The sequence below is a fragment of the Corticium candelabrum genome, chromosome 4, assembly GCF_963422355.1.
Source record: "Corticium candelabrum chromosome 4, ooCorCand1.1, whole genome shotgun sequence".
Taxonomy (NCBI): Eukaryota; Metazoa; Porifera; class Homoscleromorpha; order Homosclerophorida; family Plakinidae; genus Corticium; species Corticium candelabrum.
The window spans coordinates 6,537,259-6,659,154 of NC_085088.1; the positions used below are offsets into that span (position 1 = coordinate 6,537,259).

General features: G+C 40.2%; 13 protein-coding genes and 2 long non-coding RNA genes across 15 annotated transcripts; 9 read left to right on the top strand and 6 right to left on the bottom strand.

Annotated features, from left to right (window-relative positions):
* Positions 1 to 2,764: 2,764 nt before the first annotated feature.
* Positions 2,765 to 8,937, bottom strand: LOC134178353 (uncharacterized). The gene is made up of 8 exons (XM_062645218.1): positions 8,779 to 8,937; positions 8,485 to 8,661; positions 6,675 to 6,861; positions 5,703 to 5,845; positions 3,877 to 3,997; positions 3,635 to 3,812; positions 3,324 to 3,578; positions 2,765 to 3,265 (listed from the first exon to the last, which is right to left on the bottom strand). The coding sequence occupies exons 1-8, from the start codon at positions 8,931 to 8,933 to the stop codon at positions 3,111 to 3,113; spliced, it is 1,371 nt and encodes a 456-aa protein (XP_062501202.1). The 5' UTR covers positions 8,934 to 8,937; the 3' UTR covers positions 2,765 to 3,110.
* Positions 8,938 to 11,812: 2,875 nt separating this feature from the next.
* LOC134178736 (uncharacterized) lies at positions 11,813 to 21,165 on the bottom strand. The gene is made up of 8 exons (XM_062645621.1): positions 21,008 to 21,165; positions 20,740 to 20,916; positions 17,538 to 17,724; positions 16,667 to 16,809; positions 12,909 to 13,029; positions 12,668 to 12,845; positions 12,354 to 12,608; positions 11,813 to 12,294 (listed from the first exon to the last, which is right to left on the bottom strand). Exons 1-8 carry the CDS (start codon positions 21,163 to 21,165, stop codon positions 12,140 to 12,142), a joined length of 1,374 nt encoding a protein of 457 aa, XP_062501605.1. The 3' UTR covers positions 11,813 to 12,139.
* A 60-nt stretch (positions 21,166 to 21,225) lies between these two features.
* Positions 21,226 to 21,975, bottom strand: LOC134178982 (F-box only protein 48-like). Its single transcript, XM_062645894.1, has one exon. The coding sequence runs from the start codon at positions 21,926 to 21,928 to the stop codon at positions 21,479 to 21,481; it is 450 nt and encodes a 149-aa protein (XP_062501878.1). The 5' UTR covers positions 21,929 to 21,975; the 3' UTR covers positions 21,226 to 21,478.
* A 227-nt stretch (positions 21,976 to 22,202) lies between these two features.
* Positions 22,203 to 28,633, top strand: LOC134179126 (uncharacterized). The gene is made up of 3 exons (XR_009969796.1): positions 22,203 to 22,598; positions 28,284 to 28,444; positions 28,505 to 28,633. It is a non-coding gene; the product is annotated as an uncharacterized LOC134179126 (long non-coding RNA).
* Positions 28,634 to 31,045: 2,412 nt separating this feature from the next.
* On the bottom strand, positions 31,046 to 32,881 carry LOC134178518 (papilin-like). The gene is made up of 5 exons (XM_062645391.1): positions 32,644 to 32,881; positions 32,411 to 32,590; positions 31,528 to 31,689; positions 31,408 to 31,464; positions 31,046 to 31,341 (listed from the first exon to the last, which is right to left on the bottom strand). The coding sequence occupies exons 1-5, from the start codon at positions 32,879 to 32,881 to the stop codon at positions 31,046 to 31,048; spliced, it is 933 nt and encodes a 310-aa protein (XP_062501375.1).
* Positions 32,882 to 47,868: 14,987 nt separating this feature from the next.
* On the top strand, positions 47,869 to 50,213 carry LOC134178519 (uncharacterized protein K02A2.6-like). Its single transcript, XM_062645392.1, has 4 exons — positions 47,869 to 48,021; positions 48,232 to 48,513; positions 48,584 to 49,185; positions 49,340 to 50,213. The coding sequence occupies exons 1-4, from the start codon at positions 47,869 to 47,871 to the stop codon at positions 50,211 to 50,213; spliced, it is 1,911 nt and encodes a 636-aa protein (XP_062501376.1).
* Positions 49,868 to 51,547, top strand: LOC134178959 (uncharacterized). Its single transcript, XM_062645870.1, has one exon. It carries the CDS (start codon positions 50,569 to 50,571, stop codon positions 51,118 to 51,120), a length of 552 nt encoding a protein of 183 aa, XP_062501854.1. The 5' UTR covers positions 49,868 to 50,568; the 3' UTR covers positions 51,121 to 51,547.
* A 3,223-nt stretch (positions 51,548 to 54,770) lies between these two features.
* LOC134178520 (52 kDa repressor of the inhibitor of the protein kinase-like) lies at positions 54,771 to 56,885 on the top strand. Its single transcript, XM_062645394.1, has 4 exons — positions 54,771 to 55,068; positions 55,182 to 55,363; positions 55,435 to 56,167; positions 56,221 to 56,885. Exons 1-4 carry the CDS (start codon positions 54,771 to 54,773, stop codon positions 56,883 to 56,885), a joined length of 1,878 nt encoding a protein of 625 aa, XP_062501378.1.
* A 641-nt stretch (positions 56,886 to 57,526) lies between these two features.
* LOC134178921 (ankyrin repeat domain-containing protein 27-like) lies at positions 57,527 to 73,547 on the top strand. The gene is made up of 33 exons (XM_062645836.1): positions 57,527 to 57,642; positions 57,720 to 57,899; positions 63,859 to 63,918; positions 64,188 to 64,272; positions 64,329 to 64,403; positions 64,610 to 64,704; positions 64,997 to 65,056; positions 65,112 to 65,168; positions 67,039 to 67,104; positions 67,157 to 67,233; positions 67,300 to 67,345; positions 67,991 to 68,072; positions 68,138 to 68,204; positions 68,266 to 68,328; positions 68,393 to 68,474; positions 68,529 to 68,633; positions 68,694 to 68,827; positions 70,595 to 70,677; positions 70,738 to 70,853; positions 70,922 to 71,014; positions 71,082 to 71,184; positions 71,248 to 71,342; positions 71,418 to 71,474; positions 71,527 to 71,688; positions 71,753 to 71,797; positions 71,877 to 71,984; positions 72,053 to 72,244; positions 72,336 to 72,455; positions 72,514 to 72,575; positions 72,633 to 72,729; positions 72,875 to 73,028; positions 73,084 to 73,219; positions 73,288 to 73,547. Exons 1-33 carry the CDS (start codon positions 57,541 to 57,543, stop codon positions 73,388 to 73,390), a joined length of 3,162 nt encoding a protein of 1,053 aa, XP_062501820.1. The 5' UTR covers positions 57,527 to 57,540; the 3' UTR covers positions 73,391 to 73,547.
* A 465-nt stretch (positions 73,548 to 74,012) lies between these two features.
* On the bottom strand, positions 74,013 to 91,321 carry LOC134177870 (solute carrier family 12 member 6-like). Its single transcript, XM_062644646.1, has 27 exons — positions 91,128 to 91,321; positions 90,959 to 91,050; positions 90,775 to 90,882; positions 88,607 to 88,753; positions 88,029 to 88,214; positions 87,761 to 87,883; positions 87,599 to 87,702; positions 87,239 to 87,426; positions 85,576 to 85,707; positions 85,287 to 85,385; positions 84,428 to 84,485; positions 83,661 to 83,780; positions 83,422 to 83,595; positions 82,969 to 83,067; positions 82,784 to 82,903; positions 81,906 to 82,010; positions 80,521 to 80,609; positions 80,380 to 80,459; positions 78,098 to 78,186; positions 77,951 to 78,048; positions 76,639 to 76,755; positions 76,461 to 76,550; positions 76,104 to 76,195; positions 75,925 to 76,032; positions 75,698 to 75,864; positions 74,354 to 74,487; positions 74,013 to 74,294 (listed from the first exon to the last, which is right to left on the bottom strand). The coding sequence occupies exons 1-27, from the start codon at positions 91,270 to 91,272 to the stop codon at positions 74,203 to 74,205; spliced, it is 3,156 nt and encodes a 1,051-aa protein (XP_062500630.1). The 5' UTR covers positions 91,273 to 91,321; the 3' UTR covers positions 74,013 to 74,202.
* A 216-nt stretch (positions 91,322 to 91,537) lies between these two features.
* Positions 91,538 to 94,031, top strand: LOC134178693 (uncharacterized). Its single transcript, XR_009969682.1, has 3 exons — positions 91,538 to 91,628; positions 91,706 to 91,844; positions 93,937 to 94,031. It is a non-coding gene; the product is annotated as an uncharacterized LOC134178693 (long non-coding RNA).
* A 5,001-nt stretch (positions 94,032 to 99,032) lies between these two features.
* Positions 99,033 to 100,121, top strand: LOC134178970 (uncharacterized). The gene has a single exon (XM_062645883.1). It carries the CDS (start codon positions 99,067 to 99,069, stop codon positions 100,090 to 100,092), a length of 1,026 nt encoding a protein of 341 aa, XP_062501867.1. The 5' UTR covers positions 99,033 to 99,066; the 3' UTR covers positions 100,093 to 100,121.
* A 4,635-nt stretch (positions 100,122 to 104,756) lies between these two features.
* LOC134178053 (E3 ubiquitin-protein ligase RNF114-like) lies at positions 104,757 to 106,907 on the top strand. The gene is made up of 3 exons (XM_062644836.1): positions 104,757 to 105,691; positions 105,746 to 105,853; positions 106,615 to 106,907. Exons 1-3 carry the CDS (start codon positions 105,593 to 105,595, stop codon positions 106,678 to 106,680), a joined length of 273 nt encoding a protein of 90 aa, XP_062500820.1. The 5' UTR covers positions 104,757 to 105,592; the 3' UTR covers positions 106,681 to 106,907.
* Positions 106,908 to 107,146: 239 nt separating this feature from the next.
* Positions 107,147 to 111,751, bottom strand: LOC134178052 (adenosylhomocysteinase-like). Its single transcript, XM_062644835.1, has 7 exons — positions 111,639 to 111,751; positions 111,364 to 111,554; positions 108,218 to 108,559; positions 107,939 to 108,146; positions 107,674 to 107,879; positions 107,419 to 107,613; positions 107,147 to 107,354 (listed from the first exon to the last, which is right to left on the bottom strand). Exons 1-7 carry the CDS (start codon positions 111,673 to 111,675, stop codon positions 107,223 to 107,225), a joined length of 1,311 nt encoding a protein of 436 aa, XP_062500819.1. The 5' UTR covers positions 111,676 to 111,751; the 3' UTR covers positions 107,147 to 107,222.
* A 39-nt stretch (positions 111,752 to 111,790) lies between these two features.
* Positions 111,791 to 120,976, top strand: LOC134178051 (endonuclease/exonuclease/phosphatase family domain-containing protein 1-like). Its single transcript, XM_062644833.1, has 8 exons — positions 111,791 to 112,517; positions 114,131 to 114,182; positions 115,676 to 115,780; positions 115,845 to 115,970; positions 116,874 to 116,954; positions 117,043 to 117,097; positions 117,154 to 117,207; positions 120,566 to 120,976. Exons 1-8 carry the CDS (start codon positions 111,814 to 111,816, stop codon positions 120,880 to 120,882), a joined length of 1,494 nt encoding a protein of 497 aa, XP_062500817.1. The 5' UTR covers positions 111,791 to 111,813; the 3' UTR covers positions 120,883 to 120,976.
* The last annotated feature ends 920 nt before the right edge of the window (positions 120,977 to 121,896 follow it).

Here is a 121,896-nt window from a genome sequence, read left to right on the forward strand (position 1 = left end):
AGGGTATAAACTTATACAGTCAGATCTCATTATTTCAGCCAAATTATTACGTGTCAGAATAATGAGTTCTGAATGTGCTTCTATTTTAGCCACATGCAAGAATGGCTAAATGTTTTCCAGTTATAATGTTAAACATTGAAAATTAGCCTTTGATTACATTATGGTAGTAGCCAAATACTTTCCTGGTCATGCTTGCACAAATTTGATTATTAGTACTAAGATGAAAGATGAAGGAGCGTTTGTGCTTGAATATTTTGTTAGGGACAGACGGACACATGAAGCAACCTACAATGCAAATTATCTGATAAATTAATAGATACTTGCATTATGCAGACTGTAGTGCAGGATGTGTGCTTCATTTTGGTGGTATCTAAACAAAGGAACAAATGACCTGCCTGTCGGCTATTTTTCTGATTCTAATTATTGTCTTTACCCATCTAACCAAAAGAGTTGTTTTCACTCTTGCCTGATTGCTTATGGTAGGTTTAACAGTTAGCAATATGTTTTTGGGAATCCGTGACGGATTTGGAAAGGTTTGGCCATGGAGCCAATTAAGTCTACTTAATGTGGATCCAATGAGAATCTTGGAATTTTTTAAAATTTAGACAAGGCAAAATGTAATATATAGTAATAAGTGTAATAAGTATAGGTTATTGTATGATTAGCATGCTATATGACTTTTACAAGCACAAGGGATGGAGTTATTGCCCTAGGCAAAGCCGAAAGCTGTAACTCTGCTTCAAAGTGTTGGTTAAAGCCATATAGCATGCTAATCATACGATAAGTAATTTATACCATGGTCACGTGATGGTGTATATAAGTGAAAGTGTGGTATTATTATAAACTGGAAGTACCGTATTTCTTTGATTAATTAGATGTCGTGGTGTTTATTTTTAGCAAGCGCTTCAACTGCAGCATTTATTCGAGGGCTGCGTTTATTTGTTAAAGGCCCTCTATCTGTGCTTGACGAGTGCCATGCTGTCGGTTCAACATCTTTTCAAGGGAACAACACTTACCTTACTGGTACGCATTTTACAATTTGAGATGTCATGTTGTGAAACAGTATTCAAGTAGTCTAAAGAAAAGTTTGCCTCACGTATGCCTCTGAAGTTGTAGAATTTTTCCTTCAAAATACGAGCAATAGATGAAATGCGGCATTTATTCAAGGGTAGCATTTATATTTTTCTGTACTCTCAGGTGTGGCATTTAAACTATGGCGGCGTTTATTCGAGGATGGCTTGTAATCAAAGAAATACGGTAGCTTATTGCACACTTACCATGCAATATGTCATCTGCACCATCTAAATACGTGCTCGTGACTTGTCGCACATCACGTCACCATGGTATAAATGTAGATAGATTTAGAATTGGTAACAGTGACATTCTGCTGGCAACAGCAGAAGGTCAACTCTTGCACTAATTTTAATTGCTAACTATTTTACTGCTCTCATCATTTGCTCACAGTGATATGACTCATTTAGATAGTCCCAATATAATATTATAGTCTTATTGCCTGACGTAGTGCATGTTTTTCTCTAAATTGGTTATACGTGTAGTATGGATGGCTTATTACTTGTGATATGCGTAGAATGATATATCCCCAAAAATCGTCGTGTTCAGTAATAATAAGTTCTGGCTTAATTAAAAAGCACCTGCTATCATGTGCAGGCAGGCGAATAACACGTGAGGTCGCACAGTGAGCATGGAGGAGGGCTTGGCTTGTGAGGCTAACCCAGCTCATACCATGTAACAGGAAAGTGTAGCCTTTTAAGAGTATGGATTGATATTTTAATACTTTAGCTAAACTCTCACTCAATGTTAGAGAATAAGAGCTATAGATTGGCTGGTAATGTAACCAGTTTCTGATTGTACACACTTCTTTTTAAGTTAAGGCAAATTGATTAATCCAAGGAGGGCAAAGTATTTTGGCCTTTTTCAATCCCATACAACGATCATAAAAAGGCCATGCATACCACGTATAACATTTGTCCTTCACATGTCAATGCTTGTAATGTTAACTGTCAAATACTTTGATATCTACTGTGCACGTGCATGACTAAGAAGATTTTATAGAAGAATGGAAACTTAAAAGGTTGTTGTAGGCCTCACTTATCTGGCTGCTAGTTGTCTTTTGGTGTAATTGAGACTTGAATAAAGTTAATTAAAGTGAGATGTTGATCACTCATGCATATAATGCCATCAATAGCAATATAGTGAAGCTGTTATTTGCTGCGAGGCAGAGTGCTTAGTCAAAATGACATCACGTAATGATAAACGGGTGGCAGTTATGTACTAGTTATAGTTCAGTTATTCAGTTATTCACTTATAGTTCAGTTGGTAAATTCTAAGAGTGAGCAACTACAGTGGCTTAGCAAGGTGTTCACGAGCGGGGAGGGGGGCTGTACCATGGATGTTATCATGAGTAAGCAAAAAGACTACACTGTACCTCACTTGCCGGACCATATACAGATTTGCAAAAGTCACTGGCATAATAAATTTCAATTCCTACACTGAGAGAGACGGCTGAACCCTCCCCCGCTTCCTACCCCGGTGAACTAAAGCAATTAAAAAATAACTTCAGAACAACAAGCTATAAGTTGTCGCATCACTTCAAACTACAAAAGATTAGCAATTAAATGTTGCTTTATGTTATAATTTTTTATGGTTATAATGTATGGAATGTCAAGTCATTGTTTGCTATTTAATTAGAATATGACCTATTGCATGCTTTTGCAAAGACCACTGTAACAGTTCTTTTCTGACTTTATTGCATTTTGAGCTTATCAGCTTTCTTGCTAATTAATTGTTGTTTTAACATGTCTACGTAAATATTAAGCTTGATGAAGTGCATTGTTAAATTCCGTTTCCGCAGTGCCATTTATTGTCACCTAGATTGTAATAGCATTACTTGAATTTGGTCATTTCCAACCAAATGTTCATCTTGAAAAAGTGATGTTTTCTAGATTTGTGGAAGGATATTCAGAGCTTGCAATATGCTAATATTCTAGAAAAGTAATGCTTGTATAAGTCAAATACAAAATGGCAGTCGTAGGCAATAACAGTGTAGCAATTACTAAAATGTGGAGTCTAATAATAACCAAATGATAGAATCAAGGGAATGACCGAGTGCCAGGGATAATGTTGTACTGCTGTTTCAAATGGCTAGGTGGTTTGTCAGTAAGTTGTTTAGTTGACAAACGTATTTTGATCTTTTCTAGAAAGATGGCATGCTCAACATCTGGTAGGGCCATTGAAAATCGAACATCTGCAACAAGAATCAGCTGACAAAATTGATTGCAAATACCAATTCAAGTAGTTCTTACACGAGTCATTAGCACCATAATGGAGGCCAGAGTTTCCTTGCAGACCAATTTCAGTGAATAATGCTGGACAACTGTACCCCATCTTTTTGCAATGGATCCAAGCAAGGCCTCCCATCGTTTTTGCATTCACCAGTTCATACTCGTCATTTCCCATAAACAAAGTTTCCAATTCTGCAAAACGTTGCCGAGTCATGTTGCCCATAAAGTCATAGAAAGGGGGAAGTTCATCTTCTTTCCTATCACTAGTGTGGCTGTCTACGTGAAAAAAGAAATCATTTATATTTTACAACAAGTATTGTACGTATACCAACTCAAAATGTGTTTTGCGTGTTCCAAAAGTCGTAACTGTGTATCGACTGGAACTCCAATGGTAGTGTTAGTGATATATGCTGAAACACCTAAAGCAAACTTGGGATCTTTGACAAGGAGCCATCCTCCACGAGAGGCAGAGAGACCAGAATGTTTTGAACCAGAAAAGACCATTATCTCCTGGACACAAATAAAGTAATAAAGGAACTGGTATACTTTCAATAGACCAAATACGTAAGCATACCTCATTCAACATTGTTTCAATGTCAGTATATGTTTGCCAATAAAAAGACAAATCATAAACTCGTCGTTTAGGATCTGGTTGAAGAGGCTGCAGTTTTCTGCCATCTGGGTTGTTTGGCCACCTATAGACAAGTGCATAACTTAACTCCCTTGTGCAAAATTTCAAGATTGGGTTTCTATAACATTTGCTTGCAAAGCTCTTTGAGGACATAATGTACGTGTCTACTGTTTCTCCATCTATGACAATTAATGGACGGTATTCCAATAACTGTGTCTCACATTTTTGGGACAAGAGTCACGCCTTTCTAGCAAAATAAACTTATTTAATTAATCTTCTAAACTTGCTGATAGTAGAATAGAACCATAGAGCCATATAACTGAAACAGTGTGTATATGAAATTGCTCTGCTGATAACATTATTCCACTTATGATAAAAATTATGCCTGCAAAATTCTGTAGAACGTTTGCTGTTAAACAAACTGAACAGTAGCTGCTAACATATCAGTAACATTGTTAACAGAGAATAAACTAGAAGCCATCTACAATGGGATCGCACAACATGCTTGTCAACAATAAAGCAAGTTTCTGACTTGGATACTGGGCATCCATTTAATTAAGAATTTGTTTCCTTCTGAGTACTGTACCCATGTTTAGACTTGTCCGAGATTTTGGTAAATTTTTTATATCCTGAGAATTTTAAACCATTCAAGAGATATTGTGTTTGCAGACAGACAGACAGACAGATACTTTATTCTCATCTTGACTCTACTTGTACATATGCTACGTATTTGTAAAAGCAAACCAGTCCTTGCAATCAACAAAGTCATAGATTAACTAATGGAATTGGCCTTGAATATCAAAGTCAAATAAACAGACCAACAGACGGAAAATGCTATGCTTATCAGAATACTGCATCTGAAATACTACTTCTAAACAGTCATAGACTTTGGCTGTTATTCTCACGTTTACTCTATCTGTCATGCATGGGCATGGTGGACGTAGGTATTGCACAGTGGCTGGTTATCTTGCATTTCAGGTCATCACAACCTACAGCACTTACAGAAAACAGTACGTGCTTCTTGGATCCTGTCTGATCCATTGGAGTGTGATATGGGAGCACTATGGCATTGCCAAAGCATAGTCTTAGACATCAAGGTGGCAGAAGTAGCTAGAGCCTAGACAGTTCAAGAGAAAGCTAAGAACTCGAACTGGCTGAGAGGTCCATACATATGGGAAATTAAGCATACCTGCATAGCACTTGCTTTTGACAATACTAATTCAGTAGTTTGAACAGGAAATTGATTTCCTTGGGACAAAACTATTTTGATTAGTGAGGTTCTACCGTAATAATAGTAGTTCTGGTAGTCATCACCTGGTCGAATCTGTATATTCGTAATTAATTAAGTATAGTTGATTCAAATTTGCTATACTTGCTTCAAAGAGTTTGATAAAGTATGCATTGTAAAGACATAAAAGTACAGAGTATCAATGGCTCTGATGCAGACAGAATAGTGAGAAATGTGGGGAGTGCCAACCAGTGTTTTACCAGTACTGGCACTAGAATGTTATACATTCCCTAGCGTATAGCCCCATTGGTTATGGGATACAGTAAATAGTCATAAACAACATAAAGTAAGACAAGTGCTAGCATTTGGAGAGAGAGTTAGAAGTTAATTGAGCATACGAAATAATACGATTAAGTCTTACTTATACGGCCTGCATGGTAACACAAGAAAACAATAAATATGACCAGAAATTCAGGTTCACTTAAAACAAAATAAAATTTAACTGACTTGTCTCATTGTCTGATTCAAAATGTTTACTTACGTAACAATCTCAATTGTAGTTGGAGCTTGTGGGTCAGCGTTTGGATTCCATCGTGCAGTTTGAAGAGAGTTGTTTGCCAACCACACAAAGTGACTGTAGTAGGGTGCTTGTGCAAAAACATCAGCTTTCTCTACATTGTGCTCCTACAACAAATATAAACTAACTGACAAATAACTTAAACAATGGAAGAAAACTAAACATTAGTTACTGATACTTAAAATTAGTTTGACATTGTACTGGGATGACTACACCTAATGACACATTCTCATACCGTATTTCTTTGATTAATTAAACACATGCTCTCAAATAAGCCCCGCATTTCTATTTAGTATATATGTTGTGTGCAGATTTGGACAATCCATGGATGCCTGTACAAAACCATAGATCGCCAATACAAACCATGCATACCTATCCTAACTCTAACCCTCAAATTGGCCGGAAAAACTAGAAACGTACGGTTTATCCATTTCCACGCTTTGCGCATAACATGCATATACGTATACATGCTGAAATAAGGAATATAATAATTAAAGAATCATTATTTCCCTACCTTTGTGCAAAAGCGTTAATTAATTAAGCGTATTATAGTGTAAGAATTATTTAGTTGAACTACTTGAGAACAGAATCTTTCTAGATCACCTTATTTAAGACTTCACAGTATTGGGTATCTCACAGTATGACACCTAAGTGCTCACTATCTAGTAAATCACCTCTTAATTAATACACACCACTCTCATTTAAATGCTGCAGCTTGAACTAGGAGTAGTAACAAATAAACGCTGCCCCATTTATTCGAAGAAATACCATATGTTACTATGGAATACAAGCTGTATTGTAGAAATTGCTAGATAAGTAAATCAGTACATTCAGTTGCAAGTTTACTATACTGTGTCGGTAGCAATTCAAGGTATACACAACAAAGAAACTTCTATATGTTGATACATTTGTCCAGTACACTAACCCAGAACTTACTTCACAGATGGACATTGATATAGCACTAAGTGCAGCTTCCACTCCTTGTGTAGCGCCAAGAGAGGGGAAAATTATGTATCCCTTGGTTTCTGCATTGCCAACAAAACTGTGCAACTCACGCAGTGCAGACTCGAGTGGAGAAAGCATAATCTTTGAACTGCTGATGTCATTGTATGAATATGCCATCCTGTATTATTAAATGACGCAATGCAGCAATACATACATACATACATACATACATACATACATCCATCCATACATACATACGTACATACATACATACATACATACATACATATATATATATATATATATATATATATATATATATATATATATATATATTAAAGTTCATTACTTCTACCAATAGTAAACATTACATTTACAACAAGAAGCAATATTAACAATTATACTAAGAGACGCAGCTGTTTCTTGTCATTGTCACACAAATATATAACTAGTGTAGAAGATATACAATAAGACACAAAACTCGTCTGCTTTAATTAACGTTTGCAATTAAATTAAATTTATTCAGAAGCTGTACAACTAGGTGACTTCAACTGAATGTAAGGTTAAAAAGCATCTGATTGCCACTGTATTTCATCATGCATTAATTAACTAACTGACGCGTGCGCGGTGGGGACACGCGCCCTCGACACACACACACACACACACACACACACACACACACACACACACACACACACACACACACACACACACACACACACACACACACACACACACACACACACACACACTACATATATAGACAGCATGTATAGACACAGCTCTATATAGAAATAGAGATAAGTAGATAATCTAATGGCAGGTTTACACTGGAAACTTCAGAACCATACCAGGTATTGTAGAAATTGATCTAGATGACCAAATCAGCATTAAAGGCCTCTAGAGTAAAAAATATTGGCAATCTTGAAAAAACTTTATATGTCCGGCTTGATTCAATCTGAAGTTGATAGTGCAAATGCAGTCTAGGTGTGTCTATCCATTGCATCTAATGTGTCATCTTCAACTAAGACAGACAATGTGAGAAACTATATCTAGAACTGCATGTACGCTAGCTATATCCAGCTAGCTGCATGACATTCCGGAATTAGACAAACAGTTTCTACAATGCAAACCTTCTAACTTTTTCCCCCGCGACAGTCTGATTCAAGATACCCTAACAGGCGCGTACCCAAGATTTCTCTGGGGGTTTCCATATTAATATCAATAATATTGATCTGTTTATATTAATATCAATATTATTGATCTTAATAACTGTTTTTATATCAATATCTAGATTAATATTGATATTAATGGTTTAATTGATATTTGATATTTACTCTCATCTTTGTCCGCTTCGGCTGACTGTCAATTCGAGCCTCCGCTCCGAGGGGTCCATCTTCAGCAGCTGTAGGCCCTGTTACAAACTGCGACAATGTCAACTGACGCTTCATTCCTGACTGGCACGTGTAGCAGTGAGAAGACAGCGCGTTAGACACGTGCTACAACATAGCCTCGAATTCCCAGACATCTGTGTACCGTTAGCGGTAACGTCCACCTCTAGGGGGGTTTCCGGGCAACCTGGAAACATGCCTGCGTACGCCACTGCCTAACCCTCTACAAAATTCTACAAAGCAACAAAACATTTTAGCCACAAACTTTCATATGAAGTAGAATTTGCGATTGGTTCTATGTGTACCAAGTATACCTATAATAGAATTAGCTATAGAAATAGTTATTAGATTTATCACACATATTTTGACCGATCGATGCAATAATGCACTGGGTCAAGGGTCAAGCTTGCCTGAATCCAGCTGGAATGTAGCTGCAAGGCTGTCCAGCCAGTTGAGACCAATACTCGTCAAACGAGATAGGATTGTGTACGCCAGCAACTAACGAGCAATTCTGAACATCTTCCTTGTGCTCACACAGTTCTCCAGAGAAGCACTGGTAGCAACTGTCTGCAAAGTAACCGTTGCATCTGCGCAGGTATAAAAGTACAGTCAGCAAGAAACATTGTGCTATAGTTAGCTAGCTAGCGCTGCATGTAGCTGCGTTCAATGAAGGTAATTACGGTAAGACATTAAGATAAGTTCACCGTTTGAGTAGCTCGTCCCACTTTCCTCCAGGTCTGCAAGGATCGGACCGCAGCACGTTTTCAAAGGGAGGAGAACAGTCCTCAACCCAGTAGTTATGACACGAAGCTTTGCCCAGGACACAAACTACCACCAAAGCAAAAAAAGGTGAAGCCATCTCAGCGCTTTACGCAAGTGGTTTGAGTTCACGTGATGCATATACATCTAGATTAGATGCCTTTGTGGGTATATCCAACGGGGCAGCTATTGAACGCGCGTACACGGGCAAAGTTGACCGCAAACAAAAAATTTAATTAATGACCCGAATATACTAAAATATCTTGTCTTTTCGACGTCGCCACTAAACGACACACACCTTGCGTATACTGTCCGAGATCAGCAATCGGCAGTTTAAATTTGGTGAAGATCCGTTGCGCCGTTCAAGAGAAATTCGCGCGCGAGTGGAGGCAGGTTCGATTGGCAATCTCGTTGTCCCGAGAGAACTCCGGAAGACGACGACAGCCTCACTGTCGAATTCCATCGACTTGGCGTGCGTGAGCAAAATTTGGTGGCGCTGCGAATAGCCGTATTGGAGATACGCTCTTACATACCAATACACACAAACACACACACACACACACACACACACACACACACACACACACATACACGCACGCACGCACGCACACACACACGCACGCACGCACGCATGTAAACATGCACGCAGGCGCACACAGTTCAATTTGTTCAACAGTGGAGGAGAAGATTGTCAGTTTGTCTACAGAAATCAAACTCTAAATGTTATCATGCGAAAATTGAGAGCAATCTCTGAGTTACCAAATGGGAGAAGACACAGTCCTCATCAACTCAGAAGAAGGAGTCCACCAAGGAGACCCGTTATGTCCAGTTCTTTTCTCCCTCACAATACATCCTGTCTTCAAGTAGTTACAACTACAGCACAACAAAGTTCAAGTATTAGCATATCTAGATGACATTTTTCTACTTGGTGAACCTGATGCAACCATGCATCAATGCAACCTTATAATATATACACACATACATCTGAAGTCACCTCTTACTCCTCTTGACTTATCAATGTGATCAAAAATGTGAGCTGTTCACTCCTGACACACTTAATAATACCAAACATTGCCCATTCCAAGTGACGAATGATGGGACTATGGTCTTAGGCATTCCTGTGGGAAGCTCTTCCTTTGTCCTTTCCAAGTCTGATGACATAGCTCACTCTGGTCAATCACTTTGCTCTGCTTTGTTTCAACTAGAAGACCCTCAGTCAGAATGCCTTCTACAACGTCATTGCCATGTTCCCAAGTTAAATTTACTTGGGCAGGTCAGTATCACCATCTTTATTTCAGTCTACAGCTGAAATACATGACAACATGACTTGAAGAACCTTTTGTAAAGTATTGGGAGTGCCATCAATAGTCGATAAACGGTGGAAACAGGCAACACTTCCTATTAAATTAGGATTTGGAATGACATCGGTCGATGCTATTGCTTCATTTGCGTTCTAGAAGGATGGATGCAGACTCTGTCAAACTTGCCTACTAGGTTCCCTTACTTGACTAACAATGTATCACTCTTGCTTCCAACAGATAATGTCTCAAGGATCTCGACCGATATTCATCAAGCTGTCAAGTCTACTGGTTGTGATGATTGCCAACATCTAAGTGAGTTTGTCAAACAACCCAAGAAATTACAACAAACACTATCTAGTCAACATGAGGCAAATGCAAATTTCTGCCTGGACACTGTGATTTCACAATCAGATAGAGCTGCAGATAATTTTAGATCAATATTAAAGAGGCTAGGCAAGGGAGCTGGGTCATGGCTGGAAGCCATTCCTACTGAAGAGATTCTTGCGCTTAAACCCGACGAATTTCGTTTGGCAGCGTCTCTGAGGTTGGACATACCTGCACCTTTTGTCAACTGGAACATCCAGCGTGAATGTGGCAAGTTGGCACATGAATTCATCTTCTTACATGCAAACATGGAGGTGGGCCTGTGTGGCAACACGATGAAATTGTAAATGCATGGAGCACTTGTCTACATGAATGAAAGATTCATCACAAGAAAGAACCTCAACATCGTTACTCTGGAAATGAGAATAGACCACACGTAGTTGCGTACAGCTCTGGGTGTAGCTATGACCTTGATGTAGCCATAGCTCATTCTTTCAGCCAAGACACTTTAAAGCAGGCAGCTTTAGAGGAAGGTTTTGCTGCAACAAGAAGGGAGGAAAGGAAGATGATCAAATACGAAAAACAACTACTTGCTGGCAATACATAAAAAAGCCTCAATTTCACTCCTCTGGTATTTGAACATTTTGGAACTTGGGGATCAGAAGCTACCAACTATTTAACCAAATTAGCCAGAAGATCAAGAGACATTGAAGGCTATACAAATGAAGCTGACTTTAGAGGTTTTGGAGAAAAAATTCTCAATAATCTTACAACGATGCAACACTAAAGTCATCCTCCACAACCTGACTCGTGTCTTCCCTGGAGTAAACAAGAAAACATATACGATAGAGACTATCAAAGTAGCATGCATTAAACTAAAGCTGAACTCAGTAGCTTGTTTGCATTTAGTGTTAGAAAGGCAACGTAGAGTTTGTGTTTCAATACATGAAATTGACTGACAGACAGACAGACAGACAGACAGATAGACAGACAGACATATAGCTACTTTATTCTCATATAGACTCTACTTTTACATATGCTAGTCTGGTCTCCAAAACGGTGGGTTCAACTTTAAGTGACTTATAGTTTAGTTGGTTAATTCCAGGAGTGAGCAACTAGAGCAATTAACAAAAAATAACTGTCACTGTTTCAGAACAACAAGCTATAGGTCATCACAGCACTTCAAACAACAAAATACTAGCAGTTAAATGTCCTTCCTATAATATATATGTATATATATATATATATATATATATATATATATATATATATATATAAGTATGGAAATGTATGTCAAGTCATTCTTTGCCATTTAATTATAGATTGCTGTTTGCAAAAGACCACTGTACCAATTGTTTTCTTACTTTATTTGTATTTTTGGTTATCAGTTTGTTTACCAATTAACTGCTGTTGTAACATGTCCACATAAATATTAACCAATTCTGTTTCCAGTGTTACTATTGTCACTTAGCTAGACTGTAATAGCATTACTTGAATTTGGTCATTCCAACCAAATGTTCATCTTGAAAAAGTGATGTTGTCTAGATTTGTGAAAGAATATTCAGAGTTTGCAATATGCTAATATTCTAAAAAGCTGGTGTTTGAAAGTCAACTACAAACTGGCAGTCATATTGCAATTGCTATAAAATAAATTGAGTCTAATAATAACCAAATGATAGAATCAAGGGAATGACCGAGTGCCAGGGATAATGTTGTACTGCTGTTTCAAATGGCTAGGAGGTTTGGCAGTAAGTTGTTTAGTTGACAAACGTATTTTGATCTTTTCTAGAAAGATGGCATGCTCAACATCTGGTAGGGCCATTGAAAATCGAACATCTGCAACAAGAATCAGCTGACAAAATTGATCGCAAATATCAATTCAACCCGTTTCTTACATGAGTCATTAGCACCAAAATAGAGGCCAGAGAATCCTTGCAGACCAATTTCAGCAAATAATGCTGGACAACTGTACCCCATCTTTTTGCAATGGATCCAAGCAAGGCCTCCCATCGTTTTTGCATTCACCAGTTCATACTCATCATTTCCCATAAACATAGTTTCCAATTCTGCAAAACGTTGTCGGTTCATGTTGCCCATAAAGTCATAAAAAGGGGGGAGTTCATCTTCTTTCCTTTCACTAGTGTGGCTGTCTACGTGAGAAAAAGAAAATTATTTACATTTTTACACCGTGTGTCATATGTATACCAACTTAAAATGTGTTTTGCGTGTGCCAAAAGTCGTAACTGTGTGTCAACTGGAACTCCAATGGTAGTGTTATATATATATGCTTGAACACCTAAAGCAAACTTGGGATCTTTGACAAGGAGCCATCCTCCGCGAGAGGCAGAGAGACCAGAATGTTTTGAACCAGAAAAGACCATTATCTCCTGGACACAAATAAGTAATAAAGAAACTGGTATACTTTCAATGGACCAGATACGTAAGCATACCTCATTCAACATTGTTTCAATCTCAGTATATGTTTGCCAGTAAAAGGACAAATCATACACTCGTCGTTTAGGATCTGGTTGAAGAGGCTGCAGTTTTCTGCCATCTGGGTTGTTTGGCCACCTAGAGACAAATGCATAACATGACTCCCTAACAAAAGCATCAGTCTGCTTGTGCAAAAGTTCAATATTGGATTTCTATAACAATTGCTAGCAAAAGCTCTTCGAGGACATCGTGTGTCTACTATTCATCCAACTATGACAATGGGTGCCTGGTATTCCAATAACTGTCTCACATTCTTCTGAGACCAGAATCACAACAAACTACAGTATACTTCTTAATCTTCTCTGCACTTGCTGACAGAATAGAACTGCAGAATCATTTGCTACTATACCATATTCGCCCGTAATAACGCCCTGGGCATGTAGAAAAGAAACGCTTTTTTTCTGGGCGTATACTAGGGCATGGGCATTATTTTGGTCCCAGGCGTATACATGGTTGCAATAAGCTGTCGTTTGGCCAGTCACCACCTAAACACTTGAAGACAGAAATACCACAAATGCTTGCAATTATCCATTTGCAAGATCATTGCAAGGTACTGGTATCCATGCACCATCAGCATAGACACAGAAACTAGACACTACACAAGCAAACCAGAGTGGTCGGCTTGAAGCCTGTCAAAAGCATCACAATCGCTAATTGCAACGAAGAATAGTAAGCACTTTCACGCAATACGGACACCAGCTCATCAAACGCACACAGACGGAACGAATGTTCTATGGACCCTATTTTGTTTTGTCTGCGCATGCGTATCCTGGGCATCTAGTTGGCCATGGGCATTTTTTCGGGCTGAAAGTTCTGACCTGTCACACATGGGCGTCTATACGGGCATGGGCATTATTTCGGTATGAGCGTTATTATGGGCAAATACGGTATCACCAGTTAATATAACTGAAAAGTGCATACATGAAATTGCTATGCTAATAACATTATTCCACTTGTGATCACAAATGATGCTTGCAAAATTCTGTAAAACCGATACTGTACCTTTGCTGTTAACTTAACTTAATTACAAAATGAAGCAGTGCTGCTAATAAACCAGACATACTATGTTCAGTCACAAATTCACAAATATGAACTGTATAATTAACTAACATTTTGACCGCCATTAAATCAAGCATGAAGAGAAACGAGCAGAAGTACGTGTCAGCCATTGCTAACAGAGAATAAACTAAAATTTAGAAGCAATGAGATTGTACAACCTGCTTGTTAATTAACCACATTTCATAGTTGGAAAATGGAGCGTCTATTTAATTAAAATATGTAATCTCAGAGTTTCCTTCTGACTGCCCATTGTTCATCTTGTCCGAGATTTTGGCAAACTCTCTATATTCTTAAAATTTTATATTAATAATGCAGGTATTACACATTTGGAATTATACAGGTATATTACACATGGTGCATTGTGGATGCATGCATTACAAGGTGGCATCCAAGAAACAGTGTTTCTTGGATCCTGTTGGATCCTTTGGTATGTGATATAAAACCACTACTGCATGCATTGCCAAACCACAGCCTTAGACATCAAGGTAAAAAATTATAGAATCTACACAGTTTAATTACTTAAGAGAAAGCTCAGAACTAAAACACATGTACGATGACATACATTAAGCTAGAGAGGTCCGTCCATACATATGGGATAAGCATACCTGCATATATCATGTGCATGCTTTTGATAATAGAAAACAAATTCAGTAGTTTGAACAGGAACTTGATTTTCTTGTGACAAGGTTATTTTGATTAGTGAGGTTCTACTGTCATAATACCGTACAACCGGTTATTTCTGCAACCATGATATTTCTGCATAATTCTGCATAAAATCATGGAGCACACAAATAAAATTCGCAATATTTAGTCCCAGAGCCGTATATCCTTGGAGTCCCAAGAAGTCACTGTCGCCACACATGTACACGTGTGTACACCAGTAACTGTCTTCCTAGTTAGAATGCAGAAATTTAATTCACAGTGATTAAAACTTTTTAAATCTCAAACAGCAGTCTTTAATCACAGAAATACAGTTGCGTGTTACTTATCCAACGTTCACTTATCCGACACGCCGGTTATCTGACAGGTCAACTTGTGTCACGTGGATGATTACATAGCTGGTCAGCTGCCTTCGTGTAGGTACATGTACATCCACGTACATGTCAGTTGTTTCTTGAAACAAGTTTAAGAGTGAGTTCAAGCGTTTCTTCTCGTTGTATTCTACATTCATCTACATCTACATTCATTCTACATCTACATTCAGTGTACCTAATGTGGAAAAATGCCATATAATATGAACACTAGTTGAGTTTGTAACAGCTTCAGTTATCCAACATTTTCACTTATCCAACAGGGGTCCGGTCCCAAGGGGGTTGAATAAGTGACATGCGACTGTAACCGGTTATACAGTAGTATAGTTTTGGTAGTCATCACCTGGTCAAATCTGTAGATTAAGTTTACTTGGTTCAAATTGCTATGCTTGCTTCAAAGAGTTTGATAAAGTACATATACAGTAAAGACATACAAAAAGTATAGCATACTGAGAGATGTGGGGAGTGCATGCCAACAGTATAATATCAGTACTGCCACTAGAATGTTATAATTATATATACATACCCTAGCATAGCCCCATTGGTTAGCAGATACAGTAAATAATCATTTAAGTTAAAAACAACACAAAGTAAGACAAGCTCTAGCATTTGGAAAGAGAGTAAAAAGTTGAGCATGATACATAATGTGACTAAGTCTTTCCTGGTAACACATGTATGATTCATACGAAAACAATATAAATACCGTATTTCTGCAAATAGTATCCCATGCTCAAATAATGACCCTATAATAAAATAACAATTCCCCATGCTCGATTAGTGCCCCACAGGGGTAGTATATACAAACCCAGTTATATGCATGCACGTCTAGCTATCAATGTGTACGTTTGAGATAAAATGAACACCCAGATGAACAACTGACTGACTAGTGATGGAGATTTAACATGCAACAGACCAGCAGTACGACTCACCTGAAAGCAAAAGTAGCCAGGATACATAACCAGTAAAGCCTTGTCCACACTGCAGTGTGGTAACTGGATTGCAATCTAACCACAACACTGTCCACACTTGCAACTGGATCGCGATAAATCTAATCCACACCGCAAGGTGGTTTCGATCGAGATCAGATCGGTTGAATCCAATTAGAAATAGTGGGCGTTACCTCCCGTAGTCGGAATATCTAACTCTCCTCACTCGTCTTTGTTCTCGCTCACCTTACGTCACTGTATCAACGCTTTCCACAAGCATAGAAGCCACACATAAACATCGATCATCAGTCACGTGATATCGAAAATGAAGCGGAGGTAACGTTTTCAAAGTGCAGTGTGGACACTCACTATCCTGATCGGATCGCGATCCATTCTGGTCTAGTGTGGACAGACTAGTTTGTTCGTTTTATTTGTAGTGTGATGCTATGCAAGCAAACAATGCAACAGTCTCTAAGAGCTTGCAAAATAATGGCCCATGTTCAAATTATGCCCCATGCTCAAATTGTGAATGATGCCCCATGTTTCAGAACTATGACAAAATAGTGCCCCATGGGACACTGTTTGCAGAAATACGGTATGACCAGAAATTAATTCAGGTTCACTTAATTAAGAAAAAATAAAAATTCAACTAACTAGTCTTTGCAACTCCTATATGTCTGATTCTCAAATTGTACTTACGTAACAATCTCAATTGTAGTTGGAGCTTGTGGGTCAGCATTCGGATTCCATCGTGTAGTTTGAAGAGAGTTGTTTGCCAACCACACAAAGTGACTGTAATAGGGTGCTTGTGCAAAAACATCAGCTTTCTCTACATTGTACTCCTACCACAAAATTAAACTAATTGACAAATAACTTCAAAATGGACGTGAATAAAACATTAATTACTAACACTTAATTAAGTAGTTTGACATTATGCTGGGATGACTCGCGCTACACCTAGAGACACATCTTCATGTCGCATTTCTTTGACTAAACACTGCTCTTGAAAAATGCGCCACACCATAGCTTGCAAAATAGCATTATTGTAAACACTGCTCTCAAATAGACCCTGCATATTATCTAGTGTACATACCCGGTATACTATAATTAAAGAATGATTGATCACTTCCTTACCGTTGTGCACAAGAATTAACGCCTATTGTATTGTAAAAAGTACTTAGTTAAACTACTTGAGAACAGATTGAAATCCTCATCATTCTTTCTAGTTGACATACTTCACAATTAGCTACCTCACATACAGTGTATTATGCCTCAGATGCTCACTAAAAATAGACACCTCTCAAAAGAAACACCGTTCTCGTCTAAATGCCACAGCTACAAGTAATAACAACAAATCAACTCTGCGCAATTTATAAGAAAAATACCATATATTACTATGACATGAGAGCTGAGCTGTAGAAACTCATAAGTAACACAGTACATTCAATTGCAACGCTTACTAGTACATCGCAATTCAATGTACACACAACAAAGAAACTTCTACGACCAGTAAAATCCACAAGCAAACAATGCCGATACATACTGTTCAGTACACTAACCCAAAACTTACTTCACAGATGGATATTGATACAGCACTAAGTGCAGCTTCCACTCCTTGTGTAGCACCAAGAGAGGGAAAAATTATGTATCCGTTGGTTTCTGCATTGCCAACAAAACTGTGCAACTCACGCAGTGCAGGCTCAAGAGGAGAAATCATAATCTTTGAACTGCTGATGTCATTATATAGATATGCCATCCTGTATTAGCAAAAGACAGTATGACACAATGCAGTAATACATACACAATAAATATGCTCACTACTTCTACAGTACCAGTATTACACATTACATTACCTCATGAAGCAATATCAATAATGACACTAAAAGAGTCAGCTTTTGCTTGCGATTGTGATAAATATCTGTTCTGGCAATTATATAATAAAAGAAAAAAAATTACACTTGTCTGCTTCTTGAAGGTAACATTTGCAACTAAGCTTATTCAGAAACTGCAAGTCTATATCATGGGCGACAGAGCCGGGGGCTGAGAAGGCTTGGGCACCCCAACTTTGAGCACAACCTTTATTTTCGTGAGCAGACCAGATCTCTACACAACTCTGAAGCAGACAATACCCTTGTAGTTCATGTTCTTCCATGTCCTTTCATGCACATCCTCCAAATTTAAACTTGCAAGTCACTCTGCCGCCCCTGTATGTAACTTGCCCGCCACTAAATTTCATTGTGTATTAATTAACTGACAAGTGCACAAAAATGGACAAATGCTAAGCCCGGCCTTCACGTCGTTCAACGTTGACCTTAAAATCAGTTACAAAGATAGGCCTCCTGCCTCTAGCAGGGCCTCCATGTAACACGTACATGGAGGCTTACGGCCAGCACTGACAATCCACTTGGCAGCTTGGCCACAGTCATCTATGGACACAGCTCTGCGACTGGTCAGCAAGGCCCACCAGTACCCAACTGCTGCATAATGTTGCTGCCAAGCCAGCGGTTCCGTCCACCCCAGTCAATAACCAGATACTCATTTATACTCCGAGTCGAGAGAAGCAATTGTGTGCAAGTTCCTTGCGCAAGAAAAGTACGTCTGTGCCCATCCCGTATTTGAACCTATGACCCAAAGTTTCCGGATGTTTCCATTCTCCAAATGCAACTGTTTAACCACCACAAACATGTGCACACACATGCACACACACAGAGATATTGACAAACGTATATATAGTAGTTATTAGTATGCCCTTCAGACAGTCTATATCTAAAGATAGCTCCCCTACCTAGTTTTATAGACAGGGCCTCTGACGCTACTCGGAGTTTCTGGTTGTGCTAACATATTCCCTTGGTCCATGGCCAGAGGCATCCAAGAGCACTCACTGACTTTAGGGCAGCTTTGGAACAGGATTGACCTCTAGGAAGTTATTTTGCCAAGCCAGTGGTCTTGTCTTTCCCCAGTCAATTGACCAGGTATTTTTTCTACTCCTGCGTCAAGAGACGCAATCCTGTGTGAGGTCCTCGCCCAAGGAACTACAGTTGTGCTCATTCCAGACTTGAATTTGCAACTCACAGGTCCAGGATGTTTCCACTCTCCAAATGTGACTCTCTAGATCTAGATCTAACGGTTGAGCTACAGACAACACACACACACACACACACACACACACACACACACACACACACACACACACACACACACACACACACACACACACACACACACACACACACACACACACACACACACACACACACACACACACACACACACACACACACACACACACACACACACACACACACACACACACACACACACACACACACACACACACACACACACACACACACACACACACACACACACACACACACACACACACACACACACACACACACACACACACACACACACACACACACACACACACACACACACACACACACACACACACACACACACACACACACACACACACACACACACACACACACACACACACACACACACACACACACACACACACACACACACACACACACACACACACACACACACACACACACACACACACACACACACACACACACACACACACACACACACACACACACACACACACACACACACACACACACACACACACACACACACACACACACACACACACACACACACACACACACACACACACACACACACACACACACACACACACACACACACACACACACACACACACACACACACACACACACACACACACACACACACACACACACACACACACACACACACACACACACACACACACACACACACACACACACACACACACACACACACACACACACACACACACACACACACACACACACACACACACACACACACACACACACACACACACACACACACACACACACACACACACACACACACACACACACACACACACACACACACACACACACACACACACACACACACACACACACACACACACACACACACACACACACACACACACACACACACACACACACACACACACACACACACACACACACACACACACACACACACACACACACACACACACACACACACACACACACACACACACACACACACACACACACACACACACACACACACACACACACACACACACACACACAGCAAGTACATACAGAAAACATGTGTATATAGCTCTATATAGAGACAGAGATAAGTATACAATCTAATACCACGTTTATACTAGAAACTTCAGAACGATACCAAGTATAGTAAAAATTGATCTAGATGGACAAAATCAGCATCAAACAAGGCTTCGATCAAGAGAAATAACAGCAATCTTGAAGAAAATTTATCTGGGTCTGGCTTGATCGATTCGATCTGAAGTTGCTATAGTGTAAACCAGAGCTGACATTCCAGAATTAGACAATTGTAACATAATTTTTCCACCTGACTGTGTGTTTTGATATACTCTAACGCTTTGCAAATCCTACAAAGTAGCAAAACATTTTAGCTCTAAATTATAGTTATAATTATAAGTACATGAAGTAGAATTTAGTAATTGAGCACCTTGAATAGAATTTATGGTCAGTTAATTAGCTCTCTTAAAAATTAATACAATTAAGTGGTTTATATTCTTCGTTTAGTTTATATTTAATCATTACATTTTAATTAAAAAGGCGACACATTCCAAAGCAATAATGCATATTAGAATTATACTACATAGTAGAGTCTGGAAATATAATACATGCCTGAATCCAGCTGGAATGTAGCTGCAAGGCTGTCCAGCCAGTTGAGACCAATACTCGTCAAACGAGATAGGATTGTGTACGCCAGCAACTAACGAGCAATTCTGAACATCTTCCTTGTGCTCACACAGTTCACCAGAGAAGCACTGGTAGCAACTTTCCGCAAAGTAACCGTTGCATCTGCGCAGGTATAAAAGTACAGTTAGCAAGAAACATTGTGTTACAACTAGATAGCTGCGCTCGAAGCAGTTATCTAAGATTAAAAGTTCACCGTTTGAGCAGTTCGTCCCACTTTCCTCCAGGCCTGCAAGGATCAGACTGTAGCACGTTTTCAAAGGGAGGAGAACAGTCCTCAACCCAGTAGCTATGACAAGAAACCTTGCCTAAGACACAAATCGCTAGCAAAGCAACAAAAAAAGGCGAAACCATTGGAAGCGTTTGTCACGTGATGCATTCATATGTAGATTAGATGCCCCGTATGTTGGACTTTTTTCTACTGATAGTGACCTTCATCTAGACTATCAATATAAAACTTACTATACTCTAGCGTGTACATATGCACATAACATACGTATACTGTAGCTGTCATCGACTCAATTAATTCACTGAATTGTAAAAACTTTTGAGTTTTGCAACATATAGATCATATAGTTAGTATCTAGGCATAGACGTACATTACAGAAAAACCATAAAAATGAATTCATTCTATAAAAAAAGTTGCAAACGCAATCGAAAACCCAAGCTAATCAGTTTGTGTATCTCGTGTTTCTTCAGCTTGTAAAATTTCACCCCAATCGTCCACACCTAGAGGAACCATCTTTTCTCGTTCCAGTTGAGAGACAGCTCGAACGTTACTAAATTCACCCGACAGCCACTTGCTTTTCACCTTGCAACGCACTACATAACTTGACAAATAAGCCTTGAACAATCGTCCGTCTCCAAACGGAGGAACGTGGCTGAGGTCTGGCATGGTCTGGCAACAAGTTCGCCACAGAGAAGATCTGTCGTCTATCAAGTTCTTCCAAGCTTTACATGTCTGCGATGCTCTGCAAAGACTAATTGAATCTAAGTATTGGAAAATTGTCACGTTTAGTTCATATGGCAGATAATCGACGAAGTCGCTGGTTGGAACTCTGAAGTCTTCCCCATCTCTAGAGTCGGTTGTAGTCTTACGACCTTCATCGTCGTTCATTGTTAACGAAACGCTCTCTCCAACGGTTGTGCATACTGTAGCGCAACTCAGAGTACTCCCTCACAAACATCACTATAGCAACGAACCTACTCCAATAGCCCGGATTAACTAAAATTGCATGAGACGCTAATACATATGTATTTTTAATTTCTCTAGCTTAGATACGACATGTTCTACATAGTCAATTACAGTTTCAAACGGACCTAATTAGCTAAGCTATACAAAACCTCAGAAGCTCTACTGGCGCGCACAAAGTTAGGAATTCCGAAGGCGGCTCTGCAATGCTCTGTGCACGCGTCTGGCTGTGAAAATTCATTCTTTCACATTTATGAAACTCCATTCTTTTAAGTGCTCACCAACAAGCATGCATCTCTTAAGCTGCAATACAACGTTGGATGGCGAGGCCTCATTGGGAGTTAACTACGGTGCTTTGACTTGAAAGAAAATTGTACATTTGGCTGTTGAATTCGGTGTAGATATTGATACCCCGCATTGGCTCAGCGGGTCGTTTGTCTTTAAACAAGAGTGATTTCGAGACTCATGCACGTCGTTCATCCCATTGATAGACAACTGGACGATGTAGACTAGAGCAAGAGTCAAGACTGTGATGAACGACGGAGCTGCAAAAACCACTGAAATTGAAAGAGTCTTTGTTGCCATGAATAAGAAGGTGAACTAACTGTTTACTCAAATACAGACGATATCATGCAATGATGTTGTTTTGAGTAATTAAATAACAGCTTAGTCCTAGACTCGTACCCAGTCCTCCTCCTCGCGCGCGCTCCACGTGTTTTGGCACGTGCTTTTTGTTCCACTCGCACGTGGCGAGTGGAACAAAAAGCACGTGCCAAAACACGTGGAGCGCGCGCGAGGAGGAGGACTGGGTACGAGTCTAGCTTAGTCCAACGTGTAAGAAAAGAAATAGGACCTACAGAGTGATTTAATGTAATACAACGTGGACATTCTTTGTCTTTGTCTAACACATGCAATTACTGAGATGCACACAGCAGATGATCTATTTTACAAATATAATGACATTACTCTAGTAAGAACAAACAGTCGATGGACAGACAGCTGAGTGTACGCACTATAAATTTAAGACCAAGAGCTCTTGTGTTTAGTTGTGTAGACACTTCCTTAACCTCACCCCGTTCACATTAGAATGTCTAGACACAGACGGAAGGATGCAAATTGACGCAATAAAAATAGGGTCAAATAGTATTCTAGCATCCGAGCTAGCAGTTTTTGTTTATTAATATTAATGACAACAACAGCATTATTAAAGTCCATTATATAGCAGTGTTTCTGCTAGAAATATTCTATTAGTAGCCACTTGGCTAAAGAAGTGTGTTTGTTTGTAGCCAAATACTCTATTTCAGACCCAAGAAAAAATCGCCCAAACGTCAAACAGCTAATAATCTAGAAGACAACTACTATTGATTAAAGTTTAACCTGATCAGACAGACAGGCAGCATTTATCAATTGTCACAACAAATGCAGGACTAATCTGACATGCTGTGCTCAAATTAAGGAACGTGACCATGGAAAGCCAAAAGTATACAAACCAGACATTAAGCGTTTAGTGCCATCTTTCTTAGCTCTTGTACTAAATTTAATTAAAAGCGCATTGATGCTTATGGAAGTCATGCACAGAGTGCCCGCTACATACAGGATGTAGACAGAGCATGCACGATAGATTGGTCTCCTAGTTCTTGGAGCTCCAATGTATTGTGCTAATTGCCATTCTTAGCTGCTGTGCTTGCAAGGTCTGATCCAGAGGAAGGCGTACACGGTACACTGTAACAGGTAGCCAAATTGGCGAGGAGGCATTACCATTTTATCACCAACAACTGTTATTTTTGTAGCGTTTGCCTATTTGGCGATTGGCGAGCAGAAACATTGTATATAGGTTACCATGTTTGAGATCATTTTCAGAACTGCACAAAGCAGCGTGTGCTACAGACACTTGCATACTCTAAGAGACAAGATGTAAACAGCAATCATGGGGACACGGCACAATACAGTGACAACACAGACACAAGACAAATGATGCAAGAAATAGATGGAAGACATAAAATGCAAGACAGTTTAATGTAAAACCAGCCTTATGGTCTGGTGGAGTTGTTGGAACGAAATTATTTAGTGCTGATGTGTGAAATCTGTGTCATGACAGACAGATCGAACGACAGTTAGAATGGAATATTTTGTCTGCAAAATTTAAAATATCTTTAATATCAATAAGCAGACTTCATGAATCCAGTGACTGTATGTTTTTGCTAATAAGTCTGTACCTTAATCTAACGTTCTAAACTACTTCAGCATCTGAACTAGTCCAAGCAGATCTTATTGGATGCAATCTGTAAATCTTGATGCTCTGCTGGTCTCAGAGACTGAGCAATTCTCTTAGCTTCATCTAACTGTGAGAGACGTATCTGACACAAACTGATATCCTGGAGCGCAATAGATTGTTGTGCTGGCTGTGAAGCCATTGTAGCATCTTCAACTTTGATTTGCATGTGGAACACGTGTATGCTCTCCTTGCTATTAGTTTCAGTTGTTCAATACGCGTTTCCATGTTTCCTAATTTTCTGTTACGTCTAGCAATTGCCATTTTACAATTATAAACCTCCCAACTTTCTGATGGTTGTGAAGACTGAGCAATAGAAAAAATTGGTTTTGCTATTTTCGATGCTTCATTTTAAGCTTGACTTTTGTTCCATTAGATCTTTTAAACTCTTTCACTGACACTTGAGCATCATGATGCTTGTATTGGATGCGGTAGTAGTTGGCTGTATCGATCTTGATCTATCGTTCTTTTGTGATTTGTGATATGCTTCCCAAACACGCAGATAATTGCTGGAGGCGATCTAAAATGTCGGTATTGCCAGAAGATAGAAATCAATATTACCAGATACATCAAGCAATGCGTTGGCATATTGGCAAGAGACTGATTTAGAAGCCTGATCGAGTAATTATAATTTCTCAAAAGGCTTCGATGTGCCTGGAGGACTGGAAGCGTAAGGCTTTGTGTAATGTTTCTCTCCACAGTGGACAATCTCCGTAGACCTGGTCGGTAACTTTTGATGTCTGGCAGCCATTAAGGCATTCGTAGCTTTGGGTGAGATTACAGTGGTATAGAGCCAAGAATTTGTAGGCAGATAATATACAGATAAACTACCCTGAAAAATTATGACCCCCCAACAGAAGGTGACCCAAATGCTTAGTGACCCCTGCAAATCACTGAATTTCAAACTTATGACCCCTACAGCAACTTTGCCAGCCCCCACTGGACACTTAATAATGACCGGCCCCTAACGTCTTTGTCTCATGGGATACTGTCGTGTATGTTCTTCGGGCTGTTCTCTCTTTTCTTTTGATACCGGTCCATAATAGTCATCTTCTGTTTCCAATTCACTGTCCGTCCTTCTCTGATCCATTGTATGTTCTTCTCCCACAATAAAGTTTCTTCCGGAGCTAATTCTTGGTCGTTGTAAATAATGTCTTTGAACGGTTCGCGGGTTGTCCTTTCCATTTCACAACACCAATATATCTGTCCCCTTGTTTGTCGATTATCACATATCTAGTAGTCTTGTAGGGTGAAAGTTTGCCTAGTCCACCATCTGCTGCAACTCACTATTTGACGTACCTAGAGTCAAATCCTCAGCATACATGGGAGCTTTGTTCTTATGTGTCCCTTCAGTTTTACTAGATAATTTATGAATAGGCCACCATCTGTTCTGTAAGCAATCTCAATGCCGCCTCCCTTTAACCTTATCCAGAGTCTCGCACATAAGTCTGTCCATAAACATATTGAACAAGATTGGAGACAGCACACACCCTTGACGGAAACCTGTGTTTACTTCAATCCTTAATGAGATTTCTTCCCTATTTCGTACAAAACAACCTGTACCATCGTGCAGGTCAACAATCAATCTAACCACTTCATCTTCTGTACCAAAATATTTGAGAATGTCAGTGAGAGCGTGTCTTGGTACAGAGGCAAATTCTTTTGAGAGGTCAACTAAACAAATATGTATATCTAAATAGTATCGCAACGTACAATTCGGGCGAAATTTGCTCGTGTCACCGCCAAGTTCAACAAGGATTCACCACAAACTCACATAAAATTCAATGTAAATTCACGCTATACTATATACTTAGCAAAGAGGACGTAGAGAATCACAAAATCAGCAACGGCATCCATGCACTACACGTATACGCTATTCATGATCATGCTCGTTCAGTTTTACTTTACAAACAGTCATTCGGAGTCGATCAGCTTGCATGCGCTAACTGTTAATGTCGATACTCCACTGCTATCTGAATTTCATTGCCTTGGTTGGTGACGGTCACCTGGACGGTCGTCGCTGGCAATTTGGTAATCGGGTCTGTCAGGTCAATTTTTTGAGAAACGCCTGCGTAAGTACCGCTTTCGAACGAATCTCTCTGTTGCAGATAGCTACGCCAAGCCAAGTAGACGATTGAGAAAATTTCAAATTGTGCTTCGTCATCCAATGCGATCATTGTTTGCTGAACGAGAGGAGCATCGTTCTTAATTGCTTGAACGACGACTTCCTTCACTTCCGCGTATCCGTTCTTCACAGCGACGTAGTTGACAGTCGCATCTGGAGTGGAAGCTGCACGCGAAAGTAAAAACATGCAATTAATTAATTAAAATCATGTTTAAGCGAGATTTGCAGGCTCGACGCTCATGCAGGGTCCAGTCGGTCACTTTCCTCGAGCTCGACGAGACGAGACGAAAGACCTGCATGTTTGCCTCGTAGGAGGGAAAGTCACCAGCTGGAAACTCGAGCCTATAGCTAGCAGTAACTATCTCTAGGCTATATTTTGAAACCTGAGCTTGTTTTAGTCAGCATTGGTGCGTCACTTGTTGCGTCCTTTGTGACAGTGAGCACGTCACCGTTCTTTCCTGAATATGGCTTGGATGTCTCACCGCTACCAGACGAGTGGCTCACTGATGCTGTGTACTGCACGTCAAATGGAACGGTGATGTATCCTTGTCCTCCTTGGGATTGAATGTCGAGTGTGCGCCACACGAACACGTCAGTGTCGAGACCTGGTTTCGGCGGGTCTTGATAAAAGACGAAGTGTTTGGAGTCCACGTTAGGGAGATCGATGTTGTTCACAACTATCAATTTAGTTGAGGTAGCCATCTTTCATGCAGTATTTCCGTAGAGATTTAGAGATGAACAAACAACTTGTCTTTGCAGTATGCAGCAAATCAAGTCCAGCCACTCGTAGCAATTTGTGACAGGTCTAACAAAAATTAAGTGCCTTTAAGCTAAAATCCAGCTGCACGCGTGTCACTTAGGCAATCCAAGTGTTGTAAGCCGACACCACATGTTTGGCACCATTGACACCTCCTAATTGTTTGATAAGCAGATGTTGACACCATTGACACCTCCTAATAGTTTGATAAGCGGATGTTGACATCATTATTGACACCTCCTATATATATATATATATATATATATATATATATATATATATGTACACTGTAAATAGAAGTGTGTTGTTCTAGTTAACACATTTAGATGTGTTGTTCGAGTGAAGCCGCAAAGAACACATTATACATGTGTTGTTGCAGTATGTGTTGGTTTAACTCTTGTGTTGTAACATGATGTGTTGTTTTAACTCATCATGTGTTGTTTTGACTCATCGTGTTGTTTTAACTCATTATGTGTTGTTTTGACTCATCGTGTGTTATTTTAAGACTATATTGTATTATTTGACCATTTTGTAAATACGTATATATATACACTATAAATAGAAGTGTTTTGAAACAACACACAACACAAAACAAAACGTACGTCTTAGAATAACACGACTGTGGGTTAAAACAACACGCACGTGATTTCTAACAACATACCTTTCAAAACAATTAGGTGTAGATGGTGCCAAACATTTTCCATCCAGCCCAAACATGTGGTGTCGGCTTTGCCACAACCGGGTTAGGGTAAAATTTTAGCATAAGTGACACGCGTGCAGCTGGATATTAACCTATAGTATACGATGTTGGCAGTTACACCTTGGCAGCGGCTTTAAGACCGTTGCCGTCGCATCGGTTCTAGAGATAGGCTACACACATGATCTGCACATGACTTTCGCCTGCACATGAAATTCACAATCGCCTAGCTAGCAATCGAGCTGAAAGTTCTAGCATACCAGGCCCTTTTTAGTTTTAATTAATTAATTAATTAAGCTAAGTACTAAATAGCTAAAAAATTGAACTTTAGACTTATTCAAAAGATATTTACATAACTCGGTATATTTATAAAACAATTTCGTAAACTAAATTTTAACAGCTAACATTGTATTTTAATTAAACTTGTAGTCATGGCAACCACATTGACTCCGCCTTCTTGCAATAAGAATATGTCAATTATTTCCGTGTGCTCTCTCTCGGAGTCCTGAACGATCGCTCTACAATGTTATCTTCCAAGTGTGCCTTTGCGCGCTGTTCTCGAGTCGCTACAGTGAACCACGCACTCAATGGTCAGTAAGTCTTGCTGGATTACTGTTGTTTCAAACTTTGGACCTAAACTAGTGTCGTAGGAGGAAGACTAGCGGCGTACTTCGTAAATTCAGAAGTTTAGTAAGGTAAAGAACATCTATAATTGCAAGCAATCACCTCTAATTGCTGAACTAGCTTGAGCCAGCTGTTACTCCGGTACTTTAGCTTCTAGTCAGCCTATAGTTACAAGTCCAAGTAGCTATTCAACCACCATACACGCATGCATGCTTTCATACAAAACTATACATTTACAAACTCTACACTCTGTACATGAATGTTTCTCTAACAGAAAACGTAATCAACAAACTATGGTTATGCTCATCATTCAGTTAGTCCATGCATCGATCCAAGTGTACATAACACCAACGGTGACCAACCTTTGTATGGAAATCGCTGCTTGGGTACGTGACTGTGGCTTCGATAACATTCCCATTGTAGCTGACTATCACGACGATGTTTGTCGCTAGCAGATTGATTTTATGAGAGCTATTTGAGTATGTACTACTCTTAAAAGTCTCTCCCTCCTTCTTATCACTGCAGTTCCAAGCAATGTAGCTGAATGAGTCAACTGCAAATTGTACATGGTCATGCAGCACTATCATCTCTTGCTGAATAAAAGGTTTATCGTTCCTTTGCGCTCGAACCAAAACTTGCTTCTTTCCTTCATATTCATTCTGAACAGTCACACACGTGGTAGACGAGTCGGTTGAGTCTGGGTCGACGTCTTTCTTCAAATCTGTGAATTAATAAATAAAAGTTCGTATTTCTAATAGTATATCATAGTACACACTGCAATCTGTACAAAATCACTCAACATAGCATTGGAGCGTCACTATGGCTGTCTTCTGTCACAATCAGCAAGTCACCATTTTTGGCAGGAATTGCGTTAGATGTCTCCGTGCTGCCACCTTCGTGAGTTACTGTAGCTGTATACTCTGTGTCTAAAGCAACAGGAAAGGTTCCTTCTCCTCCAACTTGAATATCTAGTGTACGCCACACTAGCACGTCGCTGTTCGGAACTACAGGCTCTTGAAAGAAGATGAAATGATAAGTATCCACACCACTCAGATTTATGTTGTTTACTACTGTCACGTTTTTAGATGTAGCCATCTCTCGATTAGTAATCAAGAAACCGCAAAAGTCTGTTGGTAAACAAGACGGTAGAAATCCCGAATGTTTGAAAAGCGCGCTAGCTAAGTGTACACAACAATTACTAGTGTGGAAATAAGTAGGCGGGGCCACGACAAATTGTGTGCAGTCCCATTACACAATTCACCTAATGAATTTGCTGCGGCCTGGTGCCGCATACTTTTGGCTAATCCATTACACGTATTATTATTTAATTAAGGTTGACGTCATTCACGAATGACGTGGAGGGCTTGACATTTGTCCATTTTGTCCATTGTGTGTGTGTGTGTGTGTGTGTGTGTGTGTGTGTGTGTGTGTGTGTGTGTGTGTGTGTGTGTGTGTGTGTGTGTGTGTGTGTGTGTGTGTGTGTGTGTGTGTGTGATCCAAATTGAATGTGAGTAATTTTACTGTTTGGCAATTCCAATTTCTTGCCAACTTTTAGAGTTATTTCAGGTAGCGTACGTAGACTGTTTTATTGAATTATACTAATGTTCACGCTATAGATTTTTTAAATGATTGAAAAACAATTCCTCACGTTGTAGGATGTTGTCACGATGTCGCAACACGTTGGAACTACAAAGCAGTGCAGTACGCGCCCATAGAATCCCAGACTAAATCACTGTGGTTCGTGTTCTCTCAAAGAACTACATCACTGTCTAGTGCTCGTATTCTGTCAAAGAGCTGCGAGCTGTTACGCTTGCGCTGCTGTCCTACTGGATAACAAAGTAGGCCCAGTCACATCTTTGGAGCGGTCAGTGCTCAGAATCGTTGTGATAATATTTTAATAAATGATCTCCTTTTATTCTTATACAGTGCTATGATATAAAATCAGATTCTAAGCTTTCCCATGGCCTTTTTGACGTGCTTGTATATGCGGGTCTAAGACGACACAGTCGTATTCAGACATCTCGGTACTTGCGTAGCCAGCCTCTCCCTTTTTCTACCTCTGCCTACATACCGAAAATAGAAAGGGGAGGGCTGGCTACATATCTGGTGTACCCGTATACATATTGGCTCAAAGGTGTGCTTACCAACGAGGACGAATTTTGCGTACTCTAATATAGATGCACTATATAGCTATTTATCGCAAACGAACCCCTCGTAAAGAATAAACCTTGCCTACGGGCCTGGTAGTTGTTCGAGTAGCTCACGGAGGATTCGTTCTGATACCTTGGCCTAATGACGCAAGTGCAAAGTCTGACAGAAGTGCCCCATAACAATTCGACCTTCATAACAAAAAATGTGTGTGCGTGCGCGTGCATGTTTCCACACATGCAATCTGCACAAAAATGTGAAATTGTACAAGGAGCTCAACATGACTCCAGACCCTGTATCATAACATTACACACCATAAAGCAATTACCTAACAGTGTCACAAAATCAAAACATCTTTGAGCTATTTAATTAGTGTATTACAAGTTGCAACTAGGAATGAAATTTATTTTTTACACTTTTCAACATGTTCTTGTCTGTTTAATGTAATACAACTTTGGTAATTCGATTTCCCAAATCTTGCTGGAAGTTGCGCCTAGGTTAACTGCCATCCGGTAGTCTTTACCTTCAACCAATTTTGGACATAAACAGCTGGATTTCCCATCCACTTCTTGGCGTACAGATAAAGAAATAGTTTTCCCAGAGTGCAGTTTGTCAGAAACGCTATTTTTTGCTTTGCATACTTTTGCAAGTTTGACGTCGTATTTTACTTTGCCACCTCTAGTTGACTTTATTGATTTTACACTCACCACGACCACTAATGCAGAAACGCCTTTGAGTAAAACAAACTAAAGAAATAGAGAGAGAAAATTAAACATCTTACTTGCGTCATTCTTTTTAACTGCAACTTTTCGGGAAGCTTTTGAAAAACACTCGCAACCTTCATAAACGATTATAACATTAAAAGCAACAACACTACAGTAATGTGGTCGAGTTTACTGACATTTGTTCAAGCATGAGTCTCGGCTGTAGAAATGATTTTCGTTACCAAAACATCCTCCATATCGAAATTTTCGACATTGGTTGGACGAAGAGTTGTAGAACCATCGAACGCTCTTTTCAACGTTGCATTTCCCGGCATCGAATGGCAGTTTGCAAATGTTAGCTGTAACACAGAAGCCGTCGATTTATTAGAATTTACAAGAACTCAACTATTAAAATGTTGGTAGCACAATGCAGGAGAGGTCATAGTCTAGCTGTAAGAGGAGGGTCCATAGATTTGCACCAATTTGTTAGCGGTCCTGCTCATCATGATAACGTATCTTAAATGTCTTCTGCGTGCAATATCCCGTGTCATGCCAAGAATGTAGTGTCCCTCAAAAACGAACAGATCAGTTGTATGTCTGTAATGCATTAATTAACAGTAACTTTAGTACGGTAAGACTTGTCTCAAGGAAGGCGCATACCACCCGAACCCCTGCCTAATTTTGCTCTGTAGGAACTAAGTTAGTACATCTGCATGTATGCACTGGAACGCCAGAATATTTTAGTAAAAATTAGAGTAATATCAGTTTGCTAACAATATATATAGCAAGGATTATCATTAATTTCTATATTGGCAAATCTCGCGGATATAAATGTTTCAGTCTTCATCAACGCTAGTCATTATCTATTACTCCGAAATCAAATCTTGCTTGAATACATAATCTTGATTATGCAATAAAATTGCAATTTTTTGCCAAAGACCGTCTAGCCATTGCAAACATTGGTTTGTACAGGACTGATTTCTGCTTTGGAGCAACCTCACATATTGTATTACACTCGTGCAGGAAGATTTCCTTTACTAGAGAAAGGAATGATGCTAACAATGAGATTGAAAATCTTACTATCAATGCATTTCTGTTGGCAATCCTCCACAGTGTAAAAGTTGTTTGTTCCTTCAAAGCAGCCGCCGAAAGCGAATCGTTTACACTGTCCAGTACTTGCATCGAACCAGTATCGGTAAGTACTCGATCTGCACGTGACACCATCTGGAGGCGCAGGCTGAGGACCTCGGCAAATTCCACCTACGTCATCAAATATTAGTAAGTTACAAACGCAAAAATTGATTGTACACTACCATAGTGGCACTTCCCAACTGCTACTACGTTGACATTGTTCTTTCCCTCTTGGCAGCTAGACGTCTTCATCACGCATTCGTTTTGGTATGTTTTCCCGTTTGAGCCACAAACTTCACTGCTGTCTGATGGACATTTAGATACATCCAAACATCGACATTCACCACTTTTCTTGGCACTGTTGTATTTGCACTCTTCATATGACTGGCACTTAATATTTGCGCATGCGTCTATGAACATAGTAACAATAATTAATAAGTTGATCAACGCGCGACATCATTTATTAGTGATTACATAAATACCAGTACATCTATTTGCCGTTTGTCTATCTGTGTGTCTTAGCGACAAAAATTATTTACAAATCAATTTACCCGTTTGTTTCAGCTTTAAATATCTGTATGTTTATATGCCCTAATAGGGTGCTATTCAGCAGTCCATATTTCTTGTGTAGTGAATCAGCTTTTACTTTTTCCAACCTACCTTAAAACCACAAATCTCTCAACTTAAAAACTTTCAAAACCGTGATACTGTTTGTCACTAAAGGCCACGGGCAAAATTATATTTGGAGTGGGCGTGGTCTTCTGTTTTAATTAAGTTGCTTCTACGCTGTAAAGATATATGTACCTTGATGTACCATTACTATAATCGTTTTCAGAGGCTGAACTGCAGCAGATTAACATAGCCCTACAGCACTCTATTTGCCAGAAATTCTATTTGCTATCATTTTGGGTCTTGTTGCTTTCTTGAAAAAAACTTGATAACTTGTACTTAGCGGCTCCTGCATACTTCTTGCTTTTCACCCGAGGCTTAGTGCGAGGTGGAAAAGCCTTGGAGTGAGATTGTGAAGAAGGATCAGTGGCAGGGTGATCAGCCGTAACATCTGGAGACCAGGTCGGACTGAAGCTTGAGTCAACTTTATCACAGTCTGCAAATTCACTACTGTGATGAGAGAGTAATAATTACCCGAGGCCCGGATTTCCGGGCCTCAAGTATAGTAGTCGTTCGACGACCCGACGACCGACCGTATATAGAGTTGGTTAGCACAGATGAAAATGAAGCTATTCCGACCAATAGACGAGAAGTGGTGTCATTACTGACCAATAGACGAACGTGATGTCATCATGAGGCTCCACCTATCTTTCTTTGGTAGCTGCTAACGAGAATTCGACCACCGGGAGTCCGTCCTGTACATGGCGTTTAGTCCTTTGCTTTAAGGGTTTAGCACATACATTTGTACGTGTATGTTTCCCCAACAACAACCAGGAGCGAGGGTGTGTAGCTGTACCTGAATTGTAACATTGTGCTTGTTCCACAGTGTTTCTGCATAGTAGTTCTGCAGTCTGACAGCTTGAATTTTCGGTGTGCGTGGCTGAGCGGCCGTGGTGTCGTTGCAAAGATCACTAGTGTCGCCTTCAACAGAAATTTGGCGTTTGACGGGAATTTGCGAAGGAGAACGTGCATTGCCCATGACAGCGTCTGTTTGTCGGACGAAGCGGCTCGGCTGACCTGCAGGTACGCTAGTGCGTCTCTATTCATATTTGTTTTACGTATCCAAAGTCAGAGCGAACAGACGTCTACCTAATCTACATGTGCACGTGTATGTTTTCCCACATTGATGTTTTGTTTTGGCTCTGGGGTCACCTCATTACAACAACCAGAATTGCGGTTAGGCGGATAGCTGTGTAAATACGATACAGTGCACAGTAGGCGACGTCTAGCTAGAGAAGCGGCACAAACAACAAGACGCCTAGAGAAGCTGCACAAAGAACGAGACTTTTACATTCTTGTGAGCTGGAAAATCGGTGGTGAGCTGCTTGTTTGGTCTACATTTGTAACCTAGGTTTCCCACCAATACAACAAACAGAACAATGATCACGCCCGTTTTAAAATTACGTGATGAAGTAATAAGGCGAAGATTGCCAGCCGGCCTAGCGTCGAGGCTCTCCGACTTGACAGACAGACGGACAGACAGATAGACACACTGACAGACAAACGGACAGACAAACAAACAGACAGACACACTGATAGACAGACCGACAGACACACTGACAGATAGACAGACACACTAACAGACAAACAGACAGACACACACACACATTTGGCTTGTTCCATCACTCGGAAGCAACTACATTTGTAACATGCATTTAGAAACAACGCTTAGCAAACTAATGTAGCTGCATTTGTAACGTTCCCACCTCTAATTTTGTTACCCACATCATGCGTTTCTGTCATACGATTTTGTCATAGCGCGACTAATTACCTTCAAGGTGCCTACTGGCCGAGGCTTTGCACTTCTAGTGCTTCTTCATTAAATATGCAAGACTCAAGGGCGGGGCCTAACTCACGGGATAAGTTTCCACCCCCATGCTCTTTGACGTACTCAAGGTGTCTTGGCTTCTTGGATTTGCTATACACTACATCGTGATCGTCATCCGACATGGCTGACATAACACAATTGACGCACGTGTCAAATAGAGCAATTTCCCGTAAGCTTCCGTCTGCGCATTTTGCTTTGGTGCTTAGAGCTCAAACTGTCTGTGTGTGTGTGTGTGTGTGTGTGTTCGCGTTTGGCGGCCACGTCTTTTGTCTGTTCGCAACCGAAATCGGCACGCACACTCGGCACGCACAGGGGAAGGTTTGCGTAAAACAATTAAAAAAATTATGCACCGGGTCCCCATTCGAGGGGTCGACCCCCGCGTAAAATTTCTCGATGACGCAAACGCTACACATTCCAGTTTATTCGAACACACGCCCACACCAGTCCCGTAAAGACTGTATGCATCGTCGTCCTTCGTAAAGCTTCGAGCAATCGAATATCTCTTGCCGACGAAACTTACTCTTCTAGCGCTTTCGTTTCTCTCCAAATTCTGATTGCATTTGCACCGAACCCAACCTACACGTTTTCTGCAGCAAGCGCTACACGGGGAGTGTGTCGATTTCTATCGAAACAAGCGCGCAGAGCAAGATTCGAATTCATTCAGCACATCCGGGACCTCGCAACAAAGATTGCACGTGACGTGTCCACGACCTATCTTTACACTATAGCATCTTGCCCGTACGAAAGACGGGCCATGGATCCTAGTACTATATATATATGGCTTCGTGTAAAGGGGCAAAGCCTTAGATATATAAGGCTCTGTGTAGGGCCAGTGACTGTGAGAAATGGGGTTTCACCGTGAGACTGTGAGAGATCGTCCCAAACTGAGAGACTCACGGTCAAACCGTGAGAGTTGAGAGGTCTGAAACCATTTGAGGCTTTCAGTTGTTTGTGCAGTCCTCAAAGCAATACATGTACTCAGCGCCGGATCCAGGAATTTTTGAAAAAGGGGGTTCACCGTTAGCAGTTATTTATAGCATTACTAATTTTCTCTTTTTTAATGAAATTATATAAAATTATTAAACCAAGCCTATTGGAAAAGAGGGGTTTCAACCCCCTTAATCCCCCTCTGGATCCAGCCCTGGTACTAAAGCGTGTTTGATACTTACTCTGACAAGTTGGTCTCTCTCCTTCCCATTGTCCGGATGCTTGACATGTTCTTTTTCTATTTCCTTTCAACAAGTACCCACTGTTGCAGTCATAGACAACTTTGCTACCATAGTCGTAGCTATTGCTATCTTCTTGTGTTAAAAAGCCATTGTTTGGGTTTTTCAAAACGGGGCATTTTTTCTCTAGCAGATAAAGCAATTTTAAAGTCTAGCATAGATAATCAAATAATGTATTTACTAACTGGCACATTTCAACGGTTTGTTTGTCCATTTGTTGTCATGGTAACGTCTCTCAAAAGCACCCTCCAATCTTTCATAACCCGAGTGACATTTGTAAGTTGAAACGTTTGCGTAGCGATTTCCAGTGTAGGTAAGAAAGGCATTTGAAAGCGGATCAGCCTTTAATACAGGACAGATTATGTCTAGCAATACAAAAAACAAAACGGTTTCATATCATAGACAATATTTCATGTAATGGTTGATCTATTCCAATTTTCTATCAACCTAAGAAAGCATGCTTAGAAACAGACAAGAAACATAATATATGACACTAACAGTGCTGAACCCTAAGCGACGAGAAATTGACCCCTTTCCAGTTCTGGGTACTTTGGTTGTACAGTAGAATTAGAAACTTACGTGCTTCCAAACGCAATGCAAAGCAGGAAACTTAATTACTAGTACCTATGCGTGTGTTCCTAGAACACCCAACGATTGATTTTAGCCTCAACAACGAGGCACAGGTACGTACTCCAATCGCAACAACACCAAACAGTTGCTGCACATGTACTGGCAAGCACCCACTTGCAAACATGCATAAATTAATTAACACCACGTGCACGCCACTAGTAGACCCAACACTTGTTTATATAGGTGACTGAGAAAGGACAGGCAGTCTTATCATCAAACGGTAATCACTTCGGCGCGGCGCTTGTCGCAGGTTAACTAACTCTATGTTCACTTACTTTATTCTCCGTTCGCTATGACTTTGAAGGTACACTCAAAAGTCATGATCAGTAATCATAATTGGAACGTTCTGCGTGACTCCGCTAGACTAGAGGACAAGCTCCAACAACCACATGCTGAGATTACACGAGCGCTACACTGTACCAGTGAACCCACGCTATACATTCCAAAGTTGTTTACATGGCTGTGGAGTCGGTCGTGCGCCACTCCCGGTGAGACGACGACTATAACCCTCGCTACTCTTAGCTAGGGTTAAAAATACTAGATATTGATGGCATGGATTGTAAGTGTAAATGCCATCAGGTGGAAAGAACATACGTGGTCTTAGGGACATGAGCTTAATACTCGCCCGTCGCTTGACATTGATTTAGAACACCCATTTGCAATATACGGGCCATTTTAACGCAGCGTGACAGACAGACAGACAGACAGACAGACAGACAGACAGACAGACAGACAGACGAACAGACAGACATGCATTTGTGAAACAGACTAAATAAATACTAAATAGATTTTAACCTATGCATAAATTTAAATAATAAAATAATTATTCAAGTAAAAAGAAACAATTAAATGGTATAAACAAATAAATATATAGCGACAAATAATACGCATAATCACTCAAGTGTTGCCATGCAGGTGTTCACCTCTGCATTCTGGTGCGCTGACACTCCAACGTCTGTTGTATAAACAAACTGCAGAATTCTTGCCTACCATATAATAACCTTCGTTGCAAATGAATTTGACATTTTGGAGATACGTTGTTCTTCCAACGAATTTTCCGTTCTGTGGCACTTGAGGATCTCCACAATCAACAGCTACGCAACAATGAAGTAACGTATTTTATGCTAAAAACTGAACTTTGACTACAGTGTAACACTTACCTCTACATTGCGGTGCTGTACCGGACCACTTTGCTTTCGGTAAGCATATCCGTATTGAATTTTTGGTATCACTTAACTCGTACCCTCTGCTACACACATACGTCACAGAACTGCCAAAGTCGTGATATTCGTCATTGTCACTGAAACTAAGTACTCCGTTACTCACGTCCGGAGGCCGGTTGCAGAAAGCTAAATAGAAAAAGAGTAACTATAACACTGCCTAACTAACCGTAGCCCTAACACTAACCCTCACTTTAACCATATACTTAATCAATTGTAACACTACGTTTGATTACGTAGCTAGCTAGACATTAAATGGGTAACCATGGATTTGAAGCACGACTTGTTGCTAAGAAACAAAATGAACGTATACATATATAGTTGTAATTCTAAACACTTTCTCAATTGAATTATATAAGAACAGATTCGGTCAAGCTAGAGCTTTATCATTACAACCTTGTGTCTACGTTGGCTGTTGAAGTAATAGCTACCATAGGTAATAGCTTGCTTTGACTCTAACAGTAATACTTTTACAGTTGTTGACTGTATTCAAATTATTCTATTTTGTAAAGTTGCAATTTTTCTCACAAATCAACTATCAGTTTATGAGGAAGATGGTAGTCATACAATAAACCACCAGCGTAATATTTGTGTAAGTAATTCTTAGCTACAGACAAGCCTGTACTTTAATTAACATCTTTCAAGTGGAAAATTGTTACAGAGTTTAGGTTATTGATGTTTGATTTAGGCTACAAAAGGGTACCTACTCTATATGGTTACTATGGTTACTATTGAACAAAATTACATGCAGTAGTAAACAGCAGTCTATACCACGCCAATCAAACTCTCTTACATTTCTTGCATGTTGGAAACGGTCTGCTCCACTGGCCTTTGCTTGTACATCTAACCGGCTCTGCTGATGAAGCTACATATCCTCGATGACAATGTGGAAACAACGATCTTCCCACAGATCGTTTTGTAATGTGGTACCATCCATTGACAAGAGAAGGAGGAGAGATGCATGTATCAGCTGCATAAATTAACACATTAACCATAGTTAAAAGTTGGCTGGCAGCGTTTAACTTAATTATCAAGAAATGCTGTTGTGCACAATTGACATTGAGAGATAATAAAATTGTTTCTTTTACCTGCGTAAACTTCCACTTCACACACTTGAAGATACTCATTTGATATTAAAGTTACCCAGACGTAGCTTCCGTCAGTATTGCAGATAAAGCTTGGCGACTGTCCTTGATGTGGTTGGTAAGGTGACCCGCATTGTCTTCGAGCATCGCGTAAAAGTGCAGAGTTACCGACGCTCACATTCAAGCCTCTTTGCCAGCTGTACCGATGTGACCCATCTCTCAAGTGCAGTTGAGCAAAGAGAACTAGCTGTTTGTGATGGAGTGAGATGCGAAGAAACTGAGTTTGGTCCATTCCTTTGAATGCATTAATAGCACAGTTTGCAAAGCCTGCACCACCCGAATGCCCGATAGACGATTTCCCGTCCACAGCTTTACTGGTAAATGCTGTTTTATCATGTAATGTTACTGGACCGTGTGACAATACTATGTCTCTTCTAGATAAAGTCATCGGACCTGAGAAGATAAAAACTCTTAGCTAAAGGAGAGTTCAGCTTAGCAAAACAGTTCAATTCATATACATACCGTCGTATGCTCGTACTTCGCATACTTGAAGAGGCCATGGACTTTTCCTTAAAACAATCCAGATATATTTTGCTCGCTTCATGCAAACAAACAGTGGTGACTGTCCGTGATCTGTGGCATTGTACACTTTGTTGCCACACTGACTAGCAGAACTTAATTTGAGATATTTGCTCACACTGACAGTCAAACCATTTTGATGTAGCTGTCTGTATATCAAATCTCTCAGATGTAATCTCACGCATGAAACGTAGTCCTCACGCTCCATCGTAATTACCAAATACTTCAAAGAGTGTAACGATCGTTCTTTGAGAGATGTAGACGCACATTTTAGAATTTCTTCTAGCGACCCACCACTGCTTCCTTTCCTGTTGTCTCCATCAATAGCCACAGACGCACTAGAATATTGATCGAAATGTGCGTACGTGTCGGGATACAGTCTAGCCGATGCTCTTTCCAAAGATATTTCATTTCCTGTAAAAAACAATTCATACAAGTGACTTCATATGTGGTAAGCAATTACGTAAATTTTAGTGCGAGTAACATGAAGTCTTATAATAATAATAATTTTTAAGATTATAGTTCTACATATAATATTTAATGTTCCAACTTATTAGAGCAGATGTGTTCAATTAACTTAAGTACCTTGAGAAAGCAGTAGAATCACAGCGAAAGTCACGCAAGGAAATAGCAACAGCATGTTGATGGTGGTAACCTGTTTTGTTACTAATTCCAAAAGTTCCTGCAATTTCAGTGCTTTGTAATTAGACAATTGTATTATTAAGAGACGTGCAGTCTGTAAGTAAGACATAGTAATATTCTAGTAAGTAGACAGGTACTAGAAGACTCACAACGTCAGACAACAAGTGGAAAGACAAACATAAAACAGACAGACAAATAAACGTACAGAAAAGGTTGACAGCATACACCTACAGACAGACAAAGATATACACAACGGATAAAGAAACAGGTAGACAGACAATCAATAAACCGACAAACAGTCAAGAACAGAATAACACGACGACATACATACACACATACATAGACTATATACATAGATGATGACATGTCCACAACTGCGGTAAAGTACACACATACAGACAAACAGACAGACAGATCTAGAAAGACAGATTGACAGATAAACGGCAAGCAGCTCAACTCAAGCATATCAAATCTTACGCACACGTTCACACACAAACGGTTAAAAAGAGCGCTTGGCTTCCATCGTAGCGATGTGAAACGGCAAAGTCTCATCAACTAGCTTCTACGGTAAGAACAACTAGAACGTTTATTGCAAAATATCCTAAAGGTCTATGCTTTGCCTAGTGCAAGCAACTCAAAGCGTATAGCTGTAGCATCAGAGTGTCCAATCGACTACAGAGGTACAGTACTAGAAACTGCACATGCACGCATGCACAAACGGGAATACTACACGAACACCTAGACATTCGGCGACCCGTATAGTTACCTTATCACAATCCGATGTCTCCGAACGCTTGATGAATGCCAAGCAGAAAGTTACATTGCAATTTGTAGTAGTTAGGTAGTGTATAAGGCGGTAGACGCGGTGACTCCGCCTACTCGGCCACTCCCCAGTGCAACACGCGACACGATCACACCACCGACCTTCCTCCAGTGCTAAAGCTAGAGAACGGCGCAATACTTTGTACGCTAACTAATAGAAGAGTTGGTTTGTTCTTGATTGTTTGAATTTTTGCACAACGCGTACACTCACAACAGTAGACTCAACCCAGTTTCACCCCGCCCTAGTCGTTCACCGGATTGTACAAAGACCGGACATGCATGATCCGCCTACGTATTTTTAAAGCTACGTCGTTCTTTCCGGACTAAACAAACACCGTCGTCACTAGCACCGAAACCCAGTGGCAAGCAGAAACGTATCTCGAAGGGATCAGATCGCACGGAAATCTCTCTTCTTACCTGAGAATCGTGCGCGGTTCCAACATGCTCGAGCTACAATGTGACGTGTCTGCATCTGCGACTGTGATGTGCACTCACTACTAATTAGTGCTCTAGGCAGAGGCGTAGCGTGAACTGGGGAGCTAACTTCCCGATGTTACGAAACACGCCCACTTTATAGACACGCCTACTTTTATAAACACGCCCACTTTTATTGGTTGATATGGCAGTGGCAAATCCAGACTGAAAAAATGGTAGTGTATATACTATAAACAGCTTTGGTCCTCACACGTATTTACAGTCCACAATTTTTGTGACAACGCTTCTTCTTGAGTCATTTCTGTTGCTGACACTGTCCTGTAGCTACCCATTCCAGGTAACGCCCTTGGTTAGTGCTTGCATTGTACACACGCAAAACCGTTATTTGATTATATGGATATCTTTCATTTATATTGCAAATAAGATAATATAGATTGACTATTTGATGATTAGAATGAATCCACCAATCACTATTAATCATTTACAGGCTAGGCATTCATGTTTAAATTTGCGTTTAGCTAAATATTTAATTATCTCCCTAAGCAATGAGATATTGCAAAATTGTTGTTGCTGTTATTGCAAATCAAGTGAATAGTTCACTAGTTACAGAAAGTTTGTACAAAGAAAGTACATCTCAGATGACCAATCAGAAAACTTATTCGTTTGGAATAAACTAGAGGCGTCTCAGGGTATCACACACACACAAAGATCTTCTTCAGAGAACTATAGTCGACCTGGCGATGTCTATCATCCAAACTTTTTGTTTGGCCGTCCGGCATAGTTTGATGTAACCGTGTGTAATTCGTTCCAGCAAAGATTTGTGTTGCATTCAGCAAGCAACGCCGGTTTTGCGGCCTTGAAGGAGAAATTTCAAAGTGTATGAAGTACGACACCCAAGTGTTTTCATCTGGTGCTCTCTTCTTTCCACTTGCAGTTGAATCATTTGGAACATGGTCGGATGTCAGCTTGAATACATTAAAGACTATAGCATCTAAAACTGTTTCTGTTAATACTATTCCTTTTAGTCAGTCTTTAAATAATTTGTTGCAGCAATTATCAGTTAAGTTGTGGTTGTCTAATGCACGTATGATTCTCAGTAGATTGTTGTTAGACAATAATGACAGTAATTTTAGTTTATGAGATTTGCCTGTATCGTAGATTGGTTGTCTTGAAATATATATTTGGCTGTGTGTGTGTGTGTGTGTGTGTGTGTGTGTGTGTGTGTGTGTGTGTGTGTTTGTGTGTGTGTGTGTGTGTGTGTGTGTGTGTGTGTGTGTGTGTGTGTGTGTTTGTGTGTGTGTGTGTGTGTGTGTGTGTGTGTGTGTGTGTGTTTGTGTGTGTGTGTGTGTGTGTGTGTGTGTGTGTTTGTTTGTGTGTGTGTGTGTGTGTGTGTTTGTGTGTGTGTGTGTGTGTGTGTGTGTGTGTTTGTGTGTGTGTGTGTGTGTGTGTGTGTGTGTGTTTGTGTGTGTGTGTGTGTGTGTTTGTGTGTGTGTGTGTTTGTGTGTGTGTGTGTGTGTGTGTTTGTGTGTGTGTGTGTGTGTGTGTGTGTGTGTGTGTGTGTGTGTGTTTGTGTGTGTGTGTGTGTGTGTGTGTGTGTTTGTGTGTGTGTGTGTGTGTGTGTGTGTGTGTGTGTGTGTGTTTGTGTGTGTGTGTGTGTGTGTGTGTGTGTGTGTGTGTGTGTGTGTGTGTGTGTGTGTGTGTGTGTGTGTGTGTGTGTGTGTGTGTGTGTGTGTGTGTAACTATATTTCTGTAGCCTCGACCTCCCAGACTCGTGTAGCACCACTAAAATCGGCCTCCAGAAAGCTAACATTTTCTGTAGTGCAGTGGCCAGTACAGTAGCAGTCATAGCAGCGTTGCATCGTGTTTCATACCAGCTATAAAATCGGTATTGCAGTTTATTCTATACTTCTTTGAATTTCTAGATTACGTTTCTGTAGAATTATCATAGCAAGCTCAAGAGGTTATGGGTCAGTGAGTAATTGAAAATGATGGTCCTAACTAGTAAGCCATTGCATGAACAGTCATGCATGAGCACGGAACTAGATAGTATAAAGATTTTCTTTGTGTATAAGCTATAGTTAATAGCCATATCCTCTACTCTAATTAAACTTAATGCAGTCTTAGTGTATATTGTTACTTCTAAAGACAGTTTTGATATTAGCTTTCTACACAGTTTTCTTTCTCACTCATAAGTCTGACGTATATGTACTGTATAAGTAGAGAGTTTGTTGAAAGTCTTTTTCAGATCATGAGCAAGGTCTTTGGTAGGTTCTGTTAATTAAGATTTTAAATTTATTTGTTTTATGAAAGCCGTTAGTCCGAAACTGTTAGGATCAAAATTTTTATCTGACGGTTACAGTAAACAAAATGAATTCTAGATCGTAAGTAAAGTAAGTGACACTGCAACTGACGATATCTGGTTCTGCTTCAGGTCGAAGGAGAGGACCTCACTGCATTACACTCCTGTACGTACCATTTGCATAAAGAGATCAGAGCTGCTACGAAGGTAACAGTCCGGTCCCACAATAAAAGACTGATCCGACGACTCGATCTGATGTAACCCTCGCCGCCCCTATAACGCACGGAGTAAAGTCGGTCAACGTCTGGCGCAAGATGGCGAACACCGTGCATATGGCGAAGTTTCCTGGTCCGCTGATCAAGCAGCCGCAGGTTCATGTTGTCTTAGCAAATGACGTGCACCAAAATCCGTATTCGACTCAATTTCGAGAACCATTAGTGCAAACCCGTTGGATGGCCGGAATCATTTTCAACTGTATAGATATACAATTCGGTCCGGAGAACCATCTTTAATCTACGAAATTGTACTCACGACTGAGTCTCCCGCATAGTTCTGTGCTGGATACCGCTACTTTTAGTAGACATGACGCAGTTCCAGACGGTTGGCATCAGTGTTTCGTTCCGTCACCCCAGAATTGTGTTCGGAGAGCTTGCAATGCACAACAGCACACTTGTTCAGACTAAGCTTTATCTGGATATCATTGGAGAAAGTATGAACCACGTGTAACAACCCAACTAATCAGGATACAGCTTCAGATCGTCTATGTAGAGCAGATGACTGATAAGCTGACGTACGTTTGATAGTCTCACCATGATCACCATGCTCAGTGCTCTTCCAATAGACGTAACCAGTTCCGCGTAACTCTACGCTAAGAGGATTATGAATAGCACAGAAAAGAAAAGGAGATAGTGACTCGCCATGAAAATACCTTGCCTGGTCAGGGGCGGATACAGGGGCATCTTTGCAGGGGGACGCCGTCTAGTATGAACAAGATAGCGTATACATTATAAATTACAGGGTAGCCTTTTACCCACTTCTCAGTTGTATTGTTAGGCCATTCAATGACTTGATCTGCCTGTTGCTCAAATTGAACCTTTTCACTGAACAACCTAGGAGTAGATGACCACGTTTATCTCTAGCACGTCTTGAGTTTACTCTACAAAATGTATGACACCACACTGTCACTATTTCCTAGCTATCGCTTGCTAGCAAACCCGATTCGTTGTGATGACCTCGTGTGATACGTGCCAAAATAAGAATAATCGCACATCAGGGGCAGGGGTTTGTGCATCAGGGGTAGGGGTTTTGTGCATTAGAGGTTTTGTGCATTAGGGGTTTTGTGCATTAGGGGTTTTGTGCATTAGGGGTTTTGTGCATTAGGGGTTTTGTGCATCATGGGCATGGGTTTTCTGAATTCAGGGGTAGGAGTTTTGTTTATCAAGAGTATAGGGTTTTGTGCATCATGGGTAAGGTTTTTGTGCATTCCTACGCCTAATTTAATAACGTCACTGCAAAATGTCGGATTGGCTTTGATATTTGCTTGCCAAATTTCCCGCGCAATTTTGCGCACCTGCGATAATTGATGTATGACTCTACTGAAGGTCCTTCTACCACTGAAATAGAACAATGCATCCAGGTATGTAAGAGCCAAAATAAGCTACGTTCAACACGTGACGGTACATACGGGCCGTTCGCACCGTAAAGGTTCTAACAGTAATTTTTAGGTGCGACAGAAATATATCATTCATTAATTCAATTCTCTTTGTACTCTCGGTCACACCGACCCTCCGTTACGGAACTTCTTCTCCCTCTAACTTTCCTCCTTTCTCGCACTCTTCGTTCTTCTTGTTGATCGGCGAACTGCACTCTTCAAATGACTGCTTCCCACTAGATATTATTAACTCCTCCCCTCAATCCCATTTATAGTATCGCAGCCACTCCCAAACTCTATATCTAGAGACGCGACAGGTGTATTTTAATTAACAATCAGAATGACGCTCAAATACGCTAGATTAAGAACGAGCAGCTTCCGAAATATGTAGACTCCACACCAGTCTGACATGACCCATATCCTATTCAAATTTGATCACCGTATCTAGATATACACGAGTAAAGTACCCTGAAAGAAGAAATTTGTGCGGGAGAAAAATTGTGCTTTTTTTAGAAACATCTCTACTTGTGCGGAATAAATTTGTGCGACAGGATGTCCCATCACGTTTGTGTAACGGCGCGATGCTCATGTTGGTCCATGTTTTGCTGCATACCTTCCGATGTCTGCTCGCTCTTGCTGGAGTAGCAGTTGTAATGCTTCTCACTATTGCTCTGTCCTTCTTAATTCTCTCGTTCTTCCGTTGCTTCCACTTCTCCGTTGGCAACTGCCAGGTCGCTGGCGAAGAGACTGCCAGTGGCAGCAACCGGTACGTGGCACAAACACTCCCCTGTCCTGTGGAGACTTGCGCTTGAAATAGTTCAAGATAGACATGTTACCTGACGTGACTGCAGTGTCCGGGTAGTGCTATGTGCGCGTTAGCCACGAGACTAGTACGTGTTTTCATACTGATCATGCGCAAGGGAAAACTATAATGTGGAATTTATTTGTGCAATGGGCTTGTGATTGCACAAAATCGCGCGCATTTTTTCTCCCACACAAATTTCTTCTTTCAGGGAGTATTCATTCATGCATTTCTAATAAATTGTAAGACTCGTGTGGCTGTGAGACATTCCTTAAGTTTGTGAAATTTAAGAGTTTGATAGTGTAGTGCTGATTATATATGATATTCTGTTATTGGTCTAATATGCAATTCAAAAAATTTATTTTTGTTGCAAACATCAAAATTACTTTTTTTGATTTTTAAGTGCTTGATGTTAGTTTCTATCGTTCAACCACCAGTCACAGTCACAAACCAAAATTTATGAAGTCAATGAGTTTTCATACATTCCTTTTGGATGTCTAACAATTAAGTAGCACCCTCGTTAAGTAAGGCAGTTGAATCGTCTTTGAAGTGGAATTCACGTTGACACCCTGTAATAGTTTAGGGTTGTTTTGGGGAGGTGTCTTGGGGCGCCTGCGCAGTAGAAAAGTCTAGTTGGTTTCAGCGGACTTTGTTGAGATAGACAGTGTAGAGTGCAAATACACGAATCTCGATACTACATATTGGCGACGAGGCAAAGAACGAAACATGACATCGATGATCGGGAAAGTGGGGCCCTTTGATGGAACTCAAGATGAATGGAAACACTACGTCGAACGACTAGGGTTTTACTTTACGGCGAACAAGGTGACTGACAAAGACCAACGGAAGGCAGTGTTGTTGAGCGTATGTGGCGCTCAAACGTACAAACTCATCCGCAACCTTCTCGCGCCGCAGACACCGAATGCAGTCGAATATGACGACATCGTCAAGAGAGTCCAAGATCACGTGAGACCAAAGCCTTCTGTTATTCTACAACGGTTTAGATTTAACAGTTTTAAGAGGAAAGAAGGTGAGTCTGTGGCGGATTTCGTGACGGAATTGCGTCGATTATCGACAGACTGCCTTTGGGGATACTCTCTCAGACATGCTAAGAGTCAGACTGGTGTGTGGGATAAATTAAGAGAAGATTCAGAGGAGACTCTTGCAAGAAGTCAACTTGACATTTGAGGACGCCCTACGGATTGCCCGAGCGATGGAAACAGCTGCAAAAAATTCGCTAGAAATGCAACAAGGTGGTCTTACATCAACAGCAACTCAAGCACCAGTGGCAGCACATCAGACATCAAGTAGGAGGGACCATACACCAGAAAAGAATAAGTGTTCTCGTTGTTTGGGTTGGCGTCTTCCCAAGCCATGCCGTTTCCAGACAGCAGAGTGTAGGAAGTGCAAGTAGCGGGGCCATATTGCGAGAGCGTGCCGAAGTCAGTCAAATCAACAAGGAGAATCAAAGGCAGCCCACCAAATAAGCCAAGAAGAGGATTTCCAGGAATCAGAAAAAATGTTAGAGACGGCAATGAACGCTGTACACATAGTGGGGTGTGGCAATGAAGTGAAGCCACTCAAGGTAGAAGTTGTGATTAATCAGCAGAAAGTGGACATGGAGATAGACACTGGGGCAGCGATAGCTCTGGTGAATGAAGCTACTTTCAAGGCATTATGATCTAAACGGAAGGCCCCCGGTTTGCGTAGGCTACAAGTACAATTACGGACATATTCAGGGAAATCTCTAACTTTGGTTGGTGAAACAGATGTGAAAGTGAGATATGGACAGGAAGTGGCTTCTCTGCCATTGATCATTGTCAAAGGCAAGGGTCCAAATTTGTTTGGTAGAAACTGGATGCAGAACCTAAAACTGAAATAGGAAGAGATATTTCATCTCCATATCAATGGTAGAACATCACACGAGGAAGGAAGGCTTCAACATAAGGAGTTCATCACCAAATACCAGGAAGTATTCAAGGAGAAAATGGGACTACTGGAGGGAGCAACAGCATCGATAGCAGTGAGAGCAGATACCGCACCTCGGTTTTTCAAGCCTAGACCTGTACCATATGCGTACAAAAAGCTAGTCGAACAGGAGTTGAGACGGTTGGAGCGTGACGAAATTATAGAAGCCGTTCGATTCTCTGATTGGGCTGCTCCAGTAGTACCGGTTCTAAAAAGAGGACGGTTCAATCAGGATATGCGGTAACTTTAGGTTGACGATTAACCAGGCTGCTCCTTGTGAGAAATACCCATTGCCAAAGATCAATGATATATTTGCCTCTTTAGCTGAAGGTCAGTTGTTCACCAAGTTAGATCTGAGCCAAGCTTATCAGCAGGTGGCGCTGGATGAGACGTCGCAGAAGTACGCAGTCATAAATACTCACTTGGGGATGTTCAAGTACAAACGCCTACCTTTTGGGGTGGCCTTGGGTCCAACCATTTTTCAAAGGGTAATGGACACTCTCCTTCAGGATATTCCCATGACAGTGGTCTATTTAGACGATATTCTAGTGACAGGACGTTGTCTGGAGGAACACGTGCAGAACCTAGAAATGGTACTACAACGCCTTGCCAACTCGGGATTGCGACTAAAGTCGGCTAAATGCGCGTTTTTGCAGAAAGAAATCAGTTACTTAGGCCGTACTATCAACAGTCAGGGGCTAGCACTAGACAAGAAGAAAGTGATGGCTATTCAAGCTGCACCTGAACCCAAAAATGTTACGGAATTGCGATCCTTCTTGGGTATGATTAATTACTATGGCTGGTTTTTACCGAAGCTGGCTTCGAGGCTGGCTCCACTGTATCACCTTTTGCGCCAGAACGTACGCTGGTAGTGGAAAGATGAGCATAAGGAAGCGTTCAGACGAGCGAAGGAGGCTCTCCAGTCTAGTCAAGTGATGATATATTTTGACCCAAGGAAGGAATTTGAAGTCATCGTAGCGTGATGCCTCACCGTACGGGGTAGGAGCTGTGCTTTCACACAGGCTAAGCGACGGTACCGAGCGACCAATCGCTTTCGCATCTAGGAGCTTGGCTGAGGCAGAAAGGAGATATGCGCAGATAGAACGCGAAGCACTCGCATTGCTGTTCGGTGTGAAGAAGTTCCACCAATACTTGAGTGGAAGAGCATTTACAATCCTTACCGATCACAAGCCGTCGGTCTCGTTGTTAGGAGAGAATAAGGGCGTGCCGTTGATGGCATCAGGTCACATGCAGCGTTGGGCAATAATGTTGTCTGGCTATCAGTATAAACTACGTTATCGACCAGGGACGACAAATGCCAACTCCGATGCACTCAGTCGGTTACCTTTGCCTGTTAAACCAGAAGTGACAGAGAATCCTAGTGAATCGGTGATATCACTGCACATCTTGAAAATGACTCCTGCCAGACCGATACCAACTGTACAACTTCGGCAATTTACAGACAGAGATGGACAACTGACAACTGTCAGGCATTATGTGTTGAGTGGATGGCCGAGAGAAGTAAACTCCGAGCTTCGACATTACTGGAATCGCCGGCACGAGCTAAGTGTCTTGGGTGGTTGTGTACTGTGGGGGTCACGAGTCATTATACCTCAGGAGGCGTGGCTGAGGGTGTTGGAGGAATTACATGTGGCTCACCCGGGTGTATCTAGAATGAAAAGCCAAGCAAGAAGCTACACTTGGTGGCCGGGATTAGATGCTGATATAGAAGATAGCAAAATCTTGCGGGACATGCCAAGAACATCAGCGATCACCTCCAAAAGCGCCTCTTCACCCTTGGGCACAGCCAGAACGTGCGTGGTCGAGATTACATATCGACTTTGCTGGGCCATTCTTGGGTCGGTGGTTCGTTATACTGTCAGATGCGTACCCTAAATGGTTGGAAGTAAAACCACTGAGTTCCCCCGCAACTGGACCTACCATTCGGATGCTACAGTCTATTTTTGCGACCCACGGACTACCTGAAATCATGGTAAGTGATAATGGCTCGGCCTTTACCAGTCAAGAATTTGGAAACTTCATGAAGAGCAAGGGAATTGTACATATTGCAACTGCACCTTACCACCCGTCCTCTAATGGGCTGGCTCAGAGGGCGGTTCAAACATTCAAGGCAGCCATGAAGCGAATGAAAAACAAACAGTGAACACTGGAAACGAAGCTGGATGAATTTCTTTTTCGGAACAGAATCACACCACACGTGACAACAGGGGAGGCGCCAGCTGTGATTCTGATGGGACGGAGACCAAGAAGCTGCCTGGACTTACCACATCCGGACCTGGAAAGAAAGACAAGGGAAGCACAAGAGCATCAAAGGAAGGATCATGACAAATCTTGCAGTTACCAGAATCTGGAGACGGGGCAAACAGTGTTTATGCGTAACTTCGGCAGGGGCCAGGATTGGTTAACAGGCGTGGTTGAGAGTCAGACGGAACCCTTATCTTTCAGAGTGAGGTTAGAGGACGGACGGTTAGTCAAGCGACACATGGATCACGTTCGACAGAGAACGACCGAGACTAAAAGTCCAGAGGGACAAGCAATGATGAAGGACAGTCCCAGCATTGGGGTAGACCAACAGCAAGGAGAAGAAAGCACAAGATTATCAACAGCAACGAACGCTCCAGATGTCACCAAACATCAGCAAATAGAACAAGCAGAGACCGAGGCTGATCAGCAATTGGAAATAAAAGCTGCCGACGTTCCGCCTGTCCTCCGGCGTTCCGCCTGTCCTCCGGCGTTCCGCACGGATTTCGAGACCTCCAGAAAGACTGGATCTGTAGGGTAGTAATGTGGGAACTTAGAAAATTTAGTGGGAAGGGGTGTAGTAGTTTAGGGTTGTTTTGGGGAGGTGTCTTGGGGCGCCTGCGCAGTAGAAGAGTCTAGTTGGTTTTGGCGGACTTTGTTGAGTTAGGCAGTGTAGAGTGCAAATACACGAGTCTCGATACTACACACCCATTCTGTAGTTTCTCTCGTTAACTAACTTTGGACAGACAGTTAACATCTGTGTCCAAAGACAGTTAGCATCTGTGTCCAACTTTTTGTTTACAGTCAGAGCAAGGGAGCTTGCAGGCTTTAGCCATTTGGGTGCATCATTTTGCTTTTTGCAAATGTCGGATACTTTGACGTCATAAGTGAATTCTTGGCCATTATTCAACTTTGACGAGTTCATACAAACCATGATAATTAATAGAGATTCTGTAAATTTGAGCATACGGCAAAACCAATAATAATTTAAATACATTATCTTTAACTGCATCATTGTTGCTGTTTGCTTCCTTTCCGTTACCCTCGACGGACATTAATTCAGTTTTTACATTGTAGTCATATGTAGAGTTAACTATAATCAGACATGGTTTGACTAATAGGTGACTTACATTTATTAATTCCAGCACTGATATTGTTTGACAAAGTGATTTTAATTACCATAACATCCTTTACATTGAAAACTTTGACACTGCTGAGAAGAAGAATCGTAAAAACATCTAGTCCTATTTTGAAAATTGCATTTTCCAGCATCAAACGGCAGTTTACAGACGTCAGCTAAAGTGGGGATGGCACTACATCTGGGATTGCAATCAGTATATATAGTGCAAGATCTATCTTTCTATATAGCTATACTTCTTATCTATTGTGTTTTACTCAAAATCGTTTGGGATAAAATAGCTTAGCTGAGATAGAAGAAAAGTACGACTTTTGATCTACCATTTGACAGTACCTTGAAGGTTTGTCTAGTCATATAGTTAGAGGTCGTACCTGATTTTGTGATCCTTGATTTGGGCGGCTGTTTTGTAGAGGATACCGTTAATTAACAGTAAAGGACGATACTAAATTTAAGTTACGATTCACTTTCCCTGTTTCCCGGACTATCTGGTGACAATTTGACGGTGCTCATTTCCGGAAGTTTTGTTCTAAGTAATTTTAATCATTAATTAATGCCTAACAAATAATTTAGAGTTATATCTACTAGGATAACGTTCGTCCTTGTTCCTGTAACGTGTGATAAAGAGTGAGAAGACATCGACAGTGCTTTCCTATATGAACGGTGTACCATCAAGAAGAGGATTTGCGGATCACCGGCAAGGGCGGATACAGGATGGGGCACCAGGGGCACGTACTACCCCGGCAGTGCAATACTTTCTAGACTGGAGCTAACTGTCATCGGTGTGAAGTTTGACAAGTTTAATTTGTTGTACCTCTCTACAAGTCGAACTATCTTGTTTCGTGGAACGGAAACTCTTAATTAATTATATTTTCTTGCGCGACAACACCAATGTCTCCACTTCCTCACGTGCGTATGAGAGGTATCAGTTCCATGTTCGTATGACCCGAAATCCGAAGGTCTGGGAATTTTCACACACTGCACACAATAATGACCTATTGTTGGACAGTACTCAATTTGTATACAATATTTTCCCGGGTAACGAGTCGACTGTGGGTTGTCGGGTCTCTTTGCGCGGCTGTCGGTTTGAGGGATTGCGGCTACACTTTGATCTCCACAGTCCCATTGCTGAGATGTTAGGCTACTGCACAAATAGATTCGTTTTGTGTCTGTGCTTTGGTAGCTCTACACGAGAGAGGCCATCCAAAACTAGAGGTATTTGTCCGGTGTAGTAGGACATCCGTCTCGGGGAAATCTGTCTCGGCCGAGGCACATTTCCCCAGGATATCTGTCTCGGCTCGCCAGATTTGCTAGGAAATCTGGCACTACACTGGGGTATCTGTCTCGGCCGAGGCGCTAGGAAATCTGCAGTACCACGCAGGAACTAGATCATTGTGTGTCTCGCTCATGCAGACGCATGTGCAATTGTTTGATATTCTGAATGACGGGGATCGCCATGGAAGAGCAAAGTGTACGAGCGGGTCGTTTTCTACCTTGAAAACGGTTCTTATTATGCTACAGGTAGGCTGGCGAAGAGCAAGTGCTGTCTCGCCGTCTCTACGTCCGTCCGTGTGGTTGCCGATCCTCCTAACGTCATGTTGGTGATCTAGGTCTCTCGGAAAGCGAGAAGAATGGTGTCCGTAAGAAATCCAAACTGTTCCAGCTAGAGGAAGGGCTTCTCTACTTCCAAGACAAGAAACAATCGACACGCAGACAAGTTATCATGCAAAGACTTATATTAGCAGTCAAAGTAGTAGACTGCTATGCTCATCTTCATAATCGCAGGATCTAGCCTTGTCACCAGACTTTCTCGAGCTAGTCTTGTGAATCAATCTTGCAATGAGTTTTGCTTTCGCTTTACGACTTGATCTACCGAAGTTGTTATTAATTAATGTAATTTTCGAGAATTTCTTGTTTGTGTTTTTTTCTGTCCGCGCATCTAAATATATAATTCAAAAGACCAAAAAGACCACGCGACGAGTTTGTGACGTCATTGGTCCCATTTTGCTGTATTACGCACCCTCCACTTCTGAAGCTAGGCTACAGCCCTGTACGTACAATGCCCTATATTTCATACTTAGACAATTGCGTTGGAGCAAGATCTCGCGTCCGAATCTAGACGGTATCCGAAACTAGACACGGTACACTCTATATGTGTCGCACGTACGATCACGTCACGCGCTTGTTAGGACGTTCATCACCAGCGTTACTCACGAATCACAAACAATCTCGTAGAAAGAACACAAAAATGAAATTCACACATCTCTAGCCATTGATCAATAGGCATCCACTGACGGTAGACTCGTACCCAGTCCTCTCCTCGCGAGCGCTCCACGTGTTTTAGCTAACTAGCTAGGCTAGCAAAAAGCATGTGCTCTAGGACACGTGGAGCGCGCGCAATTGGGAACAAAAAGCACGTGCTAAAACACGTGGAGCGCGCAGGACGAGTGTACACTGACGGCACAACCGAACCAATGCTTCCTGACGCGCCGACATTCTGGTCAAAGAAACGCACAACAGACATCCAAGTTCTCGCACTTCGAACAAGTTCCTGGTTTACCGTAGCAGATAAATTGAGTTTAAAAACCCGCTCAAGTCGTTCGAGTCGTTCGCACAGACGCTCGCAGACGACCTTGATACAATATCCGGGTTACAGTTCGGTTTAAACATCCGGGAAGACGTCACTCCGTTGAAAACAGCGCATCCAGGAAAGTTGATTTCAAAATTCAACGTGAGTTGTTAGCGCACGTTATCTGCCACAGCTTTGCTCCAGACGCCGAAAGAAACGCGCCCGTGCATTGTTCGATGCATTGCACAGTTTTTAAGACTCCGAGAAAACGTTACAGTGCCACTACTTGGATTCATCGCCGTTTTCGCTGCCGGTTTGAGATCACGTGTGAGCAACGTCCGTTTCGCGGAAGAGACGTGTCACTAGCTAGACAGGTCTACGCATACTCGGGGGCGTGCTAGGTATGTTTCCAGGTTGTCCGGAAACCCCCAAGAGGTGGGCGGAGCCTATAAAGTACACGTGCTATACACGACACTTGTCAACTGCAATGAATTCGAAGCGCCAGTTGACGCTAGCAAGCTTTGTAACAAGGAAATCCAAGTTGTCTGCATCTACTGGTGACATTGTAGAATCAGGTGAGCCTCTTAAGAAATCAAAGAATGCGTTGAGTCGAGGTGAAGTGGTGACTGAAAGCGGAAGGGACAGTCAAAGTTTGTCCTCTGACAGAAACGACTTGGGACGATACATTGACCAAGAAATAAGTCGTCTATCGGAGGATGAGAATTATCAGTTGATCAAGGCGATTTTCAGGCCTATCGCTGACTACGAGTTCCTAGTCAAGAAGAGTACGGGAAAAATCGATCATTCCAACCGTCGTGGCTTCAAAGATTTGAATGGCTAACCTATTCCAAGTCAACGAATGGCGGGTTTTGTGTCTCCTGTGTACTTTTTGCAAAAGGAGACCGTACAGCTCTTGGACAGCTGGTGAACAGTTCAATGACGAATTTCACTCGAGCGAAGAAGACCCTGGATGAACATCGGCTTCAGGAGACCCACGTGGTGGCTACAGAGAGTATGGCAGCGTTTATGAGACAAACGGAAAAAGGTGAACTGTCAGTTGGAAAACTACTGTTGAGTGAAGTAAGATCAAATGTTCAGAAAATTGCACCATTCTGAAGTCAATCGTGAACACCCTTATCCTGTGTGGCAAGCAAAACATTGCACTGAGAGGACATGGGGATGCTGGCAGGGGAGGTAATCAGGGAAACTTCCATGCTTTACTGAGATTCCGTCTTGACGCAGGTGACACCACTTTAGAATCCCATTTTAAGACTGCAGGCAGAAATGCCCAGTACACTTCGCCAACTATCCAGAGCGACCTACCTGTATGTATTGGGGAGTGGATTAGAAATCGAATTGTAGACGAAGTTTTGGAGTCAAAGTTTTTCTTTGTTTGTGCCGATGAAGTTGCAGATATGACCAACAGAGAGCAAATGGCCCTTATTGTGAGATTTGTTGACAAGCAAGGACACATTCGAGAGGAATTCTTAGATTTTATACATTGCGATGAAGGTACTACAGGCAGGGCTCTTTCTGGTAAAATCATATCAAGCCTGCAAGACAATGGACTAGACATGAATTACCTCCGTGGTCAGGGCTATGACGGAGCGGGAAATATGGCAGGCATCCGTGAAGGGGCTGCAGCTCATATTACTGCCATATATTCAAAGGCTTTATACTGCCACGGCACAGCTCATGTTCTCAATCTATGTGTTGTTGCAGCTTGCAAAATCCAAGCTGTAAACAAGATGATGCCCACAATGAAAGAAATCAATTTGTTCTTCTCTCACTCACCTAAGAGGCAGCAAGAAATAGAATGTTACATTGCCAAATGGAAGATACTGGATCAAACAGGAGAAAGCTGGTGGACTGGTGCCGAACACGGTGGGTTGCGCGAATTGAAGCATTTGAAACCTTTGACTGGCTGTTTCCAGCAGTTGTGAACACGTTGGAAGAAGTCAGTCAGGGTATTAGAAATGGCTGGAATAAGGATTCAGCTGTGCAAGCAGAGGGACTGCTGGATAACATTATAAAATTTGAATTCATAATAGCATTTGTGGTAGTGAAGAAGACGCTTGGCTATGTGAAAGGCCTCACTCTGTCACTGCAACAGCGAGCATCTGATATTTGCAAAGCGTACAGTGAGATTAATAATGTAAGGACTTGCCTTTTGCAGGTACGAGAAAGTATTGATCTTGTCCCTTTAGCATGGTACAAAACAGCTGTCAGTATTGGAAAGGCAGTAGGTGCATCTGACCCTGCTATCCCTCGACGTTGCCAGAAACAGAAGAACAGAGACAATGTACCTGGTGAGTCTCCTGAGGTTTATTTCTGCAGGTCAATAGCGGTACCACTTCTTGATGTACTAATTAATCATCTAGAAGTCCGTTTTGGAGTCACTCAGACCGAGGTTTTGGAAGACTTTAGGAGAATTCTGCTAAGCTCTGTGATCAAGTTTAGCAACGACACGAGGCTGGCTACCCCTGAGGATGTGAGTTTCACCACCAACTGGATTGACGATCTGTTTCTTGGAAGATCTCCCTTCACCTACCGATTTGCCACAAGAAATACACAATTGGACAAACAGGTGGAGGAGACATGAAGCCCTTTACCAGACAACCCAGCAGATGCTCTCCATTATGCTCACACAACGTTGTATCCGAACATCAACTGTCTTCTTCGAATATTCTGCACGTTGCCTGTGACTACCTCTGAGTGTGAAAGGACTGTATCAGTGCTTAGACGTCTCAAAACATACCTCAAGTCCACCACCATGAGACCGGACAGGTTGAGCAGTCTTGCTCTTGTTCACATAAATTACTCAATGGTAATTGATGTTAATGAAGTCATTGACATGTTTGCTCGTAAACATCCAAGGAGGATGATGTTGAGGAATATTATAGCATAATGACTTTGACTTTAGCAAAGATTGCCACAATTGTTTTGAGCTAATAGATATCAATATTATTGGCCACTGATATTAATTGGAAACCCCCAAAGAAAATCCGGCTTACGCCCTTGATATTACTAGCAAACTTGATAGGATAACTAAAAAAAGTAAATGCCTGGTTAGCATTGTGTTAATTAAAGCTAATAACTGTGAGACTCGTTTAGCGTAATGTTATTAATTAAACGAATTGACTCGTTGCTCCGCTTTTTCTCTGCTCCCTCTCACCCGCCCTACCTGCTCCTCACGTGCAAAAGCGAGGCTCTACATGCGCGCACGAAGTTAGAAATTCCAAGGCGGCTTTGCAGCGATGTCTGGCTATGATGAGGACATTTATGAAAATCCATTCTTTCAAGCGCTCAACAACAAGCACGCGTCTCTGTACGAGCAAGCTGCAATACAACGTTGGATGGTGAGGTCTCATTAGGAGCTACGCTTCTACTTTGACTTGAATGAAAATTGTATTTTTGCCTGTTGATTTCGTTTTAGATATTGATACCTCGCATTGGCTCAGCTGGTCGTTTGTCTTTAAACAAGAGTGATTTCGAGACTCACGTCGTTCATCCCATCGATAGATTGGATGATGTAGCAAGCGTCAAGACTGTGGTGAACGATGGAGCTGCAAAAACCACTGACACTGAAAGAGTCTTTGTTACCATGAATAAGAAGGTGAACTAACTGTTTACTCAAGTACAGACGATATCAATGATGTTGTTTTGAGTAATTAACTTAACTAGTAAATGAAGCTGTGTTTACACCGTCGCTTCAGGGCTACGAGCGTATTTATTTGTGTATATTTGCGTGTTTGTGTGTGTGGTGTGTGTGTGTGTGTGTGTGTGTGTGTGTGTGTGTGTGTGTGTGTGTGTGTGTGTGTGTGTGTGTGTGTGTGTGTGTGTGTGTGTGTGTGTGTGTGTGTGTGTGTGTGTGTGTGTGTGTGTGTGTGTGTGTGTGTGTGTGTGTGTGTGTGTGTGTGTGTGTGTGTGTGTGTGTGTCTGTGTGTGTGTGTGTGTGTGTGTGTGTGTGTGTGTGTGTGTGTGTGTGTCTGTGTGTGTGTGTGTGTGTGTGTGTGTGTGTGTCTGTGTGTGTCTGTGTGTGTCTGTGTGTGTGTGTTCGTGTGTGTGTGTGTGTGTGTGTGTGTGTGTCTGTGTGTGTGTTCATGTGTGTCTGCTGTGTGTGTTCATGTGTGTGTGTGTGTGTGTGTGTGTGTGTGTGTGTGTGTGTGTGTGTGTGTGTTTGTGTGTGTGTGAGTGTGTATTTATTGTAAATATCAATGTATATTTATTAAATTTTGTTTATTTATTGTTATTATCATTAATTAATCATTAGCTTAATTGTTGCTAGAATGTAAACGGTGATTCTTTGAAAACACATGGGTTTATCAATGTGATTAAAGATAATTAACTAAATACCATCAATGTCTCACACTACTTCGAATTCACACAGCTACGCAACTCTTGCACGGAGCGATCTTGTTATCTACGTGATGTCTCAATTATGCATGTATAGCGCTCTTGCATCACTGAAAGTTAATAAATTAATTAACTATTGAGATGGACATCATTAGCATACTTTTATTGAATCGTCGCCATCTTTCGTTCCTCTATTTCGTTGTAGCTAGAGATCGATGTACGTCTCCTAGCTGCATGGAAAATACTATGAAGCGACATGCATGTGTACAGCTAGCGACCGGATCCAGAAGAAAGCAGCGTCAATGTTTCCTACGAATCTTTCTTGACGACGTCGATTGTTCATCTTCAGTCCTACTTAGAACATATTGCTCTCTGAACATCGCGGATGACATGCTGGTGGTGCACATGCAACGGTGCTTAGCTAGATGCATGGTCCCATGGGACCTTCGCTTGACTTCTTGAAGAACGATGAATTCGCTTGTTTTGCGATTCTTTTGTAAGAAGTAACAAACGCATACAACTATTACCTGAACTTTACTCTGCGCTTCTTGGTTTGTTGACAGTTAGACCGTAAAATGGAGGTTTACGACATCTTGGCTTTTCTGTCATAATGCGTGGGATTGTTACGTCACCCATTGTTGGTGTACCAAAGGACGGTTGATTGGTCAACAAATTCCCGAGAATGATTCACGCTGACAAGCTAGAGTTACGTCACCTAAGTTTGGCGTCCCAAAATGATTGCTGATTCGCTCGACAAACTTTCCAAGCGTGACACACGCTTACGAACAAACAAACATAGGTACATAGCGACATACCAACAGACAGACCGGAAGTCACTTCAACCCGTTTAGAGTGAGCTTCTCGCGAAGCAGTCTACCACTTATTGTGGTGTCCTTCTTTTATGCTCGTAGCTTAATTAATCAATTAGCTTAGTCAAAGTAAGAAAGAAATGCAGACAGTCATTTAGTGTAATGCAACGTGGACATTCTTTGTCTTTGTCTAACACATGCAATTGCTTAGATGCACGCAGCAGATGATCTATTTTACAAATGTAATGACGTTACTCTAGTAAGAACAAACAGTCGATGGACAGACAACTGGGTGTACATATTAAAAATTAAAGACCAAGAGCTCTTGTGTTTAGTTGTGTCAAGTTATGTTTTGCCTTCCGAGGCACTTCCTTAAGTCTAGTTTACAATATGATGCTGACGACGCTTGCAGCGCTCGCGAGAAGACGCCGAGTAGGTGTCAAAATGCTAACGCTGGAGCTGTACCATTTACAATATCATTCGATGAGCGTCAGCAATGAGCCACTACGCGCGTGCTCATCATGATCGCCTACCATGAATACAAAGTCTGTGATTTGGTTTTCATTTCCTGAGTTTTCTCCTTCGTCAAGTTGTCGTGGACACTCTTCCACATTATTTGGCAGCCTGCAGCTGGGAGCCCGGTTTTCAATACGTTTTTCTAAGCGTTTTCTTGCGCCTTGTATCTCTAGTGACTTGATCTGCGGCAGCTTGCGGCAAGCAGCTGTACCTACCCGTATACATTTTCGGTAGGCTTCTCTTCCAAAGTTTACTTCCGGTTATTTCACTCCCGGATCTGATCTCTGATTTGTTGACAAAAGGCACGTGCTTCCGATAGACATTATAGCACTTCCGGTTTGGACGCTAGAGTTGAACTTGAATCAACTCTAGCGTCAGCGACGCTGATGACGCTCATGACTCGTCGTGTGAGTGTTTACAATATGATGCCTGCCTGAATGTCGTTGCTAGCGTTGTTGCCAGCATCCTTACTAGTGTCGCAAGCGTCGCCAACGTCATATTGCAAACCTAGCTTTACCCTCACTCTTTCACATTAAATTGTCTAGACACAGATGCAAGGACGCAAGTTGACGCAAGAAACTAGGATCAAATAGTATCTCTGCGTCCAAGCTAGACCAGATGCAACTTTGGTGTATTGATATTAATGACAACAACAGCATTATAAAGTCCTTATATAGTTATAGGTTACCATGTTTGAGATCATATTCATTACTGCACATAACCAGCATACGTGTGCTACAGCACAACACAGTGATGACACAGACACAAGACAAATGATGCAAGAAATGGATAGAAGACGTAAAATCATTACTAAAAATGCAAAACACTTTAATGTAAACCCAGCCTTATGATCTGGGAGAGTTGTTAAAATGAAATTTAGTGCTGATATGTGAAATCTGTGTCATGACAGACAGTAGGACAGTTAGAATAGTGCTGATAAAGAAAATATAGGTATCGACAGACAGACAAAGGAAATGCATTGCAGCCTAAGGGGTCATCCATAATTGTCGACGTTTACTCAAGCGTATAAAGCGTAGGCTAGGGGGAGGGGGGTAAGAGTAGTTGTACACTTTTGGGGCACAGTATAAAATGTCAATTCTTTTGGTCCAGAAGTAGATAGGAAGTGATACTGAAGTTAGGATATTGCATTTACGCATACCCATGTTGTATTTACATTTGTAATTATCCACTGCAAGTGTATGGCACGTATAGCACGGGCTGAGTATTTATCGCATGGGTTTGAGTGTACATAGTGTGGGACGGTAGGTAATCTGCGGTAGGTACGTACTAACAGACCTGTCTCAGAGACCTTGCGCTGTTTATATAACGGTGATGAACAGGTACCAGCAGTCTGTGAACGCTTTTGTCTTTGCCAGCCCATTTCTGTTTTATGAGGAAGCTGTGCAGAAAGCACAACGACAATGGAAGACTGCTGGCCTATGATGAAATGTACATATCAATCTTCCAAAGGGCTTCTAATTTTTTAAATTATTTTAGTTCCATGTACATTAGCAATAGCTTCACGTGTCCAACATTTTTATGTAACTGTACGCTTGGGGAGGGGAGAGGGTATGCAGAAAAGAGTACAGTTTGTATGCTTGAGTAAATGTCAACAACTATGGATGACCCCTTAATGCATTTTTCAACTGTAACTGAATTAGCATGATAATGCAGCTTGGTGAGATGTCACTCTTTTAACTAGCACATGTTACCTGAATAAGATAATTCGATCAGACGCCACCAGAGTGTGTGAGGCTGAAATAATTTTTGTGGTAAGGAAGTCAGACATGTATTAGTAGTGGTGCCTAGAAATGAGAAGTTACAATTAAGGCCAGACCAGCTAAATTTTTGATTCTCATGTATTTGGACATGAAACCTGGACCGAGCGATTGAAATAGAAATAAACAACTACTGATTGTGTGACCTTTTGAGCATTTGCAGTTTTCATTGAACTGCATACAAATGTGATAAAAATGGGCACTAAAAAACAAAATGCTGATGCCAAGCAGGATGTGGAAACAGTCGCTGGACCACATTCACTGTTTACTCTTGCAGAGTCTGATACATATCCGTAGGATGTATATACTACCAGTTATTTACAGCAACGATAATATCATTGCGCATACACACTTTGAAATTTTATTTATATTTTGGTCAAGCTCAAAACTGGACCGGTGAATTTAAGTATCAAGAAATTTAATTGGTCTGGCCTAACGTTGAGCAAATGTTTGTGTGGAGAACATCTGATGGTCTGATTCTGAGGAGATGCATCATGTGACACAACATGCATATTTCTGATACCGATAGAGGTAGTGATGGTAGTCATTGTCAATGTGGAGTGTGGTAGATTCTACTGTAGGTATCAAGAGAGTGTGGACAGCTTGTTGTTAAATAATTGATGAACTATAACTGTTCAGCAACTACTGAACATCACTTACTAAGAATGGTTAGGCACCGGTTGTAGTGCTCATGAGGGAAACATAATTTTGTTGGAATCTAAAACTCAATGTACCTTATTACAATTACAGTCGTGTGTGACTTATCCGACCCCCTTGAGATTGGACCCCCTTGTTGAATAAGTGAAAATGTTGGATAACTGAAGCTGTTATGAACTCAACTATTGTTCATATTTTACGGCATATTTCCCACATTAGCTATACTGAAAGTAGACGTAGAATGAATTAGAATACAACGAGTAGAAATGCTTGAACTCACTCTCAAACTTGTTTCAAGAAACAACTGACATGCACGTGGATGTACATGTATGTCACATGTACACGTACTCAGCTGACCAGCCACGGTGATCAAGTGACACAAGTTGACCTGTCGGTTAACCGGCATGTCGGATAAGTAACACGCGACTGTAATTGTTTTTTTATTTTAATTAGAGCTTTTTCTACTATAAGCACTTTAGGCTCTTGGGTGAGAACAATGGGATGGCTGCATGTTGCTTTAGATTTAATCAAATTGTGGAAAGAAAATTTTGTGGTTTAAGATTCTAAAAAGGAAACATCTGTTTTACTTACAGAAAAGTCATTTAAGTGTTAATTGGACCACTTAACGGCTTTCTTTCTGTTTAGACAGACAATTTATATGTGCAACAACCTTTGTTAGAGATCATTTGGAGGGTTAGAAGATGTGTTCTTGTTAGCTGCGTAGTCGGAGGCATATTTGAATTTCTTTTCTATGAGAAGAGCCAATTTGCACACACAGTTAAATGGTCATATATATAACCTCAAAAAGGGAACTTAATAAAGCCATGTAGCCAACAACCCATTGGAATGTAATAGCGTTGTTCTGAAAGGGTTGAAATTGGTCTATGTGCAGAGTTTCATGTTGGTTAAGCTAGAAGTTTGGCATTTTAGGGCTTCACACACACACATACATGCACGTGCACACACACACACACACACACACACACACATGTGACTCACCACATGTGCACCCACAGAATGCTTGTTGTATGTACAGAGAGAGATAGACATGGATTGACATACCAATGGCAGCCAGCTAGCCAAAAGATTGCATGACATACTCAGTCTTGTCACATAGGCATCGTGATTTCACATATACTAAACTTGAGGCATTTCTCTTTAAATAATTGTTGCACATGTTATCGGAGGCATCTAGTGCTGTTTTAGGGGCAGGATTATTAAACGTGACATGAACCAATGATTTTGTGAGTAACTTTGCTAAGTAGTCCATTTGTATACAAGCAAGAGGTGTTTTTAATTAAATGATGCTTATAGGATATCAAAATAGTTGCAATATGTTGTGATTGAGTTTTGTTATTACTTTTGTGGACAGGTTGACTGACAAACATGCAGAGAGACAAAAAAGAGAAATTTAACGAATCAATAGTGTGTTTCATAAATTTTATTTTCTTGTTATTAGGAACTGAACATTGTAGGTGATGAAATTACAACGGGGAGTGGATTTCGAGAACGGAGAGTTGTAAGTAAAGCATTGAGAGTTAATGATATTTATCACGTTTGATCTCTTCGAATCAAAATCATTAATTAGGCAGTGTGACCTAGCCAGTGTATGTGTTTTGGTGGAATTTGGTAACCATTGGTGTATGAGGTCACTAGTAGACATGCATGGCTGTATGTCAATTTTTACAAGGTGATTTATTTAATGTATGAGAATGTTTTTAGGTCCAGCAATTTGAGAATTTTTCTGCCAGTTTTATTCTACCACTCAAAGAGTTTTATGCTGTTTAGGTGAAGGTCTTATTTGAAGAGACTTTCTTTAATTTGAGTGATGAGAGTTTCAAAGTGTTGTGTATTGAGCAGCCGCTAGAAGGAGGTACAGTAGATATATTGGATGCAAAATGCATATGTAAGTTACGTTTCTTCTTGTAGCTGTTGTTGATGACTTGGCGATACCATCACTTGAGACTCTTAGAGATTGTGTGCGTTTCTTGTTTGCTGATTCAGGTTTGAAGTCTACCGTGTTTTACTAGATTGATGTGTTAAAATAAGTTTTCACTTTATTATTTGAACACAAAATAGGTACATGTATTAATGTATTCTAACGTGTTATCATAAACAAGTAATATAGTCAAAAGTGTTATAGACAATTTATGGAAGAAACTCGCACTATTGAACTGTTCATAACATTATTGTCTGGTTGCTATTGCTAGGTAACAAAAGGATTCAAAGAACAGTGGATGAGATTCTTGACAATGCGCGTGCATCGATTAAGTTCTTTCATGGACAGTCAATAAGACACCCTTTGGTATGAGAGAACGTGAATTGGTTATGTTAGGACAAGGAACTTGGTGGTTAACTAAAACTGTTGAATTGAAGCTTGTGTAGAGTTTAACTGGTACATACTATATGACAAACATCACCGATGCTTGCATGTTGCATTTTGAGTAGAAAGAAAGAATACTTGTTGTATGGCATTGTTTGTTAATTAAGTATTGTATTGCATCTGAGAAAATGAAGTTTTGGTACAGATACCATATAGTGATGAATTGTTTGTTATTGATTTCTTACTTGATGACATGTTACATTTTGTTATATAGGATGCCACTACAGCAGTGTTCGCACGGGTTATGCAGATTGTTCTAAAGGACAGTACTCTGGTAAACAGCTTTATTCTAACCGCAGTGAGTTGATAGCAACGTGGACTGTTTACAGAAAAAGCCTGCAATTAGAAACAAAGCATTTATGACCAATGTGAAAATATCAATGGAGGTATCTGGAATGATTGATAGATTGATTGATATATTTCTTTCATATCAATAAGATACAGCATTTTTAGTGCGTTCTGTTTGAAGTACATTTTACTAATGCACATACTTAGGGCTGCCACTTCTATGTATTTTTTTGTATTCTATATAAAACGGCACTGCTCAGCCCGTAATAAGTACGTAGGATTCTTTATGCAAATTTACTAGTGAAATTCCGTGGACTTGGAATAACAAATCTACTAAACTCTGTGGCTAACGGCATTCTGTTGAGTTGATTTATGTGTGGATACTATATTATAGCACATCACATGTTGTATGTATAGATGTTCTCCAGTATCACTTCTGAAATATTATCGGGAGACAACACGTGTTGTTTCTATTGAGTTAACTGTATCACGTAGGTTTGCAAGATGTCTGAAAAATGAAAAGTAGGCGTGGTTTTAGAGTGGGTGTGGCTATTGTAGCCACAGGGAGCCTATGCATTTTTCCAGAAAATGCATTTGGATGTTAAGGTAATTGCAGCATGGCATACAAAATCTGGAGTTTCACGAAACAACACTAGCGCTGTCTTTGTGTATTGTTTGCATTGTTTGTTATCTGTTTTACTTATGTTAATGTTTACGAATTGAGTTGAAATTGAACAACTTTTGTTGGAATGATAGCAATAATAGTGACCGTGTAGATCAAATTTTGTGCACTCTTGTAATTTGGTAAATGTCGTAGTGATTGAATTGTTTTTAACTGTGAGTACAGCATTTAAAAGCTGATTTGTAGATGTGATATGATGGACTCATTAAAGCGCTGTTACTGTAAGCAAACGTACAACATTGCTAGTATCATCAGGAACTAATGACATGATTGCATAGTTTCATGTAGCCAGACCTTTTACTCTAGAGTCATAGCTATAGATAATAGCAATACTGTATACTTAATTATTACTACAGCACTAACTCAAAATTGTTTTAATGATAATTTTGGTGATTTTTAGCTTCAGCTATGCATGCAGGTGTTGGACAAGTCATACCTGTCAATCCTCAAAAACTCGGGTGATGGGGACAGTTTTATGCTAGAGATCCTCGGAGACCCAAAGATTTACTTCACTCCAACTTCCAAATGCATTCTTGCTTTTAGCTAGCAAAGTAGTTGCAAGACGAACAAGACGTGCTTTTGTCGAGCATGCACTTTGGGTTGCATAGTATGTTGTTTGGGTCATTGAAGAAAATGCTAGTTGGTTCCCAGAATGCAATTGTAGTAGTGCAAGTGGAATGTACTAAATGTCGAACTTCTTGACCTACGGTTACGTTTGTTCAGGATTCAAATCATGTCAACACTAGCTGGAAGTTGACTTTCCCGGGAGATGTGTATGGCTTTGTGGGCAAGCAGCACTTGATTCCAAATTGTAGGAGACTCTTGCATGTTTCGGGAAACTTGACAACTGTGACAAGTTTTCCACCAGTATTATCAAGACAAGAATATGTGCAACTATGAATATGTAGTGTAGTGATATTGGTTGGTTGCTAGTATTTTGACTTGACTGAGGAATTGGTTTTAGCTGAGATGTTGTGTATCACTCGAGAGTGGAGTTATTAAAACTGAATAGGTGTGCCACTTTGTAGTTATGGCATATTATTGGCTTTGGAATTAAATAAGTTATTAGTTAGAAATCCAAAGCTGCAGTAGTGTTGTCACTCAGTGTGTTTGTTTATGGAGCTTAGTTATGCTGTCACAACATTATCTATGCTAAAGAAACAGAAACTTTGAATAAAATATACGTTGTATAATGCAATTTTTATGTTTGTCAATTAAATTGTGCTGGCTGATGTTAGCTGTAAGATTCCAGATTGAATTTTTTGTACAGTGTTGTTGCTTTGCAGACTTACGTGATGGCAAGACTTCATAGCAAGATTTTTAATGGCGTCTGTTCTCTCGTCTCATCTGACGTATGTTAAGAAATTAGATGTTTTAACTTGTTGTGATCCACTATTCTTGTAGGATTCAGCAGTCAATAAAACTACTCGAAATTTGCTTGATTTGCAGCTTCGAGAACTGGGAGTTCGAGTTGAAGCGTTGTATTATTTGTCAATTTTAAAACTATGTTTGATGCCACTGATATTCATGAGTCTTGTGTTTTGTAGCCCTAACTTATCAGCTGCTCGTGAAATGCTATCCCAACTGAACAAGGTAGGAACACATAATGTATGTGGTTGAGTGTGGTATGCATTTACTAGTATGTGATCATTACCTTTTGGAGAAGGGATATTAGAGTCTTTAGTCGTAGCTTGACAGGAATGTCTCAGAGAGGCATACATTTGTAGGTTATTATAGTTGATATTGCATTACGCTGCATTAATGAGGTTGCATGTATCGTGTACATGCCGAAGCTTACACGTGGCGTACACACTATTTTGAGTGAAAACGTTGTGTAAGCTATGAGTTTGCATTAAGTCTGACCTTGTAGTACCGGGTGTAAGTTTGTGGAAACGAATGTAAGTGCGTGGAGACAGAGTGTGAATGTGGTATCGCATGCGTGTAAACGGTGGTATACATGCATTGCGTAGATGGTGACAAGGCAGTACCATGGTATTGCAGCACAAGTAAGCATGCTTACATGTAATGTACATCCATGGTTGAAACATAGTGTTAGCAATTGGTATGTCGATTATTGATTTCATCTGCTACAGGTATGTATGTATGCATGCACAGTATGTACAGTCTATTGTATTGACTCTATCAAAAACAAAAATGTTTATTGTGTGTGTCTGCACACCAGTTTGTTTGCTTGGCTATTCTTATCAGCATTTGTTAATTCATGAAAATTGCTTGTAGTTTGAGACACCATTAGAAAAGCTGTGCTGCTTGAAGAGAACAGTAGTTGCCATCTCGTCACCTAGTAGTGGTCAGACACAGAGTGAGACGTTGCATAGTTGATTTCATAAACATGTCGTGATAGACACTATTGTACTGTACATGTAGTGGTAACAGCCGATGACCTCTTGCCTATGCTGGTGTTTCTTGTTGTCAAGTCGGAAATACCCAACTGGTTGACATTGTAGTGCAATTCATACGATGTGCTGCACGTAAACGCTGGTTATACATTACAGGTTGGGTAACCTCATATACATGCACAATTTTAGCTTGGCTGGTTCACTAAGTGAAGAGTTTCGGTGAACCGTAATATGAATATCTGCCAGGAATGTTACGTTGTATGCTCGTGGTGTATGTGTATAGGTATATATTGTCATCATTTGAGGCTGCTGTGCAGCACATCAAGGAGGGTCACCTCAGTAATCGGCAATTCTCTGTCAGACAGGTTTGTAAGGTTTTGTTATTGGTTGTTATATGTTTATCGACCGTATGTTTGTAGAGAATTCTCGACAGTCCTACTAAAGCACCGAGTGCTGTGCCATGGCAATCGCTTGATAACCCAGATGGTGTCAATGGTTTCTCGGCTGTTGATCGTTTGTTTAGTGTCAGTCATGTTGTTTTATCAGCTGTGGTGCACTGCATGATGCTTGTATCTTTTTGCTAGTTGGTTGCTCGCAATGCTGTACAGGACGTGGCAGCTATGCTAGCTGTCTCTACGTTGCAATCACAGGATAACATTACTGCTCAGCTTTGTCATCCGCTTTGCTCTTGTGACAAATGCGAGAAGCTTGTAGCCAGGTATTTCTTATGGTACCAGTGGCTTTGTGTCACAAATCTATTTAATTAAGTTTTTGGAATGATTTAATATTCTGGATGAAAGGGAGTTGTCATGAAACATGTCACGTATTATATGCAAGCATAACAACAGTCAGCACGTTTTAAGTTTATTTTTGTGAGTTAAGCTGGCTCATAATGGCTGTGGCTACATGGGTGTCAGTGGTATTTGTAAATAGACATGTTGGTATATTGTAGACTTCTACCCAGTCCTCTCCTTACATGTGCTCCACATATTTTAGCACATGCTTTTTCTCTTCGCTAGTGGAACAAAAAGCACGTGCTAAAACACGTGGAGTGCGCATGAGGAAAGTACTGGGTACAAGTCTAGGTATATTTCTGGTTACACCAAGACAGTAAAACATGATCGGTAGTCAGACCCTTCCCGCCACATCATACGTCCGGAAGTATGACGTGGTGGGGAAGGGTCTGGCTATGCAAGACTAGACATACATTGCGTATACTTTATTTCTTTATCTTTAGCTTATGAATTTTAATCATAGAAATTGAGGAAAGAAAAGAAATTTGAACAGCAGGCATATGAAGTGGCTAGCAACAGTGATTAACTAATAATACCGGTAGACAAACAGGTGGAACAGACGTGGACCACAAATTGTCAAGATTTCAATGTCAATTGCACTAATAACTAAGTTCAAATAGAAGTTATGTCTGTAAGGCTGAAGGTAACATCTGTATTGTGAAGACAACCCTAATTAACAACTTCACTGAGATGAACTCGTCTACATTTACTATTGATATTTAAGATTGCTACAAAATAGGCACTTGCAATTGTTTGCAGTTAATTACTTTAAAATTCTGTGCTGGATAATTGCAGCGTCTACTAGAAAGCAAGACCAATGTAGATTGCCTTTAGGACGGGTTTGATATAGCACATCTGGATGTCTACCCAGATTTTGATTTTGAGTAAAATAACAGCTTATTTGCATGCTGTGTTGGTTTGCAAAATACCAATATAGTTGACTAAAGTGAAGTTATGATCTCTGCATTGCAAGTGTGAAGTCCTGTCTCATGTCCATGGATTGCTGCTGTGTTGTCATCTACTAATGTCACATTCAATTGCACATTATCTTCTGGCAAGTGTTCCAGCTAGGATTTGAATTTGGGTGGGGAAGGGTTTACCAAGGAGGGCACTTTGTATTAAACGTGGGTCAGGCTCTACCGAGTCGTGCAAATTGTTTTTGCCAGCTTATATGAAATTGAGTTTATATTGTAATTAAAGTTGGCATCAGCATCAAACTCACAATTACAAAACATCACAGTTGTGTGTCTGCGTTCGTCTTCTTCCGTGCTCGTGAACAGTCAAGGTCTTCCAGTCTTCCATTTCTCACTAAACCATATTTTTGGCCTTAATGTGGACTGGTGGCTGTTTCTCCAGTGTCTTAGTATGTATATACTAAAACATACTTGTAGTATGGATTCTCATAGTGAAGATGCCTAGATATATTTGGGCAGGATGCTGGAGGATACCCAACATTTGGGCAGGGAGTGGGTAAGGTGAGGCAGGGCGCTGACGTTGCACCCTGCTCAAATAGCGTAGCAGGAACACTGTCTGGCATGGGCAATGGACATGTGCACAGAAGTCTTCTGCAATTCTACTTTAACTTAAAGTTAAGGTGGTGTCTTTTCTATTTAATGCGATAGCTTAAGAGATGTAGATGCTGAACTAGAAAGATACCTTGAATGCGTTTCTAACAATTGGTACACTTACAGAACCCGCAATGACCTTAATGCAGTGACTGTTTTCTCACGTGACGATCGAGGATGCACATCATTGCATGTTGCTGCACAAGAAGGTTATCATGTGCTGCCAACAGCGTAAGTTCCGTGTTACTCTGAACTCTATTGTTTGGCAGGTTATACGGAAGTAATGACTTTATTGATTGAACGCCAAGCACAGGTGAATGCTGCAGACTTCCACGGCAGCACCCCACTTCATGTTGCGTGTTTGAGAGGAAACCAAAAAGCCGCGGTACATATTAACAAAACTAGTGATGTCATGTACAAATTCAGCATTTCTTTGTTTGCTCATTGCATTAGATTCTTTTGATAGACAGGTCAGCAAGTGTAAATGTCATCACAAACGATGGCAATTTACCACTCCACCTGTGTTGCATGAATGGGCATGAAGAAGTCAACAGCATCATGTCATTATTGTGTATTATTCGTGCAAATTTTGTGTTTGTGTTTGTACATGTAGTGTGCCAAAGTATTCTTCTTCCATGCAAAGCAAAGTGTAGACGTAAGTCTTCCTAACGAGCATGGAGACACGGCATTACACAATGCTGCCAAGTGGGGCTATGGTATGGTCTAATGGTATCAAATGAGTAACCGATGTATTAATGTCTACGTTTTTGTTTATTCAGTGGGTATTGTACAGTTGCTTCTTGACAACGGAGCATCTCCTCAGGCACTAAACAGACGAAAGGAGACGCCTTTCCAATGTTCTCACAGCCCAGATGTAAAGTACTTGCGTTCAATTTTGATATTAGAATTTGTAGAGAAAGTTGTGTCGTGAACATGTTCGTGTCCGTAGGTGTTGCAGCTGCTGCAAGAGGCAGACACACATGATGACTACGTCCATTGTGACCAGGTTGCTGTTGTTTATTGGAGCTCATTCGCTGTCACTGAACCATCTGTTGTAGGAGATTCCTATCGGTATTAATGTTCTTCGCATCAACAAAAAGGGTAGTTCTCAGCATAGAAAGACCCAGGCAAGCAGGCAACATATACAAAGCAACCTGGGCAGCTCACTCGGTAAGAAGAGCACAGTGACTGTCGGTGAACTCAGTCCACATGAATTAGAAGTAATTGCTGGCACAGGCTTGTTGTAAAGAATTAACTAGCTGAAAAATATTGCTGCATTTTCAGGTTCAAAGACTCATCCAGGCATGCACTGATGGAGACATTCAAATGGTATGTTTCAGATAGTTGGGTTCAGTGTACTACGTTGCTATTTCAGGTTGCATCTTTACTTTTTTAATATTAACTGTAGGTTCAATTCAAGCTGGGTTGGGTTGAAGATGAAGTTCAGGATGCAAAGAATGCATCGCATCTCTGTCATCCACTATGCCAATGCAATTCTTGTATAAAAATTAAGGAGGTTGGTCAGCTGTGATGCTTAACGCCAAAGAGTATGTACAGTTGTGGCCAGACTTGTGCTTATTGTAGCAAATTAACCAGCACGTTGTGCTGTCCATGGATGAATGTGACCTAGAGGGTAGGACCGTTCTTCACGTTGCGTCGATCTGCGGTCACAGAAACATTGTTCTGTTATTGCTGAAACGAGGCGCTGCTGTTAACCCCAAGAACAAGCTGAAACAAACTCCGTTGCACCTTGCTTGTCAATACAATCACCAAGATGTGAGACCTTTACTGTGGTCACCTTGCTGCCCAATGTTGTTCATTTGGTTAGGACTTTGTAAATGCTGTTGGTGTGTTTGATTGTCTCTAGATTGTAATGTTGCTGATTGAGTATGGTGCCCGTGTGAGCGCTAGAGATGAGAGAGGAAACACTCCACTACATTTCTGTTGCAGCAATGGTCATGATGCATCAGCCGCAATTCTTCTCTTTGTATGGATACTTACATTACTACGTGATGAACTGCCAGATTGATGGTGTTGTTGTCTAGCACGACGCTCCTGTCAATGCAGCTAATAATCATGGCAACACTCCACTACATAATGCTGCAAGGTATAGTCGTCATGTAGTTTGATTATGTTGAAATTATATTCAAACACGTGATTCAAGATGGGGTCATCCGACATTGGTCAGCACTCTCCTTCATCACGGGGCAGTCATTAGCTTGAAGAACAGTGATCATCTTACACCATCTCAGTTAACACAGGTATGCTTTCAGTATAACAACAGGCATTTAGTCAGACATATGCTGTTTTGTAAATATACTGTATTATGTATTTTCCATTGAAAATATTTCCTTCCATGGTGAAATAGATGGTATACTAGGAGCTGTTGTGAAATTTGTGCACTAGAATGATGATGTAATCGACCTGTTGGATCGAGCTCACCGTGGTGAAATCAAAATTGGTGTATATGCTCGCCGTGTCAGCCATGCATTGGACATCAAAGAGCAACACACTTTATCACCATCACAATCAGACCAACGCCTGCGGGCAGCAAGTGTGGGTAAGTGGATACCGCATTTTGTTGCTATGTTCATACATCACTAACTGTTTACTAGAATCCCCCTTGTCAAGATCGTTTCCTGGGCTAGCAGTGAGCAGTTCTCCAGTTGCCGGCACTTCAGCTTCTGCAACTGTTGATGACATTGTCCTTACTGGTCAACACCGTCGGTCTCCTGCAGATTCTCTTGAACGGTTTGTAACTGTACATTGTTGTAAGCCCCTTAAGATGTCAGGCTATCATGATCATTGCACTGTTGCAGCAATGGAAGGAGAGGAAGGTCTACTGTAAATGTCCGGCAGACTCCCAGTTACGACCAGGTCAAGAATCAGAGATTGGAAAGATCTCCCAAGAAGACTTTATAAGCCGTCCAATTAAATCCCACCTGTATAGTTATTTCTAACATTGTTTGAGTTTGATACAACAGGTACTGCTTTATGTTGACCTTTGCGTCAATCTATCAACCTACTAGTAGAGTTCTTATTTTCTGAGGGAAAAATTTACATTATCTTTAAGACTGAGTCTTACGTGGTGTAGACTGGTTCATCGTCTCAGTGTTTCTACACGCATCCCTGACATGGTGAAACACTGTGATAAATGTTGCTATAGCCTCGAGCTCCCTAGGATAACCACCACCTTGGCATGGATAGTCAGAAAATGACCCAGTAGAGGCTGACAGCAGCAGAGTGTTTCATTGAATTTGGTTTTGTCAGCTTTGCCATATACAAAGTAACAACTAAACATATGCATCTCTCCCAGATGACCTTTTACTTCCCTGTACAGTCCACTTACCCTTATAACTATATTTCTGTTTCACACCAGAATATTGTTTTAAAGTGATATTGTTATTATATATCGGTAATTGGTTTTACTGAAGTCTATTGATTTGGCTTCACTGAAATGTATCCTAAGGTACCGGTATACTATTTCTATCTGTTCTACAGATAAGTTACTGCATCTCACATTACGTACAAACAAATTCAGGTGCTTTATGATAAACGATTAACTGATGTCACATCATCACTACAGGAGCCTATAGGTATCATCTATGGGCAATACCACGTTGCAGACCGTTTACTGTTTATTCTCGTGGTTTCCATACGTAACTGTGCCTTGCTGCATTCCGAACATGCTACTAACATCTATAGTACACGTTATGACTTGCTACACCTACAATCTATGAATAAATGGTTACAACTTCCCTTCCTCCTCCTCGAACCATCAGCACAGAGTCAATACCTTCAGTCAACACTTCCAGAAATTCCATGTCTAACGGAAGTAGAAATTCCATGAACTCAATTGTTGAGTAAATGTTACACCTTACTTACAGTTTTCTGCATCTCTGACATCTTTTGGAGGCCCGGGAAGGTTGAGGATGACTAGTTTGGCACTGTGCGATTTTTGAGCTATCAATTCATTCAGCTTGACTGATGTGTTCATACGCCGAACGTTGCCTTCACTCCTACAAAATCATAATTGTGACTAATTAGGTTCATAATTATACACGTACTAGTAATAAGCACCATAATCATTTTATTAGAAGTATTACGTGCACAGGGCAACAGATTTTTCAAGGTAAATGTATGTTGCTCTTTCAATGATGGTATAGTCAGTGTATTACACACCACAAGTTCCAACAGCCCAAGCAGTTACAGACAACTAGCAAACCGAATGAACACAATATGCATTTCAGCAACAGCAATAACCGTCATCAATAATATGTATTTTCAGCTGCTGTGTCAAGACAGCAAAGAGTGAGGGAACAGAAGAAAGCATTGCACACCAATACTTTGTGAGGAATACGACAAGGCATTACAACAATTGCACTCTGACACATTCAAGTTTAATTTTAGAAAATGATTGGTCATCTTTAGCCAGTTTGTTCATGTTTGTGGCCATGGAAGGATATTACTCTTGCACAGCTGTCTGTATGCCTGATGCACAATTTAGTACACAAAGCTTGCAGAGTACTACAAACAACCAACCCAGAACCAGGTGCAAATGCCCAAGTATCCATACAGTACATCAAACCAGCCAAACATACCATCTAAATGCTAGGTTAATAAAATTGAGTCTGGATTAATCAAATTTATCAATCGTACACATTCAAACACACAGCAACTTGCAGCAGCTTCAGTCACAAGATAAACACATGTATCCCTAACAGTCTCGTTTAACCAGCCCCTCCACCGTTTTGACATCACAGTGTCAGGGAGAGGCTGGTCCGCATGTAAAAAAGGGCAGAGGCTGGTTAAACAAGACTATATCTATAACTGGTACATTAAGCTGATCAGGCATCTATTCAACTATGCCTACTTCCCTTTTCATAAGTCAAACCATGTCGATTCCTAATACACACCACAGCATCAGCATCAATCTCTGCTGCAAGAATGCATAATGTTACATTGTACATATTACCTTCATTATGAGAATCACTCTTGCAGCTGCGTTGCAATTCAAATGCAATTATTGTTAAAATATAAATGATTGACAGCAAGTTTTTCTGTATGTTACCAACAAGAGGCCATGTTACAAGGCACCTCAAATGTAAAGCTATTTTATAGAATCAAATAAAAGTGTAAAATCCCTTTAAACAAAGTACAACAGCAAACAAAACAGTTGTTGTTCAAACATAACAAGGCATAAAGAAATACATTGCAATATTTTCTTACGGCTTGATAAGACTTGGTGAAGCATCAGGTACCAGGAGGTTGTGCGTTTCTTGACTGATTGATTTCGACCACCTCCTGCTGACACTATTTGCAACACCAGCTTCATTGACATCAGGAGGAGCATGAGACGATCCAGTCTGATGAGCCAATTCAACCACGTTGTCCACCTATGATCAACAGCACTGATAGACAGCAAACAGCCATCCTAGTACAATAAATGCACATACAACTCCTTGCCGTTGTTTTCTTGTCAGTCCCATTTCTTTCAACATCTTTGACCTCTCTTCCATTAACAGTGTTCGTTCATACGTGTATGCTGAAATATCACTGTCCAACTAAACACACAACCACATACGTCATCGATACAGTCATCGATACAGTCGGACTATTTGCAAATCGTGGTGACCATTTCAATGACATCTACTTCTGCATCAATACGTAGTTGGTAAAGGAAAGTGGTGAGATCGCGCTTCATCTTGATAGTGTTGTCTTCCATCTCTGAACACGAATTAAAGCCAATCTCTGTGTGTATATGCCCACCAACCTGTTATTGCACTCTCTCTGTGTGCCTTCTATCAGCTGCATACTGCTACATATACTAGACGTGTGTGTGTGTGTGTGTGTGTGTGTGTGTGTGTGTGTGTGTGTGTGTGTGTGTGTGTGTGTGTGTGTGTGTGTGTGTGTGTGTGTGTGTGTGTGTGTGTGTGTGTGTGTGTGTGTCAAACTAACACAATGAGCATTTATGATAATATACAAAGGATACGTGCTACGGTAAATATTCTCAGCTTGCAGTTCTTCCACACTTTGCTTTGTCTCAAAAGAAATGGCAATAACAATAACATCCCACCATCATCTTTCACAAAGTCAAGGAACAACACCATTCATAATCATAACAAATCAAGCAGTCACTCTCACATGAAACTACACACACAGTAAGATACGAACAATCCACCACACATCAATAGTCCCTTGAAGGCGTTGCTTATTGTCTGGAAACGTTGATATTCCTTTAGCAACCAATACAGCATGATGACCAGCAGCCGCCTCTTGAATAGTGGCTACATAACACAGACAAATTCTAGATCAACATTAGTACATCCTGCGACAAGTATGACATCATTCTAAAAAACGGTACATAAAGCTATTGTCCGTACTACATGCATAATGATGGCGATAGATCAGTACAAGTGGTGTCAACTACACATTGAAATGTCTTATAAATGATTGATTTTAAACATACTGTTGATCATGTGTCGTCATAAAGGGCACCAAAAACAATACAAATAAATACCAATTTAAAAACAAAAATTAATTACATCAAAAATCTGATGTACAAAACACTGCATGCTCAAGGTACATGTGCAAGATCCAAGCATGTAGTACTTTAATTTAAAGATCGCTACCATCAATATGAGACAACTCCTGCCAAAATAGCCGCCAGTTAAGGATGGTTCATAATATTGATGCAGATGTCAATGTCAATATTGTGAACAGGACAGCGTCACCAATGCTGATCCTGGTGTCACAACTTTGACTCTGGAATTGAAACAAGTTCTATTCCAGTGTCAACAATCAGAAGTGCTCAGTGTCAACTACAAGCTTGTGATCATTTTCAACCAATCAAAAGCACACATCCCAAACTAAAACACATATCCGGGATCAGCCGTTGATGAAGCGCTGGTAGAACCCGTAAGGAACTACGTACCCGTGTTATTGACAAATCCGGTCAAATGATTAAAAAGACTATAGGACTAAAAGAAAATGCTCGTGAAATTGCCTTGCTGCCGGCGTTGCTAAAATATTTTTTAGTCCACTTTCGTCTCCTTCCAGCTGTTTGAAATCTCTTGTATCTACGATGCAGCAGAAATAACAAAAGAAAAGTCAGGTAATAACGGTATTTGTTTATGTTGAGTGCGCTGGACTCAAGCTTCGGACCATCTGATCTGTGCATCGCATCACACAAATACTGTGAACAAGTCAACGTCAACGTCGGACGCCGATTCGTCAGCATCAATGTTGTAAAACATGCTTTATTGTTCACTCACATCAACTATCTTTAACTTCATCATGCATCAAAAATTGTTTGGCTGTAAGAAATGCAACTAAGAAATGCATGACTGTAGCTTAAAAAGTGGTAACAGCAAGGGTCTCCAGAACCGACATGTTTAGTAAGTAATTTGACAAAGCTACTTAAGGCAATGGAACAAGAAAAAACAGTACAAATTGTGTGCTACAGACAAAACTCAATGATACCAACGAAAAGCTTCCAGCTGTCTTTCTTTCTCCAAGAGTCAGGCCAGCCAAACACCACAGCGTTGTGAGTGAGACCTCCAAGACCAGAGCCTTGAATTCTACAAAGTGCAAAATTAAATAAAGAACACCAAGAAAAGACCAACCTACAGATAAGACAGTCCAAGAGCTACATCTGTAGACGCTATCACTTGAGTAAAACCTTTAATTTTCTCCTCAATCATGGCCCGTTTCAGACACTAAATCCAAGCACACATGCAACACACAGATAAAGTACAAGTCAAACATAAAGCTTGATAATACAACTCAGTAGCTATTTGTACAATGTCATGTGAATTATCAATAACATGAACAAATTCATAATCAGATCATTAGTATGTATTTCGTTCATTCATTCTTGACTCAACTTTGGCTAGACCACCCAGGCAGGGATTTAAGAATTTTAAAAAGAGGGGGTTGAAGGCTATTCGCTAGTCACGCTCATCACAACAATTTTGTGGCACAAAAAATTTCTAGGGCCTACGCACGTCTGTTATATAACGCATACAAATGACAGTTCTATTTTACTTGCTAACAACGTAAAACGTTATTAGACCTCTTGATATCATCAATGTCTTCTAGCGTACTACAGAGTAGACGGCTTAGTGTGTTAGAATTCTGTTACGTCTGTTTCAAACGACTGACCTTTGAAATAATCTTCGTGGGTGAGCTTGTACAAAAGTGTGAGATATTTTGTCTATTGAAATTCCCTCTTCATAATGCATGGCGATTACAGATAGATCCATAAGACATTCCTCCATCATATGGTAAACATTGCCTCTGCCATATAATGGAGGAATGTCTAACAGATCTATGCCTAAGTCTTGACTCTTCTAAGTGGTGAAAAAGACCGCTCTGTTTCCACACTTGTCATAGGTAGAGTACAACGGTAAACGTTTGGCCATGACTAAGAATCACAGGCCCCAAGGCTGGAAGAAGATTGTTTGCAAGTGCTTTCTTGATTTCATGCTCTTTTTTTCTTGGCGTTCTGCAAGTCTGTTTCCAGCCTTGCCTTAAGGACTGCCATCTACTTACTTCACAGCATGCAAAGAGACTTTGGAAAAGAAAGATTGTTTTCCCACTACAACATTCCCTCGACACTTTCCAACGGGTCAATGTCAGAACAAACTAGCAGCATATAGACACTACACACAACAATGCTCGGACATAAGTAACTTTGACTGTCATTGAATCGTTTCTTCATCTGAAGCATAAGAGAGTCTAAACAAGGTACAGTGCAATTGTTCATTTGTAATACTATAGATCTGATCCAGGTGGGATAAGAAAGGTGCCACTTATCTGATCAAATAAAAAAGGTGCAATCCCACTAGAAAAGAAGAGGTTGTAACCCCCACAAACCCCCGCCTGGATCCGCCACTGCCACCTCTGTAACACTTACAGTAGTTGCCAAGGCACTGTAGCTCCAGTTAAATAAGAAGCACTGTACACTTGCAATTTCTTAAAATCATCGCTATTCTACAAAATGTCTCAAACTTATGTTTCTATATAAATTTCAATCAGCAATAGCATGTAGCATCATCAAACAAACGAGTCATGCTTTATACAAACATACTTTTACAAATAAGCTAGAGCCCTAACAAGATGTCTTCTCTACAATCTAAAGCGAGTCTGTATAAACTTATCTTGGCTTTCTGTAACAAATAGTCTAGCCAATAGCTCATGTAAATTAGTGGCAGCCTTGATAATAGAAAGACTTCCATCAAAAGTAATTTTTCTACCTACTTTCTTAACACAAAGCAAACTACCCACAACCCAAGAGTCATAAATCATGCAAGTACGTAAATCTTTTAGCAATATAAGTAATTTAAATCAAGTCCTATTAACAATCAAGAAATGAGCTTTTACCATTGTCTTCTCACTAGTTTGTGTGTAATCACATAAATCAATAACACTAGACAACATGGGGAGCACTAGAGTTAGTAAATAAGAAAACTACCACAAAGACATTTGCAATGCAGTTTACCTACACCCCTCCCCCCTAAACAATAATGTGCACTAATAGATAAACAATACTGCACAATATCCATCATAGAGCATGTTCCTGCACTCTATCCATGATGACTGGACAACACTGTATGACATCCTATAAACCATCTGGTGAAGTCAATACTTCATTGCATCTTGGACATTTCAGAACTGTATGTCAGATAACTTATAAATATGCATATTATGACTCTGTACAAGTGATATCTGTCCCAAGTTCTCCATATTTACCTCATTTACATGCACACCTACATGCTGGTATACCCAGGGGGAGTATAAGAGCATCTGGTAACCCTCATTCCATTCATAATGGCATTCCATTCATAATGGCATCCCAAAAAAGGCAACATAATACAATATCATAAACTAAGTATATCTACTAAACCTACTTGTTTAGCAGCAGACACTTCTCCAAACGAGTTTCTAAACTCAGCTTGGAGAACCGATGAGACAAGAGTCAGACCTTTCCCTGACAAAAAAAGAAAATCCAATGCAACTTAATTAAAGAGTACCTATACAATAGCACAAACCTGCTTTGAGCTGATTTGAAAAACTAAGAAGTCTGCTATCACTGGGTTTGAAATCTTCATCCAGTTTCAGCAACACCAGCACTTGTGGCCTAAACAAGTGCAACTTATAATATTGGTATCATTGTCAAAACAAACCTTTGAAAAGTTAAACTGTTAAAAGGTGTCAACGTCGACTAAGAAATATAGAACTACCTCAACAACATAAATTGTCACATTTATGTCCTAAAATTCAGTTACCTCACATTCCATGATATAATCTTTACTGTTCAACCAATGAAATTAAGTGTTATATGGTTTAAGTTAATAATCAAAACTTAGTGAATAAATTTTGTTTAATTAACAAACATAATTTGCATAAAACACACAAGCACAGTCAAGCTTATCGTTAATACTAAAATTTTTACAGTTTGGTAGAGTAACCATCTCACTTAATATAATACACAGTTTGCCAAAACTTACCACCTACCCATGCTAGTCTCTGCAAAATAGTAACAAACGAGTAACGACGTAACAAATAGTAACGAAACAAAGACAAATGAGTAAACACACATAGGTAAGCTGCCACTGATGGAAGCAAAGTGTTACATTACAATGCATTGTAATTGAATCTTCATTACACTTCACATACGTTGTTAGTGAGAACACAAATCATGTGTCCACCACACATACACACTTTGCAAAGCAGCCATCAAAATCCAATCACCTCAGAGGCTATGTTTCAACTAGTACTTAAACTGGTTCAAAAGATAAACTGGTTTACGAATTGAGTCGTTTCCCCTGCACTAAACCTGTTATATTCTAACCCTAAACCAATTTTCCTAAGCCATAGCAAGTCTAGCAAGTGGTATTTCATAGTAGCGTACATGATTCAAGATAGTCGCTGATGCTGTCATTTTGATTGTATCTACTATTACTTTGTTGGTGTGGGATTGCCTCAAAGGATGGAAGAGTCATCAAATAAATGAGAGAAATCAGCAGCTACTGCATTTACTAGATGCTGAATATGGAGTCTCAGCGACAACTATTGTTGCTCTGACTCGACGACAGAGCAGCCCAATGTATCACAGCAAGTGTTGTTCCACGAGTACTGCGCCATTGCAAATGAATTTCTGAAGACCTCACATATCCCAGATGTGCAAGTTGCTAGTGAAACAGTCGCCTTCTTCAGTTTCTAAACTCGTTTAAGCTAAACTAGTTCAACATAAAGCTAAAACGTAAAGCTAGTAAAAACACAACTAAAGACAAAACTATCTGTGTGACTATGATAAGATTAATTTAAACTGTAAGTATTATATTATAAAAATAACTAACAAAAGTTCACATACAGTGTGTTAGAAAAAAAAGGCTAATGAAAGTGATTTTCTTAACCCACAGTTACACCGTACCTCCAATTCTTTGTGTGAGGAGGCCCTTGTTCAAGCCTCAATAGACTGTATCGAGCAGCCTGCAGTGCAAGACCACGAATACCATCACCCCATTCTTTCTCAGCTCTACAACAGTGACAACAAGAACAACTCAAAAACAAACAGAAATATAATTGAAGACTTGTACATGTCCATACACAAACTGGTCACAGACTGACTATTAATAGATAAAAAAACTGATATTTCTAGGTACCTCAAATTGTCAATATTTACATGTGGCCAAATTAGTGTGAATAACATAAAAATTAGACTCAGTTCACTTAATACCAAAGAGGCCATTATCTTGTAGGTGTTGATAAGAAATGTTCTCTAATAAATTCAATATACGGCCGTTCAGATCATTCAATCTCAACAGCAATCACAACTTCTGATAGAAACTGCGCTTTGTACATAAATGAGTCTGTACACTAATTGCACCTCTACCATCCTAATATACTAAAAATACTGCAAACTTTCCATGCACTGACAATGCTTGTATTGTACTCCTTTTGCACATGCTAAATAGCTCATACTCATAGTGCTGAAGAATGAGATGGCACAGCAATAAAGCAAATGCTGTGTTGTAAAGAAATTATTTGTAGATAGCAACTACAGCCTGTATAACAAATGACTGCAACTCATCAAATCAAGGAAACTACTGCTGCTCATGTGCAGTACTTTCAAATGACATGCAAACACGTTAAAGACAATTGCACAGTGAGCGTTAAGTCTCTCTTGCATACAGTATGAAAATTAAATGATAAGTACAAACTCGGCTTCACAGTTCAATTCAGAAGTGTCCCTACTTCTATATGGACATGTACAAGTTCCCTATCATGCTGCAGAACATTTTTACCAACCCTCGATATTCGATGTATTTGTAAACAACAACAGCAATAGCCATTGCAGCTAGAGCATAATACCAACTTGAGATGAACATCAATATGATACAGAGAATAACACCAATAAATGATGTGGTCCTATGAAAAGACCACATATCAATGAGTATTGAGAAAACTACTCATACCAAGAAATGTCTCCTAACCAATGATAGTACTTGAACCTTGGTCTCCAGTTTGGAGTTTTCAAGAGAGACTGTACAGTACAAGCCAAGTTGACAAATCCATAACACATCAAGAAAAACCTGACAGTCAATTCAACATCACGCAACCACAAAGAGAAAGTGAAGTAACTTATCTCTTATGTATGGCTAGTGCAAATGGTAACCACTATGCTTTCAAGGATGTATGTGCTCACCGCCTACCTCCTTCTTACACGTACTGTTCCCGGCAGACGCGCGTGTGTGTGTGTGTGCGTGCATGCGTGTGTGCCTGCATGTGTGTGTGTGTGTGTGTGTGTGTGTGTGTGTGTGTGTGTGTGTGTGTGTGTGTGTGTGTGTGTGTGTGTGTGTGTGTGTGTGTGTGTGTGTGTGTGTGTGTGTGTGTGTGTGTGTGTGTGTGTGTGTGTGTAGTTGCACTATAAAGTCATAGTTCCTCACATTGTGATAATAGGTGCTACTTGATCCAAATTTGCTATTATTATTCCAACTTCTGCGACGAAAGCCGTCAATATGAGAGCTACAGTGGGCTCTCCTTTGCTATTACCCTTGGCAAATACTCCCAAAATAGGAATTAAATTGTCGCGAGCAATTGCCTGGAGAAGGCGAGGAGCTCTACACACACAAATGTACCATAAATGCACAAGCTACTAGCACTGACTGCAAACATCATTTCATGCCCAGTAAGACTCTGCAGACCAGCTCCAATAGTTGAAAGAAAAGCTCCAATGTAAATGACCCATGGTGATGGCCATGACAGTTCAGCTACAACCAGACTGTCGTCTATACTTTCACCAAACCTAAAAGACAAAATGAGCACACTATAGCAAACAACATTAGGTAAATAAAGAAATAAAAGTAAACTGTGCTCTGGGAAAACATGAACACCAATCACAAGTGAGTCAGGAACAATCAACATGACAATACTACATTACTTAGATACACACAGAAAAACTTGCATTATTACAATTTAGTAAAATCAGAACAGCAGAACACCATCTGCCATTTCTCACCACATGTCTTAAGCTATCAAACCCAAATACTTGAGTTCTGCCTAACAGACAGAACGTTTGACAATTACAGCAACCAATATGTCTGACTTTAAAGTACAATAAGTGCCAAACGTACAAGTCTCACACTATTGGTCTAAACTTTGACACATTAAGCTGCCAAAAACTTGTAATGACATGCCATCACAATATCACTGCTTGCAACTGTTATCTACTGTTGGAAGGCATTGTACAGTAAACTCAGTTGTGAAGAAGGACAAAATTTCTTTGCCCATTGCTACTTTAGCTGCATAAACTTCAGTTATGCTGCAACATTTGTGTAATATCACATCTTGAGTTATTCATTCAGTCATTTACTAAATCAAAATTGCATTAAAGTAGGTACGGTTTCTTGTATTGTATGTATTAGTAATAATAAAGTAATGACTATGACTCACTTGTCTCGAAGCAGAGGTCCATCAATTGTTCCACCAAAAAACATAACACAAGTCAGGTCTCATCAAGTCAAGAAAAAGAAAAACTGCGGACATACCATAACTAGTTAATCTAAGTCATATCAATGAATCATACAGACTAAAATAAACACACTAGCAAAGTAGAAGTGTCCCAATAACAAAAATTTTAAGAGGTACTTTGTAAGACAGACAACACAAGAGTGGCTAGCTACAAATCACAAATTTGCAGTCACCGTGCTAAAGTGCAAACACTTGCAAATGTCATTACTGACATGCAAAAGAGAGTCGGTGTACTGCCCATATCAACCGCTTTGCTGATTATGCACATCAGTGATTTCATTGGCCACATAAATTAAGCCACAGTGCATTTCTTTTAAGATACAGATGTCCACACCCTTTTGCTGGTCCTTGCATACCCAACACAGATACAAGCTAGATGTCAACCTGACTGCATACAAACCCAACAACAGATGTCCAAAAAACTTACACAATAGCTAGTGTACTAGCCACTCTATCACAGATCTTGCTACATTGCTATGTCCTGTCATTGCACTCCAGCCATGCAATTTTAAAACTTATAGTGTTACAGATACAGCAGAGAACAGTTTCTCTTTGTCCAGTCCATTTCTTGCTACACTATTACTTGCAGAGTTTGCTTCTTGTACTTACAACAGACCTTGATCACCAGCCTGATTTGGTTAAGCACGAAAACACAGATACTAACAAAAATAACATAACAAAACCAACAACAATAATATAAAACTAAATTATACCTGCAACTACAGAAAACGTACACTTTAATAAAAAAAACTAATTGCCCACAATTAGCAGTCAAGGATACAAACAATTGATGTTGTGGCAATAGCAGCAATCGTTCCACGTGGTATTGACCGTTGTGCATCCTTTAGATCTCCAGAACGATTAGAACCTGCCATTATACCTACAGCAAAATAAATGCAATGAAATGCAACAATAATAAAAAATAACTACAATACAACATATGAATTCACAGTAGCCGCTGTTCCAGCTAGAATAATTAATCAGGCACAGGCACAGCGGACTGCCACCCAAAGAGCACTTCCGCCAGTTACAAATGTTAAAGGAATGAGCACATTATCAGTACACATTACCAGTAACAGATGGAAAGAATATTGCCAACAAAATGGTAAATGACGTAGTAGCATCAGCCCCAATCTGTGGGTCCCAAGCTTTGTTGTTATCATCTGCCTCTCCTTCACTAAGATAATGAGACTTGGCATTTGCTGTGAAAGAACAAGAAACACGATTCAGAATGATAATTACTGCATTTGTCTCCAAACACAGGCAGCCAGCTAGATCTAACTAGTTGAATTACTGTAATCTCTTTATTGATGGCAAATAACTCAAACTACGGTTAATGCAACAAAGTTGCACAAATAGTAACAGAAAAACAAATCACACCTAGATCTAAGCCAATTATACTGATAATACAGTACAGTGTAGCAGCAATACTTAAAATACATCTGAAACTAAGAGTTCTCAATTCTATTAAGTTGAAATTCATCTACTACTTAGTGTATCCTAAGCATGACACACTTTGAGGTTTCCAGAAAGAAGTGACATCATTAACAAACCTTAAATCATGGTTCAGTAATTGTTGTAAAGCTTCGGTAAGAAATTAGACCCTCTTCATAATTAGCAGCTGGATTTTATCAAATTTGTAGATCCAAGACATCAATGGATTTTCATAAAACTATACGACTTAGTGAAAGATATGCTCCCAATAAGCCAAAAGACACATTAAGACATTGATAAAGGCCATAAGACCAGCTACCCATCATGTAATACACACTTCACTGTATAGCTACAAAAGAAACTCCGTCATGTGAAAATCCCAGCACTGCTACAAAAGAGGTGTGAAGCAGCACAACATATACACTGTTTTTCCAAATTACAAATTGCAACAGTACCTTCTAGATTGAAACCAAGCACTAATAATTTCATTATAAACATGTTGAAAAATCACTGTTGCAACTGCATTAAGTATTAGGTTACTAACCTAAGAGCATTTGTTTAATAGTTGATTGCTACGCATTTTATGTAATTTGTAAAAACTTGTGTAATAGAGATGCTATTAGATTACGTGGCTTTTGACAATTGGTAATTTAGCCTCCTGGCTACCCTAAACTATAGCCAGTTATCATGCTGTTGCTATAACAGCCAAAGACTACAAGGTATTTTACAAAGTGTTATACCACCTTCTGTAGAAGTGCTAAAACCAATAGCTATTTCACCTTACAGTGTACCCTCGATTATCCAGACTTTCGATTATGTGTCCCCCGACTTTTCGTTCCCGGATAACGCGTTCCTGGACAATTTGTCATGGATAATGTATTCCTAGATAAAGAATATTTCACTTTGTACTAATATGCTGTACATACAGCCTCTTACAAATGAGTGAATACATAACAGAGAATGTAATAATCTAATAAATAGGCAGCTGTTGATGACTCTTCTAGTGAAATAAATGTACAGTAAGTGTGGAAACAGAGTGTGATCTTGTATGGTGAAGGAAATTAGTTGATACTTATCAACTCTTGATCATCCGGACACTTGATTATCCGGACTCCCAACCTGTCTCCAAAGAAGTCTGGATAATCAAGGGTGTACTGTACCTAGCCATGTCTATAAAACAATTATATATGCCACTACAGTATTAAACAGAAAAATGCCCAAGACAATGAAGTCACTCTCTCGTCCACCTGTGGATCAAGACTGAACAAATACTGATGCAACTAAAACAGTAAAACTTACATGCAAAGTCTGTATTGCCAAGTCCTGGAAAGGGATTGCTTGATTTTAGCTGTGGAACTGTATTCTCTTTAAGCCAATGATGATATGCTGTTGTGTTCTTTCCCACACAGTTCAGCCACTCAGGAGCAGGAAGACTACAGTTGCAATTAAAATGGCTAGCCACAGCAACACCTTGAAGTGTGCAATACCTACAATTAACAGCCAAATCATAATTAAACATCACATTGTACACTTCCAGCAGTCATGCACACACACACACAAGCACACACACACACACACACACACACACACACACACACACACACACACACACACACACACACACACACCACAATTGACATAAAAAGTAATCTATAGTACTCCTGTCTCCTGGGGTATCCATGGCCAGCAGCTAAAATGCCTGCATAGATTGCAGTAATGGAAATAATCACACTGACGAGACACACAGATGCGAAGTAGTTAACCTGCACATCAAAACAGTCAGCAATATCATAGACCGGTAAATGCCAAATAAGATCTCACATATTTCACTCCAATAAACACAATGAGGGCAAGAACCAACAAAATGATTGTACCGTATATACGCATGTTGTTGAACATGTCAGTGTCAGGATCAAAAATAGCCATACTAGGAATCATGTAAGTCTACAAAAATGACATCATTTAAGTAACTACAAAGACACATTAAACAAATAGAAGCACACACAGAGTGACTAAATAAAAAACTAGAACACTAAATTAAGAAACAAAACTATCAACCAGTCATCTCCACAAAAGACATATGACTTACCAATAATAGCTCTATGGCTCCTAGTACGTACATTGCAGAAGCAAATGTTGTACCCAAGTAAAACAGCAGTCCAACTGCACCACCAAATTCAGGACCTAATGCACGTGATATCATAAAATATGAACCACCAGCAGGAACAACACCATTTGTAGCAATTGCACTCATTGATAGTGCAGTCAACATCGTCTGGAGACAAGAAAGTAAACATCAGTTTGCCAGATAAAAATTCTGTTATAATAACAACTGACATATTAAAATATAGCATTGTTTCGATAAACGTTTATCCTTCACTAGTTAATAACAAACTCTAACAAGACCTGATACATAAAGACGTCCTAATAAATAGACGTGTCTTCAAAATGTGCCACCTCAAAAGAATGTCACAGGGCAAAACAAACTGAAATCATTAAATGCCACAAGAAACAACAACCAGTAAAAGCCCTAGCAACATCATCTGCGAGCTGGACCCACTAAAGACAAGTGTAAACAAATTGTCAATATAACCCATATTTAATTATTAAAGACTTAGGCTATCATAAAATGTAGCTGTATTATCTACTCTAGTAGGAACGACTTACACAGCAGCAGCAAATGAACACTATGAAGAATGAACCAACAACTCCAGCTCTGCCGACAATCCATGTAACACGCAGAAACAGAAGGATTCCAAAGATATTCTGAATAGTTGGAAGATATACTCCCATCAGTGTTCCCATTCTGGTAGTCTATGATAAATAGAAATAATCATATCAACTATTGACAATAAACACACATGCAACAGGCGGCACAAATATCAACACATTAAACATCTATCAACAACTGCGAAGAAATAACAGTACTGGTTTGTCAAAATCTATAAACACAAGCCCTAACTTAAATTGCAAACCTAAATATTCTAGCTCACTCAATCTCATTGTATTCCATAATGCACAAATTAGTAACAAAAACAAAGTTTCCATGGCTAATAAACACAGCTATGGTGCTACGGCCAGACTCTTAAAAGTAGAGTTTTCAACGATTACTTCAGTGCACTGTTCGGGTTCTGGGGAAAACCATAGTTTAACAAATCTTGTATGCAACACATGTGACAAGTGCGCTATATGTGTACTTATCGTAGCAAGCTGCATGTCTTCCATTTATATACCTAATTAATTAATCGCTAGCCCAGAAACTACTTTCAGTGATTGAAGAAGAAAGTTTGAATAGTTTGCAGAAAAATAGTCTGATCACTAAGTCATTGGACTTCGCATAGAAACAGAGTACATGTTCTGTCATGTATACATGTATAAATGATTAGCAGCAACCGTATTTCTTTTAACTAGACGCTGAGGCATCTATTTTTTAGCTACGGTTCCAACTGCGGCATTTGAATAAAGGCGGTGTTTATTCGAGAGCAACGTTTACTGTTAAATGCTCTCTGTCTGTGCTTTAGGAGTGTGTACGTGAACATGCTGTAGGTTTGACACCTTTCAAGAGAAAAACACTACTATACTGGTGTATGCATTTTGCACTTTTATACGTCATGCAGCCAAACAGTATCTGGATTCTCTAAAGAAACATTTGTCTCACGTATGCCTCCAAAGAAGTCGTATTATTTTTCCTTCAAACTTCGAGCTTGATCTATTGGAATTCATTGTAACGTGGCGTTTATTTGAGGGCAGCATTTAATTGAGGGCAGCGTTTAATTGAAGAAATACGGTCTATCTACAGCTGAAGATGGCAAAAGCCTCACTTATTTCCAAAATACATCAAAAATTGACACTTGTCTGTAAGGCTTGCAAATCACTATAAATTTTGATAAATTCTAAAATTTTATTTTAAACAATGCAAATTCTGACATGCTTACTAATATCAATAGGCCGTAGTACTTTGGATTTGCTTCAACTGAGCCAGTAGACAGGAAACAAGCATTACTAGTGGCTGAATGCACATTCATATCATATAATGTGCATTCGCATCAATATTGCAATAGTTTTAGTAGCTGAGACGTATGGAAATTCCATGCCAGTTACCATGATGGCGTAAGCTGACTCTGATTTTGTGACGGATGTTTATAGAATGACCAACTTCTGTGACAACTGACGCAACTTCTGTGACGGACGACCACTGGTCGGTGGTGTTGGTGCATTGTTAAATGTTCTTGTTCCAAATAAAAGGTTTTAAAGCATCTTTGTGGTCTTATTTGATCTTTTCTCAAAATAAGCTATCACTGTACGTGTTATGTTCAAAGCACTGACAAAAACAATTAAGAAAAGCCCAATAATAGAGAGTCGCATTCCTGATTTGTATAATACTGGTGTAATCCAAATGTGCAGATCATCTAACTAACACTGATGCTGCCTTCAAAAAAATTTAAAACCATTATGTTAATTAATGTCAGGAAAAGCAGACAAAATTGTGCTGACCATATTATCCTACACCTCGACTTGTGCCTTTAATGCCTCGTGACATAACTAGAACTACAACAGTTCTATATTCTATCAAGTAATGTTCTTGCCCTTACAGAAACAGTCAACGACCATGTACAAAGGCCTTATGCACCAAAAAAGTTATTTGCTTCAACAAACTATTGGATGCTACGAATATCTATACAATGGCTATTATTAAATAGTCTCCCAACTCTATTCAATAATGAACACAAAACTCTTTCAAGTAAGAAGAAATACATGCACACAGCCACCCACACAGCCACCCTAGCTCTTATGCAGTTGTGGCCATCGCATTACAAATTCAACATATTGTTCACCTTGTTCTTCTTGGGTTTACCATCTTCAGTATTGCTAGCAGGTGCAGGATCATATTTGGCCAAAGTAGACAACAAAGCACTAATCTTCGGTCTGCGATGTATTTCATCCTGCAAAATTTGCATCATTCACTTATAAATTATGATGTCATGACTAGTCAGCAAAATCCATTTAAATATCAAGTACCTCAAACAAAGCCAAATTTCCTTCGACAGAGCCGAAATGGTCGCTTTGAAGTTCTATGTCTCTCAGATTGCGAAAAGGATTGCCTTTTGATGCTGTCAAATGTCCACCATACAATAAGATAAACAGAAATGACTTATTCTTCCTATTTGAATACTTGGCTCACACTTACATTTCTGATTCTTCATTTCAATGCTAACTTGAGGTTTACTGACGGCCCCATAGCCTGAACTGCGAGAAGACACGCCTACGTCAGGAGCGTCTGTTAGAGATTCTTCCTCTAGGTCGGCCGCTGATACTTCAAATCTGACTGACATGGTAGACAGTAGAAGTCCAGCCAGAAATCAGAACATACCGCTGAGCAGTAACGAGGTAACGCACGTTATTATGATTTAAAACAATTAGCATATTGATAAATTAAATATATAGACACTACATTTGATACAAGCAATACGTGTGCATTTTCTGACAATAATGACTACCAACGATATCAGTTTGCAATCATAGATATCAGAAATTATTAGATAAATACTTACCCTCAATGTGTCACGTGACTTATTGGAATCTATTGCGTTGCGTATGCTGCAATGAGTTTTGCTTCGATTAACAATTTCACGTGTTCTGTATGTTTGGAAGTGTACAAAAATCCGGTTAGAACACCATGCGACCACATGTAAGAAGTCATGATCATCTAGAAGTAAAACATCAATTTTGTCGTTTCTTAGTATGATGTCGTCTTTCTTTGTGAAGATTTTGCAAGGAATGTGTATCTGCTTGCAAGTCATGTCCTATGTGTCGTGGGAGTTTGCCAGACACGTTTACAAAAGACAAAGAAACAGAAAGAAATTTAAGGAGATTGACAGTGTCATGTCCCATGTGCAACCGAACGGTCTGTTAGTGTAGCTTCTTAATAAATAGTCGTTTGTCTTTTATTTAATATTTTATTTATTTAACGGTCAATGACAGCATGACAACAATGTCAAGACAGCTTTTGAAACTGAATCATCACAGTGGCGTAGTTATGTGGGGGCTGCTGGGGCACGTACTCTCCAAAATTTGGCTAATTTATAAATTTTGATCCAATAGTTTGCAAATTGCAACCAATGGTTTCAAATTTTGAAATTGAAATTGCAATTCAATAGACCACATCGCAGATTGCAACAACCTACTCATATGGATGAGTTTGTTGTAATGGAAACAACAGGAGCACGAAGAAATGAAGAAGATTCTAGAGACATCGATAACTATTATCGCATTTCGATTTACAACACAACACTGGGTCAGATAATTATTGAATTCAAGCGACGTTTTTCGGTCAAAAGTCGGTCTTTGACGGCAGCTAGTGCGCATAGCAAAAGATAATCTTCTTTTCTTAACGTCAAAGTTGGAACCCTTGGCTAAGCATTATGGTCCTAATCATGAAATGGTGTCATTTCAGGCGGAGTCTGCAGCACATTATCTATAAAGCAAACAGGAAGTAAAATCTCTCACTGACGTGATATATCATCTCTTGCCAGTGAAGAAGGCTTTCATAGACCTGCTCAAATTCTTACAAATTGTGTTGACATTTCATGTCTCTACCTCGTCATGTGAACATTTGTTTTCATGTTTGAAAAGACTGAACACCTACCCTAGGCTAAGTTAGGGCTGGCATGGGACAAGATAGATTAAATAGCCTAGCATTTCTGGCTATAGAAAGGGAAATGTCTAGTAAGATAGACTTGGAGACACTCATACAGGTTTGCCGCAGTAGACAAAAACAGAAGAATCAAGCTTAAAAACTGAAAAGGTAAACGGTTAAATTAATTAAGAGTAGCAATACAGATTTGAGAAAATGTTTAGTGTGCCCACCAAATCTTGGACTCTGGCTATGCCGCTGATTATCATAGAGACACAGCTAGCTATATATGACATAGAAAGCAAGGCCAACTGGTGGTGTGCGCATGGACCATTTGTTACTAGGTGTAACGTATGAGTGGCGTTTCCTTAGAAGAGGAGCTGTTTCAAACAGATCAACTAGTTTGTTTTGTTTGTCAGTTTGTTTGAATGCATGTTTGTATGTAATTATTTTTCTAAGTAATGACAGCACAACTTGAATTGGGAATCAACAATTGTTATGTGTCATTACAACTAAAATGCTCAGGTAGGCAGAGTCAAGTTGTACACATTTAATACTTTGTGTTTATCAAGAGATAGTTTACTATGAGCATCTACAGTGAAATGCTTGTGGGTGACTAACTGGATCTATCAGTCTTCTTTAGACCATCGAAGGTTGCATCTTTAAAGCTCTGGATGTGCCTGATTGGTTATGCTGTTAGAAACAAACACTGTCTTTACTGTAAATCAATAAATGTTTGTAACTACAAATGTTCATAAACTTCTGCAAACTCTGTTTTGTATGAAATTAATGTTCGTAAACTTTCCTCGTGCATTTTGAACACATGGGTGGAAGTGACAACGAGGCTCAATCAACATCTAGGTAAATGCCTGCCGATGTACACCTACTACAGTCATGCTCGTCATTACATTTCCAAACTCGAATGTCTTGGTGGACTAATTTTGATCCCAAGCAGTGCTGTTAGTTCTGCTTTTGCTGCTTGTCACATTAGTGAGATTTTTGGGCATCGTTTACGTAGTCTGATGAGTCAAGCGGCCATTACTCAGTCTCTTGTGCGCTTGATAGAATGACTATAAAATCAATAAGAATGAAGTATTGATGGATATTTGAACTATAAAAGTTAATAAGCAATTGAAGTAAATTCTTTGCAATTTATGATATTCACAAAATTAGATAGCTTATGAACATTTACTGACAGTATTTTCCATACTGTCTGGAGATTGTCTTTGGGTGATATCTTTGATAGCCATGGATATTAGTTTTCATGCCTCCTTTTTTGCTACTAGTGCTTTGATATCTACAAAGAGGCTTGTTATTGTTTAACAGTCCTCTTTTGTTAAGATTTGTGTTGATTGTTTTACAGGTTCTGCTGAGCTCATACAGATCACACTCTGTAGAATGTGAGACTTTTCATCCTATCAGGCCTGTGGTTACATGTCATTCTGAAATGACAACAGAGTAAGAATAAATTGTTAATTAATTAATTTAATTAGATAATAATGGCAGTCCAAGGTCGGGTGGGCTAGGAGGCTGGAGAAAAATCATAAGAGACTTTGCCAGAATGGTTTGTTTCAATGGAATGCTGGGCGGTTTTACAGGGAATTGGGTAAGCAGACTATACAGATCACTTCCCCAACATCCGAGTCTGAGATTGAGCAGTGTTGGGGTGATATCCTAGAAACTGAGATGTGTCATGATGAGCCTGTCTTCTGGCTGAGGCATCAAATCAATTGGACAGCTGAGCAGCAGTGGCCACTTATTTCAGGCAATGAGGCCACATCGTGTCGTAAGAGGATAGGGAACTGGACCAGATCAGGTTTACGGTTTTGGGGTCAAGCACATCACGTGCCTTCATAGTAACTTGACTCATAACTACAACCTCCTGTTTCAGGACCCGGACTCTATTCCCGACTGCTTATCTCAGGGAACAATTACCCTGATGCATAAGAATGACAAGGCTGACCAGGTCAAAAATTACTGGCCTATCATGTCTATCACAAGACTCTCACCTCAGTTGTCAGACAGAGGATTGCAAGGCATTTGGTTTAGGGAAACATCATGGCAACGGAGCAGAAGGGTTGTCAGCAGGGTTTCTTTCATGCAAAGGATTAGCTGTTGATTAACAAACTGCTTACTGAGGACTGTAAGACCAGGCACAGAGGCTTGAGCATGGCTTGGGTGGACTACCAGAAAGCCTATGACAGCATGCCACACAGCTGGTTACTCCGATGCCTTCAGCTGCATGAGATTAGTCCAGTCTTGTGCAGGTTCCTGTCATGTGTGATGAAGAGTCAGAAGACATTGATGGTAACGGGAACCGTACCATCAAGACGAGGCTCATGTGGGAGGTATTTTCCAAGGCGATTCACTATCTCCTCTTTTCTTCTGTATGGTTCTTAATCCTCTCAGCGTGGAGTTACCCAGAACTGATTTCGGCTATTGGATGAGCACTGCGCATGGTGAGACTGCCAAACGTCAGCTTGTCAGTCGTCTACTTTACATGGATGATCTGAAGCTGTATGGCAGAAATCCTGATCAGCTGAAAGGGTTGCTGCACATGGTTCGAACCTTCTCTGATGACATTCAGATGAAGTTTGGTGTGGACAAGTGTGCTGTTGCACGCTTTGTCAACAGCAAGCTTTCTGGACACAACTCTGCGATGACAGTAGGAAACACAGACACCATCAACTGTCTACAACTGGGTCAAGCTAGTACAAGTATTTGGGTGTGGACGAGCGTAACGGTCTCCAGCACGGCATAATGCGGGAGACGCTCCATTGTGAGTACTTTCGTAGAGTGAAGATGGTTCTCTGGACCTTGCTGTACTGTCGGCACAAGATTCTGGCCATCAACGGGTTTGCACTGGCTGTTCTCACTTACAGTTTTTGATGCCATTCATTGGAGGACCATGGACCTGCAGCAGCTTGATCGATGGACCAGAAAAAATCTCTCAATGCACGGTGTCCACCATCCTGCGACAGATGTTGACCGGCTGTAAGCTCTGTGCACCGAGGGTGGTCAACTGTTACAACGAATCGAGTCAACATACCAGTCTTGTATTGTGGGGATGGTCTGTTATCTTCGTAGCAGCTCTGATCTCTTTATGCAAATGATACAGGAATGTGATGGTAGGAGGTTCTCTCATTTGATCCGACACATGGCTCGTCAGTTTACTACACAGCTGCAGGGAAGTCTCTCGAAGGACAACAAGTTACAGAACATGCATGGAAGTGGGACCATCCTGTGTGATGGTGTCTTTGAGCAGCACCTCAGACTGATGCAAGACATATGCAGCAGTTCTCTTTGTGTACAGTCCTGAGGCGTAAAACCTATGCATGGTCAGTATTGCCGTCTTACTGAGAAACCACCTGTGGACATAAAAGAGACCTACGGATGGCTGAAGTCATCGAACCTTCCTGCTGCAACCGAGGGACTGGTAGTTGCTGCTCAGGACCAAGCTCTTTGGACTCGGTATTATGAGCACAACATTCTGCATCAAGATGTCAGTTTCACTTGTCCCTTGTGCAGTGCAGGCCTGGAGACAGTCAGTTGACTACATTGTGGCAGACTGTAGTGCTTTGTCACTGATGGACTACACTGATCAACAAAATCAGGTGGCCTCCATTATCTACTGGGACTTGTCGTCATTTTGGGGTTTCAGTGGAGAGTAGATGGTACCGGCATCATCCTGATAGGCTTGTGGAGACGAACGGCATCATTATGATGTTGGATACAGCCATCCCTACTGATAGATAGGTGCCAATCATCCTGACATCTGTTTCAGAAATAAGAAGACAAGCATTTGTCTTCTTATTAATATTAGCTGTCTTGCTTATGGCTACATCGCTAGGAGACAGTCTGAGAAGTTGACGAAGTACAGTGACTTGCAGGTGGAGGTAAGCCGCATCTGGCAGTGTTGGACACTTGCTGTTCTAGTGGTGTTGAGAACGGTGGGCACAGTGCACACAGCTATTTCACGGTAGCTGGACATTATTCCAGGTTATCACAACCTGCAGCACTTACAGAAAACAGTGCTTCTTGGATCCAGTCGGATCCTACACAAAGTCATGTCTTTTGTCTAGACAGCCATGATGGTCTAAGCACCTCTGAGGCAGTATTTGCTTCCAGTTCTTACAAGAGACTTTACGAACCAGACTTATCTGGTCTCGAGCACACATGGCATGAATTGTACGTGTAAATGTATCTAGACACACAGTAAGAAGGCCAAAGCAAGTGGGCTACCACAACCCATGTCAGAATAACCTTTAACTTCTAAGTCAACATGTGGTGCAGTTGGTCTTCACTATGCACCGCTGGTGATTCCAATGGGGCAATGGTGGAAGCGACATGCTAGCATCCGTTACTTCTGCAATATTTAGAGCCGAAATAGGGGGGTTGAGATGGATGCTGAGGGTAAGAGAAGGATAGAAGACGAGAGAGAGGGAAAAAAGGAAAAGGGAAAGATGAAGGAAGAGGGAAGAATGTGGAAGAGGGGGAAAGGCGGTGGAAGAAGGGAGTTGGGCAGTGGAATAGGGGATGATGGCTATTTAGCTATAGAGTTTGTTCAACATGATAAACATTGTCTATTTTAATTAATTTACGTTAACCATAAGCAACAAATTTTTCTCAAACATCCAGTGTGCTATAGATGAGCCAGTGTACAACCATATTTATATTCGGGTTTATGTCCATTGTTTTATAATTTCCATTGTGGTATAATGTACAACCTAACATAGTATTAGAGAGTTTATGATGCAAAAATCAGTGCAGTTTATTGTAATTGTATTTTCACATATTTCTGCATTTATTGTGCATAAATCAACTTTACTCACACCACTTGATACTGATCTACACGCACTTGCTATATGCGGGTCAGTGCAGTATATATAGGCCAATGTGCAACCCATATATCCAGGTTCGTTTTCATTGCAACGTTACGTTACATCCCCATTAGCAAAATGGAAGTAAGAAGAAAACCTCTACAGTCGCTTCAACAACATTGGAGTGTGGGCGCAGACCTTTCTTATCACATAATGTACAAAACAGTGTCTTTGCCTGTCTGCTTCACTGTCTGTCTGTCTGTCTGTCTGTCTGTGTCTGTCTGTCTGTCTGTCAATACATGTATTTTTCATATTTGAATTAGGATGCAATAGCAAATGGCTAACTACGTTTGTCCTATGACAATAAAAGCAAGAGAAAACAACTAACAACTAAATACAATATATGTTTAACTACTAATTGGTTAAAGGGATCACTTTTGTATAGAACATCTACGAGTCTGGGCACTTGGCCTGTCCTGACAAGGCATTACTGATTTTCTTCAGAAGTACATTGGCATTGCAACGTTGCAATTGAATGGCAATTCTTTGACGTTAATAGTCTTTAAACTCTGCCTTGTTTGATTTCCAAAGTCATCTTTTGATCGTTTTGACAAGTCATGTAAATAGGTCTCTGCCTTCTTGCCCCATCTTCCAAAATGTTCCAAGACTAGTGGAACCACTCTCACAGACAACTCACCAGGATGTTTTTCTTTCTCATAGTGAGCCAACTTCTTGTCTTCTCTTCTAGCAGTGGCTGCTCCCTGGCTGACGTTGGAAATATGTCCGAACTCCACGGATGAGCAAGTGCTATATCTAACTCTACGTTGGAACCAATACCAGTATCAAAAACAACAATGTCTGGGCGGCTGTTAGATGTAGCATATCTATCTTTTGGGACTATTGTGTGTTGAATTTTGAGATCGTTTAGACACTCTGACCACACAGACATGATTGAGTCATGTGACTACACAGGACCACCCTCTGTTTTGCGTGTAATCTGATGATGTCCGCTTGAGTCACCAGTTGCTCATCCACAGTCACACGTCTGAATATTATCACAGAAAGGCAAGGGAAGTCCAAATCTCAGGTAAGCCGCCAACCAAACTTTGGAGGGTTTAAGTGTGAGCTTCCCTGAAGTTGGAATAGCAGACAACCAAGAGCCTGCACCTTTGCATTGCAGAGAGCGAAGTCTAGCACCATCTCGAAGTGAAGTTGCATTCTCAATTAAGCAAGTAGCTTCCATTTTAACATTTTCTTTTGAGATCTTGTGTTGAAGCCTCTTTGACTCAGACAACATCTCCAGTAAGGACTGGGATGGTGGTACAATTGAATTTAGTGTCTGACCTAGACAGCTAAAAGAGGGTGTTGACATGACAACTTTGTCTATTTCAGGTTTTATATCTGGAAAACAAATGGGCAATTCATTCAAGAATGAGCCCACAAAGCCAGGAAGGCTGATGAAGCAACTGATTGAACCAATGACATACCAAAACCACCATACTTGATTGGTTGGGTTGCTTGGTGCCATGTCTGTCTGTCTGTCTGTCTGTCTGTATGTATGTATGTATGTATGTATGTATGTATATATGTACCACTTGATACATAGTTTAGATTTAGTCCAGTTTAGATCGAGTGGTGGTATTTTCAATCTTCGACGACTGAAAGCCAAAACAATGGTTTCTGACGTGATAGTTCGGGACCTATTGTTTGCCGATGACTGTGCAGTCTGTGCTCATACGTTTGATGACATCCAATGTATCATGAAGTGCTTCAATAGATCTGCAGAGCGTTTTGGTCTTTCAATCAGTTTGAAAAAGACCCATGCGCTTTTCCAACCTAAGCCTGGAGGCAGTCCAGTTCCTCCACCAATCATGGTGGGTGATCACCCCCTTACGTATGTCCAAAATTTCATCTATCTCGGTAGCTCTTTGTCAGTTGACACCACACTTGCCACGGAAGTGTCCTGCAGAATTTCAAAAGCTAGCTCAGCTTTTGGCAAGCTTTCCAGGAAGCTGTGGAATAGACATGATATTAAGCTGACGACCAAAATATCTGTATACAAAGCAGCCATCTTACCAACTTTATTATATGGCTGTGAATCATGGACACTGCTCCGTCGAAATTTTGCTGTGCTTAGCAGCTTTCACATGAGATGTCTTCGTCGGATCTGCGGTATTAAGTGGGAGGATATGGTTCCAGACACAGAGGTACTTTCTGTAAGCAATATGTGTGGTCTGGAGTACTACCTCCTTAAATGTCAATTTCGTTGGGCTGGTCACGTTGTCCGAATGTCCGATACAAGAACTCCCAAACAACTTTTTTATGGGCAATTGGGAGAAGGGGCGCGACACCAGGGAGGTCCAAAGCTGAGATTTAAAGACTCTCTAAAGGCTAACTTGAAGAAATGCTCCATCAACCCTTCCAGTTTTGAGACCCTTGCAAAAGATAGGGCACTGTGGAGGAACCGTTGTCATAAATGCATTCAAAGTTTTGAGGAAAGTCGTCTGAAAGCTGCTAGAGCTAAGAGACAGTGTCGCAAAGACCAGCAGCGACTCCACCTTCAACAAGTTCAACAGCAACAACATCTGCAACAACTACAATCATCACATGTCAGTCCTTCTTTTCGTTGTCTGACATGTGACTTAGTGTGTCGCTCAAAAGCAGGACTCATGTCTCACATGCGACACAAGAAACATTAAAGAGTCATCACTGAAATCAGTGGACATACCATCATGTATATATGTATGTATGTATGTATGCAACTGTTTAGACAGATCAACTAAACGTTTTGGCTTGAGTATCAGCTTGAAAAAGACAGAAGTGCTTTTTCAACCACGTCCAGGCTCAAACTATAACCCTCCTCCAGTTATGATTGGTGATCACCCATTGTCTTATGTCAGCAATTTCAAGTATTTGGGTAGTTTCCTTTTGAATAATGCAACTGTTGATGCAGATGTCTCTCATAGGATATCAAAGGCCAGTGCTGCTTTTGGTAAATTGTACAACAGACTCTGGCAAAGGCATGAAATCAAACTGACCATGAAAGTTGCAGTTTGCAAAGTAGTAGTCTTATCAGTTCTATTGTATGGATGCGAGTCATGGACCCTTCTTCGTTGTAACCTCAAAAGTTTGGAGAGTTTTCATCTGTGATGTCTTCGCCGCATATGTGGAATCCAGTGGACTGACTATATACCCAACACAGAAGTGTTATCTTGTTGTAACATCAGTGGCATTGAGTCTTTTGTTATGAAATGCTAATTTCGCTGGGCTGGTCACATGTCTCGAATGCCTAATGATAGAATTCCCAAACAACTCCTTTTTGGTCAACTGGAACAGGGCCATCGTCATCAAGGTGGTCCTAAATTACGTTATAAAGATTTTATCAAGGCTAATATGAAATCCTGTGGGATTGACTTCCTGCATTTTGAGAAACTATCCAATGATAGAACAAACTGGAGATCTCTCTGCTATTCATCACTCCAACAGTTTGAAGGAAATTGTATTAGACATCTTCAAGCTCAATGTCAGAAACGGAAAGAACAAATTGTTTCTACCAACAAGTCATTTGTTTGTCAATCTTGTGGAAAGGAATGCCGTTCAAAAGCAGGTGTTAAATCCCACCAGAGACACAGAGGACACTAAAGAGAGTCATCACTGTTATCAGTGGAGATGCCATCATCATGTATGTATGTATGTCTGTCTGTGCAGCTCCCCGGATTTTATATCTTCCAGTGAATAACCTGGGTTTGAGCATGCGTTCAATCTCTACACTGTACAAAACACTTCAGATAAGTAGATTCTACAGTCTGATATGCTCACAAGACAATTGTGTTTGTCGCCTGGTAAATCACAAGGCGTCTGTAGATAAGGAGGATAATCATCACAAATTTAGGTCTTCAGCAACAACAACATCTTTACTCCATGATGTAACTGCTGTCGGCAATAATGGTAACAACACAAAATGCAAGATGACATCCATCATCCAACTTCAAGACACAAACCAGCACCTAGATCATCTAAAATCTTGTGTTGTACAAGGATCTGTGTTTCGACTTCTATCATTTAAAGGAGAAGAAATGTGGTCAAGAGTTGTCTCAAGATTCAATGACAAGACCTTTTCATTTGTTATTGACAGTATTGTTGATGTCTTACCACATAAAGTCAATCTGAACAAGTGGCAAGAATCAGACACCAGGAAATGTCCACTCTGTGACTCTGATCTTGATGCATGTGTTGAACAATTGTTCTTATTCACTAAAGACCAATTGATACACCTGGTGGCACAATTCTGTTCCAGCTGATAGTTGGCAGATTACTGTTGCTTTACCTGGACGGGTATATTCATTACCATTTGATCTAGGAGACATCACAGCACAACCAGACAGTTGCTTGGTCTGAAACACACAAAAAATTGTTATATTCGAAGTAACAATTTCGTTTGAGGAAAAGTTAGCAGATGCTGCCAGACGGAAACAAGATCGTTATGCACCACTCTGTAAACAAATATCAAGTTTGGGTTGGTGGACAAAATTACATACCATTGAAGTTGGTTCAAGAGGTTTTTTAACATCCCAAGTGTAGGATCAATGGAAAAGTTTACCAAGTCACAACACTCACGAAAGTCGTTTCTTTTCCTTCTACATAAGATCTGCAGAATTGTCATCGGATGCTCATATGCAATTTGGTGCAAGCGGGACAAATCTGACTGGATAAAAACTGACTTGTTTTCATAGATATCATTGATATCATAGAAGAAATGTTAACGTTAGAAATAGTATATGTAGTGATTAGATAGTATTTAGTGGTTCATTGTTAGTTTCTGCGCCACATCTGTATGTAATGGCAGGGGCCACAGATACGCCCATGCATTTATGGAAGAATAAAACACTGTCTGTCTGCACAAAGATTATTTGTGTGCAGCTGAAGCCAGATTTGACATCTTACTTCGCTCCTCTTCAACATATAGGATAGCTACACCAGGAGGATCAGAAATGCTAGTCCACCACCACATTCTAATGCTACTGGAGTCAGATCCAGAATTGGGAGATATTTCCAATGCCTTCAATTGTGTCTCAAGACAATAACGTTTGAAATGAGGTGGTAACTCACTTTCCTGAAGTCGATGCTCGTGTCCAACAAATGTATGGCATCACTATAAGTAAGTCCATTTCTGTACTTCAATGGTAAATCTGTGTCAGTTATTCCATCAGAAGAGGGGATACACCAAGGGGATCGTTGGGTCCCTTTCTTTGTCTGTACATCCAATTATCAACAGGCTTCAAATGAAGCACAGTGACCTTGCTATTTTGGCTTACTTGGATGACATTTTTGTTGTCGGCTACAGTCAACAGTATGAGTCTATTCTAAATGAGCTAAGAAAAAATAACTTTGATCCATCAACCTGACGATTTGTGATCGAAAGTGTGAAATATATTTGCCATCAGTCAAAGAGAGTAATATAATCAGCTACTCAGCTCATGTAGTAACTTCTGGTGTTGAAATCCTTGGAGTTCCTGTTGGCAATGATTCTTACATCCAGTCTAGATGTAACAAGACAGCAGCTGCAGGTGAAGTTTCTGTTTTCAATTGCTCACCTTGAATGATCCTCAGAGTGCACTTCTTCTACTTCGGTACTGTCATGTTCTTACACTGACTTATTTAGCATTAGCAAGATGTGTGCCTCCTCGTTCTAAATCAAGCTTCTCATATTCATGACCAACCATCAAGAGGCACGATACTGGGGTTGATGACACTTGATGAGTTGGCGTGGGAACAAGCATCTCAAGATCAAATTGGGAGGTTTTGGCATTACAACCTTGATGAAAATTTTCACTGCTGCCTTTGTGGGATCATGGTGTAATTCACTATACAAAATTCCTCAAAGATTTCCATCTAGAGCAGATCTATGTGACAATCTAATCAACTATGCTAGTCCACCTCATTTCTATCAGCATCTTTGTGAGGCAGTTGCAAGCCTTCGTGCCATTGTAGGATTGGATGGAGAGGCACTCACACCTCAGACTTTGTCTGGACTTATGGCAAATCCAGTAAGACTCCAAAATCATTTAAGCTCTGATATCACTGAAGATAATGCTGCAACATGTATTATGCAAACATCTTCTGTCAAGCATGCTGCAAGGATAAGGTCATGTCAGAGACGTTGAGCTGGTTCATTGCTTCAAGCTATGCCTTCAGCATCAAAATTTGTTATTAAATCTACAGAATTTTGGTTGGCAGCATTCTTGAGACTTGACATTCCTTTACCTTTTTCTCAAATTGTTACCAAGTGTGACTGTGGCACAAGTCTTGATGAACATGGTTACCATCTATTAATCTGCAAGTTTGGTGGGCTTGGGGCCCAGTGTGGCAACATAATACAATTGTCTTGACTTGGGCTAAATGTTTAGATGAATTAAACAGTCCTCATCAAGTTGAGCCTCGAAACAGATATATCAACTCAGAGAACTGATTAGATATAGCAACATACAATCCCACTGAATATTCCACAACAGACTTGGATATTTCATTGGCTCACCCACATTCTTGCAACTCCCTAAAATCAGCTGCCAAAAGATCAGGCTACGTGGCAGAGATGTGAGAACAAAGAAAGATGGCAAAGTATGGTCAACAACAATCCATATCAGAGTCCACCACACCATGTACATTAGTGGTTTTCGAGCACTTCGGCTTTTGGGGCCCTATGGTTAAAGAATATTTAAATAAGATCTTCAAGAAGTTGAAAGATGAACATGGAAGGAACAATGAAACAGTCTTTCAAGATAGATGGAGGAAGCAACTGTCTGTAGCTGTACAGTCTTTCAACTCTCGAGTGATTTTTAAGAAGTTATCAAAGTTGTCTAAGTGCAACTTTGATGACTTTACATATGATAGAGACATTCAACATTTTGTCCATTGACTGTTATTGTTTTGCATAAAGTTAGCGCTTTTTATCGGTAGAGTTCAAATAAAGAAATCCGTCTGTCTGTCTTAATACATATAGAAAGAGACAAAATGTCTCTGTCCAAACTACAGTCTATATGCTATAGTGGACACTACTCAACATCTGTATCAAGGCAGATGTCGTTTGCATGAACACACTGGCATTTCAATTTTGGAGCTTGGTGGAAAGTCTTTCCTCCAGTAGTTCTAGAACTAATGAGACTTGTTTTATTATCATTATTTACTTCTTCACAATCAACAATAGCCAATTGATGCCACGGTACACAGCTCTAGTCCCAGTGACAACAATCCAGTCTGGTGCACATCAACTACACACACACACACACACACACACACACACACACACACACACACACACACACACACACACACACACACACACACACACACACACACACACACACACACACACACCACTGTTTAGGATGATGCAAGGCACCATTGTTTTGCCATTTAATGCAGTTTACAAACAATTCTACGGCTAACCTTTGTGTCTTTACTCCTTTTTGGAGCCTCTTGCTCTTTTCTGCCACAGTTTCTTGTGATGTCATCGCACTCTTCAGTTACATTTACCTCCAACAAGGAGGTTATGTTTTGGTGATTAATCTGGATCTGATTCTCCTCTTGAGGGTTCAGCTTCTGTTACTGGGCCTTGGCGAAAGTTTGTGCTCACCGATTGCTGTCTTGTTTCTTAAATGGAAGCCACCCTCCGATAGAGAGGTTACAGGTTTTAGTTGTGAAAGAAATAGAAGCCATGGTAGAGCAAGCGGTGTGCATGTCCTGAATTAATTGTATGAAAAAAAATTAGAAAGAGCATTGTTGATTGTCAGACAGTATCTTGAGAAGCATGACATGACCAGATTATGAGAATAGAAATCAACAAAATTGTTGTGATAGTTGATGAGTCATTGAGAAGTAGACAGCAGTATTCAGTGTGTACTCAAGTATAATCAGCCAGAAGTGTTGACATTGTCACATTTTTAGAGTACTGTGCAATCAAGTCGTTGACCTAATTTATTAATATTTCTAGTTACATTGTTTAGTAGGTAGCTGATAGTTGTGACAACTAATTTAAAGTGTGACACCATTTCAGAGCACATATTTTTGAGTGCATAGTCAATAAATAGATGAGTGGTAAAAGGAACCCAAGTACATGTGTACAAGCATCAAGAAAATTGTTTGGATATGTGATAATTGACTTGTGCTATTTATATTGATTTCAGCAAGCAACCAAATCGTATGACATTTAATTGTCCGTATTGTGAGAAACGTAGACTTGACTGTGGAGGGCTGCTTGCACATCTAAACGAGAAGCATGCCACAGAAAGAACAGCAGCTGTAAGACGAATTATTAATTTTGTGTATTTCTTTGTGTGATGTACTGTGTTTCAGGTGTGTCCAGTGTGCGCAGCTATGCCTTGGGGAAACGCACACCAGAAGAGTAGCAACTTAATCAAACATTTTAACCTTAGACACAAGTTTGAATATGACACTTATGTGGTAAGCTGTTTCAAATTATTTGCTTGCACTCTAGCTTGCACTAAAGTGTTGTAATGCTAACAAACAAGCTCTCACATAGTCCTACAAGAAAGAAAAATCTGAGCTATTCATAATAAGTATGGAAGTTGTAGTGTAAACAAATTATGTTGTACCATGATAGGACTACCTATAACAACCAGGATATCAAGAAAGCATGGTTTTAATAGTACTATTAGAAGAGCAATGTGGTAGGACGCCTGTTATTTGGCTTTGGTGCCAATGGACATTAAAATCTTCAGTGACAATCACTTTGTTTTCTTACTTTAGATTTGGCTGGTAACAATCAGTAGAACCTCACTAATCCAAACACTCAGATTAGTGAAGTTGTTCGATTACGAAATTGCTTAGTGCCATGCTGGAGGCCCAGACCTCACCTCAGACCCAGACCACTGGTGCATTTCCTCAGGTCTCTATCATGTTTGGTGAACGATACAGCTGCAACAACTACGTATTTACATACTGTGGACAGTAAGGATTTAAAATGTTGCAGCAACCCTGATCAAGCTCCGTTGCAATTCCTATTATACTCTGGGTATATGTATATGTTTACCTCACTTTGTACTCTGGAATTGATGTGCTTTAGCCCTGCACTTTATGAATACAGTAGTCTGCAATCTGTGCCGTCACTGCCATTTAGAGCACACACATGCATGCCTTTAGACAAGGGTTGGATTTATTAAGTTTGCTGTTTAGCTGCTCTGTTGCAATCTTGTTTGTGTTAGGAATTTGAACGAGATGAAGGAGAAAGTTTGAGAGCAGCTATCGCCAAATCCTTGGAAGATCAGTAGACATGTCTTGCTAGTAACAGATACTGTGCATCTCCTTCCAATGTTAAACCCCTGAGTGAAGAAGGCACCTTTATTCGCTAAGCCACACAGTTGGTTAAATTTATTTTAGAGAGGAGTATAATAGTGTCAAGTCTTGTTAAATAGCAATATTATTAAAATAGAATGAAAAATTTGAGAACACCATATGAACTGAATAATGTATTTAAACGAATGCAGATAATGAAGACAAAATCGTGTTCCTGTTGTACCACCCACGCAACCCTCCGTGGAAGCAAAGTACATGCAAATGTATGAATCACAACTGACATCTACACATAGTATTGGACGAAGAACACAATAACACAGGTTCCATCAAGGTGCAGCACTCTTACTACATTTCAATAAATACTGCATTCACGTACTGTCAAGATCTGTTCTTGAATAAAACACTACAAATGAAACTACAGGATAAGTGTTTTGACAAATCTTGATCACTATCATTGAACACAAAGTTGCAAATCCAATAAGGCTACTTTGCAAAGTCCAGAACCAAGCAACTGACATCAGTAGCGGTAATGTTCAGGCTTGTATGGACCCTCCTGAGCGATTCCAAGGTACTCGGCCTGATCTGTACTAAGTTTGGTCAACTTGACATCCAGTTTGTCCAAATGCAAAGAAGCTACTTTCTCATCCAACTAACAGCACAAAATATGTCCATCCTTATGATGTACTGATGACATTGCATTTATCAAATCTCACCTTCTTTGGTAACATGTGCACACCAACATTATACTTAGCTCCATGCTGCCATAATTCAATCTGAGCCAAAACTTGGTTTGTGAATGAGTTGCTCATCACAAAACTGGGATGTCCCATTGCACAACCCAAATTCACTAAACGACCTTCGGCCAATAGAATCAAGTGACGGCCGCTAGGCATCGTGTATCGGTCCACCTTCATTTAAGATCATACCATGACTTGATGGAGTTTGCTAGCAAATATGACTGTTTATACCTGAGGTTTGATGTTTATTTTCTCTTTGGCATTTGTGTTGAGCCATGCCACGTCTATCTCACAGTCAAAGTGACCGATGTTGCACAGAATAGCATCATCCTTCATGACAGGAAAATGGTGTTGAGTGATGATGTTGCTACAGCCGGTGGCCGTCACGAAGATGTTGGCTCTAGGACAAGCATCTTCCATCGTCGTCACCTCAAATCCTGCCAACAGCAAACACTCAGTATAACAACACAAGTACAGCAGCAGGCACATGTTTTACCTTCCATTGCAGCTTGAAGTGCAACTATAGGATCGACTTCAGTGATGATAACACGGGCACCCGAATTTCGGAGAGAGAAGGCACATCCCTTGCCGACATCCCCGTATCCCGCAACAACAGCCACTTTGCCAGCAATCATGACATCCGTGGCACGCCTAATGCCGTCTAACAAGGACTCGCGACAACCATATAGATTGTCAAACTTGCTCTATACAGATTTATGTCACGATGAATACAACCATTCATGTCCATGTAATGCTCTAAGTGCAGGATGCTTACTTTAGTGACTGAGTCGTTGACATTTATGGCAGCAACCTTGAGATTGCCAGCAGCATGCATTTTGTACAGGCTGTGTACTCCAGTTGTAGTCTCCTCTGTAATACCTTTCACTCCAGCCATCAGTTGAGGATACTTGTCGTGGACCAACCTCGTAAGGTCACCTCCATCATCCAGTATCATGTTGAGAGGTTGGCCATCTGGAAAGTAGATAGTCTGTTCTAGACACCAAATGTATTCCTCTTCTGTTTCTCCCTTCCATGCAAACACTGGCACTCCACGTTTAGCCATTGCAGCAGCTGCATGATCTTGGGTCGAAAAAATATTGCACGAGCTCCATGTTATCTGTAAAATTCAATAATCAATTGGCAATGCTAACACAAAAAGCATTTAATGTTTAAGCCTGGTTCACAATATTGATGCTGATGACAATGCTGGAATAGAAATGAATCCTATTCCAGCGTCAGCGTGAACATCAAAGGATGCCGCCTGCGTCAAGGCGGACAGTGTCTTTGATTTTGACACTCAGCTGAGCGTCAGCGTCACTATTGTGAACCAGCCTTTACATTGATCTCTCCTCCACCGTATTTAATTAAACAGAGTAGTGGTGTTACTGCTTCAGCATATGACATAAACGTTGTGTGTGAATAGGCACCAGTACATTTTCTACTGGTATTGTTTCAAAAAAAAGAAGGTATACCAGGTACGTACAGTTACAGAAACTCCACAACTATAAACATGAAAGGAGTGTTTTCAACATCCAAACAACCACTTTAGACACCTGTATGAACTAACTGCTTTCTGAACTGTTGATAGTTCAGATGACTTAACATTCAACAGAGCATTGAAATTCACGGAAGCATGACACTGAGGAAGAGCGCCAGAATCCCTAACCCCTTTTCACTTTAGATGACAAAGGCTAGTTAGCACATAATCCTAAGCTTAGACTTGCTAATGCAGTCAAACTCGCATACCTGTCAAGTACTCTCACCAATACCACGTGCGACTCACTCATTTTGACCTTGTCTCGTGCTTGTCAGCATCAGACCCCATCTCAGATTCTGATAGATATGGGTTTTGAGGCACTCGCGTTGTGGCATGCACCTGTTCTCAGTTTATGGATTAGCAAGGGTTGTAACATGAGTGTTATACTAGGGAATAGAGCATGCACAATAATATAAGACTACTTGTGTAGAGCTGCAAACATAGCAGCGTCCTGATACATGGTGTCAGGAGTTAACTACGAGTAGAACATGACAACTGTGAGAGAAGAGGTCTTTGCAGAGACCAAACAACAAGGTGACCGTGAGCAGTCTCTGGTTTCGTCTAGTCCATCAGCAAGCGCGAGTGCTGGCAGGAGTACGGCCATCTCACATGCTCTAGGGTCTGGAAGCCTCTAACTGCAGTTGCCTAAGCCGCTGCGAATGGAAGGTGACATGGCAAAAAACTGGCGGACACGGCGCCAAATGTGGGAGTCATACGCTACAATATCCCAGATTCAAGATTACCCGGATGATTATCAGATGGTTGTTTTTGTCATGAGCTGGGAGAGGATGGATTGGAACATACAACACCTTAATATCTGCAAGAGATTCACCAACATGCAGTCTAAAGTTGGTAATACAAACGCTAGAGAAACATTTTGTTGGCACTTCAAATGTTACCTAAGAGAGATACATGTTTCGAAAATGAATTCAGGAAGGCGTCAACGAGTCATTCTGACCAATACCTACTGGCAGTACGAGCACTGGTGAAAACCTGCGGTTTTGGAAGCATGGCAGACAAAATGGTCAAAGATCAAATAGTTTGTGGAGTGCAAGATGAAGACCAAATCTACCGATGAAATAGGAAGGAAGCATCTGTGATACTTCCACAAGGACCCATAGAGACAACCAGCTGAGTGACGACAACAGTCACACAATGACAACACCAAATACACTGCCAGACAACCATGAAGTAAGACGCAAGGAAGGGCAATCACAGAAACACTTTTCTCAAGAACCGCAGCGGCTACATAGTGGATTAGTTGCTGGAGGAGTCCCAGCAATTATTGCGTAAAGTAATGTAAGCGCACATTTTTTGGTCTTTGTTGTTTGGTCTTCTTGCTGTTGTTTTACAAACAATAGATGTAACATAAGTGTATACTAAGGAGTGGAGCATGCACAATAACTGGATTACTTGTGTGTGTGGTGGCAAACACAATTATTTATTATTACTACTGTAAATCCACAAATTTTCAATGCATCTAATTTCGTACATTTGACCAGAAGACCTATTGTACTCATCTTATTTTCATACGGGCTTTTACTGACAATCTTAGTGCTCGCTAGCATGGTAACTGGTTCATTTCACGTGATTGGCACGTCGCTCGACATTCATGAGTTCTAAGCTAAAGCAAAGTGGTATCCATGTGTGGCTGACGTTGAAAGATAAAAAAGACCAACTACTGCTACCTAATAGATCATGGCTCCTCAACCCAAATCGAGCGACATCCAGGATTCATCAAAACGACATCATAGCTGCGAACAACGGTGTAGAGGAAGCTCTGGATCGAGATAACTTGCCAGCTAAGTGGAGAAAAAGAGGGCAGTATCACGTCTACGACTCTAAGACTAGGCTTACCATTGCCCGAGTTGCGGAAGAATGTGGACTGACGAAGGCATGCACTCGTCTGGAGAAATTACTAGATCACACTATCACAAAGTCAACCGTTCAATCTAGCTATCTATCAGAATACTTTTACAAACAGCATGAGTTGAGTGACACTATAACATTGCAAACTGGACGTGTTATACGTAGAGAATTTCATTTTGGTCTTCTGTCATGGTAAAACCAGTGTATTGTTTAGTTAGATATTGTGTTGTAGTACATCATCAACATTGCTAATTGCTATTATCAGTTTGTTATTTAAGAAAAATTCTAGTACGCATTATAATTTAGTACATTTACGATTTGTACGAACAATCCGAAAATAAAATGCATACGAAAATTTGTGAATTTACATTATTTAATATTATTATAATTTAGGCCATAATTTAGTATGACAATGCAAACATTAGCTAGGGAATCTGCATAGGAATGCCACGGTCCACATGGTCGCTTGTATTCCACTATTCTTGCAGTCCTCTCATTCAATGCACACGTCTTACCTCAGCTCCAAGCTCCAAAAGGGTTTCCATAAGCACAGCCGTCTGTATGGTCATGTGTAAGCAACCGGCAATGCGCGCGCCTTTCAAAGGTTTGCTGGCGCCATACAGCTCTCTCATCTTCATCAGGCCCGGCATTTCATTCTGTGCAAGTTCAAGTTCCTTGCGGCCCCAAGCAGCAAGAGTAATGTCGGCTGTGGAAACAGAAAAAGCACTAGCAACATCAGGCTAACGCAAACAACCAAACCAACATATGTAAAAGCCACGTTAGAACGCACCGATTTTGTATTCGAGCTTTCCGGCTTGGCCGCTCATTTTCAACCCTGTTAGTCGCGTGGTAAATCAACGGGTAAAGGTCACAGAGAGACACGTGGGCAATGGTGTGTTGATATAAAAACCTACTTAAGCTGCACACACCGGGCGCAGTACCCCAACGCTAATTTTCTACAGCAAATGGGTAATTTACCTTGCTGTCCGCGAGGTAACGGGGAAAGCAAAGAAAACGCCGGAGTTGTTTTTTCTGAGCTTTCTTCCGGAGATCAGAGCAATGCAATCGGTTCTAGCTCGAGGCAGGTGGGAGACATCAATTCTGCTTCTGTTGACGCTTTGACGGCGGTGAAAGGTATAGGAAAAGCGCTAGCAGTTCGCATTGTTGAATACAGAGAGGAGAATGGGCCATTTGAAACTATGGATAAATTGTCGGCTGTCTCTGGAATTGGGACATCTAAAGTAGACGCACTGAAAGAGAGTTTTGACGTTTTGCAGTTGTCTGGTGGTGTAGGAAAGCCAGAAAGGAGAAGGCTAGATGTCAATACAGCCAGTGAAGAGCAACTGAGATCGCTGTTAACTGTTGGTAACGTGCTAGCAAAGAAAATAGTTGAATACAGAGAAAAACATGGTGCATTCACAACACTCGAGGAGCTGAGTAATGTGCAGGGGATTGGAGAGTCGACTTTCAAAACCCTGACAGAATATTTGGAAGTGAAAGAATTGAAGAATAGTAGAGATAAAATAATTGACTCAAAGAAAGGTGAGAGGAAAGAGAGGGAACAAAATGTGGTCAAAATTGGAAGCTGGAACCTCGAGAGATTTTCAACTGACAAAGCAAGCAATGAAGGAGTACTAGAGGTGATTTGTACAACTATTTTGAAATACAGGTGATTATTAATGGATATCTGCTTATAATGCTAGATGAGAGGATTACGTTGTCGCCATGTGTAGTTATGCATATTGTACAGATCGAAATCCATTTATGATGCAGGTGACATGTGTGTGGCTGTAGAACATACATTTATAAGTATTTGTTTCTGTTGTGTTGTGTTTGTTGTTGTTCACATGAAAATTGTTACACCTGCAGATTCACACACACACACACACACACACACACACACACACACACACACACACACACACACACACACACACACACACACACACACACACACACTGCTTCCAATGTTTTTTGACTAACGTACTTTTCAAGAATGTTACTCTTGTAATTAAGCCTGGTTTACAATACACCTCGTGTCGTGTTGCGTCGTCTTGCGTCAAAGGAGGCCGTTTCGGATGCGCCGCGCTGCGACGTGTTGGATAGGATTTTTGCCTATTCCAGCGCGTCGTGTTGGAAATGACCTCTTTTGATGCGAGACGACGTGACGCGATGCAATGTGAGGTGTATTGTAAACCAGGCTTTAATTCACTTCTCGACTATGACGTCCACTTTCAAACCGAAATGCCAGTACTACTCCCCATGTGATATACGGCTTTTGTAGAGTGAACTGGCAGAAAAATTTTGCCACAATATTTTGCTGAGTGTCATTAAGATATCACTAGATCCGAAAAAATTATTAAATAAAAATGACTAATATTACACATCAAGACCTTGAAAAATTATGATTCGAAAAAAATTCAAAATTATCTTTGGAGTCTTAAAGGTGTTAGTCTCAAATAGCATTAGAAACAGTGGGTATTAATTAATTAAATTAATTAATTAAGCAGTTTTGTTGATAAAGCAGAATTCACAGTATGTAATATTACATTAATCATTCTTCCTTAGATTTAACAGATATTGACAAGATTTGTCTTTATGCATACAAATTGACATTCTGTTTAGTAAGCTTCTGTTGGTTATTACTCAGACATTTTTGCTAGAGTAAGAACCTGCAGACATTATTCAGACATTCTTTGAAGAAAACGTCATGTACGATTTTGTTTCTTTACGTTATGAACTTATCATAATGCTTAGCTATCAAGTTTGCTCTGAGATAGCACCAAACTTCCCAACTTGAAAAAAGACCAGAAACGATTAGCTAATGTGGGTGCGTCAGTCGGTGAAGTGCTCCTTTATGAAGGTATGCATATGTATGTGCACACATGAAAAAGTGTGAGTCAAGCTGCTAGGTTGACAGATTTTGTATTGCTTTTAAACACATTGTTTACTTAAATATTTGTCTGAGCACAAGCTGGCAAGTGTTGAAGTTAGTGGCTCAACCGAATTGTTGCAATTGAGTGTTGACAAAGCAACCAAGATGTAGTTTATCAAGATTTGTGGCAGTTAGTTATGAAAACATTTACGTTTTTTAATGTTTAGATACGTTTTTGAATGTTTGGAATATATGTTTGCATTTAACCCTAGTGAGTTCTTGCAAGCTTGTCAGCAGTTTGGTTAATAAATTACTTGTATTACTGTGACAGTGTGTGTATTTTGATTGTTTGTGATTTAATCTGTTTTTGTACACTGACTAAAAGTCTGTCTTTTTCGTATTCTTAGGTTATCTGTGGTTGCATTTCAAGAGCTTGCTGACGAAAGTTCTCTGCAAAAGGTGAATGTTGCATACTTGCAATTTGCCTTAGTGATCTTGTTCTTACTACTGCTTATTCTGCATCTCGTTAATGCTTGTCTTTGCTTTTTTTGTCTTGGAGCTCAATAAAGTGCCAAAAATATCAACCAAGTAATTTAGTCTACATTACTTTTTGGCAAAACTACGTAAGTAGCAGAAAAGTAAATTGCATTACTATGCATCTAGTGTCCACTGTAGTGACTGTTTTGTAAGAGTTTGTTAGTTATTATCTTAGACTTGAATATTTCAATTAAAGCGGTTGGGCAAAGTAATTAGCTTAGATATAGTGTGCAAGTTTAGGCTGCCTGTTGAACAATTGTTGGTGTATTTTTAATTTACTAAATGCATTTGCGATATGATTGTTTATATCATCTTGGTAAGAAACTGAATTGACAACTGAGTTATACATGTTATAATGTGGAATGAGGTAATACTAGTAAGTCTTGGAGTATGCAAGGATTTAAGGGAATAATGTTAAGTGGCATGCATACATGTATGTCCATGCTGTCGTGTGTGTGTGTGTGTGTGTGTGTGTGTGTGTGTGTGTGTGTGTGTGTGTGTGTGTGTGTGTGTGTGTGTGTGTGTGTGTGTACATGTGTGTGTATGTGCACGTGCATGTGTGTAGCTCAATCATAAGAGAGTCTTGTATGTTTAGTGGGAACGTTTGGGATCTTTGGGTCACAAGTTCAAGTTCAGGATGAGTATCAGTGTGATTCCCTTGGGCAAGGAACTTACAAATAGGTGCTTCTTATGACTTAAGAGTATACATGAATGCATGATTTTTGAATGCCATGGCAATGACCACTGACTGTGACTTGAACATCAGGTAGTCAGATTAAAAGGGGAACTTCAAGTACCTACACTTCAGTTCACATTTCATGTCAGCACTCCTTATCCTGCTAGCACTACATGGCCCAGCCCCAGGAAATTGCCAGCGCATTCCCAACGTTCTTCTGAGTAGCACACAAGAGCTCAGCCTTCGTGCTGTTGTGTGATCTAATTAGGTAGTTCCTTACTTTTGTCATTTTTGCTCTGTGTGTGTGTGTGTGTGTGTGTGTGTGTGTGTGTGTGTGTGTGTGTGTGTGTGTGTGTGTGTGTGTGTTCGTGCATACACCCTGGAAATGGATTTGTGTAGATCTTGTGGAAGGCTACACAAGAACAAATTTCTGAAAGCTTGGTGAGCATCTTGTAATTGACTAAATACGTTTGTCATTAATGGCTGCATTTAACATTGAATCATTTACAGCTGCCGTATTTTGACTGATGTCTGCTGCTATAGTCTGTTCTACTGTACAACTTATAATATTAAATATAATTAACTCAGTTTTCATAGTTTGGCAAACAGTAGCTATAATGTAATAAACTCCTAAGTTGAACAAAGCTGTTCAATACAAATCCAATACTGTATGGATTTTGCACATAGATTAGGTTTGGTACATGTGCAGAGTACTTATATGTATATGTTATGACTGCAGGTGTGTGATCAGTTAAACAAGCCAACTATCGATGCTGTTAAAAATTTGGCTAATAGAAAGCAGTGGCAGTGTGTCACATCAGGAGTGACAGGGAGAATGTTTAAAGTAAACTGTAATATAATGTTGCTGTTGTTGAATATTATTATTGTTAATGTTGCTTATATTTCAGTCACCTGAATTTAATGGTTTTCTTTGGGATGAGTCTAAACAAATTTCTCTTCGATCATCAAGCATTTTGCAGAAGGTCAACAAAAGCAAACCATTTGTTCGGCAACCATTTATAGGCTATTTTAAGGTGAGAGTGAAATCATATTTTGTGGGAAACCATCTACTTTTATTAGAATCAACATTTATTGATCCTTGAAATGAACTCTAAATTTTGTACACGATAAGGTATGTGACATTGTTGTACATGGTTTATGCGTGTTTGAACCACGTAGATATCAGACAGTAATATAATATTGCACAGAGTTAATTCATGGGAGTACAAATGGCAAATTGCTAAGGAGACTAGAGTTTTGCTTCAAGCAGGAACTTTTACCTCTACTGTAGCATTTTTGCAAAAACATGGATGATCTAGAAAAGGGAAGATAGCTACATGTATGTAGCTTCTTAGGACACTGTTATTTACTGATTTATTGATACTTGGCATGGCTATACACAAGATGACATTAAAACTACAACTCTTATAAACTGGTGAGCTTCTTCATATATGGTTACGGTTCTTTCAACAATACATGGTAAAACTACGTGATCCTGAGCACACGTGACAGCTACTGCATGTGGTGAGCAACCCAGCACGAAGGAGGACTGGGCATGAGTCTATAATTCTCGAATGAACAACAGTGTGGGTCCATCTGTCTCGTGTTGACTTACCTAACATTTTCATAAAGTTTATGGTTTTGTGTTTGATATGCACAGCTCCAAATTTAGTTACAAACTATAGGCCCGCAACAATATCTTTGCTATGGAAGTTTACCAGTCCATGTCACTATAACTGCAGACTATGATGATATATAGAACCTAATGATGTTTGCTCAAACCAGCAGAAAGCGTGGTAAATAATAATGATAAAAGATTGAACATTAGGAGGAAGAATTTCATTTTTGGCAACGGCTTCAAAATTTATAATAATTGTACATTATGTATTATGCGATCAACCTAACAGCAGTGTACATGTTGGTTATTGTCTATATAGGTTGATAAGTTTGACTTCGTTCTTGTAAGTGTCCATCTGAAAGCCACTGGATTTCACAATGAAGACATTGATAAACTGAAGGTTTGTAAATTTGTGTTGTTTCTGAGCAGTGTTCTATTCCCACTCATGGACTATTAATAATAACATATGTTGTTTCGTGTCATGACAGGCTGAAATTGAGAGACTGCCACAGCTAGTGGATGCAATATCTGAATATGTGGAAGGTGTCATGATTTCTTCTTGCGCATATTAGTGCTAGATGTATAACTCAAATTGATAGGGGAAAAGGATATCATAATAACTGGTGATTTCAACTTGGAATCAAGTGCTGGAGGTACGGGCATGTGCACATACAATTTAAATAACTGGAGTTACTGGGTAATAACAGTGGAAACTGTCCTTGCGACCACCTAACATTTGGGGGCATCTTGTAGCTGACAGTTTCTTGAAATCTCAAGACATTTGCGTACATTTGGAGCCTAGAAACAGCGGGTACCTGTGAATTATGTTTTGACCTTTGAAATGTGGACACAGTGACACGTTCATTCAGGCACTCTTCTGGAACTCATGATTGTCGTGTGTGCAACACGCACTGGCATTTGTAAACGTCAAATTACATGGCGTCGAAGAACAGAAACGAGCTGCCTCTTAAGAAAAACCCAAGTTGGAAGCATTTTGATCGGCTTTTTTAAGGAATACAATACAAGTTGGATTGTCATTACTTTGCATACAAGAACACGGTGTACATGGATATGTCTACATGTATAAATGCCAGTCTGACAATTGGGACCACTTGGGATTAAGGGGCAGTTGAGGACAGTCCCTTAGGTGGTCGTAATTTACAGGTTCCACTGGAACCTGTCCTTGACAACCTGACAAATGGCGACAGGGCACCTAAGAAATGCGAATAGTACTTGATAGGCTAGTGAGTACAGACAACATTACTATTGATACAGCCATCCGTACTGGTAAGAAAATTGGTGTCATTTATCCACACATCTGCTTTAGAAATAACAAGACAAAAACTAGTCTTGTTATTGATATCAACTGTTCTACTGATGGCAATGTTGCCAGGAAACATGCTGAGAAGTTGACAAAGTATGGTGACTTGTGAGTGGAAATAATCCACATGCGGCAGTGTTTAATAATTAACACTGGTGGTTCCAGTGGTGTTCAGCATACCTGCCAACCCCCAAAGTTTAGGTTCCGGGAGACAAGTATTCATTCTCGGAGACTCAAAGACTTTTCTGTGCAATGACCTGTTCTTTTATTAAATTGATTAATATAATATGATTTAGGCCAATTTGTGTGTAGAATTATATAAATGAATCGCAGACTTGACAGCTTTCAACACCTCTGTACAATAATAGTTCGCTTCTGAAGTCCTTTCATTGATGTTGAATTTTACTGACAATGGCGCCAACAGTGGGCGAGCTGGCTCAGCGTCAGAATCCTGGAAAAATTCGTTGGAGGGTTCGGTGTTTCATCTTCCTCTCATGAATCCTCAGTTTCTCTCAGCTCGAGCCCAAACAGGTTTTTGAGGGTTCACTGTGTAAAGCAGCCATCTTCCGTGCCTTTGGAGCATGCGTTCTTCTGCGAGATATGAGATTTCAAGGAGAACAACCCTACCAGAGCCTTATATAGAGCTCTATATAGGGCTTTGAAACCTACAGTTGCCTCCTGTTTTTCCGGGATTCCACAATTTTGATCGTTTCAATAGTCTAGAACTTAGTTGGATTCAAGTTGCTTCAAAACTACGCCAATAGTTGGAATTTCTGTGAGACTTTCAGGCTTTGCGGGAGTGCAGGAGTTGATTCCAGATTCTGGGAGATTTTCAGGTGTTCGGGGATTGACATTTGTGCGTCAGGCACATTGCATGCAGGTATTGGAAAGTGTCTGGACATTATTTCAGGTTATCACAACCTGCAGCACTTACAGAAAACAGTGCTTCTTTGATGCACTCAGATGCTGCTTAAAGTCATCTGATTGCCATGATGGTCTAATATAAGCACTTCTCTGATGTACAGTAGGGTTTTCTTCTGGTTCTTACAAGAGACTAATATGGTTGAGCACGACATAATATAACAATATTATTAAATGTATTCTTACTACACCAAACAAGGTGCAACTGGCATCAGAGCTTCACATACAAGTAACCATGCCTTTGAGATAAGGAAAAAGGGTGTATCCAAAGCTATTGATGTAGCGAACACTCTATTTTATGCAAATTATACCTACTTTGACATATGTACTGTTTACAGTGCAGTTTCTGGACAACAACCAAACTAACTCATCTCAAAGAATGACAGGATACAATAGCTTTTCATTAATAAGATCTACAGTTTCTTTATTTTTAAGTTTTTTGGACTTCATGCCAAGCCCTCTTCAAATAGTTCTCGTGAAAGCACTGTTTGCCTGTGTAGTTATGCTTGGACGGATGTTCCAAGGTGCATTTGTGGAACAACTGACTGTCTGTTACCTGTACCCGGACACAATCATTTGAACAAGTACTATCAAGCGAGAAATTACAGAAATAACTACTCTGTAGTATTTCTTGATCTTTTCCATTAGACAATTGGTATTACTGAGTCTCCTATATTAATAAATAAAATGATACCCAAATGCTTCATTGTTTCTTTGGCCATTCAGCTTAATTAAAGCTTGGATTGGTAATAGAGGTGCAACTGTCTTTAACGAAATGCATGGACACACTTCTTAGCATTAAACAGGAGATTATTCCTATTTGCAAAAGAAATCCTGGTATTTAGCGTCCTTCGCATACCTTCCTCCATGGTAGGCGAAATTAGCGTGATCTTTCAGATAGCAATCGCAATTACAGTACACATAGTAATCTCAGTACCATAACCAGAGAAAGCTATGTCGTCAACGAGCTTTATATCTAGATCCACACTATATAGGGAGGGAGATAACACACTATAGGTATAGTCTTTTACTCCATTCTTAACTTCAAATGTTTGTGACAGGTTGCTATTTCATATGGCCTGCATTTGTTGGGATGAATTCAGGAACATAAAATTAAGAAAATTACATCTTTATCAGACTGGTGTCTATTTAATAATCTGTAAACTTTAGAATTTTTCTGTTTTAGTTGAATGAAGTTTCGGTTTGGCTAAAGCTGTAATATGGACAAATCAATTAATTAATTAAAACTAAATATAGTAGCTATGTCAAGTGTAAACAAGCCTAACATTATTTTACAGTATGACATGTTCGTGAGCTGTTTAATAGACCTCGAACTAAGAGTGCAGGCTGGTTATACTTGAATTGCCTTACTTTTCTTTGTGGAGTCAAATAGGAAGGCTCAGTCATTATCAAGGAAGTTTAATCATACTATACAATGTAGCATTTTTGTTCATGTGTCATCCAGTCTCACTGGTTCCTGGGTGGTCCTAGTCAGAAAAGTTGACTTGTTAGACTTTGATTGTCCATGAGCAAAAGTGAAGTTTATTATACCCATTGAAATTGTATGTTGCTCTGTCTGCTATGGTCAGTTGTCATGTTTTTAGTGTTCTTGAGTGGAAGTAAACACTTACTTGTATCAACAAAGTAAAACCACTGTGTCTACACAATTTCCTATTGTCACGTGATGTCACATGTAAATGTTTATTTGCTGTTTTTTTCAGGGTTTCATTACATGTTTGCTATATGTCATAAACATTGTATTCTTGCAGATTTCAAATCTCTAAGTGAAAAAGGATTTCATCACTTGATTCCTGCTGACATCTACACTAATGTCAGTGTGAAAAATCCGTTGGGATCAGAACAATACGACAATATGTGGATATCAGAATGGACTCATCGTACAATGTATGCAGGCAAGTGGGGTGTTGTGAGAGATGGCTTGACTCATCATCTCATTCCAGATGGATGGAGTTGGGGAGGAACAGTGTCTGATCATGTTCCTATATATGCAGAGTTTTATAATGACAAGGATTTTGATACATCTACTCGCGAGTCTGTATCTGGAATAGTTGTTGATACCAACTAGTCAAATTTCGACTTTCAATTAACTAGTACATACTAAAATGTATGTTTTTACAGTGTACTCAATATGACAGCTATCATCTGCCTGGTCAATACAATCAAATCTTTGAAAGCATGCAGCCACCCTGCAACATTGCAGCTGCAGCTGGTTAGTCTAGACCCGTTTAGCAGGCTGAATTGCTAGTTTGCTGGCCTTCCATATATCTAATGTGATTAGCAGCCAGTGGCAGTTGTAGGAGGCAAGGCTGCCAATTAACACAGCGCCTGTAGGAGCAAAATTGTGGCCTATATGGCCTAACGCGCGTTATATGGTTGTACAACTTGTTCTCACAGCGTTTCAAAGCAGCAGACGAAGTAGCTAGGCAATGTACTTTCTATGCATGTGCATACAGTTTACTAGTAATCTATCTTTAAAATATATTACTTATTTAATTGCTTAGCACCAAGACCGGAAGTGGAAGTTTTGTGATGCAGACCAAAGTCAATTCTTGAAAACCTTGAACGGCCATAGCTGCAGAGACTGTGTGGCATCATACGGTTCTGCTTTATAAACGAAGAGGTGGAGCTCATTTCTTTTTGCTTTTTGACTGTTCTCGCGTCCACTAATTAAGGGAGGAGCTATGAAAGGGCAGGAGCCTACTTGATACAAAATGTGAATAATAACTGAACAGAAATTGATGTTTGTGATGTTGTCACCACTCGATGGGAGTCAATTATTTTGATTTTATTTTGAATTATATTACAAATTGCAATGATGGTTTCTGATTCCAGTCTGATGTTAATTAATTACTACTAATTATATGTATTGTATGCTAGAACACATGTAGATGAATGGCTGAGTGAGGATGTGAAGATATGCCACAACGAGGGAGCATCAGGGCAATTGCATGTTGGACAAACATAATGAATGGTTTTAATGTTGAGAGATTTTTTGTATGGCAATATGTTGCTATTATGCTTTATGTTTTTGGTTGTTTGCATTTGGTTGTTTATTTGGTTGGTTTATTTGTTTGTTTGT

Coding starts and splice junctions, on each gene's coding strand:
- LOC134178959 (XM_062645870.1), top strand. CDS start 50,569: ATGGGACGGAGACCAAGAAGCTGCCTGGACTTACCACATCCGGACCTG.
- LOC134177870 (XM_062644646.1), bottom strand. CDS start 91,272: ATGTCAGTCAGATTTGAAGTATCAGCGGCCGACCTAGAGGAAGAATCT. Junction 87,884..88,028: donor GAGCCATAGAGCTATTATTG/GTAAGTCATATG, acceptor TCATTTTTGTAG/ACTTACATGATTCCTAGTAT. Junction 85,708..87,238: donor TGGCAATACAGACTTTGCAT/GTAAGTTTTACT, acceptor GTTCTTTCACAG/CAAATGCCAAGTCTCATTAT.
- LOC134178052 (XM_062644835.1), bottom strand. CDS start 111,675: ATGAGCGGCCAAGCCGGAAAGCTCGAATACAAAATCG. Junction 108,560..111,363: donor TTTTGGAGCTTGGAGCTGAG/GTAAGACGTGTG, acceptor TGAATTTTACAG/ATAACATGGAGCTCGTGCAA. Junction 108,147..108,217: donor TCAACGACTCAGTCACTAAA/GTAAGCATCCTG, acceptor AAATCTGTATAG/AGCAAGTTTGACAATCTATA.
- LOC134178921 (XM_062645836.1), top strand. CDS start 57,541: ATGTCTGGCTATGATGAGGACATTTATGAAAATCCATTCTTTCAAGCG. Junction 65,057..65,111: donor TTCTAAAGGACAGTACTCTG/GTAAACAGCTTT, acceptor GACTGTTTACAG/AAAAAGCCTGCAATTAGAAA. Junction 72,245..72,335: donor GTCAATACAATCACCAAGAT/GTGAGACCTTTA, acceptor GATTGTCTCTAG/ATTGTAATGTTGCTGATTGA.
- LOC134178982 (XM_062645894.1), bottom strand. CDS start 21,928: ATGAACGACGATGAAGGTCGTAAGACTACAACCGACTCTAGAGATGGG.
- LOC134178518 (XM_062645391.1), bottom strand. CDS start 32,881: ATGTTCATAGACGCATGCGCAAATATTAAGTGCCAGTCATATGAAGAG. Junction 31,690..32,410: donor CCAACAGAAATGCATTGATA/GTAAGATTTTCA, acceptor TCTGTGTTACAG/CTAACATTTGCAAACTGCCA. Junction 31,465..31,527: donor AGACTCATGCTTGAACAAAT/GTCAGTAAACTC, acceptor TCGTTTATGAAG/GTTGCGAGTGTTTTTCAAAA.
- LOC134178520 (XM_062645394.1), top strand. CDS start 54,771: ATGAATTCGAAGCGCCAGTTGACGCTAGCAAGCTTTGTAACAAGGAAA. Junction 55,069..55,181: donor CGAGTTCCTAGTCAAGAAGA/GTACGGGAAAAA, acceptor TTTTTGCAAAAG/GAGACCGTACAGCTCTTGGA. Junction 56,168..56,220: donor GTGGACTGGTGCCGAACACG/GTGGGTTGCGCG, acceptor TGTTTCCAGCAG/TTGTGAACACGTTGGAAGAA.
- LOC134178519 (XM_062645392.1), top strand. CDS start 47,869: ATGTTAGAGACGGCAATGAACGCTGTACACATAGTGGGGTGTGGCAAT. Junction 48,514..48,583: donor TCTCTGATTGGGCTGCTCCA/GTAGTACCGGTT, acceptor ACGATTAACCAG/GCTGCTCCTTGTGAGAAATA. Junction 49,186..49,339: donor TTGCGCCAGAACGTACGCTG/GTAGTGGAAAGA, acceptor GCTTTCACACAG/GCTAAGCGACGGTACCGAGC.
- LOC134178970 (XM_062645883.1), top strand. CDS start 99,067: ATGGTTTCTGACGTGATAGTTCGGGACCTATTGTTTGCCGATGACTGT.
- LOC134178053 (XM_062644836.1), top strand. CDS start 105,593: ATGACATTTAATTGTCCGTATTGTGAGAAACGTAGACTTGACTGTGGA. Junction 105,692..105,745: donor CCACAGAAAGAACAGCAGCT/GTAAGACGAATT, acceptor ACTGTGTTTCAG/GTGTGTCCAGTGTGCGCAGC. Junction 105,854..106,614: donor TTGAATATGACACTTATGTG/GTAAGCTGTTTC, acceptor TGTTTGTGTTAG/GAATTTGAACGAGATGAAGG.
- LOC134178051 (XM_062644833.1), top strand. CDS start 111,814: ATGGGTAATTTACCTTGCTGTCCGCGAGGTAACGGGGAAAGCAAAGAA. Junction 112,518..114,130: donor ACAACTATTTTGAAATACAG/GTGATTATTAAT, acceptor TCGTATTCTTAG/GTTATCTGTGGTTGCATTTC. Junction 115,971..116,873: donor CATTTATAGGCTATTTTAAG/GTGAGAGTGAAA, acceptor TTGTCTATATAG/GTTGATAAGTTTGACTTCGT.
- LOC134178736 (XM_062645621.1), bottom strand. CDS start 21,165: ATGGTTTCGCCTTTTTTTGTTGCTTTGCTAGCGATTTGTGTCTTAGGC. Junction 17,725..20,739: donor TACATTCCAGCTGGATTCAG/GCATGTATTATA, acceptor TTGCTAATACAG/GATGGCATATCTATATAATG. Junction 13,030..16,666: donor ACTACAATTGAGATTGTTAC/GTAAGTACAATT, acceptor ATTTGTCTCTAG/GTGGCCAAACAACCCAGATG.
- LOC134178353 (XM_062645218.1), bottom strand. CDS start 8,933: ATGGCTTCACCTTTTTTTGCTTTGGTGGTAGTTTGTGTCCTGGGCAAA. Junction 5,846..6,674: donor TATCAATGTCCATCTGTGAA/GTAAGTTCTGGG, acceptor TATTTGTTGTAG/GAGCACAATGTAGAGAAAGC. Junction 3,813..3,876: donor TTGAAACAATGTTGAATGAG/GTATGCTTACGT, acceptor ATTTGTGTCCAG/GAGATAATGGTCTTTTCTGG.